We start from the raw sequence: 144,179 nt of genomic DNA, 5'->3' as shown, positions 1-144,179 counted from the left end.
CTTTATTTCATTAGAAAAACGCATTTAAATAAATTCTAATAATATGAAAGAAAATATTTATCAACCAAATGATTTTACTGTAAACATTTTTCTAGCTGACATTTTCTATTTTACTAGAATAAGATATTATTGTTTTAAGTTCAAGTAGCTCTCCTTCGGAATTAATGAATATTTTGAAATTTCGATAATTTATAAATATTAATATACATTTCAATCCTTAAATTGTTATAAATAATTAATAACTAATGATTATAATTACATTTTTCTTTAGATTTTTTACTTGGTACGTATACCTATATTACTATTTTGTAATTGTGTTTGTATGAAATTTCAAATTTGCATTATTTAATTTGTTCTACTTTTTAAATATGATTTAAATTATCATAAGAAACAACTTTGGCAGTTTCACAAACTTTTGCTAGATTTTCATGAACATTTATAAAGTTTGTAACATTATAATTTAAATTAGAGTTTTCTAATATTTTCAATTTTCAAATAATCTTAAATCGATATCACTAATACATTTAAATTTTCTTCTAAAAAATTTTTGACCACATCAATATTTTCTTTCCTACTTTCTTCAAATTTTGAAGTATTGTCGTTGTCGATTTAGTACCTAGATTGTTTATACTGATATTCAATAATCTCTTACAAACATTCATTATACTTTAATAATATAAAAAAATATTAACATGACAGCGATATTATGCAAACTAAATTTTAAATTGATAATAAACAAGTATGTTTACCATTTGAATACATTAAAATTAAAATAATGAAATAAATTTCATAAAACCCAAAATTACCAGTGTATAATATTTTGGTCAGATCAAGCAATAATACGTATTAGAAAGATATCTATTAAATCAACATTGGGATTGGGCTAGTAGTACTTTGAAATAATAAAAATGATTTGGGTCTCGGGAGGATATTATGGACTCAAGTATTAAGTTTTAGAAATGGAGGGAAACAATAATAATGTACTGGTTTTATAAAAACAATTAGATAATTCTAGTATTTATTATGAAAATATCCATTATTTAAATAATAAAAGTTACAGTTTGATTGAAAACAATAAGTCTATACTTTGAAAAATTAACTTCTACTGACTACTACTTTGAAAGTTAGAAATTATGATGTTCATAATACATCATAAATTGTTCTTTGTTTCTTATATTATTACTTTATTATATACTAACAATTTTTCTTAATAACTATTTTTTTAGCCGTATTAAGTATGTATTTATTATACATATATTGTTTAATTATTATGTAATACAGCTATTATTTTATTGTGATATACATAAATTTGTTTGAGTCTAAACAACAGTGTTCAACCATGTTTTATCTACAAGATAAAATAAATTAGATAAGATGAATAAAATAAATAAATATAAAATAAATCTTATTTATATTGTGCAAATAATTTTATAGCATACTTTGTCGAAATAATGCTTCTATTTCAAACTTCGGTGGTAGTTTTCAAAAAAATCGGGAAAACAAAAAAAAAAAATGTAGAAAAACGGGAAATTTTAATCAATAAGAACAAAATCAATTTTTTTTATATGTTTGTAACTCAAGACAACAAATCACGGTAAATATTTAAAATTTTTACCATATCTTTAAATTATAGTTTTATATCTACATACAGTCAAATTTTCATAAGTTTATGGCTTTTGTTTAGCTATTTATAGACAACCAAAACAACCAAAATTTTAGATTTTTCTATTTTTTTTTTTTTTTAACGAACGCCGAGAAAAAACTTGAAAATTTAATTCAAAATTTCTTATAAGCCGTTCTTATTGTAGTTAAAAAAAATTAAAAATCGTTAGTTACAATTTTTTTTTATTAGCGTTTATAGTTCAACTCTTACGAAATATGTCAAACTCGCGAAAAATTGTAAGTAATTTTGTAGTTGAAAAATGATAAAATATTTTGTATTCATTTCTTTTTTTATTCTTTGAAAATCACTTCATGGGGTATGAACTGTTTTCACATTGCTTAACCCCCATTCAGCATCGTTTATTGAGTTTAATAAAACAAAATTAATATATACAATACATACACTTTGATAAGCCCTCGAGGGACCGAGTACTACTTTCCTCAGCGTAAGCTAGTATGTATGCGTAAAACACGAGCCCAAGGAGTGAACAGGAAATCAACAAAAAATTATCATCTCCGTTACCAACTTAGAATAAATATAATATAAACAGCATTATGGTGATGTTTTCTCAGATCGACTTAAGTCCACCATCCTAGACAATTCGTACGGAGTCTCTTCACGGACCGGCTTAAGCCGATAACTAGTTATCTCGTACTGCCATATCCTCTTCACAGGCCGGCCTAAGATCGTCGCCCTCGTAACCCGAACTGGTGTGTTACCTTGCGTTGGTTTCAGCTGCTTTCCGCATCCTGTCCTCTTGCTCCTTGAGAGTCAGGATCTCTATAACCATTGTCCGGGAGGTGCGATCCGATATGAGCCGGTACAGTCCGAGATGAGTCGGTGAGGTCCAGGATGAGCCGGTGATATCCGGAATGAGCCGGGGTGAGCCGGTGAGATCCGGAATGAGCCGGGGTGAGCCGGTGAGATCCAGAATGAGACGGTGAGATTCGGAATGAGCCGGCACGGTCCGGGATGAGCTGGTGGGGTCCGTGAAGTGCCGGTGAGGTTTGTGATGAGCCGGTGATTGTCCGGGACGAGCCGGAATGAGCCAGGATGAGCTGGTAGCTCGTATATTTTATATATAAGGTTAAAAGAATTCAACATTAAGTTTTCTAAAAGTTGCAAAAATGCGTAACGATAACGATTTATTTTTAAATAATTTTAAATATTTGTTATTATTCAAAAAGTATAAGTCAGAGAAACTTGAAAATTTCACCAGTTAATAAGATTGGCGTTTTCTTTACAAAATTTAATTTTCAAAATATTTCGCTTATTTTAATGCTATTTATAGGCATTTGAAATATTCAAATTTGTTTATTTTTTTTTTATATAAAAATCGATTAACATTTTTTTGGCCGAGTCAAATACTTGGCAATTTAATATAAAGTTCCTCATGAGTTCGTTTTATTGTGATTTAAAAATTATAAGAACATTTTTTATTAACATTTGAAGTTCATATATTAAAAAAATTCCTCATAATCATGAATATTTGCAAATTATTTTAAAAGTATTATTCATAAACATTTTTGTATAAATAGCAACGCGTTGAAAATTTAATACAAGATTTTCATGATCTAGATATTTTTTTAAATTTTCGTTATAACATTTTTAATATGTATTTTTTGTTTCTCCTGTAGAATATTGTTACATTGTTTACATAGATAGAACGTAGTTATAAGAAGTAATATGTTCAAAAGCTTTTCAAATTTATAAAATTATTCTTTTTTTAATAAGTAAACCAATAATTGAATGAATTATACTCAAATTTTCTAAAACTAATTTCATACCTAGCTAGATCTTATGCACAGTAAATGAGAATTCTAGAACTAGACTAATTTGTTCACTGTGACAACATAATATATAATTACAAGATCAGCATATTCCATGTCGATCGGGGATATTTTTAGTAATAATGTGTAAGTATTAAATATTAACTAATAAAATTATTGTCTACAGATACAGAGCGTACGTATTATTTGTGTATTTATATCGTATAAAACTAGTGTATTTTGTGTAAAACATTGGCATACTGTTATAGATTTCTAATGAAAAATTTCGAAGAATGTCTTTTTTTTTCGATTCAATAATTCTTAATATAATTCTTTATATAATTTATAAAATGCATATGGACTCTTGTATTAAATTGGTGATTCTGAGTGGAACGACGAATGTATTAATCTTACAATTGTTTAGTCGATATAATTTTCGATTTTTAATTTTAAAACTATTTTTGGATAAATTGGATAGAAAATTAGATGTAGTAACTAGTTTATATACTATACTTAGAAGATGTTTTTGTCATTCGTTAAAAATATTTTTAAAAAATTGGTTGATCTTACTTAATAAGGTATCCATTATTTAGAGATTAAAACTTACAATTTAATCAAAACCAATAAGTCAATAACTTCAATGAATTAAATCCTACTGACTACGAGATTAACATGTTAAGTTATTGTTTCATTATTATATTAGTTTATCATTAATAATTTGAATAAATATTTTTTGTAGAGTATACAAGTATGTATTTATTATATATTTGTTTAAAAATATTTATCAACCAAATGGTTCTACTGTAAACATTTTTCTAACTGACATTTTTTGTTTTACTAGAATAAGATATTATAATTTTAAGTTTCAAATTGGCGTTATTTTATTTTGTTCTACGTTTTGATTTTTAATTATTTTAAGAAATAACATCGTCAATGTCAGAAACTTTTGCCAGAGAAACATTTGTAACATAATTTAGTAAAAATAAAGTCAATTTTTTATTTTATTTTAAAATATAATCCCATATTAGAAAAACGAATGAGTATGCCATCTGGCACAGCAAAATATTTAAGTAACACTATTCAAAATTAAATGATTACTTTACATGCAAATACGATTTTAGAACAAATTATTTTAAGTATTAACCAAACACCGTTTTTTTGATACTATTTAACATGTTAGTAAGATTGATCAACTATGTCTAGGTATTTGATACGTTTTAATTCTTTTAGACTCTGATGGTAAGACATTGCAAATAAATGAATTATTGACTTTTGTAGAAATTTTAAATCAATCCGGGGCCGGTTTAGAAGAATCTATATTATTTAAATTACAAAAAATAATTTAAATTTGTGAAAACTTCGTGGTCTATGTTGGGGCTACCAACATAAGTAATGTATTAAGGTTTGATTAAAATCTAAACAAAGATTGACAACATACATCCATTGTGTTTCACATAATTTAAACTTAATTATAAACGATGCAATGAATTATTCATAAACAGAAGTATACAATTTCTCTGGATTTGTGAAAAAAGTTTATAAGTTTTTTTTTCAAATAGTATTAAACATTGTTTATTAATTTTATTTTCGGGGTCATCAGAAATTTCAATTACATTAAAAAGATTATGTACCACACCTAGTCATCAAGATATGGTTCTTTATTAGCTTACATCGTTACGTTGACATTTTAAAATTTTTATTGCAAACAATTCTTAGAAGTTAAAATAAAGACGAGATATTTTCATCAAAAGGTCCATTTCCCTGGCACCCCCACTTTTAGAATTTCGAAACAAAACTAAGAGCCTTTTTTCGTGCTGATTTGTGCCGAAAGTTCCGACGTTTGTGTTTTTAAACTTCCCGAGATACGAACGTTTTTCATAGGGGGTGCCTTGGTAATGGTTTTACCAACTTTTAACCCTTACAACAAGTATTATAAGGACATATTAAGGCTATAATAACCCTTAGTAAGAAATAGTATTATTATTATTTTGTTATTTGATATAGTATTATAATTATAGTTTCTATTTAAAATTGTATACACTATTAGTTTTTTACATGTGTTTTTAGGTTTAATTTTTATAATTAATTAAATTATTATTATATTGTTGTTATATTATATGTGTTAAATAACTTATATAGATTTATTTACCGAATGTCTAAAATACATGATCAATAACATAATTATTACTATATAATATAATATTTATTAATTATTTTTTAATTAAATTAAATACCTATCTACTGTTATTTTAAATTATATGTTTAAAATTTCAAACCTTAGTGGTATTTTTTGTAAAACTCTTACTTGATAGAACAAGTGACTAATTAATGTAAAAATGTTTACAATAAATCTAAATAATTTAAATAAAAATATAAATATAATATGTACTTGTAGTATTCGAATAAATTTTAAATGGTATAGCACAAAATTACGAAACTAGAGCATATTTTACAACAAACTAAATCATAATTATTTTAGCTGTAATTTTTTTTACTATTTTTTGATTCACACTTAAAAAATACAATTTGAATTTATTTTTAGCTGAAATGAAAATTCATTATGCCTGCAAAACCTAAATTTGATATCGATAAGTTCCTTGAAGTAACTAAAAAGTATAATCTTCGCTTTGAGAATTAAACGGCCATCAAAGGACCCAGCGATGCGTGCTGGTTAGGTGTTTCTAAAGAACTAGGATACTCGATTTCTGCGAAATATGCTTACACTTTTGTCAAAGTCAATAGATATTGTGTAGCTGACACTTTATTCCCTGATAAAATACGATAGTCCGAACCCTGTGAAGATATTATGATTTATGCAACTAATGATGATCAGAAAAATACAAGTCGTAGTTCATCCGAAATATCTGAAGACAATGATGATATAGATAAAACGCTTAATTTTAATATAAATCTTACTCGTACTGAATGAGACAGTCTATACGATGGTACTCTACAAATATATCGTCGTTCCGATGAAAAATTGATTGCCGTTCATATTTTTCGTTGAAACCTTACAATTGGACATCAGTTATTCATGAACACTTTTTTGAAAAGACAAAATTACCATGTTCTATGGTCTATAAACATGCAAAAATTTATCCTAATGGACAGATATTTTTAAATATACTCGGTCATTGTTCTACATGTAAAAGTATTTTTACGGGAGTTTTAAATAATTGTCCCCACGAAAATGTACGAGTGATAATAAGGTGTACAATGACTGGACAATTTAAAAACTGTAGGAGCTATAGAAAAAGAATTAAAATTGGGGAAAAAAAAGAAAACTAAGTACATTAATAAATTGAAAACACAAAATATGGCTGCTGAGTACAATCAACGTACTGAAGCCAAAAAAGTAATGGATTATGGAGACAATGAACCAAGCCACATACCTTCGTTGAATGCTTTAAGGCTCATCAAACATAAGTCACTATTAAAAGACCATATACTTACATGAAAATCTTCTAATATCAATATCACTATTAAAGGAAACACCCCCTTACAATAATATTATAAGAGAAATCGGATATGACAAATGACAATAGTTTTTTATGCATTATAGGACATCAGCCGAAATGAATAACTACAGAAATTATTTGAAAACTTATTCTACTCCAACCATTTCAATTGATGAAACAGGGTCAATAGTAAAAAAATTAAATCTATTCAGGACTACAGACTCACAGTACATTTTTACATCAAATCGCTTTATATGATCGAAAAACAAAAATCAATTTGCAGTTGGACACATGTTATCGAAAAAGCTTAACAATAAGTAATAACTGCATTAGTTATTGGTTAATAGAATGGCTATAGTTTTAAATTTGAGTTGCTCTCCTATGAAATTACTGAATAATTTGAAATTTTGATAATTCATTAATCTTAATAAACATTTCAATCGTTAAATTGTTATTAATTATTTATGATAATAATAAAATATTCCTTTAGATTATAAAACTCGTACGTGCCAATACATTATTACTATTTTATAATTTTATTTGTTCGAAGTTTCAAAATTGCATTAAAAATCCAGATTTTTACCTTTATTTTAAACGTAAAAAACAAACAATTAATTTTTTAATTTAACTGTTAGTAGCCTAGTTGTAATTATCATAATTGTGATTGTGATATCTTTTTTATTGAATTTTACCTACGTTATTCCTCAACAGCGAATAAATAGGAAAATTTAAATGACCAATTTAATTTTATATGTATGCAAACAATAAACCATCTTATCTAAATAAAAATTATTGATACTAAACTGCAATGTTAAAACTAATATGAACTATATCTTTATGACAACATAAATAAGGATTTGTCAAAAAGTAATAGAATACTAATTTAAATAAAACAATATTATCAATTTATTAAGATTCATATGTAGTCTTGTATTACATTTTAAATACAAAAATAGTTGATAATATGATATTAGTGATAATATGTGAGTATAAAAAATAACTAAAAATTTATTGTCCACAGGTGAAGAGTATACGTATTATTTCTTTTTTTATTAATTTTTTCGTATGTAATTAAAGTATCTAGTTTGACATGTAGGCTGTTGCCTAAAGTTTTAGATTTCGATTAGAGAATTTTGAAGAATTTATTTTCATTTTTTTTGTCGAATCAAAAATGCGATATTATTAATTTATTAAAATAAAGTCTAATAAGAAATTTTTTATATGAAAATAGTAAAAAAAAAATTCTTCGGGTTTTAATTTTAAAGGTGCTTTTGAATAGAAAATAGGATATAGTTACTATTTTATGTAGGTACTTAGAAAGGTTCTTATAATTTGTGAAAATATATTTGTAATTATAGTTGATCTTAGTTTATTTTAAATGTATGATGTTGATGTATTTATTATTTTGAAATTAACACTTACTGCCTACTATTTTGAAATCATAATACTCATAATACCTCTTAAATTGTTATTTATTTCTCATATTACTTTATTAATAATAATTTAAATAAATAACTATTTCGTTTAGTAAAAGGAAGTATGTATTTTTTATATTTAATGATTGTTACCATAAAGTAATACAGTAGAAACTGTTTATAATAACATATTGGGTGTAATGACCTTATATTGAAAGTCCCTGCAAAACTCTTATATGGAGTTATATAGACTCCTATTATTGGTTATAATGACAAACGGTTATTATGACCTATTTTCCTTGGTCCATTGAATGTCATTATAAACAGTTTCTACTGTAGATTTAAGTTGATATAGCTCTCTTACGGAATTACTGAATATTTTGAAATTCTGTTAATTCATAAATCTTAGTACAAATTTAAATTGTAAAATTTATGAATAATTACTAATAAGTAACGATTATAATTTCATTTTTTTTAGCTTACGACCCTTGTACGTATAATTTATCACTATTTTTTAATTAAATTTGTATGAAATTTTAAATTTACAAAACACATTTGCTCTAAACCAAAAACTTACTTTTTTTTTTACATATTTCATACTAAGTTGATATTTTTATCTTTGATATCTTGTAGGTTCTTTACGATATTTTTTATAACATTGTAACGTGGTCGGGGATGACCAGTTAAATATTGGATATTCAAGGAAGAAGTTAGTTTGGTACGGTGTGGTAAGTTTCGTTACCAACCGTTCCTTGTAGAAATAATAAATAAATAGCCACTTATTTTGTTTGTTACATGTATTTTATTTATACGCAATAAAGACATATTTCGCTATTGAGTTTAACTTTCGTTCAAAATAACTCTCTGGATTTAAATTTGATACTGGCACGCAACACTTACTTCGTCCTGTGCTGGAGGAACGAGTCAAATAGTTTAAGCAGTTGAATTTGTAGATTAAATTGTATTCATTTGTAGATTAGACCTTGGTGCCAGACTTTATCGAAGGCTTTTTCGATGTCTATAAGTGCTGTAGCTGTTTTTGCCCTTTTGTTTACGTTTATTGAAATTTCGTTAACAATTTTGGTAAGTTGGGTGGTGGTACTGTGGTTTGAACCAAATCCAAATTCATCAAAGCCGTTTTGTTTTTCACGCATTTCATCATATTTTACATTTTGTTGTGTGTTGCTATTGTTTACGGTAGAATCTATTGGTATTATATTTATTTATGCTGGTTCACTAGTTTCTGCAATTGTTTCTATTGAATCATCTTCCATTTATTTTCGAGCTCTAATTTATAAATTCTTATTGTAATAATATCTGTATTTTGAAACGTAAATTTAATCTTATTTGAAATTAAAGCCCAGTCTTTTTTATCTAACCCCAAACGTGCTTTTTAGGAACAGCAAACTCATAGTTGACCTCGGTCGGAAGGCAAGGTCCAAGGCAGCAGTGGAGCCTCTTCGCAACGTTATAGTCGAGAATCTAGTGGATCAGGTCGGTTTAGTCTCAAAAGTTGGGTCTATGATGGGAATAGAAGTGGTTGATCTAGGTGCAATCTCTTCTGCTGTCAAGGTCTTCTTGACAATAAGAGTAGCATTGGATAGAGGCCCATACGAACGAGCACCGCAGCATTGTCGATGCCGCAACCGATATCAATATCAGTTCCTATCAGCGAGTAAGCTACAGTCAATATTCCCAGACGTTTGTTTCATAAGGCCGCTTGATCACATGAAGGTAAGATGAACTAACTACCGTTTTCGACACCGTCATCCGGAAGCCTTGAGGTGCTTCGAGGTTATATGTTCATGATTACGAATTACTATGGGTTATAAGTCGCGATTTTGTGCTGTCATTCGTACGTGTGTCTCCTGCAGTTTAGTCGATAAAAGTGGCCGATAGAATGATAATATTAACGATGGAAAATACAAAAGCTTTTAACATATTTTATGTATTAACTACAACGTGGTTAATTATGCACAAGATAAAAATGTTTGTTGACTAATTGATTATACTATAATATGTGGTTGGGAGGAAACTATAATATAAGTATATATTCAACACATTAAAATATATAGGTTATTTTCTTCGTTGTTATAAATCTAAATCGATTGATAATTATTCGTTATACGGTACAGCTTTATAAGTGCCTAGCTATACACTACGATACTTAACGCACAATAGTAATTTGTATCAATAGGTATTCCTTTAATCCTCTGCCATGCGTGTGCATAAGATGATATTAGTAATTTTCATCTTAACGTCGTATAATGCAGAGATACCGAAACGTCAAACGAATTAAAAGTCCTTATTTCAATATTATAAAATAATTTTGCTTTCAGTTTAAAATATATTATTATTTCCTATACGACTTCCAGCTGTTGCAAGTATCATCTATATGCATATCTATATTGCTCAATGGCGTATTTTAAATAATTCCTTGGGGGAAGGTTTTCAAATTTTAAAAACCCTATCAGGGTAACACTTTTTTTTCGGGGAAAATCGACGACCGGGAGGGGACCGCTTTCGCATTACTTCCTCCCCTTCTGGGTAACACTAATTACAATTAAAATAACGCAGCGATACTCCACACCAAAATAACCCAACTAACCTATCTTAGATAGTTATACAGACAGTCTACATCTTATCTACATCGTTAAATTATTAGAAAACCCGTAATAAAATATTTATTTTACATTAAGTAACTTTTTTTTTATTCTGGGGGGGGGGGTTTGAACGCGAAAATCACCCCCGTAAATATGCTACTGAAGTTGTTAATGCATGACGATTTTCTAGTTCTCCAACTATATACAAAATAATATACTCGTATAATAAATTGAACAATAATATAATACATATCACGGATGAAAAAGAAAGTATTTAAAACTACGAGTATATACTTACGCTTATATTCTATACATAATTCGGGTTTATTTAGTCTCTCTATGGTTGGCATCCATGCGGTTATTTCAAAATTATTAAAAAAGTGGTACTATACTATATACACGCATATAATATATGGCTACACTATATTATTATATATTCTCGTAGAGTTTTAATTAGTTTTGGCAGGATCGATATTGACTGGGGACCGATAAGTTTTTATTAAAAAAACATTAAAATTAAAAACACTAACCATAACGGCGAAATCGATACCATCGTGAAAAAAAATACGCAATACTGATAACACCTACATATGTATATGGGTACAGTAAGTTATACTACCTCTGGGCATTTTGATGTTGCCGCCTTCAAGGTGTTTTAATAATAACGGTCCAAATATTTATTAATTTAATTATTATAATTATTATTATTATTTTTTAATTAAAAACTCGTCAAGTATAAACATCAAGCATGGTACTTGGCGTTATAAATAATAAAATATTAAGTTCTCGATGTTTAAAAAAAAATTGCTTACAAATATGCTACTACCGCAATACAAAATATAATAAATAATTTATTATATTTTAAATACAAACAAATTATTCCAAAGACGCGATTAGTCGTATAAATAAGACGCACATACGTGGGATTTCTGCACAAATCGATGCGTTTACTAATAGAATATAAGAAAATAAAAAAAAAAGGTGATAAACAATTTCTGTCGTTTATGGGGTTTCTGTATTAAGCGATTCAATTATGTTGTCGATTGTTGCACTGCAATATTACACAACAATAATTTTGCATTATGACATGACTTAATAATATATCATAATAATATATAAACATATACTTATACGGACACTATTTTGATTTCTCCAAAGTACGACGCCGCACGATTCTTAGCTATAATATTATACGACTGTCATTTGCATTGCTGTTCGGGGGCATGCTCGACTTCTGTATTATGGCTGATGTGTAATATATTAAATGTATGCGGACAACGGACCTGTCGGCGAACGACGCCGTACTACCCACGACGTGGCTAGACTCATAATTTATTATTGTTATTATTATTATCATCGTCATCGTTGTTATTATTTGTCCGTTACTATAAATCGCGTAATTAGTCTTACTCGGTCGAGATATACGCATATATAAATATAAAAGAAACTACAAAAGTACAGCACCTAAAGGGTGCACACGTACAGCTACATTCCTGACATTGTCGTTGTATAACTATAATACGTCATATACTGCAGTATACGGTGTGATCCACAAAGAAAAACATTCATTATTTGGAAAAGACTAAAGTTTTTGTAAATATTTATTTTACATAATTAAATCATTCAAAATAATAACATTTTTAGGGAAAAAATTGTTTTTATCTTTTGTGACAACAAACATTTTTAATTTCATGTTTTGAATCAAAATATTATTCAAATTATTTTTAGTTATATAATCAAATAATTATTGAGTAATTTATTATAGCTTTGTGTAGGGTACAGATTTAAGTGCTCTCTAAAACAATACGTTTTTAATGCAATAATGTAGGTATTTTAAAAATAATTATTTTTATATAGGTAAACGATGGATTAACTTTCGACATTTTTAACACTTCTTAATTTGGTTATATTTATTATCTATATTTATCATTGTGTAATAAAAGGCAAAATAACACAAATTTGAATATCTACTCCAATAATTTATTTTTACTAAAAAGTCCAAATTATCAAACGAAATTATAAATAATAAATTCAATATGAGAATTTTATTAAATTCTAAAATCCGGTATTATATTATTTCGTGGTCCGGTAGTCGGTCGCGACTCACTATTTGGGAAACTCTGAATTCTAAACTTTAATCAATTATAAGCTATAACTATTTGTTCAAAATTCGATTTTTAGATATCAAAAAACTTCAGAAACATTCTGTTTTAAATTTTTTTAAAAATATAACGATAAAAATTAGAAAAAATTATACGATTTTTTGTAAATATATTTTTAACGATATGAAATCATGTAAAATAATCATATCCAAACAGTTTAAATAGGTTTAGATTTTTAATAGTTTTTGAAATAATGTCTCACGCTAAATCAATCACCCGATATATTATGTTTGTGTATATGTATGTGTTTGTGCGCGTGTGCTGTCTATTTTATAGAGTACCTATGCATATTATATTATATGTTTATGTACTTGAAATGTGACGATTACGAAACAATGACGACAACACACCAAAACCTGATGATTGTACGACTTTCACACAGCATCAATCACATATTACTATTCCGTTGTGTATACCTCACAACAAGCGTGCGAATTTTGTATTGTACACCCGCTCCACTGGACTGGACGACGGAGACGAAAACGGAATTTGGTATACGCGGCGAGGAACGACATTTATTATTATTAATATACATTGGTACATGATGCACGTCGTGCAACGCGAGAGATAAAAATTTCTGAGTGAAAATTTCGTCACTATATCGAAAACTTAAGGAGAAATACTCGAGCGAGCGAACACGGTTTCGAAAATCTAATGAATGTTTAACGACGCGATTTATACTTGTATTATACCATAATCGCGGCTTTATTTCGAATATAAGACAATATTTTATCGATAGTTTATCTTTTCAAAATAAAAATAAAAGCGTGGTCAAGTGGGTACTGCTCTGTACACTAGGCGCCGTGTGGATAACTATTATGTATGGAGTGTTTAATACTTATTAGTTTTAATGCAATGAAATACGATTCTGAACGGAGATGATTTGTCTAGGATAATGTATAAAATACCTATATCATATTTTAAATTGGTTGGTGAAAAAGGTGATATATTTTTTAATGAACTGAATACCCCAAAATTAAGTATTGTACAGAAAATGCCAATTTAAACAACTGAAGTATTTTTAAAATTTCTACGACTAGTAACTTTTAACTATAACAAAATTCAAAAATTATTTGATTGTAAATAATCGTTATTTTACATGTGAATATTTGATTTTGTAACAATGTCAATTTAAAATTAAATTTTTTTAATTTGCCAGCACTCAACTTCTTTTTTAATTATTGTAAGCCAAATTATGAAAAATCTTGTATTGCATTTTCAACTCTTAGCTACTTATATAACATTTTTTATAAATTTTTAACTACAAAATAATTTGCAAATATTCATGAATTTGCCGAATTTTGTCAATATTAATTGAACTTTAAACACTTATAAAAAAAATTGTAACTAACGATTTCTGATTTTTTTTTAACTAAAATAAGAACAACTTATAAGAAATCTTTCAGTAAATTTTCAAGTTTTTTTGTATATCTAAATTTTCTTATTAATGTTTCAAAAAAAGTACTTAAATAAATCGAAAATTTCAGTTGTCTATAAATAACTCAAAAAAATTCAGAATATTTTGAAAATCGAACCTTGTATGTATAACGCTAATATAAATATTTGGTAAAAATTGTAAATATTTACAGTGATCCGTTTTTGAGTTACAACAATATAAAAAAAATCGATTTTTAAAACTGTTGGAAAATTATTACTTTTGACCTCTATTATGCACCAAAGATATTCACTTTTCCATCGGAATCCAACCTTGAAGTTTGAATTTGAAGCATTATTTCAACAAGTTATGCTGTACACTGACATAAAAAAAAACCACACACACAACATTGTAAAATCAATACATTCGCATCACTTCGTTTAGAGTCCAAAACATCTTCGAGTTTTATTCGAGAAAAAATAATTTTCTAGATATCATATAGATATAATAATAAAGCTTTATAATATTATTATACTTTACTTATCATCTATATCACAATAATATGTATGTATAGTTATCATTTACTAGGAGTTATACAGCTACAGTATACCTGTAATATAGTATTAACGCTGAAAATATAAAATTATTATTAAAGTATAGTTGGAAATTATTATAACTAATCAACTATTATAATTTGGTTTTAACTTTTCAGCTATATTCTGTCTGAGCCCACTTCACATATCCTTGAAATATTTGTCTATACGGTGTGAGAAATTTGCTACTATGCGTTAATAAATTCACGGCAGTAGAAAGGTGTACGTATAAATATACGGGCAAAAGTCAAGGGACTCGTCCAGATTTTATAAACGTATACCATTAACCTATAGGTTAGGTGTATCGTATATTATAGGTTCAACCCATAGGCTTTTGCAAACGCATAATTTAAACACACGAAATATAGGTGAATTTCGACATCCCACACACTGTAAATTTATATTGATCGTCGCATGGTATGTTGCCACACATTTCGTGTGCATTTAAATTGTCGCCCGTTAGTCAAGTTTCGCATTCAGCGCCTTCTTATGTCATTACACAGTGCACATTATATGACACTGTATATAGATGAGGTGAGTGGTGACTAGGTAAGGTCGTCATTAGAATTTTCCAGTAGTTTTCGTATGAGACACAAACTCACAAAGACCAAGAAAGACTTTGAACGAACTTTATAATCACGTGCAGTCGTGGAATGGTTTTTCGAATGGAATTATTTGTCATCGTGTTCGAAACACCCACGACACTCGGTACAGTATAATATCATACTATAAAGGGTCAGGCGGTGATTGTTTTATTTTGAATCCAGTGGTGGTGTACCTAGAAAATCAAATAGTGGTTAAAATATTGTGAAATATTTTGCATTTTTTAATATTATTTCTAAAATAATATTTTCTTCCACATTAATACAATACTAAACAATATATCAAATACGATTATATTCGATTAAAGTAAATTAATCACAAACGTTAGAATTGAAAATAATACATACTACTTGTGATATTTCAGTGATATGGGTATAAAGTTGTTTTATTGTAATTTACCAATTAATACCTTATGCTAATTATTTAATGTAAAATTAAATATTGGCTGAAGTTACTAAATAAAATTTAATTTTTACTTGTCCTTTTTTGCAAATCTATTAAAATAATATCATTAATTAAGGTATATAATTACAGCCATTCTATTAGTAACATATCAAATATGCAATGGCAATGATTCAAATCATATTAAGCTTTCTTAGCCCATATCCGAATACGGCCACATTTTAAATATAGATACAGCATAATACAATTCTTATGCGTAAACAACACAGTTTATAAATTAATTAAATAAACTTAGGTTAGGTTAGTAAATTAGGTAAGTATGTTTTTAAAAAACTGTGTAAATTATTTATATTTTAATCATAATATGAAAACGTGCAAATTGTATAATAAAATAAAAGATGTACGAAACACGATTATTTTCCTATATTATGTACTGAAAAAAAATGTATAAAAACTAATTTTACTCACTAGTGGTAAGCCTCGGGGTGAAACAAGCAATTTATTTGTAAACACAAGGAATTAAATTTTTTTTGTTTTATTTAAAAAAAAAAAAACAAATCATTTTAATACAAAATATATTTCGTACAAGAAGTAGTTTTGTTTACGATAAAAGAATCACTCTGAATATTATATATAAATAACCCTCTTCCTGCACACACATACACAAATTCAAGCATCATCGTGCTTTTTTCCAGTTGCAACATATTGCACGTCATCTCAAAATTATAAAAACATACGATACACTCGATTTATTCGACCTCCCTGTTGAACTTAGAAATATATTTGAACAGAATAATAAATGTCACGAAATAAAAAAAACTTACAATAAATGTACGAGTATATTCTTTCATTATATAAATATAAATAATACCAAACATGGCCAGCGATTGACTCATTCGATATACATATATATATATATATATATAAACATCGTGGATAAATATACCGTGGTTATAAGTATAATATAGTCTGGTAGATGATATAGATTTTTATAGTAATTTAAATTACACGGACTCAATTTCAGTTATTTCAGATTTTGAACGAAGTGATAAGTGTATTGATTATACAATGATGTGTGTTTTTTAAGTAAGTACTTAAAATTACTGAGTGTAATGTTAAATTATTGTGTATTTTAATTTCTTATTGTAGTTAAAAAGAATCAAAAATCGTTAGTCATAATTTATTTTTTATTAGCATTTGAAGTTCAATTATTGACAAAAATTCGTCAAAATCATTTATATATGGCCACCGCTAAAATTTAAACATTTTCCAAAGTGGATGGTACCGTGAAAAGTTTGGAAATCTGTATTAGACCATACGTTTATAAAATATATATAGTATTCAATATACAATAATACAAATTTAAAATAGATATCGTGTGTCATAGTTATTGTTTTCAGTTAGGCCGACAACATTAGGTTGATTTTTTTTTGCGTGGGAGGGAACTATTATTATCCAAGTAAGTGATCTACAATCCGATTAGGATTTACATAGCCCACAAATATACATCCAGTCCTATTAGGGGGGGGGATTATTGACAATTAAAAGGATAAGTCCCTGTAATACTCCCCCAACGTCTGACTAGGTTGTTACACTATAGCACGTTGATTTGTTGTAAATAATTTAATCAGTATTCACACCAATCATCATTGCTTCTCCTTCTATCATACCGCGAACATATTATGCATAATACTAAAAATTGCCTAAATAAAACCCCTTAATATTACTTATTTTTTCAATATTTTTAATATTCTAATATACTATGTATACTGTGTCGATGGTGTTTCAAGACACACTGCTCTTTAATACCTACTTTTTATTTTTAACTCAGTTCGCATTAATAATTAACTTGGAAAACGAAAAATATTAATTCTTATATGAATTATGACTAGGTAATATAAAACCAAAAACCATTACATAAAGAAAAATATTAAATATTATGCACGTTGGTAACGTTTCAACTCTATACTATGAAAATGTAAGTGTGTTTTAAAAACTGATAAAACTCATGAGTTTATTTCGATCACGATTGCTTACATTGAGCACATATTGTCTGTTGTTTATTTGTAGACAAACAACAAAAAATAAAAATGATTTTTATCCTAAATGGTTTGTAATTCGAGATACTCGTTTATTTGCCAATCATTCAATTTAGTAAAAAAAAAAAATGATGAAAGTCAGAGTACAAACATATAACGAATAACAAGGCTCCGCGATCTTTCACCTGAAACGAAAACACTTTCGAGAAAGTCCCAAAAAATTTTCTGAATGGAACAAAATACACGCTGATATTATTTTTACGCACCATCTGGATGGCAATATTTTACATCAGTAACTAATTAAACGGTTTATTATTTTTTGTTATTATTCTCATTCAAAACAGCCCGCATTCATTTCAAGCGCCCGCATCCCGAATAATCGATAATCTCGGTTACAGCATACAAAGTCTTACAATGTAACTATATAGGTAGTTAAGTTTACGTCCAGTGGGCGTTTGGTATAAGTAAATTCATACACCTACCCACAGTTATAGAAAGTATTTTATACATAAAATTTGTGTAAGTATATAATATAATAATCATATAAAAGATTTAAAATACTACTCTGAGTATTTATCCAAGTACTGAGTATTTACTATTTATAAATCCCCGGAAGCAAAACACAAAAACAATTCACATTATCTCCAAGAATTCGTTTTCTTTATTTACCGATGCTTTTGGTTGTGAGCAATATTTTTAAGAAGTAAAAAATCCTTTCTTGGAAACTTAGTTTATTTTTAATATCCAAGTTCTTGTCTAAATCTGTTGTAAAAACGATTGTAACGACAAAAAATATTCTTTTCTGCATCCATAGAACTATATTATGTCCAATACCTAATCAATTTTCATAAAAAAATGTGTTTTACTTTGTTACTTTACGGTGCCACCAACGCAGTAATATTATAGTGTTTACGAGCACACTAAATTTTTTTCATTTTTATATTTTTGTAGGAAAATTACTAAGCATCTCTCATCGTTGGTTTTACTCTATGCAATGTCGAAATCGTTAACTTATACGGCCCGTTTGTTGGTATGACACTATGACAAGAGCAAAAAGTAAAAACGATCAACCGTTACACGACTTACCGCTGTAAAATTATAACACGAGATAAAATCGATCGGCAATCACACTTTATGAGAAATCGTGTCTTTTACGATATCATTCTATAAATATATAGTATAATAGATATTATAATTTATAATACGCGGCAGCTTGAAAGTAGTATCTATACTTATTATAATATATGCATAGTAGCCGTGGCTGTATGACCTATACCGCACGGATATCTATCCAATATGCATATGATGCCTACTTTTAATATAATAATATCAAAATTGAAATTATTTATTGTCATTTATACCTGAAACTTGACTATTGATATTAAATATATATATATATTATATATATACATCCACAAATATTGAAATATCGCAGCGTGCTACCAAGTATAATGTTTATAATACCCATATCCATTATAGGCAACTAAAGCCAACAATTCTGTTGAAAATGTTGTAATCGTTATTTTTGCCTTTTTCCACACAGTTAGAACTTAAAAAATAACAACAACAAAAATAGCTCAATGATTACAGTTATTATTGGTTTTTTATACTAAAAGACCTTTACGGTATCCTTTTACGATGGTTGAAAAAGTACCTAGTCAGCCCATTAAAATTACGATATTTACTAATTTTACATTGCTAAATTTACTAATTTATGTAGTTAAATCATTTTTTTTTTTGTTTTGTTTTTTTGTCAGTTATCGCTAATACTGGTAGAATCTCATCAATTGCTTCTGCCATTGTTTTCTGACTAAACATATTAAGTCGCAATGTGTATCATGTAGTTTATGCATATTTGTATATTGAACACGTTCTTAATGTATGATATAAATTGAAATATTATTTTATTAATCTATTAAATGTATTAAGTATTTAATTTTAACTGAATATTTTGTTCGGATCAGACATATATAGTAATAGCTACACTAATATCTACATTAGGTATACATTAAGTTAATATTCTGACCAATATTTGATACAATTTGGTAATACGGTTGAGTACTTGAGTAGCACGGTTTAAAGCTTATTTACTGTTTGAAGTCACTAAATTCATGGAAATAATCCATAGCGTATACTTATTAAAAATTGATAAGTTAGACCAAAACGGTTACGGTATAAGTGTAAAAACTGTAAAACGATTAACAACATCGTTTCCGACATCCAGCCAACATTGCGAAGCATAGGTACTACAAAAAATAGACAATCCCATTTTCTTCAAATATAGAAAACCACTTTTAGAATACAATATGAGAAATATTGTCTAATAAATTAATATATTATATTATAGTAATTTAGCAGTAGAAGAAATTCGATAAGTTGTGATGTATGTAAAATTAAATAAATATATATGCTTGAAAATTAATTATTAACCACTATCATGGACATACTGTTTAACACATAATTAATTGTACGCCACGTATTTCTATTGAACACAGATGAGTACGTAGAACGAAAGTAATAATTATAATACGTATATGTGATAAATGTCGTACATAATAAATAATAAATTTCAAAAGTAAACAGAGTGTAGTAGTAAATTCTTGATTTAATTAATAAAATGCACAATGCACATATTGTACATTTGCGCATAACAATAAGTATGTAAATATCTAACTGTATTTATTGTAAGGAATTAATTGCTTTTAATATATGTTAAGTTCCTATATTGATTGCTGTATACTATATGATTTGAATCACGAGCTCATAACCTAGATTCGCAGTAATTGTTATCTACCGTGAATGTAGGAATTAATTGTTCGATTATGTTTAAGACACATTTTCACTTAATACAAATATTATTATAGTTTTTACACTTCTACTAAGATTCTTTTTTAATACAAAGTAATGTCATTTTTTAATCACAATATTATATATTTTATACCACATATAATAATGGTCATAGAGTGCCCTACAGTCAAATCTGTGTTTTACATATTTAACTGAATTTCTGTAGTAGTAAAATATTTTATAACTATTTTAATTACACATAATACAACGGACTTTATTATAGTATAATAAAATAATATTTTCCATTAAAACATACATAAAACTACATAAACGTTACAATTGTATTAAGTCGTCATGCAGTTTTTCATGATATAAACTCTTTTGAACTAAAGCTATTAGAATTGAATAGGTAGTTAATAAATTATTTAACATCTTGTAGGAGACAACCTAATTGATTTTTTAAAAAATGTAACAAGTTAATAAATCAAAAACTTTAAATATACCGAGTGGTCCACATAATGTAGACGTTTGATATACTGGCACTTTGTATCATTTCTTTTATGAGCATAATAGTCTATCATTTATTATAAAATCAATATTTCAAACTTGTTTTTATTAATAAACCGATACCTACACTTCAGTAGCAGTAGATTAAAATTTATTTGAAATATTACTACCAAAGCTTAATAATATGTATAGTAGTTATTCAACAATTTTTTTCTCTTACATTTAAAGCACTCATTTTGTGACATTATTATTTTTAAACAGATAATGAACATTCATGAATTTCGATCATATTTTGTACATGGGCTGATTAATTATGCAAGTTTTCAATTTATGTAGTGGTTAAAAATTCATAATATTTTTAATACTTAAAGCTTGAAATATTAATGTGAGGTCTCATAAATTCTTATTTTTCAAAACTTTAAATTTTTTTTTAGTTTTGTTTCAATTTTTTTTACTTGTAAAACTGTAATAGCTTTCTAGTAAGTTGCTTTAATAAAAATTTAAAAACTATAGAAAATATATTAGGTCAATTTTTATATATATACATGCGTTTAAAATTAAAATGTTGATAAAATTGAAAATAATGTATAAAAAAAATTAAATATGTTATTATATAAAGGGGTGATTTTTTATATTAAATTAATTTTAATTCAAATTTATTTTCACGGCGGAAAACTGTTATTATGACATTTTAAGTTGTATATTTTATCATTAGCACATTAGGTACGTTTATTAGTATAATTACATTTTTAAATCCCTGTGGTCTAATAAAGTTATCTAAATCTGCTAGTTATTGTGTAGTAATTAAAATAAAATTTATCGTAGAAACTTGATATTATGCTTATTCATTATTAATTAAATTGTTATTTTTTAAACCCAGTTAAGTTTTAAAAATATTTATGGCACTTTTAAACTATATATCAATTCCATTGATCTATTCATACTATGTAACTGTTATGTGTCCCTATAAATACACAAGTATAACTTATAAATTAATAAAACAATAATCTACGATGTACAATTATACAAGTATAATAATTGCGATTTATTTGTTAATAATTCAATCTACTGTTTTACTAACAGAGCAATTAATATGTACAAAAATGAATCAAATAAAATTTAAGTATTTAAAATTTAACACATCCATTAATACAATGATATAATATACTCAGTGATATCGTTGGAAATCTAATTAACAGCAGATAAACTTCCAAGGATGTTTTTTAAAAATATTATATACCTAAACAACAATGAAATTAATATATTTTTATGAATGGCAAAAAACCGATAGTTTTTTTCATATTATCTTGTTTAAGTATATGTTGACGTACACAAAATTACATTTTTTTTTGGTAAATATAGTAGGTTCACAATTGAAAAACTTTAAGGACATCTGGTGCACGCGAGTACATATATTATTATTGCAACAAAATGTGATGTGTCCCTGTGAGTTATGTCGATACGGTATACGGCACAAGGTACAAACACTAATAATGTAATCTCTTAGTATTTACTATAAGTACAAATCTACAGCCGAGACTACGAAACTGCCTAAATAATGTTCCTTAAAATCAAGTGTTGTGAAATCCACTTCAGAGCGTTTCGTCGAATTATTTAATGAATCCGTTATCGTTGTCTGCCATTCACAAAACTTGATTAATAGTTAAATCACATTCTCTGTGAAATTTAAACAATGAACTTTTAGATTAACACATTATTATGACTTTATGAGCATGTCAACATTCAACATGTCATGAAATTTAAAACAATGATATAATATATAGTAATACTGTACTTGTATAATCTAATAAATTATTTATTCTGTTTAAAATTTAGTTTTGAGATTTTGAGCGGTGTGGTATTGGACTTATAATGTGTGATAATTTTTTATGTACGGTCTCAAATTTTGGAAAAGTAAAAGAGCTTTAATCTTCAACTTTGAGGGTATATAGTGTCTAATAGATAATTAGTTCTAGTTGTGATGTTTTTGGAGTGGAGAGAAGAAAAGCTAAAAAATTTGAGTAGGTACCAACTTTAAAATTAAATTGAAAAATCTAGTAAAATAACACCAGAAAGACGGAAATAACTTTACAACTTTTGCGTGTAAGACAAAGTAAAATATTAGATTTTGTGCGATAAATTTATTGATTTTCAAAATGTTATTTTAAATTTATATTTATGTTACCGTCAGTTGATTTTGAAAGAGTTAGGTACAAAATAATTGTTAACAAAATCAATTTATTTTTATTTTTGTTGTAATCCAAACATAAATAATTGTAGTCTAAACTCTAAGTTGAATATTCACAAAATATTCATTTTAGCATTCATTAGATATAATCATTCTTGATTTTAATATTCAAAAAAATGAAAATTTAATTCAAGGTCCTTCATAATACTCGTATGTTGTTTCAAATGAAAATACTTAGCAGCAATTTATTTTTTTGTAAGCGTTTTAAGTTAAAATATTTACGAAATTTATCAAAACCTGAACGTTTTCAGATTACTTCTTAGATAAAAAATCATAACATTTTTAATTTTGACACCTGAGGTCTAAAATATATAATACAAGATTGGTCTTTTATAAGTTTTATCAGTGTAAGTAAAATAAAAAGTTTAACTTAAAGTCACATTTATTTTTATGCACGATTCAAATTATATGTAAAACGTAACATTCCACTATTGCTTAAATTATCAATAATTTCTATCTAGATTTATTTTATGCTATTTTTAATTTTTTAAAGTATTATTATATTTTTAGGCTTTGTCAAAAACCTTGAAAGTTTAAAACAATTACGTATGTAAGTTGTGACTATAGTAATTTGAAAATATTAATAATACACGTATATATGTACATTTTTTTTTATGAACGTTTGAACTTTAAAGTTAAAATATTGACAAAGTTCGTCAAAATCACAGACGTATTATAAAAATGAAATTTTGTTTTGTTGTTGAAAATGTATAAAATATTAATTTAGGTATAAAAATTATTTTTTTAATTTAATATTTAAATAATAAAATTTAGTTGTATTTTTGTCGAAATTTTAAATATTTATGGAGATTTTAAACGTAAGTATATTATTATATTTTAATAAACACAATTGGCATTTTAAAAATATTTATAGATCAAGCATTATTGTCCATATTTTATATTATGAACCTATTCACACCACTTTATGGTAAGTCGGTATCGACTTAAAAGTAATTAATAATAATAATTATAGCAATATAAATATAAAATAAAATATGCTTAGTAATATAGACTGACAGACGGTCTCTCCACATAAAATCGTTTTCATAGGCAATGATTTATCATTGAATTCAAAATATTTAACACATCCATTACAATGACTTGCTCAATGGCAACGCATACAATACAGCAGAGCGAGTTCTCACGTTTTTATTTTTATTTTTTTTTTTTTTTACAATATATTTATAAATTATTACTTCATCTATAGTTCACAATTTTTTTTATTTTTATTTAATAAACAAAAATATTATTATAAGTAGGTACGTCATGTTTCGACATTCAATAATATTACAAGTTATATAACTATAATATTTTTATATTCTTTGGACATATTATTTTTAATTTTACAATAATTTATTTCTATCAGTTAGTATATAGTTTTAATTTTAAAAGTTTTTTTTTATTCAGCGTTAATCATAGATAACTATTTTTTAGTTTTAGATAAAAAACCAATCATTTTCAAGACAATCTTATTTCATTAAACGGAATTTTTCAATGCAAAACTTCAATAATTTCAATTTATGCGATACATTGTTTACACTGTAAACTTATTAAATGTCAGTTCATAAAACATGTACAAGAATGTAAAAGTGATTTTATATCCAACAGTGGTATCGACAGTACTTATATCGTTTCAAATATTCCATGCTTGATTTGAAATTTATTGTATATATTATTATATAACAACATGCAAACAGCATCGACTGCGCCGAGCCGATTGGATCGAGACTAATGCCGAAACAATACTATAAAGTTTGTGAATTCCGACCGTTACTATTATTATTTTAACTTAATCTTACCAGACATTTGAACATATTATTATAATTAATATAATTGGATATCAACCGTGTGCAGTTATTAAATTGAAAATGTTTAAAGTTTCGAAAGCGTTTAAATTTAATTTGTACACAGCCGCGGTACCGGTGCTTAATATATAATAAATATATCATAATAATAATAATAATAATTCCATACACCGGTTTAACAATATCGTTCTTTTCTCTTCCTCCTGTCAAAACTTTAAATGTTCATTATTGTATCCGGATAACTAACTGCCGTGGTCCGCCCGCACACGCCACACGCGTGGTCAAATGTTTAATAATTATGACACATAAAACATTTTCTGAAAAATATCCCTTTTTCGGAAATTAAAAATACCACGTATCGTCGTTTTAATGAAATATGAGCGCGCGTACATTAAAAAACTTTTTAATTTGCAGTGTAACAAAAAGTCATTACAAAACGAAAACATATTTTTAAATAATTCACGGTAAAAAAAAAAAAAAAAAAACATAATAACAACCAAAGCGTAACCGATATGAAGAGGGTAAATCAAATATCGATCCGTTTTAATAATCGACACCACTCGTGGACGATGCGTACGAAAAATCGAAAATGAAAAATATGAACCAAAAAAAAAAAACGCAATATTCTTCGTACGCATAATAATAATAGTTATAATAGCGCTCGCCCTTTGCCGCGTTTCATGTCGGGCAATAATGTAGCCGCATGAATGCAGGATTATAAAATTCTATGCACCTAAGTGCAAAAAATACGCTGACACAGACTGCAATATTGTGTTGCATCTCGACCACAAAGCTGCAGAAACGCACATAATTATACTTCAACAAGTCTCGGAATTATCATCGGAGCGTCCAGTGTTCGTGTTATTATACAATACGATACGCTGATGATGACGTGTTTAAATCGTTATTGTTTTAAACACAGGTTGGCACTTTCAGAAATTCTCGGGAATATCAAAAACGTGTTGTTATAGACACTTCGGCGTCTCTTGATTTATGTATTTTTTGCTATTAGGTAACAGTGTACCTATAATTTTATATATTTTAATAATTTCATTATTTATTGTGAAATCCTATTTTACTACAGGATACCCATTATAGTTATTCACTGTAAGATACGATAATACAATATATTTTTAGTAAAAAAATATATTCATTAGCCGTGTATAATGGTTGAAGTTAGTGAAACATTTTTTGAGTAGCTTGTAAATTCTTAGAAGAATGAGGAAAATTCAAAAAAAAAAAGTCACACGTAATAATATGTTTTGTTGATTATACCACTGTTGTAGGTGTAACACAGAAACACTGGTAGAGACGTCATTAAAATATTCATATGACAATTTATTTGACAATGACATTGTGAGTGTATAAAATAGTTTAAAATATTGAAAACCTAAAAAATTATTTATTTTATAAATTATTGTAATCAATTTAAATTTAATTATTATTAATAAATAATTAGAAAAGATCATTCGGATTAAAATTTTAATAAGTACCTATTCAATGTTAATTGTCTATTTTTATTTTTTGTATTATTACTGTAATAAAAATCAGAGAATTGAAAGGGATTCGTTGATTTCACTAGCAGCCAATATAGGCACATCATTTCCAAAGACCGTTGAAACCTAATTTTTTTTTATTACATGTTTTAAGTAATATAAGTACTGTTTTTAAATGCAAATTTAGTAACAAAAATGTGATTATATTATACTTTAATTTAAAGTATAATATATACATATTTAAAACCTGCCAAATGTTGGTCCACTGCTTTTTCTAATAAATAAATTATTAAATCAAATCATGTTTGAAATAAATATTAATTACCTTTTCATTTTTCATTTTTAACTAAATAACTCATCATTCGAATAACTTATTTAAAATAAGGATGATTATTTTAACGGATTTTAAATCAATATCCCTCGCTTGTATTTAGCGTTCGTATTTACTTGGTTACCTGGTAATATCTACTCGAAATAAAGATGTTTTTACTTATCACTTTCCTGAAGCAATTTTACAAAATATGCACCCCTCACAAAAATGATTTCAACATTAAAAGTGTTTTTATAATTTTGAACTTTGGTATAATTATCACTTAAATCATTATTATTTTCAATGTTGTTACACATACATTTATTGTATCCTTAACATTTTGTTTTGTTTATATACTTGCATATCAATACTGTAGTAAAAACCTACTGGCGTTAATTATAAATGAAAATACAAAATAAAAACATAACTCAGACAATGATGTGAATACGTTTAAGGCTAAACTAAAGAGATAATAGGATGTTCACAACATAATATGAAGTAGATTATACAAAATATTTTCTCTAGTAATATGAACTTTGTTGTGTATTTAAAGAATGCGGTGTATGACGAGATATGGTACAATGTTCCACGCGAAGCATTTCTAAAATGGCCAATTTAAGTACAGCAAATATGCAGTGTTCTTTTTGAATCTTTACATTCGTACATATTTTACAAAAACATATTATACAATATTATATTAGGGATATTATAGGCACATACGAATTATGTACACAGTTTATCTTATCTCAGAAATCGTGTGGATTCACCTGTAGTTTGGACTCGACTGTCGACTATATCAAACCCAAACAACTCGGTGGGAAATAAGTGCACCGTTATTAATACTCAATATTGGGGTCCCGGAAACTTTAGTTAAAATGCCAACTGTAAGCCAGCCGACTTGTCAATTTTGAAAGCAACGATAAATCATCGTCGCGCGTTAACCGCCGTTGTCGGGTAATGACGGCGACGCGTTCTAAAAATGATTCCGACCGAGTTCGGCTTACTACATACCTATATTATTTGATGCGGTATCATATAAAATAATATTTTATGTTTATTATAGTGTAATACACTATAATACAGTACAGTATAATGTACAGTATTGTACATTGTATAATGTATAATCGCATTATACGAAATTAAATTTTCTAAACTGAGTAACGAAAAATAAAAAAATTGACGTGGATGTTTTTATTGGATTAAATTAAAACATATTATATTTTAATACACTATATGATAATAAAATATTTTAAATTATGGGTTTTATTGATATTAAAGTAAAAGAACCAAATTAATAAGTTACATTTTTAACAGATATGTCAAGTTTCCTTTTACATGTATCAAGTCACTCTCCAAATAACGTATTATTAATAATTCACGTCAACTCATAATAATTGAATAACTCAATATTAGTTTTAATAGCTATTACTATATTATATTGAATATGATCAATAACCATAAAACTATAAAAGAACATGCTCTTATTTCCAGCTGTCTTCTTATTACTTATCATTCTTCATTATAATTATTATATGAGTCAATATTAGAAGGATATAATAAAGTTGCACTGGGTTACATAGCAAAAGGTTACTATGCTGCTTATCTAAATTCAAACTTATAACTAATTAATTACTCTTTTGAAAATCGATTTATATGCATTGGAATACACAGAAAAATATTCTACCTACTTCAGAGAATGAAATCAAAAATTTATGTTGACGTCAAAAAAATACTTAAGAATGATAATGATAAAAAATCGTAGAAAATTTAATTTTTTTTATTTCAAAAATGTTTTTGTTAAAATATAAAATCATGTAAATAAAAATAATTTACAAAATAGTTAAAAGTTTTCGAAATGTGACAGACATAAAAAATTACCTCTTGTGTTCTCGCATATACATTTCGATTTGTTATAATATGTGATTAAGCTATATCAATATATAGCTATTGTAAGCCAACAAGGAATAAAATAGATGATTGAAGATACAGATCACCTGAAAATTAATGACAACCGTATTTAACCGAAGTCTGGCATGTCTGGAAGCTGTTGGTACATAGTTATGTTACAGTTATAAACCAGAATTGAGATGTTTAAACAATTTTGTTTTAAAAATCTAAATTAATCAAGTTAAGTTCATATATTAGGTATATTATAAATGTATTATTATTATTATTTTGGTAGATATACCTATGTCCTATACCAATCTTTTCATTTAGTATTAAAATCGATTAAATTACGTTTAGAACGGTTTAAAAAACAGATGAAAAAACACGTTTTGAACGATCAAAATAGTAATTTTTTATCAACTCTATAACTTACTATAAATACACATTTAACATCGCAATTAAAAATCAGAAGGCCATCGCACTTGTCTATTTAATCGAAAGAAACAACATAGAAAATACGAACAGTTATTTATATACAGGTTCATACAATAGGTATGTATAATATATTTTATGATTCAAACGGTATGTTAATTAATTTTTACCTGTACATATATACAGTCAGGCCACCTATTGGGAACCACTGATAAAATGTATAAACTCAAAAAAATATCGGAGTCAGTAGTGTGCTTATTCTTCATCAAAATCTGCCCCACCCGTGTGTAAATTACATGCCATCAGTCAGTTACTCGTCACAGAAGCGATCCAGACTCGACAATTAATTTACGCGCGTGACAAAATCGCTCACACTCTTTATGCCATACACACACGTCTGTTACAAGGTAAACCACAAACAGTCGGAATAACTCATAGACAGAACATCCCTACACCTATAATATACGGGGCACCGATATACTGTGAGCGAAGAGTCTATACCATTATACTAGTTATATGAAGTTTTAGATAAAGTTAATTTACGATAAAGACATTTTTTTAATCACATATCAGTCAAAATTTTTGAATAACGTAATTATTAATTTCAATATTATTAAACTATAACCAACTTTAGTTATTTTAATTATCTACAAAGTTTTCAGTGTTTTTAAGTTCTACGAACTAAATTAAAACAATATTTATAAGTGTTATTGTATTATGGTAATTATTATAATATAATAATTAGAAGTAATGATGATTATGCTCTCTCGTTTTTCAGTTTTAAATACTCATAGAGACCAATTAATAAGTTTTATAATGCATAAAATATACTTGGTCATTGAATTTTTCACTAAATGAAAAAATTAACGAACAATTAAAAATAGTATACCAAATTAATTGTATTTAAACACCAATAGTTTAATTGTTTTTATTTATTAGTAGTCGGATTACTTGGTGATTCTCGTGAAAAAAATATTGATTATAACTGCTTTTGGATATAACTTAAAATTAAATCAAGGCCTTTTTTAGATGTAAGTTCGTAGAATAATATTGTTAAACATGAAAATGTAATAGAGAAAATAAGAGAACATGTACATTCACTCTTGAATACATAACATTTACTTTAAGCCATAAGAATGAAGATTTAAAACAGGCCTGGACTTCGAGTGCGCGTGTTCCGCGTGATACAACAAACAAAGTTTGTCTGAAGTCCCCGGTCAATAGAACGGTAATTCCGCCCATAAGTCAGTTACAATAACTAATATCCTGAAGTGTTCTAAAGCCTAAAGCCTCGACACCTTATTTATATGGGCAATAGTGCACTTATCTCATGCGATAATGTTGGCTTTTAATTTAATTTTTCACTCATTCGCTCATTGACTATAAACACAAAATGTGTTTTGTTTTGAAACGCGCCGGAACGCGGAGACGCCCATCGTTAAATAAATATATTGATAAAATATTACCAATTTTATCTTCTAATTAAGCGGGGTCTAAAGCTATCGTAAGTTTTACATAAATTACCCCTGGCGTTTAACCAGAATTAAACCAGAATTACTCATATTTATGTCTTAAACAGCAAAAACAAAGGACTTTCATACAAACTCGCGATAGCCTTTAGACCCCCTTAATTCGACCAAGTCGCTTAATCTGTTCTTAGCTAATATCCCCTACCTGCCAAATTTCAGCTTCATAGGTCAACTAATTTTCGACATTTTGTGTTTATAATCAGTGACCTTTCACTTTTATGTAATATACGTCATACGTATTATTATTATTTTAAGACTCATACTATTTTTATATAAGAAATAACTGTTAAATTTCTGTCGATATATTGCGTGCGTTAAGTTATGTTATGATAAACTTAAATAATATTCCACAGGTTCAAATTTTACGTATTATGCTGTGTATTATGCTAGTGCGTTGTATTATTATTATGTGTGTAGGAAAACAATATTTTCTTTCGGTGTTTTTCACGAAACGACACGATCATATAATTGGTAGGCATCACGTAGGTGATTGTGTGTATTATGAGTCGTCGAGCAAACATTTTTCCGACGATAACATTTTCCCCTAATCTGCTGTCATATAATTATAGCAACGTGGAGTGCACGATAATAATATTACATACATATTTTTTTATCGACATTTCTTGTCAACTAATAATATATTATCGAAGCGTTGGACACATATAAATTTATATTGCACGTTCAATATCTATATCAAGATGTTATAAAAATTTGTACCTAATGACAAATACCAAAAATATAAACATTTTTATTCCGCAGTAACTTACTGGAGCAACATAATAGAAAACAATAACCTTATAATCCATCAAACTTTTAACAATATTTAGTAAATAAATACGAAAGTTTTCAAAAATGTAGTTATGTATGCAACTTATATTATCATATTAATATAATTTTCTCTACAGTCTACTTATAATAGCATTAATTATTAAAACGATTTTAAAAGCCCAAAAATAAACTATAGGAATATTAAAAAGTAAAAACAGCATACCCACAAGTACAGTATAGTTTGCTTATAATAACCTACAAACTACTGTATGATTTGAAAAAAATTAATATAAAATCCAAAAAATGTATACATTTTTTCTAAAACAAGATTTATAGAATTTGAAATTTATAAATTTTAAGATTTATGGAAATTTCACGGCGTAAAGAAGTTATTTTATTTGTACAAAACTGTTAAAAATGTTGAATTATATTTTCAAAAGCTATTGTTGCATTGAAAATATATGCACATATAGGTAGGTAAGTGATAAACTAATATTTATAGGACAGCTTTTAAATGTTTCCCGATGTGGATTCGAAAATTTGGTGTTAACAATCAAAATTACAAATGTGAATATATTGTGAGTATCTATATGTATACTTATAAATTATGCTTTTATATTGAACAATCTAATACGGTTGATTAGATCGAAGATGCATTAAAATTATACAACAGATTGCGTGCGATCGTAAATATCGATCATAAATAATAATAAAAAAAAAAACCACTGCTGAAGACATAGCTAGCTTTGACCATTAAACAAGACAAAACGATCAGTTCGTATGATCACGTTTCGACGTTCCGTTATATACTATACTTAGGGTCCGTTTAATATTTACCAAAAGGCTTATATATAAAAAAAAAAAAGGATCACGCTCAGATAAATTTCATAAGAACCGAACGATTTGCACGTACGTTCATTATATCGGTTATTTATGTACATTATTATGTATAATAAAGTGGATGAAGATATTGCAGGACGTGAATGGTGTCGCCGTTATCCTGCGTAACGAAGCGTATATTTTTATCTACTGAACTACCTATAATATTAAAAAACGTCGTGTTATTTTCTCGTATATAGTTGTAGAACCGCATGATGCCGTTTTGTTAAATATATAAACATAATATTATTATTTATAAAAAAATAAAAATGTATGCGGACAATAATAATATGTGCACCTACTTATGTAAGACGCCAAATCAAATTTAATTTAAATGTTATTCCCGTCCGAATCAAAGAAACAAAGCGTGCAATGTAGATTTTATTGCAGAGTTATAAAATACCACACACACATATATTATATTATTTATAGTATGAAAATGCTCCGCTTAGTCAATTTTTTACTCTAAGAAAAAGCAAATATAAGTACTTTAAATATAAATATTATACAAGTTACATTTAATACTGTAATGTACCTACAATACCAGTATAACACCACATGCAATGTATAAACTAAAATAAACGAAATAACGTTGTAGTGATGTAATAATATTGAAATAATATTCTATACCGAGTGACTCGTTTAACGTAAAATACTCATAAAAGTTATAACTATTTCGAAAACAATAATTGTTTTTTTTTTTTAAATATTTGTTTTGCATAATTTTAAGTATTTAAAAACATTATATTTCCAAAAAAAAATTCGGTCCATCTGCTCATTTTAACTACAAATTGTTCTCCAATTCTAGTTTATTTATTCAAAATTTATGACTATCGACATTTTTAAAATATGTTTGCCTAGTTATAGTTATTAGCACCAAATTTTCACATTTAGGTTTTTTTACAAAAATGACCTGTGACAATAAAATACTTTTATTCTTAGCAAAGTCTGCGGTATACTAGAGAAAAAAAACAGTTTAGATTTATTTTTAAATTACTTAAAAACTATCAAGCCGTAAGCTGCATTTTTTCTAGGTTTTTCCAATGCATTTTTTAAGCTGCCCAGCTATTGAAAAATTTAAAAAGCGTTCGTTCTAAAACACTGTCTGCGGATTCAATCGATTGAATAGGCTTTTATAGTTTTACTGCCACAAAAAAAAAAACTTTTAGTTGAAGAAACCTCCCTATAACTTAATAATAAAACCAATAGGTACCTCCTTCATTGTCAGAATCTAAAACAGTTACGACTTACGATATATCTACGCAATAATAATCTATATACCTAATAGGTTATATTACACCATTATTTTTATAGATAAGTATTAGTCTCTGTTCGTACGTTTACTTCGATTTAACTCATACCGTAGTGTTATAGACATGAATTTATTGAAAGTTGCAGCGATAAGCAGTAAGTTAATCGTGTATAATATAGTATAAGTATTATACCGTATTATAGCTGCTAGGGGAAAAGAACGTACACTTAGGTGGTGCACTACCATTGAACATGTCTTATACATGATTCAAACGGTTGTCAAAATTAAAATTTTAACCATATATGACCACCGACGTTTGTAAAAAATACGTTATTACGTTGCGTGCACGAGTTTGCGAGCCCAACACACTCTACACACGCTCCCGTGTTTTATTCAACACGAAAACGCAGTATGATTATTATTTTATCCGCGGTTTTTTCACGTAGGTGTATATATATATATATATATATATTTGTAACGCACTTAAATTGGTATAACATGTCAGCGGTAACTACCTGTATACCGTATGGCCGTTCAAACAGAAAAAAAAATAATACCGTCGATCCGAGGTCTGCGTAACAGTAATTAAACACCGACCTCACTTAAATACATGTAAAGCGTGATGATGGGTGCGCGTGACAGAAAAATATTAGTACCTAAACGTAATTAGTATAATACATTATAATGTTTGTGTACACTTTTAAATTGTATTACAATAACGGCTTGCAATCACAATCGTGTCCTGCAAATCGCGGTTATGAAAAACAAATATTGCGATCGTAATAAAAATCGAGTTCGTATTTAAACAAAAAAAATAATAAAAATGCGCGTTTTATGTCATATTTTTTCTTATCCGAATAATTACGGTCGACATTTTATTAGTTTATCACAACACGTGATCACTTACATTTAAAATGTTGCTTTCAAAAATGTTTAGTGAAAAATTAAAATGTTTATACCTATACTTATCATTTTAAAATTTGGACAGTATCGCCGGCTGTAACTATGGTGCAAACCGTGTATTTTTGAAAATAATCATAAAAAAAAACAAAGCAGCTGATATTAATGATATTATTCAAATAATTAATTATTTTAAATTTTCTATTAATAGACATACAGTGAATAAAACTGTAAAAAGTTTTACTCGATTATTTTGAAAAATATTTGGAACTTTTAACTTTCTAAAAACCTCGCAACGTATCGACTACATTCAATTTTCTATCAGAAACTATAACCGCAAATTTTAAGACTAAAACATTTTATTTCAACGATACATCATGTAAAGGGACATTGAAGGAACAAAACACACAACAATGTTACACATTAACCGATGAGTATTGTGTTCTAACGAAATTCCTAGTAGGTACATGAGTTATACCCTAATGATTAAAGAGTAATACACAAATAAAGTTTCTCGATTTCAATTTATCTGCACACAATTCGTGTAAACACCTATACGTTTATTTCATTGGGACTCGTGTACTTCAGAAAAATCTATAAATCGAATAACCCAAAAATATTTACCAGACCAAACTCGTATTGTGACATGAAACAATTTTGCGTTCGGTAAAAACAACTCGGTTTCAGTCATTGTAAAAAAATCAATACATGCATCGTTCCACTCTGAAATCATAGTTCGACCTATCTACACAATGCATAATATACATATTGTATAAAAGTATATATTATCATTTAAATGAAAATCAGTCTGAAAATCTGTTCTACTGTGCAAGAGAATATGTTATCGCTATTAAGAGATTAAAATGCAAATTTATCAACTGTTTTATTACATCGATACTATAACAGATATATTATAAACGATGATGCGATATACACAGTACATATACATACATTCAACATTGCACAACTTCTATTAAAGTGCGAAAACTGCAAAACATACAAAATATAGGTAGGTACTATGATTTTTAGTTTCTATTCAAATTAAATCTATTAAAATATATTGATGTGCGGATTGACTTTTCGAATTTTCGATCGAACCCCATATTTCTGCAGAATGTATATGTATATAATATGCACGTGAATACTTATATTTATTACGTTTGTATTGTCAACAGGCGATGTCGCGTCGCGTGCGTCGTCATAATAAATAGTCTACTCGAATATAAAACACCATAATTATTGTACCCATCATGTTTTATAATAATATGTACGTCATAAACAATGATCGCTGATATTATTATAATTATAAATTTATAATTGGTGTAGTGTAATGCACGTGCACGCGCGGAAACAAAATTCTCGACTATAATATAAGACCTGACCTATTTACACACGTGTAGTATTGGCACATATATCACATCAATAAAATGTATAATATCGTGTATCATATACGATGATTTCATTATAAATTTATAAACGTTTTTACTTAATTAATAACGTTTCTTCTGAGTACCTACAAAGGGATGTCTTGTACATTCGTATCGGATCAATGGCACTTAAGTGTACAAATAGAATGTATAAAGTTGGTCATTAATAAGTCAAAGTTGAAAAGTTAATTTTTTAAAACTTTATAACTCAACCACTTAAAGTATCCGATATAAAAACAGCTTTTCCACTTACCTACTTTGAAAAATAATACGTCAACTCCAAATCATGTTTTAATCATATTATCTACAAGTGTGAGTGTAAGTTAAATTAGCTAATTATAATTTTTTTATTTAATGATGTTATATAAATACAATAATTTTAAATATAAATTTATCTAGTCAAATAAATATTCCTTAATTAAGTTATTTAATTAACGCTAATGGTTAATTTTATAAGTTATTAGGCATACATTTATTATATTATACACTATAATATAGTGTCACAATAAATATTTTTATATAATAACCCATAAAAAAAAATATTAAGTGAAATTTTAAAAATCTTAAAGGTCTGGTAACTATTTATTATACCTTATACCTGAGTGTAACCTTGACGATAATAAAAAAATGGTAATAAACTTAAGGAAATATCATACTTTTATCTATATGAACTTTTGACTTTATGAGTGAACTATATTCAGTGATATCCAAAAGCACAAATTGTCTATTTTTTTCAGTAACCAAAAAGCACAAATTCGTTTTGCGCTTTTGTACCTTAGTATAAAGGGATACAACCATAAAAGCGTAATAATAAATTGTATTACTTGTTACGATATTATACGCGTTGCACTATAAGTTTCAATTTAAATTTTGACACTCGTTATATTAGGTATTTAGTTCTCTTCTCAGCCATATAGTAATTTTATACTTCAAAAACAACAATGATGGTGTTCAATTGAAGTTTACATAGTTATTGTATATTTGTATCGTAATTTAAGAATTTGAAAGAATTATCATTTAAAAATCGTTGGCTTCAAATTTCAAGTTGAATTTTGATACACCTACTCTTACACTTCTAAATTTAAAATAACACACAATTCTAATAATTATTATTTCATTTTAATACTACTATAATAATTCAGTTATTATAATAATGACTATGGTTTTGATAAAGTATACACTTTAATTTTTTTTTTTTGCGCATTTGGGTTACGTTTTGGTAATATTTCGTGCTTACGAGTCAATATATTGTTTGTACTTTAACTATCAGGGTCCTTATCGCTGGTTCAAAATAACACTCTATATACGTATCGATACTAAATGTTTTCCGCATACTCTATATACTCGTCTTTGGATAACTCTGAGCTTACGGTCTTTTTCCGGACGGGGCGCGCGAAACGTGCGGCGGAACAACAGGTAGTACCATATAAGCGTCTCGTGTCTAACCCATAATAGGTATATCGTGATAATAATATTATAATAACGATGCGAAATACGCGTATTTACGTACACATCAGATGCTCGTCGGAAAATACTCGCAACGACGGTATTGCAATAATTAGCTTTTTAGTCCTTCGAACACGACGACGTCGCGATGCACATATTAGGCCGGGTACACACCTCCCACGCGTATTATCGTACAGACCGTGCGAGAGCACACGGCGACGTCCTGTGACGTCCATCGGTCTGATACGTACAATATATATATATTATAATAACGTCGTGTCACACATCAACATCATACACACGAGACTATATAATATATATATGCATTATTATTATGTATATTATTCGTACATAAACCTGCGCGGCGAGCGACGGTGCGTGCGTGCGTGCGTGACGCACTTTGGAAATCGTTATCGTGGCAACGAGAGGCGACACCTGTGTGTGCACATAGACGCGCGTAGGTTATAACAGGTAGGTAGGTGGTACGTACGCGAGATATTATTATAATATTCATGCCCGTGTACAGGTAAAATATATAGTATCGAAACGCACCGTCTCTATTTCTGCGCACGTACACAACGATATTATGATATATATATATAATAATGTTGTTATTATTATTATCGTCGTCGTCGTACCTATGTGTGTCTTGTCGCGGTCACCGGCGCCGCAGCAGCCCGCAATGCAGTTTTCGCACGACGCGCGTCTCGTCTCTGCGTGCTCGCCGCGTCCGGCACCGTTTTGCGTACCTACCGTCGGCGTCGTACCGCGGTCGATCAAGACCGACCAAAGTGCAGGAATCATCGTTGAAATCATCGGATTTACCAGCGGCGCTCGCGAGACACACCACGACGTTATTGTGCGAAATTGTGTTTTTTTTTTTTATTTTTGAGTTCGGTTATCGGCGAAAACGGTTTAATTTTTTTTTCTTGTTTTTGCGATTATTTCCAATTACACCTTTACCACGTGTGTCCGTTTGTGCGTGTGCGAGTGCACGTGCTTCACGATCACGGGGTGCATCGTACCTGCTGTGTATTAGATAATGTAGCTGCTCGTCCGTCCTCTTCGCCTCTTCGGTAAGTATAAACTTTATACAGTCGTCGTGTGTATCGCAAGCGTCTGCAACATTATACGCGAAAGTAACATTTTATAATCGTTATTACGTCTGCGAATCGAAGAATACGTTTATGCATATTATTATATTGTTCTTTCGTTCGCGTGAGTTAATTTTCTTTTCAAACACACACGCCCGTCATCGCCACCGACGAACCACTGCGCGTCCGTCTTTTGCACGCGGCGAATATACTATTATAATTATTATTAGTTCTGTGTAATATATTATATTATATTATCATCGTTTCAAAGCAATCGTTTGAAATACACATACTCATCGCTCTTTGTCGTTTAAAATATACGACACGTGTGTCGTGTTTTTACGATTCGATTTCATTGTACTATCGTGTGAGTGTGTGTGTGTGTTCGCGTATGAACTCATTAATAAGACAATCGTTGTATAAAATATATGTGTAATGGGTAAAAACGCCGGATACTGCCGTGTGCAAGTTCAGCTATCTACAGAACTTGTTCGCGCAGTATACAAATTAAACATTAAAGCGACACGCGAGCGTGCGTTTTCAATGGAAACTTTTCATTTGCACTTCAAATATTGACGGAGAAGATATTGTAGAAGTTTTTTAAGTTAAAAAAAAAAATATGCACGTTTCTCAAAAAAAATAAAATAAAAAGAGATCAAATGAAGATTGTACCGTGACATAATTTAAAGTCAAAAGTCCAAATCGTGTTGTAAACTGTATAGTATAAAGATAACAAGCGTACACGAATACCTACATAATTGCAGAAACACCGCGTTTTCAAAAAATAAAAATCTCCGCGCCGTAGTCGTTATAAATAATTATGTATTATTAAATTGAATGCGTCCGAGCTGTTGAATGCGTATTGAAGTTAGAATGGAGACGGGGCTCTATCGGATAAGGGTTTCGAATAGGTATGTTTCGGTGGTATATTGTGGTGAAATGACGTTGCAGGGAAGGGTTATTGCTCCATAACAATCATGACCCTTGGGAATGTATATATGAATACGAATTCGACTAAAACCCGATACAGGTATTTTTCACCACGAACAGTTAAATTATTGTTCCCCCAAAGAGTATATAGACGGATGACAAAAAATAATAATATATTATAATTATTACGGATGTGTGAATAATATATAGAAATACACTACACAAAACCTCATTACCGCGCGCGCATATTTATTAACATTATTGTAGCCAGCAGATAACGGTATTAACTCCATACATTAAATGGATATTTTCCGACCGGAATTTAAACCGTCAACAACTCTTCTCGTTCAGAGCAAAATATAATTATAAATTATAATAATATTAATGTAATGTGTTCAGCGTTCAACACGTCTAGTCGAACGCTCGGCCACTCCGGTTTTAACCCCGCCACGGTCGTCCCCATAGACCGGACGGAAAATAATAATATAATAATATATGGTCGTATAATATGTGAACTCACAAAATTTGTATTATTATACCCACTATCTCGTCCCCCTGTGCCGTTCGATTTTTCTCTTTTATCTCATTTACACCGATTCCGCGATGATACCGTCGACTTATCGGCTATCGGAAATTTATTAACCGATTTCCCGACGAGCAGCTCCGTTTTTACCCGAAATCGGATAAAAACAAATAAGATTTTCTTCCGAATCAGATAACTGCAAAATATGTTCTTTCCGTTTTCGTCTTGTAGCCAAACGTAACGATTTTGATATTCTCGAAATGCTTTAACCACTTTTAAAAATATTTACTTAAACACTATCAAAATGCATTATAAATAGCTATAATTACTTATATGCTTACAAAATAATTGAATTATGTTAATTATTATTAGTTTTAATGTTTTATTCCGATTTATTTTCACGTTAGCTAACATCGCAAATACGGAGTATTTTGTCCAATCAAGACTATCCACTCACTTAGACACAAAGTAAGGTGAGAAATCGTGATAATACATATTTAAAAACTATATCTCGTAAAGTTATTGTAATCAAAAAATTTAATCCGAAATTTATTCTTACGATAAGTAATACTTACCTACGTGAAAATCGAAAGACAACTAGATCAGAGTACCAACACAATATTTTATTTTAAATAAATTAGCAATAGACAAACTAATTAAGAAATAATAATCATATATAAAAATGACATTTTTTTAACTTATTAAGTGCTAATGTAATATAATACATTTTACTAATTTAATATTTTATTTTATTGAACTCCGCCTATTACTATGTCTGCTGTTTATAATTATAATAAATATTTATCATTTGTATTAAATAATTCATTAACTACGCTTATCTTTATTTATCCTTTAATAATGCATTTATTCAAATTATGATTTTTAAATTACTCATTTGAATTTTGATTTAAAAATATAATTTTTTTTTTTTTGTTTTGTTTTTAATCATCAGCTTTACAATAAAAAGCAAAAAAGGATGGTTTCATTTGAACAATAGAAGTTAAGACCACCACAAGACACTGCTTAAATGTCATAAAAATGTATGCATAAACAAAAAAAAAATGCATAATTTTGCAGTAATTTCAGTAGCCACTATAAAAGAAAAAAGTCACATTAATAATATTATACAGTAACAGTGTAGCAATTAAAATTATTGCCCCCCGTCCCTTTAACTGTGAGGTAAATCCCCCAGGCTCCAATATATACAGTTCGTATTTGAACTGTAACAGGCAATGAGGCAACAATGCAGAACAATAATACATAGTTTAAAAAACTATACCGAACAAGTGAGTTCGTGAGGTTTTTGGTGGATTATCCTTGAAAATTTTTTGAAAAACTACTAAAAATACCAAGAATGTCAAAGTTATTCGTATTCATACGAAAGTGGAAAGTTTCCTTTACGCCATATTCCTATAATGTAAATACAATATTATGATACATAATTAAGAACCAATTTTTTCTAATAAAATTTCTCTTAATACTGTGTATAAGACATAACATCACATAATTATATTTCCTAAGACCTGGTTATACCACGTTTCCCGCAAATGTATCTTTTGAAAACGTGCTCGGAATATACGGCAATGAGATCAGTTCTGCTCGCAAGACAAACAGGATATAGTGCAACACTATAGCAGTACTTTACTAAATTCATGGCATTGCAGACGTTGCAGTAGACGGTCTTGGACATCGTATAATTCATTTTTTTTTCATTTAATTAGAAATTAAATTTAGTATATATATATACAATTATCATAATTATAGTTATTTCTCTTGAAAGCAATATTTAGAGGGCTCCCAGTTTGTATAATATTAAAGATCGGTAAAAAAATACATTGTGCATTAACAAAATCAACCGTTCACAATCATAATGAATATATGACTACATTTTTAAACCCGACTGCTGGACGGATTTTCAAATGCAGATTTTTCCAGGTACCGCACCGTCTATACTTTTTATTTAATATTTATTTTGTAATGCATATTAGTATATTGTGTTAAACAAGTGCAGATAGGGTAGGTACAATATAATATAATATAGCTAGATACTTATATTTTTCTAATATCTTATACATTATGGCAATTAAATAGGTATAGGTAAAAGGTAATTATATATTTTAATCTGTATTCTGAAAAATAAAACTTAAGATTGAATTCACAGAAATCATAAAAAAAATTAACCAATCATATTTTAGGCATCATATTATTCATTACATCATTATTTCATCGTTTATTTATTAATCATAAAAAAATAATAAAAACTGGCATGTTTCAATTCAATATACTTTATTTTTTTGTTAAAATTCAATTTAAAAAACAATATTACTACCTACTTGAAAATATAAAAAAACACATTAAGTTACATGTTAGTATATGTAATATTATGGTACCTACGTTTGGACACGATAATCTATGTATAATATATAAAATATTTGTATATTATATACTTTTTTATATAAGTTATATATAATTTTATGAATTAAAAAATCCATACATTATGAAGATGAATAAACACTAGAAAGCTATAACAATGTTGACTTCATGAATTCGTGAACTTTAACAATGTATATTGTATATCAATAAAAAAACACCAAGTACTTATATGAGTAGTGAGTACGCATGATAATTAATTGGAGTGCAATCTAAGAGAATATTAAAAATTTATCTAGAAATTTCCAAATACCTATTATTTTTAGTTATTTCAATTATTATTTTAATTAATCAAATTATCATGTTTGAATATTATTAAATATTTTTAATACATATCTAGAATAATATAATTATAAAATATTATATAAATGTATTTATTTATTATCATGTATTACCTATAGCTTATATGATTCTTACTTGACAAAAGGTATCTAATTTTATAATTTTAATTCTCAAACATGATATCTGTTATGGTACCAAACATTGTTTTTATGTTAATACAAAATAAGTAAAATGCTTAATTTGTGTTACATATTTTTGTTATCGACGGGAATCCCGTTAAAATGTATTATTTTTTTAAATTATATCAATACAAAAAAATAAATAATCAAACAATAGCATTGTAAGTGAAAAATAAAAGTTTACTTTAATAAATCTGGAATATATAAAACTACTAAGTGTAAGCAAGAAGTTAGCTGCTAAAAATATTATAATTTAAAATATATCATAAAAAATAATACCTATATAAGTAATTCATATATAATATATATATACTTATATAAAAAAAAAACATAAATCAATATTTCTTAAATCAATTTATTTTAAATGATTTATATTGTTATATACATTTTTTACTCTAAAACAATCATACATTCATAGGCCTAATAGATAACATTTTTGTATACCTATTTCTTATACACATTTTTATATCACCAGACGTAGAGGCCGCTGTAGAATAATAATCTTTAAAAATACAATTTTATTTATAAGTCTTTCTTTTGTCCATTGACTTCTTTAACTAAATATAAAAATGTAAACATTTTTTTAAAATATTATAAAATAATCTCAATTATAATATTATGTCAAACACTATACTATTATTACGTGTTAAAATCATATTGTTTAATATTGTATTAACCAATCTGGCAATGTTACATAGGTAGGTAATGATATAAAATTGAATATTATACCGACATTCTGCTAATATCGCAAAACCGAATAACCAAAATTGTATTAATTTATTTGTACCGACATGATATTTTATAGTGCGTTAACTATACATTAATAGATATGTATAATGAAGTTAAAATGAATTTTTAAACAATGATACCTGTATTTTTAATACCAATAGCAACTCAAACTATCACTAAGGAAACGATCATCAGTGACCCATGGAATGTAAAATTTCAAAGTGTTTTAACGTCATCATAGCTGTTTATAGCACTGTACCTGCGTGAAAACGTACAAATAGGTAATTTAAATATTCTAAAACTAATCTCTTGTGTGTAGTCCTGTACAAATGAAAAATACATTTTGACACTTTGTACAGCTTCATCGATATACAAAATATTTATGCAAACAATATTATTCCAAAAACATTCTGTGAATACAGCCGCTTAGATAGATATATACGATTAATATAAACGGGCGCACATTAGAGGATTAAGAAGTTAAATCTGCTCAAAACACATTTTTTTCATCAGTTTATCGAGAATGTTTCAAAAGTTTCTACGATTTATGCTCTTTGAATCACATAAATAAAACTAAAATCGTTATTTTATGGGTGAATACATAACAGTTCGTCAAGATTTAAACTTCAGAGATTCATAAAAAATATCTGTTGAATTGCAGACAATTTTTTTTTTAATAATCCATGCAAGTAAAACATTTAAAAATGTTATATTAAATAGCCTTAGCCTAGCTTTAGGTTTAAATAAATTACGAAATAATTTTCAAATGTTTGCTTTTTCGACGAATTTTTAAAACTTTAAACACAAAAAAAATATCATGAATAAACATTTGCATATTAACATTTAGTGAGTTTTTAAGTATCTACTTATTTTAATAACTGGAAAATACTATAAATATTAGGGAAAATAGGAATTTGTAAGAAAAACTAGTTATTAATAAAATAAATTTTGTTAAAATTAAAATTTGTTATTTATGATAAATGTTTGTGTTTTATCCAAATTTCAATCGCAATAAAATATGAAAATCTATTTTGTCAAAAACTAGTTTTTCTTACAAATTTTCCCTAATATTTTAGTATTTTCCATTTATTAAAAAAAGTTTTTGAAATTTTTAACTTTTTATTCTTCCCCATACGAATATATTATCAAAGTACCACTATGATTCACTTTCACACCAAAAATGTATTTAAGTTGAAAATTGAAATACTTTTAAAATACAAGAGAAAAAATCTAAAAAATACACATCATAGTAAAATCAATAATACATCCATCGCTCCACTCTACAGAATCTAAATAAAGATTTGTTTAAAATAATAAAGCATGTATATTAGTTATGAATTTTTTTTTCGAATATTTACAATATTTTAACTACAACAAATTAACAATTTCAAGCCATTCTAATGGGCACATAAATAGAACATCACAAAAATAAACGATTAAATTGTAAATACGTATTCCAACAACTATGACAACTATACGTTAATATTTGTTGTTCATAATATATATGATGATGGAAAAATTAAAATTATATTTTGAATTAGCTAGGCAGTTGTTGGAGGGGTGAAACCAAGGGTCATTATGTCGTGATTTATATGAATTTCTCCACCCCGTGAGAAATAGTCATGTATACGCCATTGAATACGAGTATGTAGACTATATAGATATTATAATATAAATGTTGTGCTCGGACAATATACGATTACAGTCGTCATGGGTTTTACATCTCATCATTTTGTGACGTGGAAGTAATTTCGAAATAATGGTCGAAAAGCAATAAAAAAAAAAAAATAATAATAAAAGTCTGTGAAAATCGTCTACGCAGAAAATACGTCGATACGATTCTCAAAATCAGCAAACTAAACCCACTGCAAATGCGGTGAAAACGGTTCTATTTTATTTTTTACTACTTAGGTACCTATATACAATGATATATATATATATACACACATATTTTATTATATAGGTTCGTGTGCCTGTTAACGGTCGTTTCGGAAAAATAAAACAAATCGCTTCTTTACCGTTTTCATTATTCATTAAAAACAAATCCGTTTCAATCTTTGAAAAAAAAAAATGCAAATATTGCGACTATCGTGCTGAATCTTAATTCCCAACAATACATATTATATTAATATTTCGATGTATTAACTATTATTATATAATTTCAAACGCTACAGCTCCTTAGTTGACTTTGTGCCACGTTTTTTGGTCCATGATAAAATATAAGTTTATCTTATAGCAATTTAATAATATACGTACCCCTTAGCCCTTACCTCTATGACAATCGGTTACCATTTCGTTGATTTTCGTTGATTGAGTCGTGATCAGTATATTTTATAATATAAGTAGATAGTTTAATACAAGGCAAACTAGATACTATAATATATTTTCAGTTTATATTTCCATCGTGGCATCATACTTTGTTATTTTATCATGTTTTGCTCGACCATTGTAATTTTAATTTACATCGTTTGGTGGATTACGTGGTCAAAGGTTTGGTCAATAATATGCGTAATCGTTTTAATCAAACTAATTTTAATAAGAAAATAATGTAGATATCACGAATCCTTAATAAATCTTCTGTAATTGGTCGTGGCAAAGCAGTAGGGGTTTCGAGGAAATTGTACTATTTTTTTTACACGGTATGGTCGTAAATAAATATATTTTATCAACCACAGGGTTTGGAATCAGGTCTGATCTATAGTGCTAATGTTTTAAAAAAAAATCTAAAATTTGAAATGCTTATAAATAACTTAAAATTAATCTAAATATTTTAGAAATTAAATTTTTACAGAAAATGATTATATTTAAATAAAATTAGAATATTGTAAAATCCGTTTGAGAAAAAATTATTATTTCATGATAGAATATCCAATTTCGTTCAAGTATCAATTTTAATGACTCAAATGTATGCTCAACTGTTTTTTTTTTTAATTTTCAATAAAAAAAAAAAATTATAAAGAACCTATTGTATTACATTTTCAATTTTAAAAGGAAATATAAAAATTAAAAATATTATGAATTTAAAAATTGGTTATTTTGATTAATTATGTACAATTTGCAAAACTTAAAACGAGTTAATAATAAAATTTGTAATCTTATTTACAACATTTTTAATTTTATCAGATATTTTATAAGTAATCTTGTATTATATATTTTTAAACTTTTTTACTCACTTACAACAAATTAATAATTCATAAATCAAAAAAATTCAAAAATGAAATTCATATCATGCCTAAAAAAAACGTATACAAATGTTTTAGGAAAATTCAGAAATCTGAATGTTAAGAGTTATCCGTTTTGAATTACAATATAAAAATTGGATTTGTCACAATAAATTGGTTATACGTATGAATTTCCTTATTTGTTTTTTATTATTTTTTTCCAGTTATTTAGTTACTTATTATATCCAATTTGCTACCAGAAATCAACCTCACAGTAGTTGATGATTAAAACACTTAACTATATATAATGTAATAAAAAAAATAATATACTATATATTATTGTCATTAGATCTTTGAAAGCTTTAGTTCTCGTTACTTAATAACATCAATATCTACAAGTACCACAAAACCTTAAGTTAAATAGACAAAATATAATATTAATAAATTATCATATTATACTAATACCAAGAAAAAAAACTTTTTTAAAACTATAATATATTTTTTACTACCCAATTAATAAAATTAGCATAGTTCAGAATTTTTATTATAAATTTTAGTACGAACGAACAAGTAAATTCATTGATTACATTGATGTAAGTATGGCTTAAAATACTTTTATAATACATTTTCATTGAACTTGAACATCACCTCCTTTTTTATAACACATAAATTAGAACCAAAAAAAAAATATATTTAATTTTGATAAAATTACCGTTCCTGCAGATATAGTGAAACCCAAACCTATATGCAATACATTAATTATAAAATACCATGTTGTATCTACCTGCTCAAGACTTTGACTCAACTATCGCACATAAGACGTAATTTGCAGTGACCGAGCACTTTTGTCGGAACAATTCTAGATTTTTTTTTTAAATGTATTATTATCATTGTTTTTACTCTATTCGGTACAATTTTTCAGTAGAAACTCTAGGAAATCGATAGCCGTGTGATTAAAATTCAACTTCAAAAACGTAATATATTATTCTTGTAACCCGAAATGTTAGTTCGCTTAGTGCCTCGAATAGTGGAATAGTGTGACAAGCAGCCACAGCGCTGCCGTGGGCGGTAATCGGTCGACTTTCAAAAGTCACTTTGTCAACATCCACCGAAATACCAAACCGGGATACATAAATTGTACAATAAACGCGCACGTTCTCTGTTTTAAAGTTTAATTTCAAATTAAACGTCACTCCACACGTTCGCTAAGCAAAGTGCCTATACATTTTATGCATTAAAGTAGGTGTATGTAATACGTATCGCAATGCCCTCGTAATCAGCTGCAGCCTGCAGCAATAATATTATTACTACAACAATATACATAATTAAATAATTTATGTATTATACAGACGTATATAGTATTAAATAAATTATGTTTCACCAAATGACTTGATTGTATGGCTTCAAAATACATTGATATTCATTATTCATATTTTTTTTTAAAATATGATGAATTTTGATTTTGCAGGACATCTGAAAAAACATTACCAATAAACAAACAATACAAATTCTGAAATTAGTACATAAGTAATATTATTTCTGAGGATACTCACTTCATGAAAGTCCCCCTTTTATTTTGTTTTAGCATTTTACAGATGAATTTGTTGGCTTACAAAAAACGAATATTTTTTTTTTTTTACAGAGTAGGTAATCATTGATGGTTAGGTACTGAAAATAAAACAGTTATTATAATTGGATAAAATTTTAGATCTGTGTTTCATATTAATTGGTCAAAACAACCCAAATTACTTGTGTGAAAAATCTGTGTAGTTAACATTTAATGGAGTTTAAGAAAGGGTAAATCCAGTGACATTACTTAATTTATCACGGCAACGCTATAGTTCATAAATGTTAATAATTATATAGTTAAAATGTAGGCAATTTTCCGGTATATATCAGTATACTTTGATAAGACATCAAAAATTTAATTTATTTGAATAGAGATTATAAATTATTCATTTTTAATTAAAATAAGAAATAACTTAAGTATTCTTTATAGTATATATGTTACATTAGTTATCTAGTAAAAATAATTAAAAACTTGGTGTTTTTGAAAAAAATAAAATGTCAATTCTGGGTCATAAAATTGTTTTTACTCCTACGACTGAAAATCTGCACTGACGTCCTCATAATACTATAATGATGTAGTAGCGATGTTTTCATAAACTATAAACTATAAAGCTACCGTTCTAGAATTTATTCAAGTATCAACAAACGGAGAGATATTTTGTAATTTGCGTTTTAATAGTAATTGTTCAAAGCAACATATAGTGTACAAATGTTGGTCAACGTTGTTTATCGACCCATATCAAGCTATAAACTTAATACTATTACACACACAGATTGCCTATCTATTATACATTTTTCAAACTCAAAATTGTCAACATTATGGAATAATTGACTTGACAACAAAACTTTAACCGGATAAAAAATGAGTATACCTCTATATTTATCATTTGTTATTATTATTATCACGACTCGTTAATAATTGGTATGTTTTTATAAAGAAACAACTAAAAATGCGCGTATTCTACATTTGATAAACAGGGGTCTGTAACTGACTGTTCAAGAGTTGATTAAATATGTATTTTTACTTATTTAATATTTTAATTGTAATATTCAACAGTGTTATAGTGTAACTTAAAACATAATTTTTTGAAAATACTATTATATAATATGTACTAGAGAGTTGTAGCTGATTCCACTCTACACCTACTTAGAATTTAACGTGATTTGTAAAATGTAACCATTCGGTATATTTCTTTTTTAAATAACGAAGGTCTTAACAAAGAACTCATAGTCATAGATAATGCGCTATGACGCAAAACGTGTTCACCGTTCAGGCACATATTTTTGTAAAATTATTTGGAAACGACATGCTACGAAATTAAAAAACTCAATATTATATTATCCGAACGGGTACTTGATTAATTTTGTTCTTTAACCCGAACGATCCCGGTGACACCGACTAAGATAATAATAATATTTTCTCGGCGTTGTCGATGCTGCAGCTGCCGTTCCGCAGCTTTAATAAATCGTCGTCCGCAAATAATAGGACGTCGTAGACAGAAAACCGCGACTTGCGACTGCTAACAGTACAGGTGTACCTGTGCACGTGCAATGCTATTATAATAATAACTATTATACTAAAATCGTATTATGTTTTTATTGTGTACGTGACATTTCCGGGACTCATTATCGCGCGTGTCTGTGTCGGGTACATACCGGAGGAAACTCACCGAGTTATGCATGCTAAGGTATGTATAATATAATATTATTGTGAACGATAAACCGGTATGGATAGGAGATAGGACGTATATAATAATAATATTAACGGAAACAAATTTGAGTACAGTTTAATATATATATATTAATAATTTTGTATACTTGCCTCTCGAAAATGCTTCTCTTTATTGGATGTTCGAAATCTCGGTAACCGGAGAACGTCAACAATTATATTTCGTTATTTTAATGGTTTATTGATCAAATTTATACATTTCTTCGAAAATATGATTATCCATAACGATACACATGTGTTTGATTTGTTTTGAAATTTCACTTTTAGTGTTCACATTCAGCAGAAAATATAATTATTCAAAATTGTTTCCAGTTTTATCTTACAATAAATTACAGATAGGTTTAATAATACGTCGTTGCGATCAATTCAATCCAACTGCTGCTTTGTTTAATACTTTCAATTATATAAATATAAAGACATTTGTATTTTTTTTTAAAAATAACTGGCATGCAATTATGTGATTACAAAAAACAATTATACTAGCCATATTTATTTAAAATGTGTACCTACTTTGTTATTTTTACGCATTACTTCAATGAATAAAAACCTTATTCGATATAAATACCTATAACATATTTTTGCATTATTGATGAAAAGAACTTTTGACATGAAGTATTATTGACGAATGACGAATTGTCTTTTTATATCCATCAAATGTTTTTGGCCAATTGTCCTAGATTCCTCAAAAAAAGTTAAAACTTTTGAAACTCATACAATTTACATAATACATATATATAACTACATCATATGTATATTAGTAAATAAATTTAATAGATAACCTAAACTTATAATGTATATACTTAAATACATAATAATAGGTAATTTTAAGTTCATGTGTCTGGGTTTTTAGTTTTATATTTCGTTGCTATGTAGTTAAGGATATGAACTGTTATAGGAGGTATACTATTAGGTATACCTACAGTTACTTTAAATGCAAAACTTTCGGTATCTTCGGAAAATCGTGTGCTGTTTTGCGATCAAATTGTATTTAATTTGTTTATTTATACATATACGGAAAATATATATACGCTCCGTAAATGGAGTTTTATGAAAAAAAAACAGATTTAAAAGCGCTACCAGCTCTAGTCTTTGGTTATAATAATATACATATTGTTCTATTCGGATAAAAAACTGAATTCTCGAACGGTAACACATATTATAAACGTACGCCAACTATACAGCTACAATCGCATTGACCGGGACTGATTTGCACAGTGCGTTTCGGTGTCGCATTGTTCCTACTTCCTGGCACGACATAATATAATGTGTCGCATAAAGGCAGTGACGGACGATTCTGTACATTATTCTGTTCGTGCAAACGTCATACTGTTACCTGGTAGCCGCAACTCACTATACGGCTATAGGACACACGTTACTACTATTCCGATTTGCATGATTGCACTATGCATTATTTCGCATTTAATATATACATATATACGATACTTGTGTCATGATATAATTCTACCGGCTACAGACGAGTTTTGTGGATCGAATAGAGTAGTATGAACGAAGCATTTCGCAGTTTGTCGACCGTTTCGACTTTCGAATCGGAGGATTATCCATAAAATTGTTTTACTTTTTTTTCGCACTTGATCCACAAAACAAAAGTGAAGAGTAACTTGAATAATTTATGCTTAAAAATGTATTATAGATAGGTACTCCAATGTGAAAGCACTGCGACTCTAATATTAAGAGCCCACGTGTACACGTGTACGATATAGATACTGCACGCTGTACTATACGTCTCTTTTCAATATAATATACTACAATACTTTATTACTTTGTATTATGTATTTAGGTAATATAAACTTCCTATCAGTCATTATTATATCACCAGAGTACAAAAAAAAAAAAAAACGTTTTTTTAGGTAGGTATTTATGATATGCCATAAAAAAAGAACCCTGAGGGATTCAGGCGTCTGTTATAATATCACTCGTGTGGCTAGTGTAAAACCATTGATCGAGTGTTAGATGTTTAACTATTAAAGTATATACAATATATAGATTATAATATTTTTTTATCTTATAGTCAATAAATGTAATTATTGTATACATATTCGCTATTTTTTTTTCTGGATAGTATTACGCTCAATACACACATTAAACATTGTAAAAATATCATTTCGTGACAACCTAAATACAATGATAGTCTACTGTTATCGAGTGATTTGTTACATCTGCTGAAGGTCAATTCTACCAACGACTTATCGTCAAAAAATTTTATCGGAATAAATAACCGTCAAAATATTACCGTAAGTAATCATTTTGTCGTCGTACACCCATACCATAACCTAACCCATACCAATCCTATGACTTTCTAAAGGTTTTCCCTCGTTCTGATCGAAATGATTATTCAATATAAATTATAATCAATAACGATGACTTTTGAAAATCAAATGCACACTATTTTCTCTGGTATATATATATATTTACAATCCGGATGATAACGGCCAACATAGACTCTCCTGATGATTGTGTTATGAGTAGATGCAGTTATACGATAGACATTAATTTGTCAATATTTGAGTGTAGTGATGTTTGCACCACGTAGAATATAGTTTAATAAATATATTTATTTTTTCAACTGTCTAACTATTTATACTTACTTAATTACATATAGATACTATATAAATACAATTGATATTATTATTTTCATTTCATCTTTCACTTTTGTTTTAGAGAAATACATTTTCTTATAAACTTAAAACTTATTATTTCGTAAAAAAAAATGGTAAAAAAACCATGAACAATATTAAACATATAATTTCGTTTTCTACAAGTATTGATGATGATATTATAATTTCATAAATTTAAGAACTATTATTAGTAATCGATTACTTTGAAAATATAAGTAGGTAGGTACACAAGTGTAAGCAGAAAAGACTCGACACGGCCTTAAGTTTTCTTTTTTTGGCCGTATTCTTATTTCTAGTTGTTTTTAGTGGATGAAAAAATTATTATTAATCACTATATACAACGTTGTAATTGGTTTACAGATACAAATTTTCGATTTGTTTGATGTAATATTCTTTGATTTAGTAAAAATTTTCCACCATATTTGTATTTATTATTATTATTATTTTTTTATATGAGTGTTACACAATTATTTAAGCATGACTACCATAGAAATCAGTATAAAAGTATTCTGGTATGTGATGATCATGCTACAGTGAGATCAGTTTAATGTGATCATCACTGGTTAGTGGTTTATAAAAATAAAATGTTATTAAAATGAACAAATAAATAACTAAACCACATAATAATAATATATTAATAAATAATATAATGGTTATTTTAGTTGATACTATAATCACAGGTGGCCGAATAATGTTATCACTTTAATTGATTTTATTTAGAATTTAATACTTACCTAAATAATAAAAAAACAGAGCTGATTATAATCTTAATATGATATTATCTGTTATAACTTATATTACATAGTATACACAGAATTTCAAAATTAAATTGACTAAGTTTTACATACTTTTGAAGCGATACCCGGTAAATAAATAACTGATTTGTAAGATTTGAAAAGTTTTAATGAAAAATCAAGAAGAATAATGATAAAGATGGCGTGTGGTGAGGAAATATCCATCACTAAAAATAAAAAAATCTAGAACTGTCGTAAATAAACTAAAAAAGGTTATTCAAAAGTGATACGAAAAGCTATTAATTATTCCATACATTACAATAGTAGGTAGGTACCACAAAAAAAGTTACCAAAATTACATAATACAATTATAATATGTGTTAATATAATGGCATTGTTATAATGTAGTTTCTTTTAATTTAATTTGACCGATATCATCACAATTGAAATGTTGTTATATATTTAGCAAAACCTACCTTAAAAGTACCTACCTATACAAGCATCAATGAGTTTGGTGAAAAACTTAACAAACGGGAACCGGCTAATATCTACGCATTAGCTGTAGATTGGAATCTTTACTTTTGAGTCTAGTTTAAATACATTTACAGTTACATATGAACCTACCAACAAAACACTCTATTATAATTTATATATAAATATATTAAAACATAAAAGGGTTGATTATTTGCTATGATGGTTAATAAAAATATTTTTAAATTAAGAACCATAGAACTTAAAGCGAAACTATTGGTTCCATAATTTAAATTAGAACATAAAAAAAAAAAAAAATTATTTACTTTATAAGAATTATCTATTATAAGTTATAATAGTTCGACCTTCCATTCAACAGTTTGAAATTTTTTTTTAATAATATAATATGTATAAAATATAAATTTTTAGTAGGTAATAATATGTACAAGATATGTTTTTTTTAAATTAAATTTTAATAAGTATGTATTTTTTAATTAATAATAAATGCATATTAAAGCGCATATTTTGATATTTTTTGGTGCATATGTATGCACATATTTTTAAGATTTTAAGCACATAAAGTCCCGTGCCCTGATTATAACAATTATAATATACTATTTACTCATCATGATTTATCAAGTATAAAAATGCTTTGATGGTTGTATGAATTTTATTGGTTGCATGACTTGAAAATGTATGATGTAAAATATCTGTGAAAATGACCTATCAAATTAAAAATTTTTAGTTTAAGTTTTTTCAATCATAAGTAAATATTTGTAAGTATCAATCGTATATAAAAATTTCAAATTTGTAAGTTCAGCTGTTTTAAATTATCCACAAAAGTTTAAATCGAGCTTAACTTTTTTGTGGGAAAGTTATATATAGTTATATAATATGTCAGTGTTGAATAATTCATATAAATAATACACTATAGAGTGTCGATTATGAATGTCTTGGTGGCTATGAAGTCCGTGATCATAAATTTAAAAATCTTTATAAAAAAAAAAAATTATTCTATTTTACCTGAAATGAAAATTGTAGCATAAGCTATTGCCTATCAATAATCGAAATATAATTAATATATCACTTTTAATACTTGATAACTTCGTTTTGTTTATGTTTGGCTATTTTGGCAGACTGATGCAACTCGCAAAAATACACCAGCTATACAGCAATAACGATTAATTCTAGTGAACTTGAGTTTTAAATTTAAATTTTAATGATTTTTAGAATTTATATAATATTATTATATTTACTAAATATATAGTTTTTTGCTATGTAATAACAGTTTTGAACAATACGTTATTTATAAAGCGCTAAAAAATAAATATATTTCTCCAAAATCATGGAGAATGAGGAGGTAAGGAGGACCCCTCACTAGTCATTTCAGTAAATATTTTTAACTAACTTTGAAGAGATTACGACGTGTATTATTCGGGGGTCCGAAAGAGCCCAACAGATTTGATATATTTTTCCGAGCTTAACGTTCGTCGTTCGAATAAACATTATATTATGTCACAATAATAATGTCAACAAAGCACTCACCTCAGACAGTACAGCAACTGAGTTTATGAGTTCCGTGGAAATTTCTATGGACAAAGCGCTGAATAGGCCGTCTCATATACATCTGAGTTCACTTTTATTGGGAATCTTTAAGGTATCGGAATTCAAATCTGTTTCATTCAAACGACGCAGTTTTAAGTTCCAAATAACACATAATACATCACTCGCATCACTACACGGCCTATATGACACAATTAAACAGAAACCACTATTAAACAAACTCAATTCAAAATGTAAACATACCTTTAATAAACGAGAACAAACTCGATTCATTATAGTTTCAAATGTAACAATGGCGTTGACGTATTAAACAAATCATTTGGTTATTCGAGCAAACCACTTAAACAAATTGTAGTCAAAAACCACAACGACGTGTAATTCGTTTAAACAATAACCAAACTCGCGTAAAATTTCAAAAATAAAAAAATTGATAAATATTAGGTTAGGTAATAAAATTGAGTCATAAACTAATTCAGACATAAGTCACAGACATAGTCACATTGACAATAATACAATATATTATTTAAAAACATAATATAAATATTACTTATAATAGTTCATCAGCATTCACTACAAATTAATAAAAGAAATATAATAGTTAAAAATATTTACTTGATAATTATTTTTGTTTTATAAAAAGTAATAATAATTCTCAAGAATTATAATTAAAATATAAAATTTAATATTTTAATATTATAATTGTTAATTAATAATATTTTTTGTGTAATTAAAAATGTGTATAGTAAGAAATGTTCACAACAAGAATAGTAATAAGAATAACAGCATTAAGGCATTAAAAAATGTTGCTGTTAAGAGACGTTTGTGAATGTACAACATTATATTTTCATACCTACCAAAATTACAATTAATTGAATGTATATGATAAGAACATTGAATAGAAAATGTTTTTTCCTGTCAAGTTCACACAAAAAAATAACTCAACATTATTAATGGGCAAAATATTAAATAATATTATTTTTTTTTCAATCACTATACTTTCTTATTCTGAAATACTTAAAAATCGTAGAAAAATCCTAAAATAATCAAAAAAAATTGCAAAAAAAAATAAAACAATTATTTTATTTATAAAGTAACTTATGTAATAAATTATAATTATTATATTTTAATGTGAAATATAAGAAATTTAAATAACTAAATCGAACTACCATTTTATTTCCAACAAATTTTAATTTTTTTAATATGATTAATTTATTGTGAATTTTATATTATATTCTATATAAAAAAATTATTTAAGTTGACCTAGCACATATAAGTATACAATCATATGTAATATAATAATATATACATATATCATATATAATGTTTGATATTTTAAGTTTCTAAACATGATTAATGACTTATGAAAAATGTTGTATTGCATTATCCAACTAAAATACAATAATTTTATCATTTTGAAACAAAAAAAAAAATTAAAAAGTAGAACATTTCAAATGTCTAACGTCAACTATAACTATGTAAAGACTAAAGAGGTACATTTGACATTTCAATTAATTCAGTTTTCCTTTTTCATTTGTTGCCTTTTGTCTTTTAAACATTATATAAAATATGTAATAATAATATCCTGCTAAAAGGTCATGTTTGCAAACATTACATTTATTAAATTTTGATACATACACATTTACATACGAGTACACGAATACATATTACATATAATGCGTAGGTTACAATCGTTTCAATTATACATCCTTTTGCGTTTCGAACTTGTTTCGAAGTGAACTTTTATGTTATATCGTGTAGGTGTATAATAGGTTTTGTAATTATACATATGAGACCCATACGAATAAAAGTCATTCATGATATCCGAGTCTGTTCGCAACTGAAATAAAAGCTGAGATCAAACACCAATAACCCATGTTAGTTTATTCTTCAAGCCCTATAATCAAAATCCAAAAAACTATTAAAAAACTCATCGAGTAACAAATTCATACCAATATGATGTATATTTACAGATGTATAACTAAGAAGGCGAAAAAGTATACGCGATGTATACACATCGGCGTACAAAAGACAAAATCCATGTAGGTGTATTGCTTGAAATTAACCATCTACTTTACTGAATTTATAATAAGTAACTTATATAGCTATATATTTAAATATTTGGGTATAATTCGTACAAACGATGAACTACATTTCTCGTTTTTTAACAATAAATCTGACTACGTTGCAATATTTTTTACAGTAGGTAACAATTATTGATAAATTGCCACATCATAAAACCGACGTATAATATTGTCCGAAATTAGTTTCATGTACCGATCGGTTAGATTAGTATTTCAATAGATATACATATAATATTACCGTCATTAATTAATATTGTATTATGTTATTTGTTAATTATTTAACTGTGAAACTATAATGACAATGGTTCGGTTAAAACCATACATCTCACTGCCAACTGTGAATAAAAATTAAAAAATAAATTATAGCCCAAGTGTGTGAACGAGAACCACCCTAAGATATATATTTTATATCATTATCGTATAATGACGTGTATACTGTACCCTATATACGTTGTACTTGTGGGACAATCGCACGTGCGCAGAAAGAGCCGCGTCATAAAACGGCCGCCGAAGTGTCATAAACGACATAAACCATCAGGACGGTTGAATAAAAAAGTGACGAGAGATTATGTGGTGGAAAGGAGGGCCGTGGTGAGAGATGGCGATGGATATCACGATATAACGTTATAGAACTTGCACAGATAAAACGCGCGATGATAAAATATAAAGCGCGTAAATAATAATAATAATATATATTGTATCATGACCGCGGTTGTCGATAATAGGTAATTTATGCGCTCGACGATGACGTCGGTTGGAGTGTGAAACGTAAAAAAAAAAAATATAGAAAAAATATAAAGCGAGACGAGAAGCGTATTAATGGTTATTCACTTGCTACAGTGTTATACGCGCACACATACAGGGTGACTCGCTCAGCAATCTCGCCCGCCGTTTTGTTGATATTATTATACATTATAATACATACATGTATTTGTCCAAATTCTGTTTTTCTTTATTTTTTTTGAGTTTTTTGAGTTTTTTATAGTATATATATACCTAAAGAGCATATGAAGGGCTTGGAACAACAACCAGGTAAATCCACTTTTTTTAATTGTTCAGGGCTGATAAAAATCCGCTTCGTTCTATGATTAAACGATAATTTTTCTATTAATCACATGATAAAAAATAATACTGTGGACTTAGATTTTAGTCAACTATATTTTTCTTTAGACAAAAGTTGTCCAAAGTTATGAAACCTACGGATTTATCTGGTTATTGCGCCAAAAATATTGCTTTTTGAGGGTATACTTATAGTAATATTAAAAAAATTTGCCAAAAAATTAAAAATTTCAATTTTATTACTTTGAAATACATATAATAAAACAGTACCTTAGGTTTTAAATTAAGTTAGGTAGGTATAACAAAACAAGTGGCATACAATTTATTATATTCACAAAAGCTAAATAAAATTTTTGTTTGGTAAAATATTTGTCGAATTTATCTAGTTGTTGAACCCAAATGTATGCAATTTTATCTTACACAATAATTCACGAAAAAGTGCATTTTCGAAAAAAGTTCATTTACCTGGTTGTAGTTCCAAACCCTTGAAATTAGTTTCGAATATTTAAAATTTGTATGCCATTTATAGTTTTTTTAGTACAATTACTAAAACATAGTTAGTAAACTTTTTTTCAAAATATATTTGCCTTCTTTTTTATCTTAAATATTGTTTAGAAGACGGTTTTATTGAAAATTACTAATGTTGACGGGTCTAAAATTATGAAATTCTAATTAGTAGTTTCAGTGTTGCTATTACACTTTGAATAGGTACTGAGAAAATATACACTATATTATAGTAGTGTTTGATAATCAACAATAATAACGAAAATATCATAAATATAAAATAGATTTAGTTAAATAATTTTTCTATTAAGAAAATATGTAGAAATTACCACACGGTCCACACGTAATATTAATACACAAATTATATCGATTACTGCGTGAATCGGACCCGGTCAGCACGTGCTGCAGGACCCGCGTTACGGATATGCGTAGAAATATATTCGTAGACCTTTGCGAGCGAATTGAGAAAACGTCTTAACTCTAATTTCTCCAAGACTATTATCTTGGATAACATTTAATAGTACCTAAGTAAAGTTTAATGGTTCAAAAATAGAACGCTTGAATTTTAACATAATATTATGTACAATTTCCCAAAACGCATTTGTTTAACAATTATTAACAGTTAACACTTAACAGTAAATATATAGGGTAGACGGGTGGTGTAGTGGTAGTATCAATTTGAATAAAACAAGTTTATATCGTAGAATTACAGGAAGTTTACTTAATGTTTTGAAAAATCTAAATGTTTAAAAACATGATCTTTTGACTTTTATAGTACGCGGAAAATTCTAAAAATCAGTATAAGTATTTCAATAAATGGAGTAAACACATACCCATGAGTATACCCATGATAGTGAATCATAACCCTGTTCTTATAAACCTAGTAATATTTATTGTATTGCTTCAATTTATAGTTTTCATACCTACTCATGATTTAGATACAGGATGGTAACAAAAAAAAAAGAGCCGGAAACAGTTAAACATGTACCATAAACTCATCTCCCATTTTATAACCTAAACATATATAATACATACATATCAATAACAGATGTTCAAGACCAATTGTTTCGTTTTATTAGTCTTAAATTAAACATTTACAAATCTCTTTATTTTGGCTGTCACTGTAATAACTTAAACTTCTTATATTTAAATGTACTATAGCAGGTCAAAAACACGGATTCTTGTTACACTTTTTTAAGACCTATAAATGGAGAAATATTAATTTGTTTAATTTATTCAATATGTTTAAGGAATATTTTACTTAAATAATGTTAATTTTGTTAATATTGGTTTTAATTTTTTGATGGTTAAGTACCTATACATTTTATAGTAGAAAAATAGTTTCAATCTTCAATTTAAAGAGAAGTTTTTGATAGAAAGCTGGATCTAATTACCTAGCAAATTTTGGGGAAGTCAAAACTAAATACTACATGTAGCAATTTTTTTAAATAATTAATAAAACCAAAAAATATTGTTTACGCAAACCCAGTTGGCAGTTTTGACCAACTGATTTTGTTTTTAAATTTAAATTTAAATTTAATTAAAAAATAAATAACCATATAGATTTGAAAATTTCACCCAATATTCTTAAAATAAGCCTTTAATGGGAATGATAAAAATTTCAAAATATTTTGACTCATTTTTTTTTTTTTAAATTATTATGATTACATTTTGGTTTATGAGTAAAAACACTAAAAAATTGTTATATATAGTTGTTCTTACAAAAAACAAAAAATGTCTAAAATACGATATCGATATTTGTTTTTTATACGTATATTAGAAGTTTTTTTGAAATTTATCAAAATCAAGAAAATTAGTAAATTACTTAGTACCTACTTGAAAATACATACATTTCTTTTTTATTATACCTACCTATATACTATGTATGATATTCTAGAATTTAATACAAATTAGGTACTTCAACAATTTTCCTGAGGCAAAGATTTGTGTTTGTAACTAATAAGTTAATATAATATATTTATTTTTCTTAAAACGTTATATTATGTACGAGATATTATGGAATTTAGTGATTAATGACATATCAACGTCTACCAATCTGTCGGGTATTACCTATATAACTTATTTTTCATTTTTACCTATGATTATCTACATTGTCTTCGGAAGGGAGAGTCTGGATATTAAAATATTTGCACACACAAATATGAAATATGCATATTACCAACCTATATAGAATGTTGTTTTTATTGATACGTATAAATCCAAAATCTAATTATTTGAATGCGATAGCAGTGTCATAATGCCAATTACGTCGTTAGCTTGTTACCGATAACTTGTATATTTTTGCGTGTGCTGCACAGCTAGAATATTCTATAACAATCCCGTTCGATTGGTTCTAAAATATACTTTTTTTTTTTTAGGCCACTGTACTATAAAATGCTGCTGTGCATTCAGACCAACTGACAAACATGACAAACTGCAGCAATAAATATTATATATATATATACAAGCAAAATATTCGTTCGAGCAAGACGAATGGAAAAACGGGATGTTTGCTCGTCGCCAACAATCTTGGACCTTGAAAAAACAGGGTGAGTGAGAATAAATTACCTCTCTCCTTGCAGCCGTTTTCGATGTGTATTTTCGTTTTAATTATATTCCTTTTGAATCTGAAACGATCACATTCTTTCAAACGTTTGAAACATACGCCGATAGAACTGCCTTATACGAGTACAACAATTTTTTAACGTTTCTGGTATATTCGATCTTAACGTAAATGTTTTTAAGCGTTCATTAATAGCAGTAGGTGTTTGTTTTAATTCATTTTCTCCGTTGATCTATCCGTAGACCGTACAGCCATCATAGTCTATTTTTTATTACCATATACTTATGAAAATTAAACTCGCAAAGGTTAAAAAACATTCTACTCTATAACATTGAAGTATAAGTACTTCTACGTCGAGTACTTGGCATTAGTTATAGTTATCGACCCTATTAGCTATACACACCATTAGATGATTTTTTTTTTATTCTGTATAGGTACAACAATTTTACATGAGTATTGATCTGTGATCGATGAGCATATTATACATAGGTATACATCATACAGCCACTCGATCATAATAAATTTATAATATTTAGGCCATACGATGTATACATACTCGTAATTTAGTAATTATAGTGTTTTGTATTACTATTTACTAATCACTATTAATGAGTATATTAACATGTTTCAATATATTGATAGGTAGGTAATAGGTAGTAATACCTACTTATTTGGTACACTTCAATAACTTGTATAATTATACTCAAAGACCTATTATCATTTATTACGATCATGAGAATCCGCCGTATAGATTTATTTTCTCGGTTACGAATTATAAATATTTGTACTTTGTGTCCAATCATGATATTATATTACTTTAAATAAATTCATACAGCCAAATTTACTATAATTTTGAAGTGTAAAAAATTATATAATATAATTATAACTCAGATTGGTTAAGTACAGCTGTAGAAATTAGAAATGTAGAATAAAGACTTTAAAAGAATTTAAATTTACTTACAGTTCGTACTTAGTACATACTCGTACACTAATATTTAGTTTCTTGACCATTCACCAAATATTTTTTGCCATTACACAAATACCCATTACATTCCACGAAAAGTAAGTCTTTCGACTTTATATTTTATCAAAAAAGCACTTTTATCCAAACAACACAGTATAATAAATATTTATATAGATAAAAAATGTGATCTCTTCGAATTATTTCGATAATAATAAAAATGTACAACACATAACATTACTTTATTAGCCAGGTCCCGTCCGAGGAGGGGTGGAACTAGTATATAAGAGCCCATCTATTTTAGTGGGGGCCATTGAAATGAATTTGTAATATATTTATTTTTTTTTTTTTCAAAAGAGTTTGTCCCATAAATATAATAAATTAATAAATAAAAAGTTGAATAAGTTAATAATATACATACTTATTACATTTTAGAACAAAGTAATAGATTTCTCTCATTTTGTTAATAGCTATCACTATTTTGATAATAACGTCATATTAAAACATATATTGCATGCATTGTCACATAGCACTGGCCACAGAATAAAATTATAATTTTGCTAATAAATTCTGCGCAAATCACATAAATAATATTATCCAAGTGTTTTTAGATATTTGATTTCGATATTTAATGATATTCTAATATTCTATGTAGAAAGGAGCTTAATAATATGTTTGTTGAATTGGATTAAAAGTTTAAAAATCAATTTTCTACGGATTTTTTTCAAGTTAATAAAGCCTTTGAAGAAATAGCGCATGGTTAAATATAGACAATAATACCATTAATTAATAAGCATATTATGCATTACCAATATATAGTAATATATTATAAGCATATATAGTTTATATCACAGCGAACTCTAGATATTAATAACAATTGTCCCATTATAGCGCCTAAGCATTGCACATAAATTTTAAGTCGATAGTCATCGACACCAAATCTTGAGTAGGTACATTTAACTCATAACGATAAGTATTGGTTATCCTATATTAATTGTCGTCAACAATAGGCACGACTGCACGAGTAAGAATAAACGATTTATACATTTTTAATCAAACAATTTTTTTTTCGTTGTAGTCGTACACTTAAATCCTGAATTACCAAAATACACTAGTCTTAACTCTTAATCACTGTTTTTTTACACTGACATTCCTATATTATCACTTTTATATAAGTTATTCGATAACGTCGATAACGATCTTATCCACTCTGTAACGTCCACATTGCTAAGCAAATAGGTATATTTACTAGATCACCAAACACGCGTGCGTTTGGAATATTGCCAGTGGTTCTCAATATTTAAAAATAAAAATGTACTTTCAAAAATATTTACACAACTCATATACTATATAGTATTACATTTTAATTAAAAACTTGTAACGTCAACAACATTATAGACTATATGTATATATATATATATATATATATACTATTTTTTGGATCTAGTGTTTTTAGAACTTAATAGCTTATAGGCGTAAGGTACACGTTGATTTTTATAGTTGTTACATCAGCTTAAAATGTTTTATACTAAATTCCGAAGTATTAATAGTTTCCTGGCGCAAAGTGTATTGTCGTAAATATAACAACTAATGGTTTTTAGCTTATATTTTAATGACTTACCTAATTGCACATGACACATGATTTTATTCTTAAATTCATTGCTCTGCTCAGAACCTAAAAATATATAAATCATAAATCTAAAATAATTACATTAAATTGTCATATTATGTTGTTAAATTCTGAGAAGAGGGACAAATGTATTAATTTTATACTTTTGTTTTGTCTGTATACACAATAGTTTTTTAATTTTCAACTTTAAGAGTGGTTTTTAATAATAAATTGAATATTTTTTGTAATTTAGAAGAGTATTTTTAAAAACAAAAAAAAAAAAAAAATATTAAAATAAAACAAAACAAAATTTTTACTCAAATTCAATTTTTGACAAAAAAAAAATAGAAATAGAATTTATTTTTTTTCATTACAAGACAATAACGAATAGTGAATAATAGGTAGATACTTATTCGTTATCGATTTACTAAAATAACTCATTTAATAACTCAAAAATATTTTGACTATTTTTTAGTTTTTAATGTATATATTTTTAATTTATTTATAATTTGAAATATAATTTGTTATATTTGAATTTAAAGTTCAAATTTTAACTTTTTGACCAAGAGAGTTTTAAAAATATATACAAACATTAAAAACTTATCAAAATTACATATTTTCAAAGTATGAACGATATTCATTATTTTGTTATAGTTCAAAAATATTATTCGTGAAGACATAAAACTTAAATATTATTATTTATTAAATTGTATAGGTATACCGTATACACACAATGATATATTTTTAAATGAAATGTCTTCGACAAAAATTAATTCAATCTTATTAACAGTAATAGAAATATCAAAAACTTGAACATGAAATATACCTCTAATTCGTCTAGGATCGGAATCATTTTTCTCTTACAATGATAAACCATTTAATTCAAATGTTTTACATTTATCACTGTGACCCATTAAACACCTATCATACACCAGAGCGGTACCCATTTGTCTACTTTTTTTACTATTGAAAAGCCACCATTCGGAACAAAATTTATTTGCTAAATCCACCCATAATATAGAGGTATAAATCACGAAACAAAAATCCATTTTAGTTCAAATTTTCATAATTAAACCGAAAGTAAATTTTAGCACTCATTTATCAGTCTCATTTAACTACGGTCTAACAGATTAATAAGACTATAATGAAGCGAGTAGTGTTGAGAAATTTGAACTTTATTCAATTAAACAATGGATAAGTTTTTATAAAATCTTTTAAAGTTACCATACATTTGGGAAAGATTGTCAAATCCAACCAACTCATGACAAACAGAAGATTAAAGTCAAGCATGAGGCGGTGGTGATTGGTGAAGATCCAAAGTAAGAATCGTCTTAGAACTCTCTCTAACACCGTAATATTATGATTCCTCGACGTTATGAATAGACCACTAAATTATGTACCTACTTAGGTCACTAATTATTTTCATAGGTTTATTTACTGTTTGTCAGGTTATACTCTAAATGATAGATGGCTTAAAAAACAAAAACAAATACGAGTAATTGTCAAGTGTCAATGCTACTAAGTGCTTTTATAATCCTGGCAAAACTATTAGGCATGACTAATGGATCGTTAGTACCATAATTAATAGTCTTATAAGTTAGATTATTAATAACTAGTGATGTAAAAAAATTTAAGACAAGTATAGTAGTATAGCAATAGTAAAAAAATATAAAATTTAAGTCCAAAAACATATTTCTAGTGTAGTTAAAGATATGATATTTATCAATAAAAAGGAATATGGTAGATATGTCTAAAATAAAAATAATAAATTAAAAAAAATAAGTTTATTGATTAGATACAATTTATCGACTATTTTGTACATAAAAAATGTTAAAAATAAAATGATAATAATAATAATATAACGATTACGAATCTATCTAAAAAAGGAAAACCGACACATTAAATTAAAAATAATAATAATAAATAAATTAAAATCAAAGGGGACATTTTTGGGATGCGAACGCGTACTGAGCACACGATACACCTAGAAAACCAACGCGATTTTCGTGGTAGCGTCCTAGGACTGTGATATTGTGTGCTCAGGGAATGAAAAAAAAATCCCACCCAACTGAGATTTTTAAAATACCACGTTTGGTAAGTATAAAAAAATCAACACCAACGGTGGGCAGTAGACGAGACGGAAAGTTCGACACATTACACGGCAATGATATCAATATTAATTATTATTATTACTATTATTATTATTATTACAAATATGATTCAACAATGCGTAAATTGTAATAAACGTGTACACTAGAATGATAAATTGCATTTGCGAAATATATAAACATATAATATAATAATAACAAGACAAAACGTAAAGGTTAAAGAAGAAAATAAATAAAATAAAAACAAGAACAGGTTGTAACCTTAGACAGCGAATAACCGTAAAACGTATAACATTATTAAGCCTATGTTATTATACTACGTGACGGTACACGACGTGCACCGTTAACGCACAAATGATTATCAATAATAATTAAAATTAATAAATAAATAATTTTTAGGTATTTGTTTTTGAACAATTACCTTTTGAGCTTTGACGGCATCGCAAGACGCAGGGAAAACGATGATAATAAAATATAATAACACGGCCATAATGTTATACATCAACGATAATTTTTGGTAGACACAAGATAGGAAGAAAGCAAAAATAAAACATAAATTTAAAACTTATAATATAACGAACCGCGTAAGAAAAATGTGACGAGTTTAATATCGAAACGAGTGTTACGCATGTGCTTTCGAACATTTTTCATAAACGACGTATCATAACAGAACATAACAAGATTTATGGCTTATTAATAAGCCTAACTAAAATTACAAAAAAAAAAAAAAAATTACTTACGCATTAAACAAATTAATTGGCTTATTGCAAAAAAAGTTTTCTAAATTTGCGATTGGCACTCTTATTACAAATTATATTCTAATATACTTATTATTTTAATAGAAAAAATGATTAAACATATTAAAATCATATATTATAATAAAATATAAAACCGTTTAGAACGATACCTAAATACAAATTATTTAACATACAAGATGAAGAATTAAAGATAAATATTATATTAAAAACAAAATTAAATATTCTGCTCGTAGAGTGCAATGTTAAATTTATACAAATATGATTAATGAATCTCCAGTCTTTTAAAACGATTAAATTTTTTTTTGTTTTCAGAATACATTTCAAGTACAATGTACGTAATAAGGAAAAAAATTAATAAACCTGACTTATACTTAAATAACTATCACCTTGAATGATCTTTACCAATAGAATACTAAAAAAAAAGTTTGATTATTAAATTATTTTGACGACAATGAAAAAAACAAAAAACAAAAAATAACAAATAAAATATATATATAGGTTATTTGTATGTATATTGTATAATATATACATATAAACCTAAATTGTTATATAATAATTAATAAAGTATTATGTTATGAATAATAAGATGAATGGGTTCTTATGACGTGTTTGGAAACTACATACCTACTATCTACCTACTAAATGTAATAAACGACCAAAATTATGAACAAAAATTAAATGATTAGGGTACATATATCTATCACAAAATATCACAAATAAATAACTCTAACACGAGTAATACCGAAAACGCTAATCATTATAAAGTTTTCACTAATACTATTCAAGTATCACGTGTCGCATATTTTATTATGCGTTCTGCATTAGTATACACAAACACACTCACATACACACATACACGAGCGAGCTCGATCCGAACTCTGACGCAAACTAACATACACGCATAGGTAGAACAAATACCTATAACTAACATGTTGTACGATAAACGAACTCGGATGAAAGCACTCAACCGCTTAACTAGGTACCAATATACAAACGCGCATTGGTCGTACAAACGAAAGCGACAGTAATGAATTTGAATGACAAAAAAAAAAATTCCTCCAGACCGAAACTGAAATTAAATTTAAATATTGTTCCTAAACAATAATGAAATACAGAACGTTGTGCATTAGTAAACGAATATAATACATTTTAATCGTTTCGGAATCCGACCGCTAGTGTGATAACAATAGTATTTAATCCACGAACGTATAAAACATTTGATAAGACTGTGCATTTCTATCATATTATTATATACGAGTATTTATCCACAAGCACATTATCACGACATTTACGAGGTCTACAACGACGCAAACTTAAGCGGCTTCGTACTCGATAGCGCGGAGATAAATGATTATAACGTAAACTATAGTTTATATATATAAACAAATTATATAAAAAAAAAAAATAAACAACAAAAACATATACCAACAGTTTTCACCTAGTCTAGAGATAATAATAATATTATAATTATACATAATACATAATATATGAATGAAAGTAATATTAATTAATCGTAAAATCCCGCCGAGGGGGAAGGTGGGGATGTGGCGCTAAGGGTCGAGAGCGAGAGCTCCGGAGTAAACCAAATATAAATATTTGAGTTATCGTCATCGTCGTCGGACGTCGTCGACCCCGCTCAGGGTTGAAGTGTGGACGGTGTCGACGCGTCGTTCGGCGTACATTGTTTTCCGGCGACCGCACCGCCGTTTTTGCACGACGCCTCCACGTCGGGCGACTTGCAACAAGACGGCGTCTGCGGTTGAGGCGGCTGCAGCTGCTGCTGCTGCTGTTCCCTGTTCTGTTTGTATTTCCTGTTGAAGAAGTACCTGCAGCCGCCGTTCGCGGATTTCGTGGGCTTCGGCCTTTCGATGACCGCCACCACGGCGGTCGGCTGATGATGATTGTTGTGAACACTCTGCTGTTGCTGATGGTCCCTTTCCTCGGCGATACGAGGCAACGATACGTGACCGACTATGCCGCCGCCGACGATCACGTCCGCCGCGAACATTTTGCCGACTTGCGGCGGCGGCGGTTGTTCGCTTTTACCGACCACAGGCGGGACGACGACGACGATCTTCTTCTTCTCATCGGCGGCGGAAGCCGAGTCGTTTTGCAAAATTTTCGTAGTCGTCGTAGTCGTCGTCGTCGTCGTGCAAGTCTTGGACAGCGGCGAGTTGGCGGACGCGACGCCGGGTCCTCGGACGCACATGGGCGGCGACTTGGTGGTGACCGTGACCCTGGGCGCGTGGTGCGTGGTCACCTTGAGTGCGGGATCGCACAGCGGCGAAATAGAATTGGACTTGGTCTCGGCGGTGCGCGGGTGCAACCGGTCGGGCGACAGTGCGCGGCGCAACAGGGGCGACCCCGGTTCCGACGTCTTGCACGGCCGGCCGAACGACGAACCGGCCGTCTTCTTGACGACGATGACGGAGCCGCCCGACGAACCGCCGCCACAGCCGGCCGTCGCGTTGGAACCCGCCGCGGCCGCACATCCGGTGGATGCCGACGATGCCGCCGGGTTGGACGACGTCAGCGACGACGGGCTGTACGACTGCGTGGTGTTCGAGCTTCCAGGCTGGTGGCCGGACGAGAACGTCAGCGGGCTGGGCGACCGGGTGGGCGACTGCGGAAGCGGCGACGGCGACGGCGTCCGGGCCAGCGGCGACAGCGGAATGTGGCCGACGGACTTGCGGCGGTTCGGCGAGTGCAGGTTTTTGGTGACCGAGTGCAGTTTGTGCTTGAGCCCGTGCAGCGTGGACGGCCGCTGGTACGGCGTGGGAGAGTTGGGCGTCACCGTCGGCGACGAGTTGGCCGACGAACTCGACGAGCTGGTCGACGACGAGTAGTCCGCGGACGTCGACGACGCCACCGCCGCTGTTGCCACCGCATCCTGCGTCGCGGCACCTCCTGCTACAGGCGATCGATTTCCGATGATGGTAAGCTGTGAACAAACAAACGACACGCCGTCAAAATCACTGTTGCGCGTAACTGTTAAGAAACTTGTTCGACAACTATTTCACCACCGATCTCAATCGCGGTTTCACAACTCAACCCCTCGGTTGTTAGTTACCCCATATAATTTTTTTTTAGATTTGTATAAAAATCAACTTTACGTCGTAGTAATTATGTCGATTAAAATACGTGTTACGAACAGTGTAAAACACCTATCGGACAGTGAAATACGTCGCAACTATAATATCATGAAATTATTGTTCACTTTTTCTGTTTCCCTCATATCAATATCATCTCGTCAATTATCGCCGTATCGAGATTACTTCGCTTACAAAAAATTACTTTATATTATATTGCTTATCGACTTATCGAAATAACTTCAACTATACATCCGACATTAAAAACTGCATGGGATTGATGACAATGTGAGCTTGTATTTTACAAAAATCAAACTCTAGGAAAGACTTTTCTCAGACAAACGCGACGATAAAATATCGTCGATAATCCCATCTAAAGCTCGACCGTGGTACGATAAACGCATCGGCCGCGTACGTACCTGTTGATAGTCGGGCGTGCATTTGGTGCTAATCCGACGGAACAACGACGACTTTTGCCGGCGTCTGCTTTCGCCGGCCGGTATGTCTTTGCGCTGCGACCTCTTGTGTCGGTGCGAGTGGTGCGCGAACCCGAGGCCTTTGTGCCTGGAGTTCGATGCCAACTTGCTCTGGCCAGGTTCCCGGCGCCGTCCGCCGGTCTTGATGGTCGTAAACTCCAGTGGCGTGGACCGCAAGGTAGCTTTGTCACCACCGGACAACAGGAGCTGCAATACTTGTGTGTGGTTCATCCCTTGAACTTGTTCTCCGTTTACATGAGTAATCAGATCACCAGGGCTCAGGCCCGCTTCGAACGCCGGACTTCCGGGATCCACCGCCTATAAAACACATACATATACAATATTAACAAACTACACTTCAAATCGTAATGATTTCATCTGTCATCCAGTTTATAGTAATTATAGCGATGCATCAGTGGCGTATTAAAGATACTATGTATATAAATATGTATCATATCAGTGTAACTTACAGCATAAAACACTGAGTTTTATTTAGAGAAACTAATTAAGTAGTTATATATATAAGGTTATACGAATATCTCTACAAATATATGCATTTATCTGTAACTTAAAAATTTTTGTTGAGGTGAATTCAATGCCAATAGGATGGTAAATGAGGACTAAAAAGGTACCCAACCTATTGGACTGGGCGTACGAGTATATTGATTCCGCCGGCTACTATTTAACCCTCCCTTGTAATTTGTAAACGTATTTTAAAAAATATAGTCCTACATTATATTCTATATAATAATAAAATGTATAAAATGATAATAATTCAAAACTAAAATGTATAGTCTAATTAATACGTGTATGTATTATACATTTATAAAATTATTATTATCATTTTATACAATTCAGACTATATACATACATTTTAATATTTTATAATACATTAATTAGAATATACATTTTAGTTTTGAATTAAACAATTATTATTATTTTATTCTTATTATGTACTATATATTTTAAAATACACGTACAAGGGGGGGGGGGGGTAAACAGTGTCCGACAAAATCGATGTGTTAATATTATAAACAGTAGCCGGCGTAATTAATAGCCGGTGCAATCGATAATTCCCCATTGGATTGTATCCGAGTTCCGTCCCATTTATAAAATTGAATTTAAAGATATACTTGTTCCGTCCCCGGTTTTTTTAATGGATATACTAATTCCATCCTGTGCCAAGTCTTTTTGTATTATACTAAAGTTATATAAAATATACAAGTTAATAATAATAAATTATTTTTGAAATAAAGATAATATGATTTTAGTTACCGCGCCAAATAATCAAATTTAACAATATCAATATATTATTTTTTTATGACTTAATATGCCAGTTTGACTTTAACTATTTAATATTTATTGAATTTTGAATTTCGTTTTATTATATATATTTTTACGATTACATTATGAAGATGTACTAATATTATGAACTATATTTTTTTATGAATTTTATAACAACAATATTTATACATATTATTTATTATTATTATAATTATACTTTTTTTAACCGGGATGGAATTGGTATTAAAAAAGTTCTCGGGATGGGTTAGGATGCAGTCAACTTTTGTATACATTTTTGCTTCTCACCAAAAATTAGTTCAACACGCCATTGCAATGTGTAATCAATAATCATAATTCATATTATACCAGACCAAAAGCTAATACGACCTAACTACATATTAACCACACATATATATCCCCTCTCCTCTCTTCTTTATGCCAATAATAATTATGATAATTCGTTGAATATATCGCAGAAATAATTGTATTTCCTAGTTAGAATGCAAATTTCGGAAACCCCTCATCGTTGTGCAGGACACGGACAAATTGAGAGGAATCCGAGGTTAGGCAAGATTAACAAATATACGTTTATACAAATATAATTACTAAAATAATGCAAATCACATTGTTTATATAAAACTTAAAAATTTAATTTTTACTGCATAGCTATCACGAGTATCTTGGTATCTGATACCACGTCATGTTACAGAGAAGTAAAATATGGCTTTGCAATAAAAAAAATGTTTAACATTCCATCACAGGTAATAAAATAATTAAGTATTGGTGAATGTTCCATATCATACTCATAATATATAATCACATACATTGTATGTATTGACTGTATTGTATGTTCAATACTAAAACGGATAAATTTTAAAAATAGACAAATCTAATTTTCAATCTAAGTAAAAAAAAAAAAGCTAAATTTATAAATTAATACTCAATAAATTGTACGATATCAATAAATATTGATTTTCAAAATTAACAAAAGTATTTTTTGTTATTGAATAGTTACTAGAGTTTAATAATATAAGATTGTATAAACTATTAGGCTCTAAAGAAAATTATTTTTCATTTCAAATTTTAAACTGAGTATTAAGTTTCTATCGAGGTAATACATTAGATTTTTCTTACTCATAACACATTAATTACAGCAAAACCAATATTTCTCATTTTTTCAAGCTAATCAAATTAGGTAAAAATATATTATATACATTATAAAGTTACCATTTTAAGATAATGTCTATTGTTAGATAAACTATACAATTTAACATTTATTAGATAATTCTATCATAAATATTGTGATATTTGATGACGTATATATATGTATAATTCTTTAGAATTGTTAAAAATCCACTCGAGACAAACAATGTTCTCAAGGTGTGAAAGACATATTGGATACTAATATTAAAAAATTAGATATATTGGTATTTACAAGTGGTTTGTACTAGATTATATTTAATTACATACAGCTTATGAACAGATAACATGTATAGATAAATGTTATAACAAACGTATTTACATACCATTACTAAATGGTGCATAGTGTAAAAATCACTATCGCCATAGTATACACGAATAGTGTTAACTGTAAACCCAAAGCCTGAGGGGCCTCTGCGCAATATAATTGGTGGCTTCAAACTGGTGATTAAAGGTGCATCGCGGCAAGGCGAGTTTAACGCACTACAAGATCCTGGAGACTTCATTTGCAATCCATTATTACTGGATTCTAAAACAACAAGTATGTAAAAATTAAATTGTTAACTTTACAATAAATACATATTCACTAATCATTGTGTACAAACCAGGAGGTATCATCAGAGACAATCCGGTGGCTGAAAAACTCTTGATGACAGATCTTGCCCGTTGACCACCAAGAGAATTGTTTTTGTGACTTTTAGCCATGCTTGAAGTACTTGGTGAAGGTGGTAAAGTGGGGCATAGATTAGTAGTCACAGGTAAACTTAGGAATTCCTCCTTTTTTTCTGATGAAGGATCATCAGACTCATTTTCTGATAAACTTCTTAATTGCCTGAAAACATAATTTAACGTAATTCACTACAGAAAAAAAGATAAATAAAAAAAAAAAACTAATTATTTATTATACAAAACATTTTTAATCTATTAAAATAGTTTTTGCATAAAAATATTGTTTCTACAAATCCAAATAATACAAAGATCTAATAATGATAAAAAATAATAAATAATAGAATATTTGAAAAAGACAAAAAAATCTACATGAATTAAAACCATACTATACATCTTATACTAAATCTTAAAATATCTAAGTTTTTCAGAATAAACAATTATTTTTAATTATCTATTAACGTAAAATAATTTAATTAAATATATATAGACATTCCAAATTAAGAACTATAATATGTATAGTGTATACATTTCATAAGCAAGTAGTGAACAATTAAGAAATTGTTAATGAAAAAAAACATTGAACTGACGAGTTAGTGTAACAAACACAGTAGATTAAACTTGTTAACCTCATTCTAATAAACCAGAAATTGTATAAATAATTGTTATTTAGATAAAAAGTAGCAAAGTAGGAGTGTTAGTGTATAAAGTTTATAAAAGAATTTAGTTTATTTTTATTTATATAAATGTATAATCTTTATAATATGTTTTACAAAAAATTATTGAACAATGAATTTTAAAAAAAACTGATGTTATTTAATTAATATTTTTATCAATTAAAAATAAAGTCTTTTGAAATTTTGACAAAGTCAAACTGCTAGAATTTATTAAATTTATTTTTAAATCATATTTGTGTTTATTATCCTAGTTATTCACTTAGCTACTAAATCATTAAACGATTTGATAGTTATAAAATGAAATTCGATTATGATTATCCTTAATAGCATTTAACCGGTACATCTATTATTTGTGTTTAACACTTACAGTAATATAGATGATTACTACACTTATTACATTTAAATACAAAAAATTAACAAAAATATAAATTAAAAAAAAAATTTTTATTTTATTTCGAATTGAAACTATGCAAAAAATTTTTTTCAAAAACATTTATTAATTTTAAAATAATGAGTGTGATTTGATTAAAGAATCACACAATATAACTCAACTAATCAAAACAAACTTAAATACTGTGCATAATAATTTATAAATATTTTAAAGTTTGATCAATCATCATTCAAATAATAATAATAATAATAAATAATAAATTGAAACAAAAACTAAAACAATTTTTTTTTTACTATTATGTTATATCGTGTATATTATGTTATTTTTTTAATGAATTATTAAAAAAAATGACTATTAAATACTTAGTGGTCAATTTAAGTCACAGAAAAAAATAGGATAAGAAATGATTTCTTGTTAAAAAAAAAAAATGAATGGCAAAAAAAAAGAACAAGTAACAGAATATAAAATAGTAAGTATAATAGACTACAATATGTAACAGATATTACATTTATATCTCCTTCAAATTCAAAATAATATTTTATTCACTTGCTTATTTTGCAATTGAAATTGTATAAAATAATATAATGTATAAATAAAAATTTGATGTAATTTAATAATTATATTTTCAGATTTCAAATAGTACATTAATATGAAAAATAATGTATTTTGGAAAATTATTAGAAGAATGATATGAATCAAATAAAAATATATTTTATTGTTATTGCATTACTTCTTTCCTTTTACTCAACTCAATTTATAAAATATGTTACTGATAGGATTGTATTAAACTAGATTCAATTCTAGATGTTTAAATACCAAGATATTTAAACAATGTTATAAAATATTAAAATTTATTTAATATGAATCTTTTTAAATATTATGATTTATATAGTCACATTTTATATTTAAAACAATTGTATTTTAATTAGTTAAATTTGCCTAAAAGTAATTAAGCATTCACATACTTAGTGTATAAAATTATCAATATTAAATTATGTGTAGTAAATTCTTAGTACGCATAAAAAAATCAGTGAATTGTAACTTAATAATCAATAACTACTCTAAAAGTTAACATTTCAAGTGTAGACACTACATAAATTAGATAAACGGCTAAAAAAGATAATTGAAAATTTATATTTTAAAACACATTTTCAATATATTTAAAAACATAAGATAAAATTAAAATTATCAAAGTTTTAAGAGCACTTAGTTCTTCAATTAATCCTAGATAACACGTTTAAAAATTAAATATATTATTCACTGTGTAGCAGATTAAATTAAAGAAGAAATAATTCTACTATTTTAGTAATAATTACGAAAATTATTTCATCAGAAAAGTAGCAATTAAAAGCATATATCAAGGCTAAATAAAAAAGAATACGCACAAACTACATTTTTGATAGTGTTTAACAAGTCATGCACATATTTTTTAAACTTTATAAATACAATTATTAAAGATTATAATATTTAAATACATATACAAATAATAATACTCCACATTTATATGAGCTAATGAAAGAAAGATTCAAAACTTGGTAATTTAGCTGTGATGTGTATGGTCTAACATAAAAAGAATGAATCTAAAAAGATATATTAAGATATATATCAAATATCAATACCTTTAAAAATTAAAAGTGCTAATTTATGAAATATACTTCAATTGAGTAGTAAATGTTTTATAAGATTTATGTTAAAGAGTGATACATCATTAATAATTATGCGATTGTAAAAACATCTCAATTGTAATTAAGAATAAATCACAAAAATGCTATCATTCTTTCAAAAATAATTAACAAAATGTAAAACTATATCAAAATTGTATGGTACTTATTATTAATTTTGGTATCAAATGTATTTTAAAATGTATAAAGATATTATACATAGGTATTCTCTCAAATTTAAAAGTCAACACAATATTTTATTTTTTGATTTTATCATTAATTTGTTGATAAATTGTAGTTGTTTACACATTCAGTAAGCACTAAATATAATAATTATTATTATATTGTCGATATAATAATGTTTATATTGATATGCAATGTAAGAAAATTTAAGGACAAATAAGATTTAATTGTGTACTATTATTTATAACAAATGATTGTTGTTTTTACCAATCACAATTTTAACAAATAAAAGATGTATTTAAAGATATAAAACGCTATTTGTTTCACAACTGATTTTAGATTAAAAATGCATCATACATTTAAAGTAAAATTTAAGTCTAAAAAGTATCAACTCTTGAGCTAAATTGATCAATTGAACAGGTATATTTAATTAATCATGTTGTATGAAAATTTAAACTGCAAAATTTTTGTATATCATAAAAAGAACCAAATTTTAAAAGATTTACCAATTGTTCAATAACTACTACTACAGGTAAAATCTTAGGCCATCTTAAGTTTGGCAAAAATTAAAACTTGTTTGAAATGAGTAGTAAAAATGAAAAATAAATAAAGATGTAACATATAGTAGTATAAAATAAAGATAGAAATAAAATTCTGAAAATATTATCTCCCAATTCACAATATTATAAGTGAAATTTATTTATAGATCAAACAAATTAACAATAAAACATCAATTAATGTTTTTAATTTTATTAATGATTGTTAATAAAATTATTTAGATACTATTTTATATTGTCATGCATTTAAGACTTGTATATTTTAGATGCTCAATTTATACATATCATGTATATTCATGACATTACTCCAGTTCAATACAAGTTTTCAAAGCGAAAAAATAAAATAAGAAAAATGTTTTCTATATTTCATTATTCAGTATGATACATGAGTATGATAAATAACATTAAAGGCTTACGGAGATCTGTCATCTTCAATCGAAATTGAGAATTTCGGTATACTTTCTTTACTATATAAGCGCCGCCTACGACTTATTTGAGTATTTTCATTGTCTTCATTTTGTGACTTGTCAAGTGATGTTTTCTTAGCTACAGGTGATTTTAAACTTTCATCAACTGTTTCTCCTTCTGATGCTGATGTGTCAAACATTCCTAAAATAAAAATTTTTCCAAGTAAAATAAAATTAATATTACAGAACTAAACATTATAAATTAAACATATAACTAAATAATGATAATAAAATATGGTTTTCTTACCAGTATTAATAGATAAAGAATCATCTTTATAGTTTACTGAAGGAGATAATGATGGATATTCATTACTCATTGACAATTTACTTGCTACTTTTTTGAACTGTGGTGAACAAGATGAAAATGTACCCAAAATCAATGAATCATCATCTGTATCCTCATCAATTTCGTGGCTATAACGATCACTTCTGGCTAAAATATTTACAATTTATTATTATTTAAGCAAAGTACAATATTTGACATTATAATATATATTATTCTTACAATCAAAATAACTAGTATCTTCTTCATTGCCCAATTGTGGCATAAATTCTGCTTTTTGTCTCAATAATGAATTCCAATCAACTCCATAAAAATAAGGATGATCTTTGACTTCATGTGATCCGCCAGTACCTAATCGATCTCTAGGATTTTGTTGCAGTAATGATGATATTATATTTTTAGCTTCTGGCTGAATTGGCCATTCATTTTCATCTGGCCATTCAATATCATCTATAATAAATATAATCATTAACTAAAAAATTCAATAAATAAACATTAATTCTACATTCTTACCATTTACAGTATGGGCAAAAAGTTCTTCTGGTGTTTCACCAAAAAATGGTACACACCCTACCAAAAATTCATATAATATTATTCCCATAGACCACCAATCCACTGGTTTACCATAACCTTGTCTGAAAATTCATATTATTTTTGTGAAATTTAATAAAAATTTAAAAACAATAATTATTGCATACGTTTTATTAATATAACAAGTGTTCTAACCACAATCTTATTAATAATATACATACCTTAAAATCACTTCTGGAGCTATATACTCAGGTGTACCAAAAACTTGTTTGTCAGAAAATTGGCGAGTATCTCTGTCCACATGTACTTCATATAAATTAGTTGCCACTATTAAAATAAAAATATAAAATGAATTATTACTAAGTAAAAACATTATTACTGCATAGTTGGGTAATAAATTTCTTACATGACATTAAACCCATTTTACTTAATCCAAAATCAGTCAGTTTTATGTGGCCTAATGCAGTAATTAAAAGACTGAAAAGTTGAAAAAAAAATTAATTCAAATTCAATTTTTTTTGAGATTTAAGAAAAAGAATTTGTTATGTACTTGTCAGGTTTTAAGTCACGATGCACTATTCCATAATTATGAAGATATTCAACGGCAAGTACAGTTTCAGCGAAATAAAATTTTGCCATATCTGGTGGTAAAGGACCAATATTTTTCAAAAGAGATGCACAATCACCCCCTTCAACATATTCCATTACAAGACAAAGATGTTTCTAGAAAAACAAAATAATAATTAACATTTTTTAATATAGTTCATGATTTAGTTATAAGCCCTTACCCTTGTTTCAAAACTACAGTACATGGTGACAACAAATGGATTGTCAGTAAAACTCATGATATCGCGTTCAGCGAATACTTGTTCAATTTGATTACGTAACATTAAATTATTCTTGATAATTTTTTTCATAGCAAATCGTTGACGAGTTTGTTTATGTCTTACGAGATACACAGCGCCGTATGCACCATTAGAGATCAATTTAATTACATCAAAATCAACTTCTGAAGGTGCCTAAAAAGTTTATCAATACACGGTAAAAAAAATGAGAAATAATAATAGAAAATCAATATTCACTTACAGCAGAAAATGTATCTTTTTTAGTACTTTGTTGTTGAGTTTTTTTCATTAAAGACGAAGAATATTCATCTAATTTATGAAAGTTTACATCAATATCTAGAAAATAAATAGAAATACTTTAAATAAGTTATGAAAAATACATTGTGTGAAAATGAATAACTATAAAATAAATATATATATACCATCAACAGAGTTGCGATTTAAGCCTAATTTTCCTATTATATATTGTGGTATTTCATCCTTAATGCCTTGACAGATTTTAGCTTGACCTTCAGCTTGTTCTAGCAAATGGTAGAATTCTTCAGGATCGAATTCTAAGCATTCAAGTAACCTAGCTGGTCTGGATATTATTAATAACAATTTTTTCATTGTTCCTGTCAAAAGTGCAGTGGCTTCTTCGGACTTTTCTCTTGCCTGTAATATTAACAAATATTTTTATTTAATGAATTTTTAAACATTATTTTTAAATAACATACTTCAGCCAACAATAACTCCAAATTTTCTGACATTTCATAAAAGTAACCTCGTGTAATTAATTTTTCTTCAGACTTTTTTAAGCAATCTCTAGCTATCTCTAACACTTGATGATTAACAAATCTAACAATAGGTACAGCGTCTGCTGATATATCAATGTGTTCTAAATTAAGTTTTTCATATTCATTTATAAACATGCTTAAACGTTCTTCCATCTGATGAGTAGCCTAAATGTATGCATAATTGTATGGTTAATAATTACTATAATACAATATATTAAATATTTAAGCACCAAGATTAAACTTTACCTTGGGAAACCTATCTTTATAAAGCACATTCATCATAACTATATCATTATCAAGTACAGGTGATCTGCTCGGACTGCTGCAACAAAGCCAAATGTTAAAAAAAAGCTTATACTCACATAGGTTTAATAGATTGATCATTAACCTTAAGCTTCTAGAACGTGGGCGATTGAAACGGGGTTTACGATAAATTATGTTATCTTCTTCTGCACTATGAGTGCTGTCATTGGATGAAAAATGTTTAGAAAACATATGTAATTCGTCAGATGTTGGCATATTTGGAAGCTGGTGTAAACGCTCTTGACTGGAACACTGAGACTGGAAATCAATATTGTTTTTAAAAATTATTCTGCAAATTTCACATTTTATTGTTAACACTTACTGAAACATTTGAACTTCCAGAAGTGGTTCCATAACCTGATGATGGCAATGAAGCAACAGACCACCTTCTTCCATCACGACAATCTGTATTGAGTAAATTGTATGGCCTAGAAAGTTAATACATGGAAATATTTTAAGACATTATTAATTTTAAACAGTTAAATATAAACTATACACACACAATATGATTGTTACTAATTAAATTAAAGAAAACTTCAAACAATCATAAAAAAATTTCTTATTGCACCAATAATTACCTTTTTATTGAAACAAATGGAAAATGAGGATGAGAGTGAACTACTTTGGGGCTTTCCAGTGGACTACCTGAATTCAAAATAATTAAAATAAATGTATTAATTAACAGAAAATTTAAAATATACTATTTATAAATAATTTACTTGACATTGGAGAGTGACATCTTGGTAATGTAGGTGATGTATTTGATATAAAACTTTTTCTGTGACTAGCCTTATTTGAACGTCTTCCAGATCCTCCAGTAACATGTAATTCTCTCTAAAAAATAAATCAGATCATATTAAATTTCAAATTAAATTTAAAAAAGTACATTATTTTATTTTCACACACCAAACTATTTGATAAAGAAGGTGCTGACTGCCCCAAAGTACTGTTGCGCATCAAAACTAGATTTGATAATTCTGTTAACATAAATAAAAAAAATCTGTACTTATCTATACAATTATAATGAAAAAAAATACTATCACATAGAAGATAAAATTATTGAAATCTAAAACTAAACGATATTTCAATCTAAGTATAATAATATATTATTATATTATAAATCAATAATATTGGCAAATATTTAAGTGAATGATTTAAAATTTAGTATGTTAAATTTATAATAAACATCAATTTAATAAATTATAGCAATAATAATAATCTAAGTTTATGTTTTTTTTTTTTTTTTGTACATCTTCAGTGATAAGTTGATTTTCTAGAATAATCATATACAATTCATGATAATACTACTCAATAAGTGGTTAGATGACCTCTGGCATTTACATTTGGTAACTGCTGATATAATACATAATATGGATTTATATTGAAAGAGTATGTTAAATTAACTATATTGTAAAAAAAAACAGTAAGATAATAATTATAAGTTATAATTAGCACATTTATGGTGATTATTTTTAAGTACAAGTTTAAGTTATCTCAATGAATCTATAAATACAATAGTTTCAAACCTAATTCTAACATAATCTAAACAAATACATTGCTAAATATGAGCATACTTATGTATCTATACAAACACATACAATACTAATATTACACAATTTTTTTTGTAAGTTTAAAATTCGTTTAGTAAATTACATATATATTTTAGTAATTAATAAAAAAATAACTTTATTAATAGACAAATCATTTAAAATATGGGAAAATATTAATTTATAGTAAATAAGCTATATTACTATTTATTGTCATTTAAAATTGTAATATAAAAATTGCTTTAACTTAATACGCTATTCATAGTAGTTAGAAAAACCTATTAATAATTATATCTACACAACAATAATTTTTAATAAAGTATTTAATTATTCAACTGTGATTAAAGAAATTAAATCACCCTAATGGGAATAGAAAACTTTGTTATTCAAAATATACATGTACAACTAAAACTGCATTACTCTGAAATATAAGCTGAACATTATTTTAAAATAAAATTACATGTTATTAAAAATATATTAAATTTGCAAAAAAAAAATAAAACATTTAATAAAAACCAATGTACAAAATTCATATTTATTTTTAAGATTAGGAAAGGCTTGTACGAGAGTAACTTAAGTAGTCCTTTTTTGCACAAAATCTTTTTTTATAAATTCTTTTATTATGCATTATGCAGCAATCATTGTTGGTACTTGGTATTGTCATGAAACCACTTTCAAAATACTTTTAATTAGTACTTAAATAAATATAAGATTTAAAATTTTAATTTTCCTTTATACTTTTATTTAATTTGACTGTAAAAAGTGTGAGTGAGGCGTCCTTTTAATTACTAGTCCTTAATGAAACAACCACTCTTTATAATTTATATAATATAAAATAATGAATTCTGAATTCTGAATGTTTCACCTAACCTAATATGTTTAAAATTAGATCATATATGACAAAATAAACAATGTTAGGATAGAACTAGTAACAACATAACATAAACAAATAAATAATGACTGTAAAAATGTTTAAAATATAAAATTCTTGTAAAAATTGAATTGCTTAAAAAGAAATATTTTAGCATTTAAAATTTAAAAATATTATGTGTCAAAGTACTAGTACTTATATAAAAAATATATTAACATGAATGTAATAAACTAATAAACATAATTTTATTTGGTGATGTAGTCCCCAAGCAATATTTTCAATTGTAAATCATCCATCAAGCTAATGTAGTTGTATCCACTAAATGGTGTGTGAAGTAAAATGTTATAAGGAAAAATATAACAATTATGATTTACTAAAAACGTAATATGCCGAATGCCTTGTTAAATATATCTAATACTCGACGAACAATTTAGTCAATAATAATTAATAAGTCATTATTAAATTAAAAAAGGATGAACGTAAAATATTATATATACAATTTAAACATAACTCACCAGTTTTATTGTTTAAATGAGTATTTTGCTCACAAACAAATAAAGAAGAATTAACATAGCACATATTTAACTTTAACAGTAATATAATGTTAATAGCTTTAAATATAAATAATTAATGAAACCTACAACTTATACCTCTGACGACTAGTATTCAAATAAAATATATTAGTTACAGAAAATCACGAACCTTGTACTAAAGAATAGATAACATGAAATAGTAGAGAGCGTGCTCTTAAGTGTTTGACCAAATTAGTCACATGATACATTTAAGAGGACAAGATTACATTTATATACATATTTATAATATATATATATATACATGGTAGATAATTTAATTGGCACGTGCTTTAGATAACTTGGGTAAAAAAATGAAATTATAAAATAAAAACTAGACAATGTATATTATGTATTATGTATAAAATATTTTCAACTGATAAAGTCTATACATTTTTAAAATGTACATTTTTCCAAAATGTTATTTAGAAACTGCCAACACTATTTAATATTAAGAACACAATACATTACAATTATTTATTTTTATCAGAAAAGGTACTTAAATTGATAAATATAATATCATGTATTAAAAACATGTCACTTGTGATTCTTAAATAAATAGAACCAATAGGTAATAATTATTAATGTCATAAAGTATAATAAAATGTTCAAATTTAGACTACCTACTAAAATCATAAACATTAAAAAAGGTCATATTGTCAGCTAAGTTCAATATAGTAATTGAAAGAAAAATAAAAGATTTGAATTATATAATATAATAAAATAAAACAATAAATATTAGTATATTAGTATACATACATTGTTTTTGGTTTAGTAGTAATTTGTTTCCATATTAATTTTAAGCTTTAATATTTTTATCAAATCAACAATGGTAAAGAAAATCATGGACAAACAGGCACAATAAGCATGATAAATAGTATATAATATAATATAGAAACCTTGAATACATACAAAATTTAAAAAAATAATAATAAATCAATAACTTATTAAATTTATTTTTCTGTTCTAATATATAATATAATACCAAACATATGGTCTGTTCTAATATTTAAAAAGTCCTCACTACCTACAAATAACTAAATATATTTAATATTATACTTAAAACAATATAAAATCATTTGTTTAGGATAATATTTATATTGCAGATATTTGAAAGATGAAAGACAAATATTATGTGCAATAGCTAAAATCTAAAAAGAATGAATGCCGCCAACAGTGACATACGACCTCAAATTTGCTAAATATTAGTATTAAATCTGCCAAAATCCCAAGAAAATAGACCATGTGCCAATGTTTTATGAATGTCATTGATTTTTGTTTCATTTTACTTGGCATTAATATATATTTATAATTTATAAATATCAAAATACATAGAGAACTATACTAACGTTTATATTAATGTTGATTTAATTTTCAAATAACATACTTATAAAAACTAAATGAATAAATGAATTTCTTTGGAAATACTAAAAAATTAATAGTAAAATTGGTAATTTATATAAGATTAATTTAAAACTACAAAAATATATTCAAATATAAAAGTAGATGGATGAGGTACACTGTACCTTTAATATAAATCATAATCAAATTTTCAAAAACCCAATTTTATTTGTAGGATAGTATAATATTATCTACTTATAATTGTACTGATTGTAAAAAAATAATGATATAAATTCTTGTATATAATGAACATTGGAACAAATAATAATACATTGCAGATACATAGTTATAATTAAAATGTAATACTTGAAACTACCAGATAATATATAATGAATAATATTATATACAGAATGGTTATAGACTGAAGCTAATAATGAAGTATTCAATTTTATATTTTAAACATTTTGTTATCTATTGATCAATAAATATAATTTATTATTGGATTTTTACAATTCATTATTGTATTCTCAGATATTTATTTAAAATGAAACAGCATAATCAGATTAAAAAAATAGTCTCAAAATGTGTATAGTTACCTTAATGTGAAATTCATTTCATACAGTAGTATTGAACTATTACAATATCCATACATGTGATATGATGATAAAAAGACTCAATGATTACACATTTTTTTTTTATTAGAATTAAATATGATACTTAAATAAATTAAATAAACAAAAAAATTGATATTAATTACCTAACCAAAAATATAGGTTAAGAACAAAAAATTATTTATTTTTGGATGAAAAATACATTCAATTTAATTTCTTGAAAATTGTACAGCATAGCAATAATGTTTTACTAACACATTTAAAAGCTAATGAACAATGAAATATCTAAAGCAATAAACTTAAAATAAACTCAGTATCTTCCATCCATAAATCAAGAGATAAACATTTTTGAAACTAGAACTTCAGTATATATCAATCTACAGTATACTAAAACGTTACTTTTTATTATGAAAGTGTAAACAACAATATTTGTTTCGCATGAGTTTGTAATTTTGTATTGTGTTCGCAGTACTAAAGCGAACATACGTTCAAAATTAAATACTAAAATTAATAAAAGGATATCTATACAAATTATAATGTACTTATAAAAATTGATTAATTGAATAAATGAATAGACAATAAAATGTAATTAACTAGTCTATGTAGATAATAATAATTTACAAAAATATGCTAAAAAAAATAAATTGTAATAATCTTATTCCTTTTTGCCTGGGTACTGTCCAATTAATATTATAGGTTTAAATCATTAAAGATTTTTTTGTAAAAATTTAAAAGCTCTAAATTCTGTTTATAAAGACTGTTAAAATGCATTAATACAATCTTATTTATTGAACAACTTTAGTGTGCAAACCAAACCTTAATAGTTTTATTATTCATTTGCATATTCATAAATACATTGATTTATCTAAATTGATATTCGAATAACATAATATAAGATAAGATGTGACAGTCTTGTAGGTTACCTATACATGATTCTATTTTAACAATGCTATCAATAAAAATAATACATTTATAACTGATAATAATAGTAATTAGTATATACACAGATGTATTATAAACATTTAATACTAACTCAAGCGCCAAACAACAAGTCAACCATAACGTTAATAATATATATATAAAAATAAAACATTTCATAAAATAATACTTAATAAAAATATAAGGGCAATAAAATATATATTTTATTGTTTAAAAATATGTATTTTAAAGAAATAGTGTAATAGAACATATACTATAACTATAGTATAGTGTTTATATTTTAAACAAATATTTTAAACTTGTATGCTACAGAATACACTTTTGAGCTAAAACTTTGAATTTATTAGGTAATAATGAGAATATGAATTTACTGTATTCATATTCATAACTTTTAAAAGTTACAAAGAGTATTGTTTTTGATGGATATAGTTGTTAATAGAAAATTGTTATTTTTAGAATAAATCTATTTATTTTAATAAATAAATAAAAATTTAGTAACATCAATGACAGTAGCACTAACAGACTTTTATGTCAATCTAAAGATAAAACTGATTTAGGTAGAAAAATAAATATACTGTATTATTACCTAACTAAAAACTGTATTACCTCATATAATTAATTAAGAAAAAATTATAAGTGAATTTTAGAAGTTTGGATATTATGCTATAGAATTGTTATTAAAACCATTTTAGATTGGTTTTTCTAAACGCTTGCATACATTTTATCATTTATAATAGTTGTGACTGAATATTTAAAATGATTTCATCATAAGAAACTAAATAATAAATAGTAAATACATAGTTACACCAACAGCTGACTCAATTAATAATTTAATTGCAGTAAATAATATGGATAATGAATATAAAATCAAAGATAAGAACATCACTATAGAAAGTAATTCATTATTAAATAATAATTAGGTCTATTGATTATAAATTGATAGTACATGGTGCATATATTTCATTAACTTACAGTTAAAGCTTAATCAAAAATACATGATACCTATAAAAAATAATAAGACTAAATCTGTAAATCAAGTAAGATTCAAATAGGTTAAGAACTGATAATTATTAGCAAAGGTTAAACATAGATTTTAATATTAGAAGTCAACAAACTATATTATAATTATAAATATTTCTGATGCTAATAACTTTGGATGAAATTTAATTTTATAAAGAACTCAAGAGCATTAGGAATTTTTATTTATTTATAAACAATTAAATAAAAGATAAACCAATATTTAACTGTTAAAGTAATATAATGTACCTCTGAATGAAATTTAATTATATAAATTAAGTTAATATTTTTTAGGGTTTTAATTATGGTTCAAAACTAAATACTAACATAATTATTTTTATATAAAAATACATAACAAATAAATGTAAAATTAAGCAAAAAATAAAACCTATATCTGTTGGGTGTGCATTTAATCTATCAAATAGTAATTCTGTAGATTTTTTAATGTAATGCTCAATTGTACATTACTTACTCTCGATAAAATAATTTTAAAATTTAATGCTTTAAAATAATAGTAAATCCTCAATCACTTAATTTCCTTAAAAATTATGCATGTTGTTTAATTTGAAAATAAATGCAATTATTATATACAAATTATATAATAATTAATAAAATTTAAAAAATATTTATATTCATAGTATACATTTTAAATTATGTACAATACATTGGAACCATAAGATTTTAATTTTTATAAGTAATAGATAGTAATAATGATATAAGATAATTTACAAAAGGCAAAGCAACAGATAAAATTAAATAATCATATAAACTATAAACACCATATATACCTACCTACAACAATATTGATAAATTATAAATTATTTAATTTTTATTTCATAAAATACATTTTAATAATTTAACAAAATGTAGCAATATTAAATAATTTTTTTTCATAAATTCCTTTGAAAATGACATATATTCATATTGTTTTTGGATCAAGGTCATTTTAGAGATTAATTTTCAATAAACATAACATGCATATTCTGTTTAATATTAGGAACTTATATTGTATTTTAAGATATAACATTTAGTTTCTAAGTTTAAAAATGTTAGTGGAATTTAATGTACTTAAATGGCTTAATTTTAATTTGTATACTTAAAATATTTATAATACACCAGAAGTTACTAGCTACTACTACCCACATGAAGTCTTATACAGATTCTAAGTAAGGGACATGAAATTGGCATAGTTCCATAAAACTACAAATCTTTAAACTCAATATACAAGCTACAATGTAATACAAGCACACGGAATTATGAATTAAAAATATATTAATAATAAAGACGTATAATAAAATAAAATATAATATTATCTACTGAAGGTCTTTCAAATTTAACATAACAAAAATAATAGGCAAACTTATTATATAAAACTATAATATTAATCCCACTACTTTTAAATTTTGTATTTAAATAATAACATATATTCTTATAAAATATGGTCGATTTTAAAACATTAAAATAATAACTTTATTGTAATTAAAAGTAAATTTATAATGTTCACAAACACAAATACTAAACTACCTACAAACATTTTGTATTCATTTTCATTAAACATAGAAATACATGTATATATATTCATTTTTTTTTTTTGATAATAATAATAGGTTATTTAACCTATAAAAAAGCTTTTATTTTTTAAGGAACTAAACATTTTTCAGTATAAATTACTTAGTTTATTTACCATATTAATTAAAAAATATTGTTACCCTATTTTAAAATGAAATTAATTTATTATTTACTTTTATATTTATAATATAAGATACCTACATCAAATATCACTGTATAATACTATGTGATATACTTATCAATAATATTTATCTCAACAATACCTTCTATGATAAGTATATATCCCTTGCAAATTTTCTGTTACCCTGTAATCCAAATGACCCTGAGATAATAAAACCATGATTGTGAATTACTATTATCAATAGTACCTTTCCCCATAATGACTGTATCATGATTACAATCACTAAAACCTTTCTTTTTTCTATAATGTTACCTTGATTTTTTTATGTATTCATTTAAATATAAACATTTGAAATTTCAAATTGGTTACACCTATTTTACAATTAATGATGAGATAATGAAATACTAATGACAACATGACAACATAAAATAATAAAATAAATTAACATGGATTTTATTTAATATATAGGTTGAAGGCTAGTATATATATTAATATATTATAGTAAGTAATTAACTATCACACCTCAAATTTAATTTAATAATGGTATAAATTTCTTAATTCGGTTAATTTAGTTCAATCAAGTACCTAGTCAAATAAATTAATTTAACTATTAAGAATAAAATATCCAGTGTTTTAAAATTTCAACAACTTCAAAATAATTTTAATACAATATAAATTCTTACCTGAATTATTAGATGCTGATGTTTTACTCTTGTGTTCTTCTGAATCTGAATACCTGCGATGTTCTGATTCCTTCAGCGACAGTTGTCCCTTCCATGATCTTCTATTATCCATAGTTAATTTTTCTTTGAATTATACGTACATTAAAAGTTTGTGGTTCATGAAAGTTACCATAACCATGGCAAATAATTTAGTTTTTACAAGTATTTATGTTGTTGAAAGTCAGATTAAAATCTTACAGCACCTGGAAAAATAATTATAAATAAAAACATAAAAATATAAATTACGAAAATATTTATTAGGTAATCTTAGGTATTCACATAATATTTTAAAATTGTATACATCATGTAAATAAAATGTTAATCAATAAATGAATCCAAATCCATCACAACATGTTCCATAATAAAATCATATACAATTTTCCTCACAATTTACTAAATATCAAAAAACATTCATAAACTAGGTTAATAAATAAGATTATAATGATGCTCAATAAGTAGGTAGCCAATAACCAATATACTTAATTTTTTTGTTAAAATGGAAATTAAAATTGATATACATTTAGATTGTATTGTTTAATTAACTAAATTATGAATTAGGTATTGATTTTATAAAATAATTTAGATGTGCCATGTGCATATAAGTAGTTAACGCATGTACATATTAAGTAGGTATTCATAATATTATTTACAATTGTTTAATATTTAAATTCTAAGAAATATAAGTATTTCAAAAGAGTAATAAAATCCAAACAAAAATTTAGTATTATTTCATTCAACATATTATTAAAATAATATATACATAATACCTAGTTTTTGATGGTATTGCTTTATTTCGACAATAGAAAATTAACTTAAAAAATAGGTAGGTACTATATAGTATATACTAATTATTCCTAAATTTAATTAGTACTTAAATTATGAGATACAAACCTATTAGATGGTGTAATATTAACAAAAAAATATTTTAAGGAAAATGCATTCTGATACTTTTTACTTAGTATCTAGAGAGTATACAAGACAGAAATAAGTAATAACTTAGGTAGGTAGTTTATTTATTAAAAACATCTAATATTAAGATATAAATAATCCATAAAATATCTGCAATACACACTAATAATAATTGATCAGAATCAATACCTACATGGGGTTATATATGAATAGGTAGTTAGTTAATACTCTTGAACTCAGAATATGTACATGATAACAAATTCTTATCTCTAATTTTAACAAATTTAAATATATAATAATACACCTACATAAATATCACAAATTGAAATCTATACAGGTAGGTGAAAAAAGATAATAAACAAAAAAATAATGATGTAAAAAGAATAGATATGATATAAATGCTGTCTCTACAGTCCATCTATCTAACACAAGGTTTATTGACAAATGCAAATACTAAAGTTGATATTATTCGTTGGGAAAACTTTAAGGAAATTATTAAATACCTAATAAAGCTATGAATAGTTTTTATATTTTTTTCTAATTAATTAAGCAGGATAGCTTGCAAATAATTGAAAACAAATAAAATGTAATAATAATCTGCATAAACTGATTAGTTTTAGGTAATTAAATAGTTATTTAATAATTTAATTTAAATCTATCAAGATATTTTAACTTTTAATGAATAAAAGTATTTAGGCAATCGTTAAGCCTACCGTCAAAATTTATCCATATTTTTAATTTTACTTCTATTTTTTGTTATTATAAAAACAAATAAACAAGTTATTTCTAAATGATGCCACCTACCTACTTACCTAATTTTATTATTGTCGAAAAATTAAACATTTAAATAAAATTTAAGTAATTGCCCGTGTTATTGGATAGTAAATACAAATAAACTAATGTGACCAAAAGCTCCAACAATATTGATCGAAATTAAAAGCACAAAATCAGTAGAATTCAGGAATGTCGTCTAGGTACATTAGATTCTGTTTCGTTTGAGAAGAACCGCGCTACTGACGCTCGATCAAAAGTTGTGCTTTAAAGTCAACGCGTCGACTGATAACGAGAACGACTCGTAGGTGGACCACCTATAAACACAGCGGTGGCAGAGCCGGGCGGGTATGATAATAAATGTAACGTAATACATTTGTCGGCCAAACACTACCTCAAGTCTAAAGAGAGCGAGCACTCACCGCAATCGTGGGCATGTAATATCAGAGCGAAGAGTCCGGCTTTGGTTGTGCGTAGCGGTGGACGCAGAGGCGATCCGACGACAGCGGCATTTCAGAACGACGGAACGCCGGACCGCAGACGGTGTGTACACGACGACGGCGGACGGCTGCTGGACGACGACGACGGACAGGACGTCCGGCCGGTCGGCTGTGCTGGTGGGTCGCGGGCACAATGGTCAGGGCAGCACGTCCTCGCTGTGCCACGGTTGCCAGCGGAGATGACGACGGTCGGCGGCTCCGTCGGGGTAGCGCAGCGGTGTGGAGCGTAGTCGTCGTCGGTCGCGTTTCCTTGCGCGATAGGGGCCCCCCGGACGAAAGCGCGGCGGCGGCGGCGGCAGTTTTCCACGAGCACGTACACACACACACACACGCGCGCACTGAACGAGCAGCGGTGGCGGCGGCGCGACGGGAAGCGAAGGGAAAAAAAATTTTGATCGAAAAAATCGCTTTTCGTTTGTAAAAAAAAAAAATTTTTTTTCTTTTTAATTCTTCCCTGCCCCTCACATCGTCCGCTATTGTGTGAGAGCGCGCACGATGCAATGCAGCACGGCAACAACAATAATAATAATAATAATAATAATAATAATAGTAGTAGTAGTACACGACACACTCTCCGAAACTCCTAAGCGCTCGCGTTCACCCTTCACCGCGCTCGCGATCGCGCGACGACAGAGCGCGCCACAGTCGACCGCGGTACGGTCGTCGCGGTCGGTAGGAGGCGGTTCTGCCGGCGGTGAGTGCGTGCGATCTGACGCGCGCGCCAGACACCGAGCGCCGAGATGACGGCGACCGTATAATAGTGGTAATAATAATAATAATAATAATAATATAATAATGTTACGGAGGACTACGCCGCCGCCGCCGCCGCTACCCGCTCAACAGGCCCCCCCTGCGGATACGCATACCCCCCTTCCACGGTCGCCGCCTACCCGCGAACGGCGGCGGCCGGTTTGGTTTTCTCCGGTTTTCTCGGCCTCGCGGATTCCCGTGTTTTCGTATCGATTCCCGTTTTCCTCGCGGTTTTCCCGCCGCACCGACACGGTTGCGCTCCCACACGATCTCATCGTTAAGATTATTATTTCAATTTTTGTTTTTTCCGTTGACGTCAGACGTACTACGATTGTTTTCGCGTTTTTCGGACTTAAGACCGACGATATCGAGAGGAGTGCTTCTCTCATCGAATAACATATTATAATAATATAATATGATATGCCGAGAAATCGTATGAATCGTCTCGTCAATCGTTTACACGCCAATAATAATGTTACAAACGACAGTGCGTGTACGCACCGGCAATATCGTTATTCCGATTACGATTATTGTTGAGTACGGCCCGAGGCGGTTGTGCGTACGACTCGAGAACGGTCGGACGTGTTTTTTATTATTAAGTGCACGCCACGTTGTCGAAAACCTCGCACCGCGGACGTCAAAAAAGCGCCTATTGCTCTGGCCTCGTTCGTGCCGAAAGTCTTGTCGCGGTGACGTCACCCGAGGCCGACGGAACGTTACGAGATAACGCGGCGACGGCACCACGCGGCGATTTTCGCGTAGACGCCGCCGTAAATATTGCACAGATCTCTCGCAGACCGTGTAGGAACGCCGCCGAACAAGACGAAATAACGGGCAATAACCGCCGAGTCCGCTTTGGGCGTGGGTATAATATAGTGTGCGAGAAAAAATCGCAAACCATTTGGGCGGCACGCCGAAGATAAACGTATATTATTTACAGGAACGTGTCGATTAGCCGACCGAGAAAACGGCGAAACGAGATTCATGTGATGACACGAGTTCGTTATCTACACACACATAGTGTAGTACACGTCCGTCCGCGTCTGCCAAACGTGCGTTTGGGTTTTTTTTTTTTTCGCCACGCGAATATTTCGAAACGCCGCACGGTACGACGACGATGATCGTCGACTACCGTACCCTTTATAGACTCGTTGCGAAACGCGTATCGTAACAATCGAATATTTGTCGTCTCTGTATAGAGTTTGATCGTTCAGGGGCAGACGACCGACGGTCTGTATCCGCAATAACAGCTAATCTCGTCGACGGAAATTTGGATGAATTTTTTTTTTCGACGGTTTAAGGGCTATAGCGCTGTAATGCGGCCTTCGCTTTGATTAGGTACACTATTTTTACACGCCGCGCGGATATCCGCGTGAGAGGGAACTCTGCCACGAGAAAACCACCCCCTTCCACTCTATTATGACGCCTATGGTACCTACCGCTCTTAGGCGCGATTTGGAGCTGCGTTCGGACGTGCTTACCCCCCTCCCCCCTCGCCGATTTTGAAACGAGCAAATATTTTTATTAGTATTCATTCACGTTTTAGTAATAATTAAATTCAAAAGTGTTTTCGAATAGTAGTATTTTATTATTTCAACAAATCGTCGTATTACGGGGACGTTTGCGTATACAATCATCAATTAATAGTGAACATTTTAAATCAACAATATTTAATTGATTTGATGTTGTCGTAAACTCGATGGTCATAAAAACCGCTGTCGATGGTCATAAAAAAACACGAGCGAATATAGAGCCACTTTGGCACCCCCAGTCGTTTTAGTGTAATGGCGCCCCCGACGGCATTGTTAGAGCTTATACATCTGCATAATATCATAATATTTATAAACGTTATATTGTGTTTTAGCCCAGCGGTGGCGTTGGTGTATCGACAAAAACTATTTACGAACGCATTATACATACAGGATACCACTCTGGTGGTATACCGGGTACCTATATCGCGTCGAATTTATGTTGTGTCGAGTTTACCATATGTATACCCATGATTTTTATTATATTGATACATACAATACATAATATACGATTCGCGAACGTACTCGTTTCGCGTCGACACGACATCACGCACGCCGCACCGTCACATCCGCTGTATTATATTAAGGTCGAAAAACCGAGGTCGATTGAACTCGGTGAGCGGCGGCGGTCGTCATTACTCCGTCGGGTTCGGTAGGACGGTTCACGTTTAATAATAATAATATTATTATTATTATTATTATTACTATTATGTACCTGTGGTACGTATACCGTCTGCTGCGGCGGCGGTCACCTCGCCTACCGCGGCGTATGCTCTCAGAATGATTTCCGAAATCTCATTCGTTCCGCAGCTCGAACATCAAACCAAAATCGTGTGTGTACTTAGGTACTCCGTTTATATTGTGCTCGGAGGCGGTCGGTGTTGTTGCGCTCGTATGGCTTCCGCGTAGGTCGGGCGATTGTCGATTGAATTAGCCGGGAACAACAGCTCTATTGCCGTATAAAATATAACAATGTGTCCTGTGTCCCGTGTCCGCTATTCAGGGACTTACAATAATTGTATAAATTAACGTTTAATATTACACTATTATATTATTATTATTATTATTAAATACCACATGGTGATGACGTAATACCATTTCGTTTATATAGCACTAATAACAATTATTATTATAACATATATATGTTTATTATTTAATAAGAATATTACAATATGCAGTGGTGTATTCAAAATATACGCATATCCGGATTAAGGATCAGAGCCATCAAAACAACATAATAATAATATATTATAAGTTATAGGTAACATTAAAATATTTTATGAATATACCCATGAAAGATGATGTCCTGGATCAAAGCTCCTTTTGCACTTGTGTAAATCCAAACCCGGGTACACGGATTTACTCACTTTTCGGTTTATTCTTTTTTTTAGCAGCTTATACATGTGCATGGGCGCCCATAAGTAAAATTTTAGGGGGGGTCAAAATAAAAAATTCTCAAATGTAAAGATAATAATTATATTATGGTAATATTTATTGAGTTACAAGTTTTTAATATTTTTGTCCAGGGGGGGGCAAGTGCCCCCCTTGCCCCTCCCAATGGGCGCCCATGTACATGTGTACTCCATAATGCACTATGATACACGGGTATACGGCCAAATAACTCGTATACTTATAATAGTTTTCAGAGATACGAAAACAAAACTTCAATATCAAAAATCATTTTGAAAACCAATTCTACATATACCTACTATAATATGTATCATTTATGATTAAATCATTGGATTCTTTACTTTATGAATACATACAATATGATATGTCATTTTTCTTAATTTAAATTTTCAAGAATAGTAATAGTCATTAATGTTTAGCTTCATTCCTTTCACGGTTTCATGATTTTGGTTTGGATAAGTACCTACTACAACAATAAATATCCATTAAAAATACTATCTTCAAAAGTATTAAGTAGGTACCATTGTATCTACCTATATCTCTAAGTAATCCTAGTAATAGTCATAAATCCCATAACTCATAAAAAGGGATGCATAAGTAAATAATAATTTCGAAAGATTTTTTTTTACTAAATGATATAGGTACCTAAGGTTTTTACCACGACTGCTACTTACGTGAAAGTCGTATATCCAGGAATATTTTTAGAAACACATCACTGGGTACCTACCCAGGTGTAATATTTTCAAGTATTCAAGATGAGACGAAAAATCGTGTCTACAGTTTATTATTACTTATTATTGAATAGGTATGTGAAGTATAATAATATGAATATGAATTATATGATATAAATGTATAGAAATATTGTCTTTATGAGCAGGTTCAAGGACGCATATCATTTCTAGACACTCGTGCAATATGTAATCTACCGTATAGAAAACAAACTTATAGTAACGAAAAAATATTATTTACCGTAACTTATAATATTATATGTACCTATAGTGTACGTAAAACATTTATTACACTAGTTCAAATACCTATAGGTATTCTATATTATTAATAGAATGCATTAAATAAATTATAATTTACATTCATAAGTAAATTATCAATTCACTTTTTATAAAAATAAAATAGGATAATATTAACTAAAAATGTAATTTAATGCATAAAAATAATATAACATATAATTATTTTTTTAATTTAACCACCACTTGAAACACTTAACGAATCGGGCTAAAAGCTAACAAAATTAATAAATGATATCGTCATGCCCGTCATAGCTATTGACAATAACATTGAAGTTTATGTAAGAAGCCCCCAATCGATTGTTAACGAATTGTATTCGTTATTGTTGTAAATACTCGATAAAACTTGTTTCCTGATGGTAGGTGGTTATCGAAGGTAAAGTCGTTTTGTCATCAATATTTTAGTAAGTACATGCAATTATTGTAATATTATTCTAAAAACATATGCATATTTTACCGTCGCTTTATATGCTGCAGTAAGTGATGCAACTGCATATTAAGCTCTTGAGAAGGAAGTGTAATATTTACTGGTGCCAAAGGAAAACTTATGTAAATTATAACAACTAATTTCTTTAGACTATTCTATTTTACAGGTTTATTTAAATATTTTATTACTGCAGACCAATCCATACAAGATGTAACCATTTACTTTTGTTATAAATTTGATATACACTTGCAGGTAGGTGTATTCATCGTTGATAATTTATTGAAATATTGTTATTATTAAAATAGTAAAACTTTTTTAATAAACAGCGAAATGTTATGTTCTAAATAAACAAAATAATATCGGATTTTAATGAAAAAATCAAAATATAGCTACACAAAGAGAAGGAAAATTCACATTCAACCTCCCACAGAAATTATATTTTACCGTCGGTTTATAGTCATTAATATTATACCATAAGTGGTATAAGAACCTATTATAGGCGATCATTTATTTAGAGTCTAGGTAATAAATATTTTATAACATTTATTATAACATTTTTAAAATGATTTAAAGTTATGTGAATTGTTGAGCACATGAGATACGTAAAAATAAATATTACGTGAATTGTTGAACGCAACGAGATACCACAAACTTTTACGTATTTTGTTTCACTCGACACAATTCATTTAATATTAATTCTAAAAAATTTTAAATAAATCTTATAAAATATTTATGCAAGTTTATTTTCATGATGACATTATGACTCAATATTGTAATGATTTACCTAGATTAAACAAATAGTCAATATTAGTCATAATATATGGTGTGTTAATGCTTATTGACAAAGTTTAAAACCATTTCCTGATTATAAATTGGGAAAATTTGAATAATAAATATTTTATACAATACCTTATATTTGTATTATAAAAAATATAGAATCCTTGAGAAATTATAAAAAAATTAACCAATATTTATAAATCACTCCAACCTATAGTTAGGAGGTTATATGATGTTGACAATATTCTATATAACAAAACCACAAAAACTGTATAAGTTCGACGTTTTTTGATAAGATTTACAAGTATGGTTAACTGTTAAGTATAAAAAATAGTTATATATAATATGGTTGTACATTTAATGCTGTAATAACAGATTTTGTGTTAGTACTTAAGTTATTATTAGTAATATTATTATTAAAATTCACAATCACTTAATTATTTGTATTGGCATGCACCATGAGGCTTTGCTCGCCTTATTGTTAGCCAATTTTCAATAACTATAGATTCTGAAATTATTTATAAATGAAAAACTAAGTTTACTTTACCTACTTATATTTTATAATAGGTACATTTTTTAAATTTAAGACTCCATCCTTCACCGAAAACAAAATTATACTTAACCATGCACTACAATTAAATAGTTTTAAAAGTAATTAACCAAACATGCTCATTGCTCAGTCTCATTTATCTTGCAGTAATGAAATTATTCAAATCCAATTTTAATCTTAAATATGAGTACCTACCTACGTATTAATGTATTCATAACCATGTTTTGAGTTAAGTACATATTTATAGAACTTTATATTATTTAAGGAGTATTCTGTCGCAATATCAATTTTTTTTCAAATAAAAATTGCCAAAAAACTGGTAAATCAAATTACTTTTTTTTTTTTTTTAATTACTATGTATATAAATTTAAATTCGAAAGTATAGCTTTTGAATTATTTAACACATTCTAATAGCACCCAAACAGTTACCAAATACTGAAATTGCATGTTGTAATAAAACTTTGAGTACCTACTACCTACTAAGGATATAATATTATTGTTCAATAATAATATAGTTCGGAAAAATATGGAAGCAATAATGATATTGAAAAATTATGGTTATTTATATATTAATTCATTATTTTTTTATAGTTTGTGAATATTTTCCAAGTATAGGTATAATAAATTCAGTATCAAATCTATTTAAATTTTTTTTAAATCATATTAAATTTAAGAATTATAATATTATTCTTATTCCAAACTACTTGTTCGAATTTTGATTTAGGTATATCAACATTAAAAAAAGTCAGCTGCTTAAAAATATTCAGTAAAAAAAATTGCTAGGTACTAATTTAAAAAAGAAAATGGTTTTTATTGTTAAAACATTGCTTAAATGGTAAAAAAATCTAAATAATTTAAAAAATGGTCCTTAGTGTACTTAAAATTTAAAAAAACCATAAATTCATTATTGAATGAAAATATTCCTCAACCATAGTCTATACTTACCTTAAAACAAACTACAAAATATTACATATATTAAAAAAATCTGAAAATTTCTTAATTATCTATACTTGCATCATATTCTAAATTTAAATTTAAAAAATTATCATTTATTTTTTTAACATTTATAAAAAAAATGTTCGTTAAGCCTTTTAAGATGTAGAAATAATCGGATCACAGTAAACTTAATTATGTATTTATTTATCATTTAACGTCATAACTACGTATAACAGGTACTCTATAGATAAAAGGTATATAATTTATACATTTTATCAAAACAGTTCACGAAATTAATATATTCTAAGTTGAATTAAAATTAAAATAAATCCTATACTAAAAAAAAATATTGTAAAATAATAATATATAATGTAATATGTCTATAAAATCAAAGTAAAGTCTCTAGAAATAATTATTTTTTGAATGTTATTGGAATTAAAATAGATATTTAAAGCGGAGTTATCATAAGTGTAAATGTCATAACTATAGGTACTTAACATTTTCTCAAAATGTTTTGAATAATTCCAAAAGCAGTTTTTAAGCAACTCTATACCTACTATTAAAGAAATTTTTTTAATCTATTTATTTCATTACCTGGTATCGAACGATGAGAAAATCAGAAAAAATAATTATTTATTCAACAAAGAAAAACATTTCTTAAATTATAATCCGTAATCGATACCTATTTCAGTATGCTGTGATGGGATCTGAAATTTACTTTACTCATGAACTTTTCAATTTTTATTTGTATATTCAAACAACTTAAATTATAATAAGCAATAACTATATTTATTTAAGGTGTAGATTATTACTTGTTAGTTGTTTATGAAAAATAAATATATTATTCAATAAATGATTACATTATATTCAAACAGTAGTAATTAATATTGGAAAGTGCACCCTGACGCAATAAATTTAAAACGTGTGTATATAATATTATACCTATGTATCTATATTTGTATGTGTCTGTATAAAATTACTTTTATTTATCGTGTTATATATTATGTTATTATAATCTATATCCATACGTGTTACGACCTGCCTATACGTAACTTGATAAACAAGAATTAAGAACCAACAACGATTCAGACGGTTCACGAGATTAACTTAATTGAAGAGTGTTTTCATTACATAAATAAGACTCCGAGACGCGAATACAGGAAAATTCATTTTTGACCTCCGCGCAAACGTCCAAAAATAATAATCAATGGTCAATAAGTTCAAATGATGTAAGTTGATGTACGTAAATGCAAATAATAATAGACAGTTCCTTTACCGCACGAGCGCCAGATTGTTACTCAATATTGAATAATATAGCATAACATAATATTATTATTATATTATATGTTAATTAAAACGTGTTAATTTGATTTACGTTTGGATAAAAAAAAACAACAACGTATAAGTTTATCTTATTGCTTAATCAAATTTCAATAAAAAAAAAAATAAAAAACAACTGACGTTTTCTAAATAAAATGTTATACAGCTGAAGTGGAATTCTATATCGATAGTTGTAATCGTTGTAGTTCACTGTCCAGTGTCCACTACTCCTCTATAGACTATAATTGTAGATACATCAGTTCTTTAGTTAATTAATTTAAAAAAACATGTTTAAAATCGCATTAATAACATTATAATGTGCAATATTATATTGAATATTATAATAATATTATAGTACTTAAATATACTAAAATTATAATTAGAAACATAATTAAAAATATAAAATAATATAACAAAATTCATTACTTTTATCTACTCGTATAATTGAATACATAATAATTAATATGGTTATACTACCCAGAGATACCTATAAGAAGTGGGCTAAGTGATATAAATACTGAAAATACTCCTACTAAATTGTTTAATTTGTTATATTTAAAAATAATAGAACTTTGGGTAATATGTCTTTGTCTTCGTTTTAAAAAGAATAACATGGAAAATCTATTTCAACAGAACCCTTTTATTGTGTTGTTAGCTTTAATATTAGAGTGAATTAGCCTATGATGATATTTAAAGTTGAGGACATTATATTATATAATATTTATCGTTAGGTTTTTGTGATTTTTTAATTTTTAAACGAATTATTAGTGTATAAAATACTAATACCAAAATATGCTCATAACTCATTTAAAAATAAATTACCATAAAAACTAACAAAAAATAAAAAATATTGTTTTTACCTTTAAATTTGATAGTAAGATTGTAGTATTAAAACTAACACAATAAATAAATTGGTTTCATTTACTACTTTGTACGTGTGCACGTCTAAGACAACCTAATATAGGGGTGTCCTGGTGTAGTATTCTATTAATATTCTTGTTTTTAATAATAATTATTGTTATTATCGTTAAAATGAATAACGAAAAGAAATTGAGAATCATTTTGTTGTAGTGTAGCGACAAAAACAATTAGTAGATAGATACATTAAAAATTAATTCTAAACACGGTTTAGTGCTATATCGAGTGACGTACGCTTTACATGAAGCCGTGCCAAAATTAATTATCCAACGTCGACGATGGTCGACTACTTGTCACTATGCGCCGTATTGATTGCTCGCTCATACCAAAAAAAAAAAAAATTATAATCTTTCTTATCTTATTAATTTATTTTATGTAAGCAAACGTTTTAGCCACTCTAAAATGCAGTAAAATCTAAGTTTATAATATATACTTGATATCCAGCCTCTTCTTATAATAAAATTGGTAATATTGGTAATTGGCAGTATACTTACATCGTATTTTTGATTTATTCATAAATGGTAACAGAATTATTTTGAAGTGTATTTTAGTCTAACCGCTAGAATTAGTTAACTATGATTACTTAAAAAAAATATAAGTATATATATTATATATATGAACGCAAAATACAGTGATTTTAGATTTTGAGTGAAGTGATAAAAGTATTGATTTAACAAACGTTTTTTTCTATTTTTTTTTTTGTGTTCTATACATAATAAATAGTTGAAAAAATACTTCGATTAAGAGAACGGTTTCTGATAAAAAAAAATTGAACTGATAGCTTCAAAAATTAAAGTTTTTACTTATATAAGATATTTTAATGAAAAATTGCCATAGTATTTATAAAAATAATTTTGAAAAGCAAATACAAATTAAAGAAAAATCGGAAATTTTCAAGAAAAATCTTAAGTATTGACTCAAAACAATAATATAATATTAATATAGTATACTATAGTATAATACATATTTGATATTATAATATTATATTGTTATAATAATTAAATATCAATATAATATGATAAATGCAATGATTTCGGAAAACATCAAATCAACCTATTGTAAGACTTATATTAAAAAATATTTCTTTTATAGTAATATCAAAAAACATATCATAAAATACGGCTAGTGATGTATAGGCTGACTAGCAGTTTTTACTATAAAGATCAGAACGGTTTTTCGTACATAATTATAATTAAAGAATTAAAATTTAACACATCCATTACAGTGATCTACTCGATATACTTATATTGTACAGCAGAGGCTAAAGTTGACCATATGTTATTTCATATAACCTTATATTTATTCTAATCTTGACACAAAAATATGTAGGGAAGATCGGCTTAATTATATGGCATAGAAACTACTAGGGAAACACGATACATCGGTGTTTTTACCGGAAATGACTTAAGAGATTACTTATACCTGAATAATAAGCTCTTAGAAATCATTACAAATATTAAATAAGTAACACTGAAAAAAAAAATTTTAAAACGCTCTAACTTGCTTTAAAACTGAAGTATCGAAAATATTTTGTACATGGTCATAACCCTGTGTGTACGCCTATGTACATGCCACTGGATTATTATAAGCATATTTGCTTAGCTTTAAATTTGATTATAGATCAATAATTGACTCTAATATTAAAATTAACAGTTTAAAATATATGAATGATCTTCCTCCCTCCTTTAAAATCAAAAACTGAATATACTTCACGTATTTTCGTATATCCATAAGTTATAAACCATACAGTTAACCTTTTCAGGAACACGTTTGTGCACAGTCACCAGATGACAAAAGAATCTTTAACGATTAAGTACGAATATTTCCCATCCTAAAACATAAATCAATTTTATTAGTCTTATAGAAATTATGTTTAATCGTACAATTTCCCAGAGAGGCAACGTCGAACAGTTTGAATGCAATATTTTCAATACAATTGTGTTACTATAACAAGCTGTATAAGAATGCAATCGCCGTCGTGTGGGGTCAATTCTAAATAGTTGTGAAAACTGAGTAGGTGTAATCTTGAAAGGGATACGCAAACACAAAAAAAAAATGTGGTCGTCACGTGCGTTCACACGAAGAAACCTGATACCTACGACAACACGTCGTATAATTTGAACGATGATTTAATATTTGACAAAAATGAATGCATAATACATAAATCAACGAAATATAACGAGAATAAGTACAATATTTAATTAACAATGTAGTTTGATTGGGTCTTATAAAGTTATGAATAATTATTAGCAATATTATATCGGCGCCAAAATACCTATATGGTGTACTCGCTTGCCTAATATCGTTTAATTAATCACATATATAAACTAGTTCAATTTATAACAACTAAGGTTGTTTTTATTTTTGTCAATGTGTGCAAGTTAAATTATAGAAACATTAAAAACTATCACATACATCAAATGTTCGTTTTCTTCGATAATATTTTTTAATTATTCAGTTCAATATAGCCACATAGGTATAATAAATAAACAATTAATGTCATTCTATCTAAATTCCACATTTTATTTACAGACATTATCCTTCTAACACGTGTACCCATAAGTTTTATTTACGTTCAATATGAAAACAAATAATTTTATTACGAAGAATTTTATAATTAAAAATACGCACACACGAGTGCAGGAAAAATAATTATAATTTCGACTAATATCTATTGTATTTTAAAAGAAACAAACAACTTATACTGATAATATCATAAACACATTTTAGTACCTAAATACCTATTTATTATTTGTAAAACACTATGTACAGGTAACAAACAATTAGAAAAAACAAGAAATAGGTACAAAAAAATGTCTGTTTAATTTGAGCAATTATCCGTGTGCTATAATACTATTACTTACCTATATTCTATAATAATATATTTTGTATTATAATAAATCATATTCTATTATACAATTAAATCATTTGCTTCTACTGTACAGACCTAGTTTCAGGCTGAAAGGTGTGTGTATAAGTACTTAAATATATTAAAAACTAATAAATTTATATACTTACAGATAATAAAGTCTGAAATCATAAAAACCTCAGCGGGAGAGAAAAGAAAAAAAGGTCAAGTGTTTCTGTTTTAAAAATATTCCAAAAATAACGGGATTTTTTATATACTTTAATAATACTAAGCGGAGAAAAATATAACACTTAATAATAGTTAAATATTTAATTTTTTTTTAAAGTTTATACTTAGTTACTTAAGTATTAATTTTATAGCAATTTAGTAAAACTATTAAATAAAATAATTTATTCAAAAACAGGGCAACATTTAGTATTATTTATTTAATGTTACTAAAATAGTAAAATATCTCGATTTAATGACATAAATTAATTTTATATAATATGTATAATAATTTTTAAAACAGTAATATTATTACAATTATTACTTAACAGAGAGTAGTTATAATAGTAAAGTTATGTGTCAGTGCACCATTGCTGCTAATATTAAAATCTTTAAACAAGGATAAGGACAGGCGGACATAGCTGTATTTTTTCCTATCATTGAAAGAGTGTCTATAATTATGCATCTGCTCCTGGATCGCTAGAGGTCTTAATTCAGGCGTGCGTATTTATTCATACAAATAAAGACAAAATAAGACAGTATGCATGTAATAAGAATAACAAGTTTCTATGTTTGAAAATAACACGCATTACCTAATTGAGTTTATGAACGTCATTCATTTCGTTAATACTTGGATTAGGTAGGTAAGCATAAACAAAGTTCATAATACATTTGAAATGTAATGAATTCATATAAATAATTATATTTACCTGTTAAAATTTGTTAGTTCATTTTTTTTTATCAGGCATTTTAGTTAAATTATCAAGTCAATAGTTGTGTAAATAATTAATTATAATTACCTTTATTATAATTTATAATACCTAACATCATATTACACCAATAAATATTTCATGTTTATTGCACGTATACAAATTTAAATCAGTATCTGTGGTTAGTATAGTTATATAATAATTATTATTGTGCTTTGTTGAAAAAAAATTAAAAACTAAAATCATTATTTTTGACCATTGTATGTATTAAATTTTACTCTTAAAAATATGTTACTGCTATTAATGTAAATAGATGGTTCCTAATCAATACTTATTATTAGTAAGTTTAAAACAGTAAATTACTATATTTTCCCTTACTTACCTATATAGTATAATTTTAAACTTTTACATTATAATAAAATAATAAATACAGTTTAATTAAAAAAGGATGAAAGTGTAAGTGGATATCTACTGAAAAGAATGTTTAATTTACAGATATTATTTTCATCTTACTAATACATAGTATACCAACATTTAAGTTAGAAAATTCAAATTTAGTGTTTTTCGCCTTAAATATTTGCGTGGGTTTACTTAATATCAAACTTAAAGTAGTAAAGATCCTTATATATATTATTCGTTGGTTTTTTACTATAAAATAGTTTCAAAGATGCTCTTAACTCAGTTTAAAATTAAAATATTGCAAAATCCCAAAACCTAATAAAATAACACAGATTATGTTCTAATATTTATATTGGGTAATTAAGTAATTTACAAATTATTATTGTATCGATAAACAACGATTTTCATTAAAGACTATTTATAATTTTATTTTCTAAGTGCATCTCTGTATTGCAACAACTAATTTATTTTTTATTAGTCATAATTCATAAAGTAGGTTGAACTAATTTTTGCTGAAAACTAATCGTATATAAATTAATTATAATGGGCTATTATTAAATTATAAATTGATATCGATGTACTATAAGTCTATAAAACACTATGAAAACATTTGTGATTAGTTAAAAAAAACTAGTGAGGACTTTTGTATTTATTTAACTTATAGTCTTAAGTGTTTAAATTAAAAATGTATAAAATTTTTAACTACAAAATAATTTTTATATTTTTTGATTTTAACAAATTTCATAAAAATTGAATTTAAAACGCAAAAATAACTATACCTACTTATTTTAATTACATCATATCGAGTGTTACTGCTGGGTACTCCCCTCATACTTTCACAGTCAACTCGTATATTTCCCGCTCATATGGTTATTGTAAATACAATTACAGATTGTATGTATTCTAATAAATGTTAAAAAATAAATAAATATATTTTAATTGCGTTTTAATTTAAATTTTCTCGATTATTTTTAAAAATAGGTTCTTGAAATTTTTTTTATTCTTGCCTCATTTGGGGTTAAATCCAATATTCTACTATAGATAACCATCATAACCACTTTAAAACTTTATAATTAAAGCATCACAAAATTACATCTCCTAAAAGTGGTGACACAAAAGATACACATTGTCATAAAAATTATACATTTTTCGCTCCACTCAAAGTCTAAAAGGTAAATACCTGGGTAAATAAGTTTATATATTATAAAATTAACTAGAATATGAATATAAATGAACATATTAACATTTTAATATACTTTAATTTCTACATAAATGTTTATTTAAGCTGTCCAAATGTGACCAAAGTGTCCAATTTTTCACATAAAATAATAACATGTTATTATATTAACCTTATATTATGTATTTATAAGTCGTAGATTAGTATCAGTCAATTATATATTGGTTCATGTAGGCTATATAGTAGGTACACACCTATAGCTAGGTTTAGATGATCAAACTACAATTCATGGCCTGTGGACCATGATTAGATAAAATAAACAATATCAAAAAATATCATTAAAAATTATCAAAATAATAACAGCAGTGACAATAACATTTAAACATAATAAACATGGCATGTTTATTATTTATTTTATGTACCTATACTGTATAGGTTATAAGTACCCATGTTATTATGCGTTTTAAAATATTATGTTATGGGACTTCAACAATTCAAAAAATACAAATTCGTATTGAATAAATATTTCATAATTTTATTCAAAAAAAACAAATAATATTTCATTGGTCCGTTAGTTTTGTTTTACGATTTTTGGATCTCTATACTATAAAATTATAATGTTAGCCCCATCGTGAATTTATTCGAGATTTATTCAGTACTGATTTTTCCTTGTCTGTTTCTGACGTAAAATGTTTTATCAAAATGATTGCGTATTTTATGGCTGTATGAAGTAAATAATATAATACATGTAAATACTACATTGGTATATTGCTTTACTACAGTTGTACTACTATCGGAAGCTAGGTATATTAACATAAAACGCGATAAGATACACTCGTGAATCGGGACAGTAGTGAAACACGTACTGGAATTTGGATTATCTAACGAAAATTCTAAAACTTAATCATTAAAAGTGTTATAGATACCTACCTGTAGTTAAAAATTTAATATTTTCAATTAATAAAATAGATACACTAGTACACGTATAAATAATTGTTATAAACAACTGTAACTTGGGTATCTATAATTTTGGGGGGTGAATAGACTAATAAAGAATTGTATTTATTAAATAGATATGTGATAATTAAATTTTTAATTTTAGACAAAGTATAAATTAAAACTACATTTCTGATAGTCAATAACTTACATAAATTCTGTTTTTCATTTGATAAGTACGTTTATGGGGTGCCTATATTAATTTTATGAGTTCTTATATAAATGTATATTATATTTACGTATATATCTTTATAGTTTATACTATAAAATATATGTGCCATTACTTTAATCTAAATTAATATTTAATCAAATGAGCTATGTATTCATAATTGAATAAGGTTTACATTTATAATTTATATAATAATAATAATATTCATAATTAAAAGTAATTTTTATGAATTGTGTACCTACCATAAAAAAAATACCTATGTCATTAAATGGCAATTAATAATTATCATTTATCAAAAGACTAATGTGCTATGAGCTTTTATAGAATAAAAAAAGTGATTTATTTATATTTTTCGTGTGGATAACTACTATACATTATTAAGAATTTGTTTTGATTGAAAAAAATTAATATCGTTTTTAAATTAAATTAAAAATGTGCGTGTTTAGATTTCTCACATATTTTATAGTGGTCAACTATAGATTAAATCTATATATTATGGTTTTGGTTGATATTTTTTCGTTGTTTTTACAATCAGGTCAAATATTCAATAAAAAATGTATAATTAAATTGGAAAGTCAGCCTAAGTTGTTAAATGTTGATACAGTAATATTTATTTATTCAACAGTGATAAGCATATTTATAAGCACTGACATAATAAACATGTATCTATTGACGGCAGTACTGTCATAAACATTCGTATAGTACACGTATTATCTGCAGAGTATTAATATAGATAATACAAATATCAACGTTGAAGAGGACGTCAGCTACTGTCACGTTGCATATATATTTTGCATAATATAATAAGTGCAGATAATTCCCGTTCAACAGAACCGATTTTATATTGTATTAGATTTAATATTAAGGCAAATTAACAACCTTAAAGGTTAGGTACATTATCTACATTTGTACATTAGCATTTGTATGATATTTTAGTTTTAACAAGTTATGAATATGTATTTTTTAATTTTAATATTTTATATATCTATAACTCGCACATAAATTGAAACATTATAACAACCAATAATGTACCGACAAATACAAATAATGACATATTGTATTGACATTTAAGTTTAATAATAGGTCAATTCACTTAAATATAAAAGCTTACAATACAAAATTGATCTTGCATTTCTGGTCAATACGAATTCTCTGCATTGTACTTTTAGTTGTAGTAACAATAAAAGTAGTCACTATAGTCACTATGGACACATTCTAGTATACGAGGATATAACATAACAATAACATGTTGTTGTATCATAGTTTTCAACTGGTATATATATTATCCAAATCAAACGTCAATGGTTTATTTATTTATAATATACCATTTAAATGATATAATGCAATAACTCAAAATTGCATGAATTTGAATATATTTGAGGAATCGTCATATTATCCATAATCAGATTTCATAAAAATTCGTCTCGTATAATACATTAATACCTATAATATACCTATACATACAACTCAAATTCAAAAGTATGTTAACAAATTTATATAATTTTCATACTTGAGGATTTTGAAATCAATGGATATTTTATTAAGTACTAGTAGTACTTGAATCGATAAAAAAATAAATATTCTAATGATAAAAAATTTATAATTTGAAGATAATGAGTCATTGTATCCACCAATGATCATCTTTATTTTAAATTTTTAAATCATACTATAAATGTAGATTATGTTATGTAAATAATTAATACATGATTAATGAATGTTTTAAGTTCAATTTGAAATATAGAAAGGAATTTTCATAATAATAAGTAATATATAATGCATATTTTTGTGCATCATTAAATAAATGTAATTCCCAAATATTTATTAGGTACATAAAAAAAATAAATAAAAATAATAATTGCACATTATATCACATATTATCTGTATACACATAATATTTTATTTGTATTTTAAGGTACAAAGTCAGAATCCTGGGGTTGGAGTGTAACGTACATACTTTTATTATTGTTATTAGACGTAGATAGGTATTAATGTGGAACGCCAAATGAGTAATAAATAAATATTACCTATAATATAATCGAGATGTAATGTTACTAGTGCCTGCAGGCTACAGAGTAATGACTCAAATAATTGTATAATATGTAAACACATTTAAATATTATATAACGTAAAATAAAAAAAAAAAATGAAAAATAATATGCTTTTTTACCTGATTATTTATTGTTATTGTTTAATCATTGAATTATTTAAAGTTTTCAGTATAGTATAGGTGAAATAAGATGGAGTTCCAGCTAAACATGCAGATATAGCAATAATTGCAGAAATATTATAGAATTTATAAAATATTTATCCTATTTATCAATAACATTTAATTATTACTTATTTAAATTATTTATATTAAGAATCAAGGTATTATATTATTATATTTCTTTTAAACATTGAAAAATATTTCCATTCCATACCTGCTTACAAAATTGTGTCAATATGACGTATCTTATACAATTTTGAATTTTATTAAATAAATTATTATATAGGTAATATTCTATTTACGATAACCATGACGTTAACTATTTTTTTAAATTTATTACGCATAATGCTACAGCAGAGTGAGAATTGAGAATTTTCTGTATAATAGGTAATGCATTTCAAATTCCAATATCCTAATCAATTAAAATATTATCGTTGGATACTATGTGTACACAATACAAGTAGTCAGAGTCATAGTGTGTAGCAAATAAGTAGTATTTTTTATCTATCATGGTTCCGAATATTTTTGTAAATATTTACTAATTTACTATAGTTTGTATTTTAATATACTAATAATATTAATACGTAATAAATTATCTAAACAGGAAAATGACTCATGCATTTAATATTGTGTCCATCACTTAAAAGATACTCAATGAAGATAATAAAACTAAAACAAAATAAATGCCCAATTAAAATAAAATAAAATGGTAAAATGTTACTTCTTACTTACATTCAAGAGTAGGTAACATATGTTTGGAGTGTTTGGACAGTTAAATATACTTTCTCTAGAACCAAAACAATTTTAGTTCCGACATAGATCGTAATTTCTGAAGAAAAAAACGTACTTATCACTTTTTAATTTATTTGATTTTATTATCTATCTACTTATTAAATTCTAATAGGTAGGTACTAAACATTCAATAATCTGAATTAAAAAAAAAAAGTAATATAAATAAAGAACTCGTATTATTTCGATCAACTTTTAAGTGACGCAAGTTACTGATAACGGTCTATTATACCTACTACGTAAGTATGTATTTAATATTTATATATATTAAAAAGTCTCATATTTGAATCAATTGGATCTATGCGATGCTATTAGCAATTAAAACACAACAACGATTGTTGAGATTTCTTCAACGTTTTTCATAACTCCATAGTTGTTTTGTTTTTTCCTACTTTTAGAAAAAAATGTGTATAGTAAATCGAAAACAGTTGCTATTTACTGTCATTATCTCGAATAATTACCAAATAAATTCTTATACAATGTTTAATTTTTAATAAAGAAATTTTACATTAAAACGGTAAATATATATTTTACTAAACAAAAAGGGATTGAAATACCCACATAAAATAGCATCACTGTAATTCAGAAATAGCAAAAACACCCCAATGGAATAATTTAAACAATTGTCATCAATTTATTATTTATACTGTTAAGTTACGACTATAAATTATTTATAATTCATCATAATGTTTATGTTTGCAATAATTACACATTTTAAAGCTTATAAGTTTATAAGTTTCACACTTTTTATTGTTGAAAAAATGTTTTTTTTTTTTAAAAAATGACTTCTATTAACAATTTCCTAATGAATTATCTTGTTGACAACCCCGATAATAATAAGAATTTTCTGCAGATTTGAAAAAATAAAAATATATTTTCGTAAATAATTATTTATTTATTTATTTGTCATTGGAGCAACTGAGTAGTCAATATAGTGTGATAACCGATTATTATGAATATTAAATAAATAAACATATTAGTATGATAGTATAGTAAAAATATTTATTGATCGGTTATGTCAACATATTATTTTGATTATTTTAATCTATTTTTAATGTTGTGTAATACTTTTGAAGATCAACATTTCATGTTGGTAATGTTTAAATAGGCGGGTACTTATTGTCGGTGCATTAAATTATGTTCATAGGTTTATACCTGCTAAGAATACACTGACCATTGGGTATGATGGAATTCACAATATATTTTATGAACGATATAAACGATAATATATATATTATATTATATAGGTTGTTCGATTGCGAACCGGCGCAAGTCGTTATCGACGACATGATTGTCAAAATACGACCATGTTTACCTACGTTTTTACCATTACTTTTTTATTACAACGTTGCCACGTCCACATGACCACATACAAATATGTTATACGTATATACCCTACCCACACGTATTTAGTTATCATACATAACTGTGATCGTTTCATATTGTCGTATCGTACACTGTCACTGATCTACCGCAACGCTGAATATTACGATTTCTGCGACATTTGCGAGTCGCGACCATATTACTATATATCCAACGAATTGTTGATAGGGACCTCTACGTGTAATAATATTATATTCGCTTAAAAAATTGGCATATACGTAGGTACCAGACATAATTCTCTTATAATATTTTATGTTGCATTGTTGTTCTTATGGTCTCACAAGGTTCTCACAAAATAATATGTATATATGTCGATGATGTATATATGAGAGATGGTTTATACATCACTGCCGCATCAGCAGATCCGCAGAGTAAAACTAGTTTCTCGAACACTCCCCAGCTCACGATGTAATTATATTGAATAGTTCTATTTTCAAAGTTACAAGTGGTATACTAAGTACTTTATACCTATACAGGACCATATTACAGAATGCAGTATGTACATACACAATGCATGATTTTTATTTTTAAGGATTTCATGAACCTTCATAGTGTATTTTACAATATAGTTAATATGAACTAATTTTACGAAGTCAGTAAATTGAGGCCTCAAAAAAAGGTCACAGTCATATTATACTGCGTAGTAATTGTAGCCTGAGATATTCTGCTTGTTTCCAGCCGGCAAAGCAATTTAAAGAATTAGATTTTATCTAGACTAAAGTTTTTACGGGAAAGTTTAAGTGTTGCTAATAAAAACAACAATACTGTATAAATTAATTATTTTTCGGACTTATTTTTTTTTTAAACTTTTTCAGTTTTGATATGGTTGAAGATTGTTTTCTATACGATATGATGAAAATGTAACTACAAAATGACAGAACTATTCAATTTACTGATTACATAATATTGGAACATATTTAAGCAATGATGCAGAGTTTTCAACACAGATATGAACCGAGCTTACACGGAAAATAATCGTAAATCATTTTATAGAAAATTAAACAATTCCAAATACATTTGAAAAATATATTATACAATCAAATATCCATAGACGTAATTTACCTATGAAAGCAAAATATGAAGGTCACAATTTTAATTTTATTTCAATAATGTTAAATTAAATATTTTTCAAATAAATAGTTTTATTTTCAAGTAAAAATACGTGTTTCTTGAATATGCCATGGGGCCAAACAATATAATAAAAAGGTAGCTGTCAGTCGGTAGGTAAAACGTTGGGTAAGCATTTGGGTCAATAATAAAGTTATCGTTTTGTCGTACGGTCAAATAAAAACCATTGATTTTTTTCTTCGTGTCATTCAATGCGTATTACATACCGTGACATATTATACCTTCTTAATAAATCAAGTTTTATTACTTCATATTTTAATATTATATTAACGCATGCTGAGCAAAAATTATGTATGTAGTATTATAGCTACAGTACAATACCAAGATATCAATAAAAATGACAACGTATCAAATACATTAACTCTATTGTTTCTATAATTAAAAAATTAATATTTACTCTTAAATAATTATAAGCGAAACAATATCACACACATTATTTTATATAAAATGTTCATTGTTAATAGCTGAGGCTAGAAAATTTAACACACACACAAGACTCCTTATATACATTTTATTTATGGCAACTTAAAAATTGCAATAATTTATACCTATGACACCTATAGATACAACTAAACACCATTTTTGTTTTTAAAAACATTTCAAATTAAAATATTTGTTAAATTGAATATTTAAGTGAAAAATACCAAGTATTTTTTGTTATTTTGTCGAAATTTAAAAAATATTAACCGTGACTTGAAACTTTTTGCAACTATATATTTTATCATTTATAACACAAAAAAAAATTGTAAAATATTTAGATTAATATTTGTAAGCTATATCATGAACCTAGGAGTATTGATTATAATTTAATAGCATATTATAGTAATATTATAATAATTACTAAATCATATATGGATATCTAGTATATGAGGTATATCTATGAGATTTGTTTTGTCAATAATTAGTTCAACTTACTCGTAATATAATAATAATAAAATAAACTACTAATAACCTTATAAATATTTAATACAATTAAAAGATTCTCAGAAGCACGTATAGACTAGCAGTCTTCACTCAGAATAGTTTTTCTTATAGAATAATTGAATTCTAAATTCACACATATATTACACTGACCTACTCAATGACAAGGTACACTCGACACCAGTTATACTGTGTAGCGATTTCTCCGTTTTTTTTAGGTATGATCATCACATATAACTGTATAGTGTATAATATATATTTATATATATATAAGACATATAAGAATTATATTTATACTTGTCGAGCTAGGCGGAAGTAATTAGAGTTTTTTTTGTTTAAAGTGTTTCATTAATCGTTGATTGCTAAGGACAAAGTATACACTGGCTCACTTTTAAGTTCTAATTGAGTTACTACTGCGTATTGCATTATCGCTGAAAGGCAAGCAGTAGCTGCACAGTTAGTAGTGCAGTAGTATATTATGTAATATTTTTTACTATGCAAATAGCAAAGTATTTTCGGCTGTTAAGTGGAGTTTATTTTTTGTATTTTGTTTTAATAAATATGGCAAAAGAAATAAATGAGTTGACATTGTTTATAGACAATAAGCATTGAACATTGAAATATATTCATCAAACAGCGAACATAGTATTATTATTTTAAACTAATGATGTTTAATATATAATGTAAGTATGCAATAAATAAATAGGTATCTAAATCAGATATTTAGCAACTAATTGAATACATTTTATTACTACAATTATTTTAATAATATGTAAGCAATGTGATGTACATAATAATAAATAATTTATATATAAGTACATTGAGCATATTAGCATAACATTATACAACGAATATGAAATGTATGCTATAGATTATCGAACATGTAGGTACGGGAACTTACGGATAGTTAACTCGATAACAATTTAATGAACACCTATAACGATGTATGACGTATATATTTAGTCCCCGCAAGTAAGTTAGCAAGTATCAATGTCCAAATAATTTTCGTATCGTCACCATGTATGGTCCGATTTAATTTTACAAGGTACACAATCTTGAATTAAATTTTGGATTTTGGCCAAAGCTTCCTACTCCTCCTAAATGCCATGTCATTACACTTCGTTAGGTATAAATATATTTTATGGGATTTTTATTTTTTACTGTAAATTATTTATCTTTAAAGCTTTAAAAATCAATAATACATACATTTTAAAATAAATTGAGTTAACTTGTTTCTATAATAATATATTGGATATGGTTAATATTTTTAATAATAATTGATCAAAAAACTTTCGCTGATAAATATATGAAAACATTAAATTATTCACAAATCAGTTATCACAACATTATTTATTAAATATGATTAATTTTAGATTAATTATGAAAAAGTATAATTAAGTTAATTTAAATTCATCCATCTAAATATTAATTTAAATAATACATATGAATTTATTTTACATTTTAAACAAATATTATGGTTTATATCAAACAATAAAATAAAAATTACAATAGTTACAATATAATTGCGAAAGTTCTAAAATGTCAATATATATCAAATTTATAAATCAAAAGTGTCCTGTTTTATTTCATTATATAAATGATGTCTATAATAACTTAAATGGTACAATATATTTCAATTATCTCCGTTTTAGTTGGCGTAAACTTAAGCAAAAACTAAACTGGCCTGTAAAATATTTTGAAGAAGTCCTTATATAAATATATATGTACACAGTATGGTGCTGATTTAATCAGGAATAAAAAAGATTTTTAATTTAAAAGTTTTTGATGTTGATAAAAAATAATTTTTGTTTATGTGTTTTGTTTTTAAATAAATTATTTACAGTTTTTGTTTTTTATTTTTTTTAGTAAACTTTAATAATTATTTTAAATTTGTTATAATTTATAAGTTTATATGACCTATAGATATAGTTATGTATAGCATACGTTAATAATAATAACATATATGTTTGGTATATTTAGTTATACTTTTACATATTATGTTTGATGGAGTAGGAAGAGGAGGCAGAGATAGGAAGTTAATTAATATTACCTACATAATATTATTATAATCAATAACAAGTAGATACTATAGTACCTATATCTACATAATTATTCTAAGCGACGAAGCGAATGAAACGAGTGAACGAATTTGTTCAGGATCTGATTTTCATAAAAATTATATGACATCGCTATTTTATTTATATTTTGAGTTCATATCTTAAACCTTAATAAAATGCCTACTTAGCACCTAGAATTAATTTCTACTGATATTTGAACAAAAGGATGATATAATATATCAATTTTTATATATATATTAATAATTAATTAATTTTTACTACATGTATACAGTTTTCATTTTATGTTTTTGTAAAAATATCAGTATTAAACTTTGCGGAAAAATGTAAAAAAATTAAAATTGTTTCTGTGATCTATAAAATTATGGGTTTCTAATTGTTCATAAATCATAATCACAAATTTTAATTTTTATGGAAATTCATAAATTTTTTGTTTCTTTAATGTTATCAGTGTACGTTGTAATTATTCAAACTATAAACTTACAGTTATATAATTAATTTCATTATAAACTAATCGCAGTCCGCAGATACCAGTTTATACCATTTATGAAAATAATTAAACAATAATATTAAATTAGTTAAACAAATTATAACAATAAAAACTTACTACTTAATACTAATTTACTATTATACGAATATGATAATTAATTTTTAATAATATGTTTAAATATATGAAATATTAATGTTTAGAATAAAATTAATTTATTATTATTAGTAGTAGTAGTAGTAATAGACAATAGTATTTATGACTAACATAATATATTATACATAGTAAGTATTATTGTATAATATTTAAATAATAAAATTGGTAGAAGTTTTTTTGTTTAGTTTTATATTTACCTATCATGTATGGCAAAGGGCTTCAATGACAAAGATTTTTAGCGTACAATTAATTTAATTACTAAAAATAAATATTAATACAAATTATGTCATTATATCTACATTATGACTATAATATGTATAATATTATGCTGACGTGTTTGGAAGATTTAGGTGCACTTTATGGTTTAAATTTGTAAAATGCTTCAGTGTTGTCTTATTTAGATATTATAGGTTTAAATATTTTACGATACCGATAAATGGAGGTATAATACTTCAATATTTTGTTTAATTTTTTTAAAAATATTAGTAGCAAATTTAATTTAATTTTCAAAGCTTGATTTGAATATCAAAGATTATTTTCTATAATATTATTAATAAAGCTATTTGATAATAAAAATATGATATATTTATAACATTCCTACTTGTTTATTGTATTTCTGTTTTCACTTTTTTGGCATATTATAATAAATATGTCATCATTAGATAAACAGATGTGTTTCTTTAAAATAAAATAAAATGTGTTTTTAATCAAATAAAAATTGATATGCTATAATGCGGTACTTGGACATTAACCAGAAAACATAATCATATTATAGATAATATAAATTATTACTTTTGGTTTTAATAATATCAACTCGTGTGTTAATGTAATTTTGCAACAAGCTATTAATTAAATATTACTCGTATTAAATAGAACATATTAATACGTTTGTGATAGTCTATAGTATATCTATTATACACTAAATTATAAAGAACTAATAAATTAAAACTTATAAATAAACAAAAAAAAAAAAAAACAATAATTGTTTGATAATTTTACATAGATATCTGAGAGAGAAAAATTAAAACTATACACTATTCCTTTATAATATTTATACAACATAAAACGTATTTACTTTTATTAAATTAATTAAATTAATAATGTTATTATGTAAAAATATATGATATAAGAAATAACAACTTATTATTTTAGATTTTGAGCAGAGCAATTTTATTGTGTTTTTTTTATACATATATATATACATTATACATTTTTAATATTGAACTCATTCATTACTTCCAAATGCAGGTAATAATATATTATAGTAAATGATAATAGTATAGACTACAGAGTCCAACTGTAATAAGAAGTAAACAGAATATTACAATGCTATTATCGCTGTACCTTCAGAGTCAATATAGTGGCGCCTCGAAGAGGGTATATTGGAATCGCGTGATTCGCCATTAAAAAAATAGATGGGTCGTAGGTGGATGTCCTGTGTCTGAGTAGGTGATAAACCCCATTAATTATTTAAATATCTTCATATGAGATAGTCATCGACAGTTGATTAAATTGAGTGTATCATTCAACAACACGGTTATAAAAACTGTTAAAAGCTATTATACAACTATACAGTCATAAAAGAAAACATCAAACATGCACATAATAACCTACTAAACTAGAATAAACTACCTATAGTGTGCAACTATAAAATTACATACAATTAAATCAACTGTAACAATTATTAACAATATTTTAATTATAAATATATTAGTATAAGATGTTATCGAATTATATAATTATGTTTAGTATTTAAATATTAAAAAAATATTATATATATTATATTATTATGTTATAATATAATTAAATTATATTATAAATTGATTTAAAGGAATAGAGAGGGAAAGAATACTAAAAAGATTAAAATATTTAATAAATACATTTTGATTTTTAATAAAAAGAGTAATCCAAGAAATATATAACTAGGTATATAATTTACTAGTAATACTATGTTGAAATAAATTAATTTTGAGATTCGACTTTGCAAAACATTCCTCGTATTACGAATATAGCGATAAAATAGTTGTGTGGGAGGCTAAACTAATAAATTTGTGAATTGTGAGTTTATGCAAAACAAATTCAAACTATAGCATTGTAATTCAGTATAATGTTTTTCCATTTTTCTATTTTAATACATACCTGTTTTATTAATAAAATAAACTTATTCAGAAATACTGTATACTTTATACGTTTTATTCAAATAAAAGAAGAAAATGTTTATTCATCAACTATACTTTAATATTAATTTTATATTTAGATCAGACATTAAATAAATAATGAGAAAACTAAAAAGCAACAATAAATACAAACAAATACCTACATTAAATTATACAAATGGTAGCTATTTTTAACTTTCAAGCATTCAACAAATTCTAAAAATCTATACATTTTAATAATACAATATATTCGATGGAAAATAAATGAAATAAAAAAATGAGGCGGAAATAATGAGTAATGAAAATATACTATTTGTTGAGTGTTCCTTAGTACCTACTACAATATTAATAAGATACCTATCTACATTGAGTTTGAGTACTTATCAAATATTGACTAATATTGAAAGCAAACAATCATGACCTTATAACGTATAAGTATATTTTGAAATTAAGATGAGCGGAGTGGTATAGTCAGGGGTATAACTCATAATATTGTTGTCTGCTACTATTCTCGTTTAAAATTCAAATACTATTAAAAATTAACTACCAAATGCATACTATATATTATACTTTATACTGTGTAATATATATATACATTTAAATAAATTACATTTTGTATGACTTTTACAAATTATTTGGAAAGCGTGTAATAAAAAAAAAATGAATTTAGAAGACTATATAATTTCAAGAATCTATAAAATCTCTGTTATAAAGTTTAGGTAAAACTGGTAAAAGTCGTGTTGTGATATAAATACCTATAATATAATGTAAGGGATATTCATTTTTAATATAATAATACGAATAATATATGCATTGGCAGACTTAACGCCGAGTATCATTGATATAAACCACCTATTAAACAACATATTATACTAATATAATGTAACCACTAACCTATAAGAATATTACGATTTACGATACAATATTATACTATTATTAAACATATTTGCAAACTGTAATACATTTTTATAGATATAGTATAATTAATAAATACTGTAAATTGTGATAAGTAGGTAATTAATGTTTTTTTTTTTTTTTTTTTTTTTTTTTAACAATTATAGTTTATAGGTAGTCTATAAAAATCCTATATTATAAACTCATAATTATTTTCTTTTTAGCCAATTTATTTATGTAAATTGTAAATAGTGAAAACTTAATGATAAAAATAATTTAGGAATATTCATTGATTATTATTTACCAAATGACGTATTCTTGTAATGATTTCCCGTGCCTAATTATTATAAAATAATTTAGGCACTTAAAAAATTTTGAGTCACTAGTCAGTTCATTGATGTTTGACCGAAATATTTGTGTTACCTACTTAAAAAAAAAAAAAACAACAAACTAATAAAAAGTTTCTCGTGAGTCATAAACTCATAACTAATGGATAACAAAACAATTTGACTAAGAGTGTCAAAATAAAAGTTGTCTATAGGCCCGGCGACTGTGTAAACCAGTCTGAATAGGTACTTAATTGTACATCTTATACGTCAAAGTGATACTATTAATATTGCAATGTAGTTAGGTACCATAAACAATCAACTCTATACAAAAGAAAAAACATTTTAAAACTTTTATCATACTTGTCAATGTACGACATTTTTCTTTGTTTACCTATTAAAAGTTTTAAAAAATTAATTTTATACCAGTATGTACTCACTCAATTAAAACGTTTCGAATTTTATTATAATTTATTAATATGATTGTTACGATCATATAATTATGTATTAATTTATCATTATTATTCAAACTCGATGGTAACCAGTAAGTAAGGGTAAACATGTAAAATAAAGTATGATTGTATAAGGTAGACAACATTAGTTATAGGTTATATAAATGTACTATATATGTACATAAAGCTATGTAAAGGCAATTAATAAATAATTAATCAAAATTGAGTACAAACTATTATATATATTATATAGTATTTTCTATTATACAAGAAAATAAAGATAAAAAGAAAAATATTATGAACTTACCACAATATACTAACTAACTTACTTTGTATAAAAACAAACAGGCACGTATATTTTTATTATAGGAAGCTTAGAAATATTAGAATAGACTAGAAAGTACGATCGGTTTTTAGCAAAAAATAATTTAATATTTATATTTGTAATACCTAGTTTTAAAAATATTGAATGTAGTATTACATTTAATACGTAAGTAGCTGATGCTATGTGTATTATAATTTTTAATTAATTACCTATTATATTTTAATGTTGTAATATTGTTGTGAATCATATAGGTATTTAGAGAGGTTATTATTGATTTTGTATATTAGTATAAGTATGTACTTATAGAAATTAACGTCATTTAAAAATATTCTTTGCGAAATTAAAATATTTTAATTAATTTCTTACACAAATTTAAAATAATTAGCAAGTGTTTATGCAACTTCCGATAAAAACATTTACGCATCTAAAACGTTACTAACGTCATTTTATTTCAGAAGTGTTTTTTGTTTTTAATTATTTATTCTGTAAGTGCACCAACATAAAATCAATTTTTTTAACTCTCTATATCATTTTAACGATTTATAGTACAAATATTATAGTATTAGCCTTTAAGTTATAAGTAATACATGTTTATATGTTAATTATTTATGTCTTACATTTATTGCTTTATATATATATATTAATTATAAAGCTACCTATGTAAATACTTAAATGTAATAATTATATTTCGTTGTTATAAGTGTTTATAACTTTATAATTATAACAACTTGTCATAAGTATATAATAACTTTCTATTGCTGCTTTGGCCTTTTTAATAATAAATTGTTACTGCAATAAAACTTAAGTAAAAATCAATATAAATACATACATCTGCCACTTCTCTACATATTTCTTTGAATCGTGTCCTCCCAGACTAACTGATTAATACTCAGGTTAGCAAGAGATCAGTTTAACTGGAAAAAATATTTGATTATTCGAGTAATAAATTATAATAGAACCATTGGACTAATCCAATAATCCACTTTATAGTTCACACCTCGTCTTAAATTCCAACACCATCAACCATGGTCAATAATATTTCTCTTCCGTGAGTATTATTAGTATTATTATATTTTATTACTCATACATTTTTAAATCGGAACTTCGTGAATAAATATTTAGGCTTAGGTACAGAAATTAAGAACAAAAACAATCTACATTTTTGCTCTTATATAGATTCTTATTTTTTTATAGTTATGGTAACTGTATAACTGAGATGCGCTGCAAAATTAAAAATATAAAAATTAGCTATTGTATTTACGTAATCAATTGGAGTATATTATGAGAAAGCATTTCATTATTTTTATGTGAAATTAAAATTACATCGTTATTCAAAACTTCTAAACATAAAGTATTAGATGAAATAGTTAAATTACATTTAGACTAGTTAAAGTAACAAAACATATTTATATTTCATATGAGGTAATGTACCTAGATTTTCTATAAGTCTTTGCCTATTAACAAGTTACATACGTAACTCTACATTTAACTTAATTAACTATCCACTTTAAACATAGCTTTTTTATTTGATTGAAAAAGATAAAAGTTATGTAAAGTTAAAATAATTTTTATATAAATGTATAATTTGTATTTATATATTTAATACTTAAAATGAGTTAATATTTTTTTGTTAAATTATATCATAGACAGTGGTTATGTTTAAAAGAAAGTAAATAAATAATTTAAGTAAGTAGATAATAATATATTATAGTTATCTACACCACCTCATTGTAGAATAATTTGGAATTAATCAATTAATTAAAAAAATTAAAATTTGTAAAACCAAGATCACAATTAACCGAGTAGTAATTAAAAAAAAATTATTATTTGATATTATCTGTTAAGCAAATAACTTAGCTATAAATTAATTTGTTTCCCGTGTTCGAATTAAATTTAGCATGTGATGACAATTGACTTACAATTTAACGTTGTTTGTTGAAAATTTATTCACTCATCAAGTTAAACAACCATAATCCTTTCTAAGGGGTTTGATATAGGCAATTTTAATAGAAATATAAAAGAGTATTAAAATTTTAAATCTTAAATTTAATATTTAAATAATAATTAAAAGTATTTTAAAAGTGATTCTATGTCAAAATAAACCATTATTGTCGCATTAAAATAAAATTATACATCGAAATACGGTTTTACGCGAAAAAATACTACTTATCTTCTTCCACCTAAAAAACAAGCAATATATGTTATAAACTTAAAATGCATCACACGTTCACATCTGTAAATTTGTAATATTAAATAAAAATAATACGATAAATGATAGGCATATTATTAAAGATATTATAATTAATATACCTACGAATTATAATCAATTTTAAAATGAGGTATAGAAATTTTTAAAATAAATTTAATTAGATTACGTTAGGTAGGCACTAAGTATAATTTTTTACACAATAAATAGGAATAAACATATAGCCTCTGAAATTTAATAATAAAGATGAATTATAAATTATAATCAAGTAATTGAAAATATTTTTTGCTGTGAGTCAATAGAAATAAGAACATTAATACTAAATCCTAATTTAAAAAAAAAAATAATAATGGTAATATTTTAAAAAGTATCAAGGCTAATTATGCAATTTAAGAATTCGATAGTCAGTATACCTAAAAAATAAACTGAAAACATAAAATATTTTAAAAGGCAGACACGATTACTGATATAGTGCTTTAAATAAATTTAAAATGCAAATTATCAATTATGAAGTCTTAATCTATTTCTTAAATATAGATAAAAATATTCTGAGCTTCTTGCCTTAAAATATAAAATAATATACATTTTTATAGTAACGATATAGAATATAATATTAATAAATAATAATATTTTAAGATTTTTATTGACTTAGACTACAATAATAAAGGGGTGTTTTGGAGTTAACGCACGGGACAAAGCACGTATTTGCGTGACGAATCGCAGAAGGTTTTATTGTTATATCTAGATGGCTTGGTTAACAACTATGGTAACAGTTCATTTATCTAACAAACAATTGAATTGTAGTTTATAAGTATTAAATCAGAAAAGTTATAACATATTAGATATGACTTATATTTTCAATTAAAAATTTACTAATAATATACTAAAATGATTTACGGAGGAAAACCAACGAAACCTGTTCCACCGTCTAAAGAAGGCGTTTCTATACCAACGCCATTTCGAGGACCTCAAGCATATGAGTACGGGTTTGTAAGTATACCAATACTTTTTATTATAAAATGTTATTATAACATCGGTTTGATAAACTGATTTGAATATTAGTTAGCTAAGCAACCGGGGTCTAATTACAAAATTCGACTTCGTGACATAGAACGATTCCGCACAGAAAGGTCAAGAGTAGAAAATGAAAATAATTTCAAAAATATACTAAGAGAAGCTCAGCATAAAGAATTGATTGACGTGTCAGATAAAAAATGTTTATACAACCAAATAAAAAGGATGGTTGAATGTGGAATGAAAGCCAATGAACATTTATTTAAAGAAGAACCATGTCCAAAGTAAGAAATTTGTTTACAACTTGAATAATACATTCATAATTACTTAAATATTGTAACACTAGGCCGGAATTAAAATTAGAAGAAGAAGAACCAAAAAAACCGGAAATTGTCAAAGAAGATTTAGAAGAAAAGGCAAGAGCGCTTAAGGAAAAAAGTGACGAAGAAGAACGTAAATTATTGGAAGAAAAACGTCTACAAAAGTTTATGTTAGCATAAAATTAAACAAAAATGTATTAAATAAACTATTAAATATTTTAAATTATTATTTTAGAGAAAACTCTGAAGAATTGAGATTTGCTGCAGTAACTAAACGTAAAAACCAAATAGCAACTATAAATTATAAGATTATTGAAGAAAATTATAAACTCCTTAAAGAACAAAAAATTAAACAGAGAGAACTGGCTAATATTGAAAATGCAGAATTATTTAAAAAGCAGGTAAATGTAATCTTTTTATATGTATTATAAATAAATTTGACCGATTTTCAAAGTTGGAAGAACAATTAATGAACGCGTACACAAATGTTCAACTTTCCCCCCTCGAATAAAAAAATAGTTTTTTTGTATACGCGCTTAAAGTGTATAGCACATCCTATTAAAAATTGCAGTATTTGGTACCTATACGGTAACCTAAAGTTAATTTTAGATATTAAGCTATGTCAGCTTTATTTTTTTTAATTAAAGCTAAAGTAAGTAATTTTACGAAATATTACGAAGGTTTTATGTTTTTATATGCATTATTAGTGATGTGAACATTACCATTGATTATGAATATTAGTACCTATTATTACCTATTTATTATAATCTATGACATTACTAATTTTTTGAAAAGAAATATTATAACGTTAAATTTAGACAAATTTTATTCCTAAAATATCGTATTTTTAATGTATTTTGATTAATAACACAAATTAAAATTTTATCTATATAATATATTAATATAAATCGTTTCATTAATACGCCGCAGCCGTTTTTATAGTTATCAATTTAAAGTTATCACAAAAAATATAAAACAATGACTAAATATTTCTATTACAACAATAAATGATTTATATCTGATATCTGGATCTTAATACGCTTATAACCAATGAATATATTTATATATATTATATTATATACATCGATATACAATACAATTTTTAATATTATTTATATTATACAAAAAAAATTGTATATATTATACAATATATAGAGGTTCTATATACGTCATATTATTTAATATTACTTATTACATATTCTATACTTCATTTTTCTTCCCATTTTTGTACAGGCTTAGGACTGTCTGTAGCATATCAGTACTACAGATAGGTTAAAAATGTTATTTTCTTTAAATTAATAATATGGTAAAAACTTATATAATAGTGTTTTAGGTTAAAAGTATTGAAAGCCGCCTATAGAGCTTCCCCTTCTCATCATTCAAATCTCATCTAATTCACTATTTTCGACGTATAAATATAAATTATAAATATATAAATTTTGTTTTTAATAAAAATAAAAAAATGTAAACAATTAACACTATTATCTACACTTCTACAATATTCCTACAGCATTAAATATTAGATATTATTTAGGCTCTTGAAAGAGAAGAAGAAAAGCGTAAAATTTTAGAGAAAAAACTACAGTTTCGAAAGGAATTATTTGAACAAGTAGAAGAAAAAGAAAAGATACTAGAACAACAAAAAGTATTAAAAGAGATTGAACGCAAAGAAATCAAGAAATTAAATGAAAAGTTGAACGAAGAAGAAGAATTTGGTAAGGACCTATTCAATAAATATTATTACAAACTATTATTAGGTTTATATTTTAGCAATTTTATAATAAAATATTTTCAATTATTATCAACTATCTAGATACAGATACTGAGATACTATTTAAATACATTAAAAAAAAACAGATTGTTTTTAATAATTTAAAATTAAATTAATAAATAATAAAATTTATAAGACGTGTACAATACGTCATGCTTGAACAAAATAAAATAAAAATATAGGTTCAATATAGGTAAATATGAAATAAACATTAAATATTATTCAACTGACCATCTACATAGGTATTATATAGATATATACTCATTAATCATAAATAAAAATAAACTTAACTAATATTGTAATGATTTAATCTTAATAAGTATCTTTTATTTATATTAAGAAATACAATTTTTTTTTATAAGATATAGGTATTTATTTGTTTTTTAATAAATAAATAAAGTTAAAAGATGCAGATAATTATTTAGATATTATATCTTGGATACATGTACCTACTTTTTATTTTATTATAGAAAAGTTGGAACGTAAAAGGAAACAATTGCAGACAAAAAATGAAATAGCACTATTCACTAAAGAAAGAGCGACTTTGTTTGCAAAAATGAACGAAGCAAAATCAACGTTTGATGAAACATTCCAGCTTACAATGAGACAAAATTTAAAGGATGATTCAGCAGATGAAATTGAAGCAAAGGTACACATCAATTTAGGTCTCAATTTTTATAATACTAATTGAATACATTTTTAAAATATTATAGCTTCAGTTAAAACGTGAAAACGACTTGTTTAAAGAACATCAAGCAATTATTAAAGAAGAACGTAAAAGGCAAAATGATGAAATATCAAAAACAATTATGAAACAAATAAACGAAATTGAAGAGCTTAAAGTATCTATCGAACGTCAAAGTGTTGAAGCACGGCGAAAGCGTATGAAGGTATGAACATCGCGAAGTTTATTCAAAGTACATGTGTAGGCATTACAATATTATTATTACTGTAGGAAGGTAATGATGTTTTAATGGATCAATTAAGAGCACGTAAGGCGCTTTTAGAAGAGCAAAAAGTATTGAAACGTGAAATGTTTATTCAGGCAAAAAAAGAATACGAAGACTATTTAAAAGAGGAAAAACGACAGTTAGAAAATCAAGTAAAATACAAATCTCAGTTTAGAAAAGACCTAAACGACCAAATTAAGGCCAGCAAAGAAATACACGTAAGTGTTCAAAATTATATACTATTAATTACATAATACCTATTATAACTAATAGCTATGTATCACGTGGCAGTGCATAATACCTATATAGGTTACCTATATTTTTAACTTTTAATGCGTTAATTACACAATATTAAACCTATAAAAAAATTAATTACTGGTTTCTTTTTATGAAATTAGACATGTTGTGACGTACTATACTCCGTTTGATGCGTTTCTATTATACACACATTTTTTACCGAGTGGGATGGTTAAAATTCAGTTACTCAATTATTCAAAATTTTAAGTTTTTACTCCGTTAGATAAATATTCATAATCTATTTTAACATACATGTTTAATTTAATTTAATTAGTATAGATAATAAATTATTTTACCGTTTAGGAAAAACAAAGACAAATCGACTTGGAAAATCATCGGAAACTCATGATGGAATTAGCTGAACAAGAAAAATTATTAAAAAAACTATTATCTGAACTATGAACTTTCAAGTAATATCCACTTTTTATAAACACCTGTTCACATTTTTTATCAAACTCAGATTTTTATAATTGTAACATAAATCATCAAACACTTGTTTGGATGATGTTTCACTTCATATTAATTTTTATTATCTAGGTATTATATAAGTGTTATATATTATGTAGTATTATATTAGACAGCAGGGCCGTCCTTGTAGGGAGGCGTGGGGACATCTAACCACCCACTCTCGATTTTTCAATATTTAGTCGGCAAATTTGATACTTTGACAAAGTTCTCGGCAATTCGGTATAGTCAATATTTTTATTTTATTTTTATTATGTTAAAAAAATATTTGTATAAAACGACAACGACGACAGCTCTGTCACTCCAGCACCCCAAGTTGTGAATTTTTACACCAAAATTTCACAATATTATGTAACCATTATGTAACAAAATGTAATCATGTTTTTTTAACTCAAACCCCTTGAAAACCGTTTTGAGTTGGCCGGTCATCACAGTGACGTCATGCACTCACACGTGTATCCTTCAAAATGATTCGATTGATTCGAAATTTTCACAAAATTTCTGTAACCAAATAATATTAATCTAATATTCTATATATACCTACCTAAATCAATTAAGAATCGTTTTAAGTGACATAAATATCGCAATATATATATAATATAATATAATAAATACTTATAACGTGTATATAATACTATAAAATGTGTAAAATATATTTTTCAATATTAATATTAATTTATTAATTTTAATAGTTTTTACGTATAAGTGTTTTGTTTTTTTTTTTTTTTAATTTAGGTAGTATTGATATTTATATTATGTTATTAAATTGTCTCGCTAACGACAACGCGCACCAGACTAGAAAATTAAGTATGCTAATTTGTATGTACTTTTTGTCAATCCTAGAAAGTAGCAACGAACCTAAAAAAGCAATTAAATTTCTGAAAACTAATTTAAAATAGTTAATATATATATACTTAAAATTGATCAGTCCACATTTTAAGTTTTTAAATCTCAATACGAAATAATCATTAATTAAAATTTTATATATTTTTAAATATTCAAGCCAAATTTATAGGAGTTGAGGAACGAAATTTAAAAAAGTGGACTGATTGATCTCAAGTATCGAACAGTTTTCAAAAGTATAATCTAGTATTACTAGGTCCTTCGGTATGATTGACAAAAGATTGGTATAATTTTATTGAAATAACGGACGTTTGCAATCGCCTTAAATTATTTTTCATAGGTCACATTATTTATATAAAATAATATTTTGTATATTATGTTTTTGTACAAAAAATATTATAATATATTGTTTGTATTAATAAAAACATTTTGTTTAAAACTGATATAGTATTAAATTTTTTTTATCTGAGTAAATGGAAGTGTTTTAAACGTATGATAAATCGTTACTTAATATTTTTATCTCACATGAGCAACTAAAACTTATTGGTTGAGGAGCACATGTATTTGTGAAATGAGGATTCGTTGTTAGGAGCTCGGGTTCATCCAGGTACTAGTATAAAGTAATATAATAGAAAAAATACTTGAGCAAAGCGAGAAAGTCGGAAAATTAGTATGTCAACCACCCACCAATGGATTGTGGTTGAGGACGGCCCTGTCTATTAGAGGCTAATTTGATTTAAACTATACTGAATTATTTATTTATCTAGTGGATATTATAATGAGTTTTTTATTTTTAGTATTTATCTTTAAAGGTTTTAAATTAATATGAATTTATACTTACTCCATAAATTAAGCTTAATTTATATGATAAATATTTTTTATTGTATAGAGTCTATATCTACTATAGTCTATACTCTATAGACTATAGGTAAATTATGCCTAAACTATTTACATTAAAAATATATTTATTTATCAATTCAATACAATACCTACATAAAAATAAATCTAACTATAGAAATATAAATAAGTTAGAACTCATTTTGAAAACCATCAACTATACTAAACGCTGGAAGTTATTAATCGTAGGCGTTTCCAGACCTCATTTGTAGGTCGTACACAACACCACAACAATACTATATTTAAGGGAAGGCCCCGAAAGGGTTACAGACCCTTACAGCGAGTTTTACGAGTTTTGGTAAGAATTAAAGGTAACTTATAAAAAAATAACAAGACTGTTAGTTAATAAGTTTAATTTAAAATGAACACACGTCGATTTAACATTGATGAGGTCCAAGTCTCACACTTGTAATAAGACTATCTGTTTACAATTTTTCTACATCATCCTATTATATCTAAAATGATGTTATAATTTTAACAGTTGATATTCACATTACATACTTGTGCTACTTGTGCTACTTGTGCAAAAACGTTTTGCACAACTGTAATACATGAAATCCTAACATGTGTCCATCCGGATGTACTGATTATTAGTAATTACTATGCGTTAATTATATTATCACTATACGTAAATAGGTCTCTACACTATTTTAAAATTATATTTAGTGTTTAAGAACATAATAACAAGGTGAAACTCGTGTTACTTTTTTATTTTCACCCCAAAATGGACCAAATTAGAAAAGATATAATACAGCGAAACTTTTTGGAAAACAAAAATGGAACCATACTTAACATTATAAATATTAAGTATAAATAAACAATAGATAACCTATTTTATTCCAGTTTTATTTCTACCAAATATTGATTGAACACATTTGATGAAAATTATAATATGTCTACTCTCAATAACATGTTTTATACCATTCATTAGTACTTAAAACATGAAACATAAACATACTAATAATACAATTATAGTATGAACTATGAAGTAATTATTGTTTTATTTTATGAAGAATATTTGCTTTTGGAAATCGTTGAACCTCAATTTAGTAAACGATTATTAAAAAGTGATATCGTCGATCCACCACAAAGGCATCAAAGAAAATATGGAAAAAGCTACATAAAAAAAAAACAGACAAAATTATTGAAGAAAAAATAATTATTATATTTTATATACCTAACATAAATAAAAATTAAAAATATATGCTCTTTAAAAAATAGTTACTAGTTGACAATTCACATTATTAAATAATTACATTTTACAGTGATGAATGATGCTGGTGACTTTTGATAGACGATAGTAATTAATAATATAAGTAACTGTATACTATGGTCGGTACCTAACAGGTAATACAATATTATCGTTTTCGGTGATGAGGTAGGAAACTGTAGCACCATTTTAAATCGTAACATTAATAACAAATATGAGTAAGTTAAATCTTTATCATTAATTAAATACTCAAATCCCAGCTAATTGCCTAGTCTTCTAGAAACTATAACACGTTATATTTATCATGCTATAAAATATCTAAAAATATACTACGGCAATATGCCGATGTCAGTACGCTATAATTATATAATAAGAAATTTAAAACACAAATCTGGACCCACAGACCACAGTAAATAAGTAGGTTTTTAATTTTTGTTTTGATAAACTAAGTAATTAATTAGGTATTTCACAAATCAAATATTATAGAAGGTACACACGTATTAATTAAATTAACTAGACGTATACCTAATAACTTCGCCCGAGAAAAAAATGAATAAACATAAAATAAGACACCACATCGATGCAACTCACCTTCAATATAAGTAGGTACTTTAATTGACGAGCAAATCAGAAATCGGAATACCTACTTCGCTTCATGAACTAACTCGACCAAAACGGACAATCCGCCTAGATGGAATAATTGGTATATTTTATAATTTATAATACGATTTAAACTACACTCTGATAACTCTGAGAACAATCTCTAAAAATTTCGTCAAAATTAGTCGACCATTTTTTTTTTATATTGCTCTTGAGTCTATTTACTATTTAACTACTATCATAAACAGAACACTGTCAATGTAGTACATTATTTTTCCGTTTAATATACTGTCTATACTCAATAGGTACCTATTAAATTTAACAAGTTATAAAACGTAACTTGAATTTGCTAATACAGTAGTCGCCGCTTATAATGATCACATTCGTTCAAGAGTATAAACGTAAAAATAATTAAATATTAAAATTATATTTATTATTATTTTGTATTTATTATATCTTAATATTTTTAATAATATTTTAAACACTTTACTTCGTACACAACAATAAATATACTTTTGTAACATGTAAAAATAGTATATACATACGTGATTTAACAAACTTAGATTTTTTTCAAAAAATGTATGAAAAATGTACGATATGAAGTATCGCTCAATACGTGGGTTACATTAGATAAGATTAACTCGATTAAAGTTCACGATAAAGATAATTGTCATTCGTATTCGTTTTTCCTGTACACAAGGTACCTAATGTTACTGTACATAATTACTTATTTATATTTTATGTTTCAGATCACAATAACCGAAAACCTGAACACTGTAAGCGACGAAAAATGCACGTATAACGGTTGTTTGTTCCGTTCCTGGGATTTTTGATCACTATAGGCCAGTGGCGTATTTAGGATTTTGTCCAGGGGGGGATATACGTTGGAAAACATAATTTCCTCGACGGCGGGGGGAAGGTACACTTACCATCATTATTAAACTTAAGAGTAAAAAAACGACCAAGGGGAGATCTATCCCCCATATCCCCCCCCCCCCCCGTAAATACGCCACTGCTATAAGCGACTGATTCTTATAACCAGTGAACACTTTAAGCGGTGACCACTGTACAATGATAATTGATATCGGTAGGATGCAGAGCTGCGATAAACTAAATTTAATCGATTAAAGTGTTATCGTTAGGCGTTTCCTGTTTCGTCTGTAATATTCCATGTCTACACATAATATATATATATATAAATATTATATACTTGTGGTTTAAATTAACAAAATCGCGACGGTAAAATTTCTGTGCATAGTATTTTTATAAATAAGCTTAAATTTCCATTTTTTCCACATGATAATTCAATAATTGTATAAAAATATCTAATAAAATTATAAAAATGTTACCTACAGAATCAATCATATGAGGGGAGGCTTAAGCCCGTTAGCCCCTCTCCTTAAGTACGTCCTTACTGTGAAAATGGAATTTTCATAATCTGTGATCGGACAATCTACGAAACAAAATGAATTGTTCAAGAAAAAAACCTAATTTGCGAATATAGTACGATACGTATTGCCTTATCGGCGAGACCGTCGTATCATATTGCCGACAATCGTTATCAAACGATCGTTAGTTTTAAAATGATAACAGTCGTCTCCTAGCTTAATAGCAATTATTATGGTTTTTCTATTTTTTCCCTTAAATGTAATATGAAATACAACGTTTGATCCGTATAAACTCTGTTGTTGATTTCATAAATTATTTTGGACTTTTGTGATAAACATGTCTACAACGCGATGCAAATTCTATTTGCAAGGAAATTGTTACTATGGCTCGTCCTGTCGGTTCTTGCATGATCAACCACAGCGTTCAAACCATGTAAACGCATCAAGGAGTAATAGTGAGTAAATATCTAAAATCTGAGGCATTTTTCTGATAAAAACCCTAAAAAACTTTGTGCGCATTATCGACTGGTTGGAAATTGTACTTATCTATATTTTATTGTATTTTATTACCTACTTTATTCTTAATATAGTGAGTTCCGCTTAATGTGATCACTTTGGTGCAGGTAATTTTGATTCTATAAAGCATTTACAACATTACACATACAATTTGGTTTGGGATTTTCATTTTTGATTCTAATAAACGGTTGATTCTATAAACTAGTGATCATATTAAGCGGAACTCACTGTATTGTTTACACATGTTTAATTTTTAGGGAATGCGAGCAAAAATTATTTTGAGTCTAATAATCCTAGTAGAGATTATGATGATTATGAGTATGAACAAAATAGCTATGAATCTGGAAGTAAAAATACCAACTACAATTATAAAAAAGATTATAACAACAGGGATGATTATTATAATAAAAGAAATGATGATTATCATAATCAAAGAAATGTTGGTTATTTTAATCAAAAAAATGATCACAAAGAATATTACGATTCCAGTAATCATTATGGAAATCAAGCTCAAAGACAGCACAGTGTAAATATTTACAAAGAAGACAACAGTGGGAATAGAAATTATAATTATGATACAAACAAAGCTCATGCCAGTTCAAATCGGTATTCAAATTTAAAATATTTAAATATAAATGTATTTAGTTATTCCATGTTATACATCATAGACTCAATCATAAGCGTAATTTGGACTCTTTTCACATGGGGACAAAAATAATTTTTGTAGCAAATGAACATATTATATATTAGGTACTAGTGTGCTATTCGCCTTAGAACAACTTGCAATTAACTATGTATGTAATATTATATTTAAGTTGGTCATTATCAGTTGCCCCCATTCGCCCTCGACAAATTACGCCTATGGACTCAATACATATATATATTATAATTATCAATAAAATTTAATTATTTTATGATTAATACTATTTGTATTATTGAATCTTTTTAGTAATACAAATTCAGATAGTCAAAACCATGGGGCCCATCATTCAAACGATACAGATAAAATGTTAAAGTATTATGAAAATGAAATGTAAGTATTATTTAATTTCAAATAAAAAATAAATATTCTAAATTCAAAGCTGTATATATTATATATATATTAAACAATAGACCTCTTTTACATACCACGTTTTTGACAGCACAGTTGAACTTCATTTTTATTATTATTTTTTTTCCAAAGTTTTTCTTCATTTTTAGATTAGTCTGTCACTTTGGTGCGTTTTATTTATGTATATACTAGAGAAAAGAAAAGGCACAAATTAATTAAGTTTTCTAACTTTTTAACTAAAGTTTAATTATTATACAATATTTTATTACAAAGTTATAACAATTTCTAATTTTATTAAAATAAAATAATCATAAAATTGTCACAGTTGCCTTTTCCATCATTTTTTGACCGATGAATGTAGGGTCATGTATTTTAATATAATAGTTTTTTAGTGAGGTGTTTTAATAATTAATTTTTTTTTTTACAAGCAAAATATTAAGTATCATATCATGAAAATTTTTTCAGTAAGACTTACCAAAATCATGTAAGACAAATGTCAATGAGCAATATTTGGCCATTCACGTGTTTCCACCCTATTGGACATGAATTTCCTATTCAACCAATTAAAAGTTTAAACCTGATTGATGTATCATTTGAAGAAATTAGATGTGATTATTACTTGAGTAAAGATATTAGTGCCACTTCTGGTTTGCTTCATGTAAGTTAAAACTAGTATTATGTTTTACTGATTACCATTATTACATACAAATGTTATTTAAATTTATATTATCTGATTACGTGTTATTTTTAATCATCAATTCATTTTGATAATTATAGTCTGTATCTTAACAGACTGGTATATTTTACCTTTTGATGCATGAATATTTACATCATTTTACAGATCCCAAAAATCATACTAATTATTACAGCATTACCTATTTATACTATTTAAAATTAACGCTTGACCTGTAGCAGTTTTATAGTTTCATGATTATTTGTTATATTAAAGACACTATCATTTTTATAAATATATTAGGTTCATGAAGCTTTTAACATATTAGAGTATATTTTTAAGATTAAAGATTTATTAATTTAATATTATTGAGCCAATTTTGATTTAATATATGTAGTATGTATATATATAAGTATATATATATATATATATATACTCATTACTCACTGTATATTTTACAATGAAAACTCTTTAAAGAGAAACTCGTTACAATTAAAAACTCTATGCAACGTACATGAAATGTAAACTCAGTGTGGGCAGCGAACAAGCTTGATAGACCACCACTGATAAAAACTGTTATCTGTGGGAATACATTTTTACTTAAAATAGAATATAGAATAGAATTATTTAATCATATTAACTATAAACTAAAATAGTTAATCAATTAAGTATGAATTTAAACATAAAATTTTCTTTTATTTCACTTTGTTTAACGGAAAGGATGGTAAAAAGGTAGAAATTTTCCTCTTTTATCCAATAATATCCATTAATAATATTTTAGTAAAAAGGGAAAGGAAATCAAAAATTTCTCAAATAGTTTTATTGTAATTTGTAATTTTTTTAATCTCAAGTTTATTTTTCTTTCTTAACTACTGATGTATTATTCACAAACAATTATTGAGGTGTTTAATACATAAAAGGCAGTACAGAGAGTGGCCATTCAAGTCAAGACCTCACATTTTAAAAGGTCTTTTTATAATGGTATTATTCTATAATATTGGTATACTTTTCTACTGTAACGAAAAAAAATATAGAATTAAGGATTACAATAATAATTCCAATTTTATTTGTTGTCCAAGGGTGAAAATCCTCATTTATAAATTGCTGAGTGCTTTTAAAATCATAGTGTTAATTTTGCATAAATGATAAATTTCTTATATAAAAATAACCAATTATGGTGCAATAATTTTTAATATACTGTTTATGGTTTAGAAACAGACATTTGATGAATTACTTTTAAAAGCGCAAAAGCAGAAAGAAGATATTATTACATTAAAGAAGCATGTACAACAAGATTTTGTGAGTATATGAATTTTACTATTAATTAGGAAAATAAAATATTAATTATATTTCACATTATGTGTAATTTAACGTTGTCATGTATGTTACTTTTTTGCATTTCAGATATTAACATTTTTAAAATGTGAAAATTCAAAAAACTCTCACAATTTTAAAAACTCTATAGAAATGGACCAAAACAGTTACTGGGATATGACTATTAGATCTTTAAAACAACCCGAGAGTAAAAAATCTGATTTGGAGTCATTTAGTTTTGTTGCCAAAAAAAAGGATAAAAATACTGAGAATGATTTACAATTGAAAATACTTATGCAAACCGAAATATATGGTAAAATAGACAATGATGCATTTGCTCAAGATCAGTTTACTGATTTCATACCTATTATGCCTCCACCTAAGAAGTATTGTGGATAATTTTAAATAATAAATTATATTAAATTAAGAATAATTAAATAAAATTAAAAATTGTAAATGAATTAATAAAAATATACAAAGTATAGCTTAAAATAAAATCTTTTTTTTTTTTTACGGGAATTCAAAAACAATATCTTAAATTCCTAGCAATAGTCTCATCTGTTTTTATATTATTTTGTATTAAATATTTTTTTCACAATATAAATTTCTTTGAATAATTTTTAAAAAGTTCATAGTTCTGTTATTTTACAAAATGTTTGTTGTCATTTACCTTTTACCTAATTCCTTATAAAGGACTATAAGCTAATATTATTTTACTTTCAGTGATTTATTGTAAAGCTGATAAATGGTAACAAAATATTATTGTACAATTATAAAGTATATAGACTTAAAAAAAGTACAAAAAATAAGTTATTTTTGTCTTTATATATTGTAGTTTTAGGGCCGTTCTTACTATGTCCGGTTAAGTATCGGTGAAGACTAACTGATAGAATTCTATCTGTTAACTCATGATAAATTCTTCCGGTTAGTGTTATCAGGCACTAACCGAACATTGTAAGAACGGCCCTAAATAGTTTTATTGTATCTGAACCATTTACAAAAGTATTAAAATTGTGATCACACTACTCAACCTTAACTTCTATAGATCTCATATCAATACATTACTACATTATAATTTGTAATAATAATTGTAATTTATTTTGTTTCTATCTTTCTTAATATTCTATTTAAAATTACAATTTTACAACTAATTTATGATTATTTTAACTATTACAGTTTACAATTTAATGAAAAAATTGTGTCAATTGAAATTACTTTTAATTGTAGTTTCTAAGTACTCAATACAAGTAGTTTCGTGATGATATCTATTCAGTTACATTAATGTTATCTGACATCTGTTATAATAATAAATAAGTGTTAACTCAAAGATATGATAAATTTTTATTTTTTTAAGATATGTGATTCATTAGTTTATATTTGTGTATGTTATTTTAATTTAAATATATTTAAGGATTCATGGCGCCTTGTCGTTTAAAATTGAGACACTTATGTATAAAGATACATAAGAGTAAGTGGGTGTTAAATATTGATAAATTAGATATTTAAATAATTATAAAATCTCTCATAGTAGCAAAACACTACTACTACTACTACTATTTTCATTAGCTATTTTTAATTTTAGTAAAAACATAATTAACAAGTATTATACTCTTAATATGAGGCATTATATAGTTAGTTTTCTGAGTGTAATAATGATAAGTGATTCAAAAGAATTATATTTTCTTTAACTTTGGATTGGTATTTATTTTTCCATTAGTCCATATTAAATTATCCAAATTGGATAAACATTTTATTTAAATATGTTGATATGTGAATAAATAGTTTAAGTCCTAATGTATAATAATTACATTTTATTATCAATAATAAATATTTATAGAATGCATATTCAATAGTTTATAGTATGTAGTTATAACTTATAACACATTATAGAAGTTTTTTAGATATCATGTGATGGCCACACATTGATTTTAAATTAACCAAAATATTAATCTGTAAGGGATATAGGAATTTAAAGATGTAAATAGATACAAAGATACTTTTGGTAGTCATTTTGAGTAGGTATTAAAGTTGCGTGTATTTTGCATAGATGTTGATGTTTTGTATGATTAATATTGTATCGTTTTTATAGTATTTTCTATAAAAATAAGTAGAGTTAGTATGCTGCTCACATGTAGAGGCATAAATATTATAAATACTGGAGAACATACCTTGTGGAATGATTAAACATTTACAACACATATTTATAATATTAATATGCAGGACACAGGTAAGCCGGTTATTGTATAATATTTAATTATGCAAAGGTAATAGTGCTTTTACATAGTGGTATCAATTATTCTAACTTCTTAAGCCTTGAAAAATTGTTTTTTGTATTATAAAATACTAAGAATTTTATTCAATTAAATCAGTTTAGTTATAGGTACTGTTATACACTGTATGAAATAATAATGTACTTTGAGAACTGTACTACTGAGAATTGAGATACACAAAAAGCTTCTAAGTTAAATATTTATAATATAATCGGAAAGCGCATAAAACCTGAAATGTTAAACCTAACCAAGTTTTTTTTATATTATTTATAGAAGGTATGGCCAGAAGGAATAAGTATAAAATTCACTGTTTTATAGAATATGGTCCATATTTTATTGAGTCCAAGTACCAAATGACTTATGAGTAGAAACCAGATTTATAGATTTTACATATTTTATATAACAGAAGTGAAATATACAAACCATTATGGCATTATACATTTTTACCATTCAATAAAAATAATTTCTGAACTTTACCGAATAATAATCTACACTTAAGTGCACTCGCACACGGACAGCACAACAGTAGTAGGTATACACTGTACACAATAATACAATATAAATACATAAAACATTGATGACAAAATAACATTTTTAATAACAATGGCTCATAAATACTTAATAGGTGTATCTATCTTTTGTAAACTTGTAATATTACTGAAAAGTGAAAATGAATAAAAATATAAGTTATAGGTTACTTATAATTGGTGTAAGAAATATTAAAATGTAGGTAATTATTTTTAAATTATTTTCCTATTTATTTTCTACATTTGAAATAAATTAATGTTTCTGTTCGACTTTAATCAAATAGGCAATTGTTATAATATTGTTATAGATAAAAAAAAAAACATACTTTTATATCAATAAAATATAAAATTTACCAATTTTTAAAAATTAGGTACCACAAAAAATAATAAAATCATCATATCATTACTGACAGATGGCTAGGAGGTAAGTAACTATTTAAATGTAATTTTAGTCTTTATCTTTCATTTAAAGTAAAAATTTTAACTGGTTTCACTTAAAAGTTAAGTAGGTAGATACCTGAAAAATTATATAACTAATTATTGTTTAGAAGTTAAGAACTTAACTACAAACTTGTTTTAATTTTAATAAATATATATTTAACGCATAGATTTATTGACCTTTTGGCTTTACAAATAGCATTTACAGGCTTATAGCTGAAAAAATACTCTAAAAAATATGATACATAATTGTAAGTTGCCAGTTAGATTAGTCATACAAGTTCTAATGGTTCTATTTAATTTCCTGTGTATTCTAATATGAGATCTGATCATAATAAAAATTACGGTAGGCAAAGGATATAAAATCAAAACAGGAAAATACTCAAAATAGGATTTGATAATTAGAAAATATTAATTGTAACCATATTGTAGTCTACGATTAAATAATTATGCTTCATAATTGTGTTTTAAGTACTTCAACACTGAAAGTCTGAAATCAACATAGGTATCACATAAATGCTTGATAAACAAATCCATTTTTAGGTCATTTTAATTGTATACAAATGTAATTCCTGCCCTAGACAAAGCACTCCATTATATAAAAATAAGTTGATTGTCGAAAAAACAAGACTAATATGAATTTATTATTTGATCCTTTTTAAGTATAGATATATCCATACTTATTAGTTATTAATAAATAAAATACTTGACACACGTAAGTAGTTAAATATGTTTAATCTATAAAATTAAATTCTACCTTAGTGTACCTAACTACTTAAATATTGTAATAGGTATAATATAGAAAAAAAAGTTTACTAGTTATAATAGATACCTATTACAGATATAGTATTATAAATTTTCTTCTAAAAGATAAATGATCGCATATTAATAACACTTAATTTTAATTTTAATTCGGGTGATAATTGATAAGTCTTAGATTCTGAGCGAAGCAATAAGTGTGTGTTTTAATTTTTTAAATTTTTTTCATGTATGAAGACTAGTTTTTATAATAGAAAATAGTAAAAAATGTACTTGTAATTTCCCATTAATCATTAATAATATCAATTCAATTTTTCCTCCATTTTTAGTTCCAAGTGAAACGATAAATGTATTGATTTTACAAAGATGTAGTTTTTTTTTTTTTGTAAATGAGTTAAAATTTGAACGAAATTACTTATTCAAAGAATAAAATAACAATGTTAATTGGTTTGTTATAGGTAACTTAAAACTTTTTTTATAGGTATTATAATATAATATTATCTATTAATTAGATAATAGGTGGGTATCTACAATTTTTATTATTTTATGGTATTTACAGAAAAGTGTAATCAAAATGTTTAGTTATATTAGTTGATAAAATGTAGTATTCATGTTTATTGTATAATTATTAATTACTTATTAAAATAATCAAATAAAAATAAAATAATAAATGACTTTAATAGCTATGGATATCAAAAAAATATGTCATAAAACCTACTTAGATATATACCTAAGCTGACAGTCCGTTTTCGCTCAGAATCGTTGTTTTTCGTGTACAATGATATTATATCATTGAATTCCAATTTAACACACCCATAAAAGTAACCCACTCGACACCAATATACAGCAGAGCGGGTATCCGCGGTACCTTTTTTTGATTTTAAAGGGGCCTTGCTTACCAACACAATCTCAATGGCCTTCAAAATGCCGATTTCACATCATATTATTCAGATTTTTCTGTCAAATCAAGCGTAACATTAACACCTATACTTGTCGTACATAAATTTAACACGCATCCCGATTGGCTATACTCTCACCAGACAAAATAGATGAGTCTATTATTGGAAATGCTATAAAACGGCATTGTATAATATTTGATTTAAATTTGAGATCTTAAATATTATTTTTTTCGTTTCACTTGTTAAGGCCAACTGCAATTGTGTTTTGTAACAAAGTCTAAATAATATGTATACACAGTTTATTAAATGCGATTCTTATAATATTCGATCTTGAACATTGTTTAGGTAACAAAATTATTGTACCTATTACGACTAACACGAAAAAATCCTTCGAATATATACTCAAAAAAAAAATATCCGCGCGAAATTATAGCCGAATCGGATATAATCAACTCGTGTGACGAGATCATTGAAATCTTTGAGTTATTTTTTTTTTTCATCGAGCAATTAAACACTTTTTTATTGTACCCAACGTCTTTTCAATACAAGTCACGACGATATGACAATACGAAATATGTACAAACAATACCCACACACATAACACACATTTATACACTGTTAACTTGTAATATTATTATATTTAGAGCAAATTAACCTTCGTTTTTTACGCTTGTTCCGAGTATTTTAGGACGAAGGCGCCTATGTTATCGCCTTAAATGTGTCTGCGTCACCGACACGCTATATAGGTAATGTCCGACGGCCAACACCGACAACGTTATTTTTAGTTTAAATGTATGTGTATACGTGTATACATATGTATATATAACCTCAATATTACGTATACCTATATACCATATGGCATCATTGTACGGTGTTAAGTTGGGCATTAACTACAAAATATGTACATAATAGACAATTATTTACAGACGAGTATCACGAATTGTGTATTTTTTTATCTATGGTAAGTATAATAATAGCATTAGCAAATAAACACAATATCTATATATATTTATATTTCAATGAAGTAATAGGTACTTGTGTGTATGATAATTAATATTAATTTAAATCTCCAAATAATAATTGAGAGGATGTCAGCACACTATTTGTTTACTCTCTATCTGGCTCACGTGCAAAATTATGGCAAATTTGCGATCAAACTAACATTGTTCTGTTACCTACCTAGTATTAATATCAGAGTGAATTTACCTATTATCAAGCTTAAAGTCAAGTAGGCACGTTGTAGTGTATTGAAATATCGTTAAAAACCAAAGTACCAATAAACGCAGATAATGCTCTTAACTTCAATAACAATTAAAGTCTAGGTTAGAGAAGGTTAAAACTTACGCCAGAAGTCTAAAAATAGTTTGTAAAAAATATTATGCACGAAAAAGAACCATACTTGGACTAAGTATAAATCGTCATAATATATACGAAAGAATAATTTTCAGTATGAACGTCATAACGACCGTCTCGGTCAATACTCAATTTGAATATTAAATTAACGCTTGTGAAAAAAAGGTTTTAACCAATGGCCATGACACATTTACACTTTTTTTAATTGTAATGAGAGATACTTATAGGAACCCTGAACTAAAGTTTAAGACTTTTGCCCCGATCACAATTGATCGAAATTAAATTCTTCTGCCGAACATCATATTATATCAATAGAGGTTTACATAGTATTTATACAATGCAGATATTGTTGCCATTACAACTCAAATAGCTAAAAAACAAAACTTAAAGTATTGTTGAGTATTCGAGTTTTGTTTTTGAATAAAAAATTTAGATTTTAAATTGTAACGTAGAATTAAACATAAATATGAAATTCTATCAATAATCAAACTCTCTAAACTCACTTGTACGTATAGGCCACCTCAAAGACATACAGAAATAAAAAATTGCCTAGCGTACCTACAATAAATACAAATAGTATATCGGTACCTATCTAGTTCCATATATTATTATTATATTTTTTAATTAAATAATTGTCTTTATAAATAATTATG

General features: G+C 26.7%; 3 protein-coding genes and 1 long non-coding RNA gene across 6 annotated transcripts; 3 read left to right on the top strand and 1 right to left on the bottom strand.

Moving 5' to 3' along the window:
- The first annotated feature begins 38,237 nt into the window (after positions 1–38,237).
- Positions 38,238–114,429, top strand: LOC126552906 (uncharacterized). Its single transcript, XR_007606358.1, has 3 exons — positions 38,238–38,831; positions 61,808–61,978; positions 113,661–114,429. It is a non-coding gene; the product is annotated as an uncharacterized LOC126552906 (long non-coding RNA).
- Positions 66,332–92,833, bottom strand: LOC114130067 (microtubule-associated serine/threonine-protein kinase 3). 3 transcript variants are annotated; one of them, XM_050208037.1, is made up of 23 exons: positions 92,227–92,833; positions 90,086–90,327; positions 81,724–81,794; positions 81,537–81,651; positions 81,396–81,462; positions 81,140–81,245; positions 80,903–81,075; positions 80,761–80,836; positions 80,455–80,679; positions 80,161–80,392; positions 79,980–80,074; positions 79,682–79,912; positions 79,444–79,616; positions 79,300–79,370; positions 79,115–79,220; positions 78,876–78,997; positions 78,585–78,812; positions 78,327–78,512; positions 78,029–78,221; positions 74,083–74,309; positions 73,804–74,006; positions 70,937–71,311; positions 66,332–70,369 (listed from the first exon to the last, which is right to left on the bottom strand). In XM_050208037.1, exons 2-23 carry the CDS (start codon positions 90,195–90,197, stop codon positions 69,065–69,067), a joined length of 4,692 nt encoding a protein of 1,563 aa, XP_050063994.1. In that variant the 5' UTR covers positions 90,198–90,327; positions 92,227–92,833; the 3' UTR covers positions 66,332–69,064. The 3 variants fall into 3 exon arrangements, with proteins under 3 accessions (XP_050063994.1, XP_050063995.1, XP_050063996.1); XM_050208038.1 differs by having other exon boundaries at positions 80,761–80,833; XM_050208039.1 differs by lacking the exons at positions 90,086–90,327; positions 92,227–92,833 and adding an exon at positions 83,751–83,913.
- Positions 114,430–124,611: 10,182 nt separating the features above from the next.
- On the top strand, positions 124,612–130,074 carry LOC114130066 (golgin subfamily A member 6-like protein 6). Its single transcript, XM_027994957.2, has 9 exons — positions 124,612–124,961; positions 125,034–125,269; positions 125,332–125,475; positions 125,541–125,706; positions 126,840–127,020; positions 127,547–127,725; positions 127,790–127,966; positions 128,032–128,244; positions 128,627–130,074. The coding sequence occupies exons 1-9, from the start codon at positions 124,860–124,862 to the stop codon at positions 128,723–128,725; spliced, it is 1,497 nt and encodes a 498-aa protein (XP_027850758.2). The 5' UTR covers positions 124,612–124,859; the 3' UTR covers positions 128,726–130,074.
- Positions 130,075–133,675: 3,601 nt separating this feature from the next.
- Positions 133,676–137,907, top strand: LOC114130069 (putative uncharacterized protein DDB_G0282133). Its single transcript, XM_027994962.2, has 6 exons — positions 133,676–134,181; positions 134,500–134,848; positions 135,192–135,275; positions 135,759–135,951; positions 137,179–137,265; positions 137,371–137,907. Exons 1-6 carry the CDS (start codon positions 134,064–134,066, stop codon positions 137,677–137,679), a joined length of 1,140 nt encoding a protein of 379 aa, XP_027850763.2. The 5' UTR covers positions 133,676–134,063; the 3' UTR covers positions 137,680–137,907.
- The last annotated feature ends 6,272 nt before the right edge of the window (positions 137,908–144,179 follow it).

This window comes from Aphis gossypii, chromosome X (assembly GCF_020184175.1).
Source record: "Aphis gossypii isolate Hap1 chromosome X, ASM2018417v2, whole genome shotgun sequence".
In the NCBI taxonomy this organism is placed as follows: Eukaryota; Metazoa; Arthropoda; class Insecta; order Hemiptera; family Aphididae; genus Aphis; species Aphis gossypii.
The sequence above is the reverse complement of the archived record's forward strand: the minus strand, read 5'-3'. Positions and strand labels throughout refer to the sequence as shown.

What these genes read in the sequence shown, in the direction of transcription:
- LOC114130067 (XM_050208037.1), bottom strand. Translation starts at nt 90,197, where the DNA reads ATGGATAATAGAAGATCATGGAAGGGACAACTGTCGCTGAAGGAATCA. An exon ending in ATGTCACTCTCCAATGTCAA is followed by an intron (nt 81,463 to 81,536) that starts GTAAATTATTTA and finishes TTTTGAATTCAG; the next exon opens with GTAGTCCACTGGAAAGCCCC. An exon ending in ACTGTAGTTTTGAAACAAGG is followed by an intron (nt 79,617 to 79,681) that starts GTAAGGGCTTAT and finishes TTGTTTTTCTAG; the next exon opens with AAACATCTTTGTCTTGTAAT.
- LOC114130066 (XM_027994957.2), top strand. Translation starts at nt 124,860, where the DNA reads ATGATTTACGGAGGAAAACCAACGAAACCTGTTCCACCGTCTAAAGAA. An exon ending in AAACGTCTACAAAAGTTTAT is followed by an intron (nt 125,476 to 125,540) that starts GTTAGCATAAAA and finishes TTATTATTTTAG; the next exon opens with AGAAAACTCTGAAGAATTGA. An exon ending in CAGAATTATTTAAAAAGCAG is followed by an intron (nt 125,707 to 126,839) that starts GTAAATGTAATC and finishes GATATTATTTAG; the next exon opens with GCTCTTGAAAGAGAAGAAGA.
- LOC114130069 (XM_027994962.2), top strand. Translation starts at nt 134,064, where the DNA reads ATGTCTACAACGCGATGCAAATTCTATTTGCAAGGAAATTGTTACTAT. An exon ending in AAGTATTATGAAAATGAAAT is followed by an intron (nt 135,276 to 135,758) that starts GTAAGTATTATT and finishes AAATTTTTTCAG; the next exon opens with TAAGACTTACCAAAATCATG. An exon ending in AGCATGTACAACAAGATTTT is followed by an intron (nt 137,266 to 137,370) that starts GTGAGTATATGA and finishes TTTGCATTTCAG; the next exon opens with ATATTAACATTTTTAAAATG.